This window comes from Somniosus microcephalus, chromosome 27, assembly GCF_052327205.1.
Source record: "Somniosus microcephalus isolate GS21.2 chromosome 27, FLI_Smic_1.0, whole genome shotgun sequence".
NCBI classification, from domain to species: Eukaryota; Metazoa; Chordata; class Chondrichthyes; order Squaliformes; family Somniosidae; genus Somniosus; species Somniosus microcephalus.
Genome location: NC_141013.1, coordinates 9,549,755 through 9,693,933, shown reverse-complemented (window position 1 = coordinate 9,693,933; position 144,179 = coordinate 9,549,755). Strand labels below are relative to the sequence as shown.

The following is a 144,179-nucleotide window of genomic DNA, read 5'->3' as shown; positions in this document are numbered from 1 at the left end:
TAATGGGCGATAATGTATCCAAACACTGGGAATAATGGGTGATACTGTATCCAAACACTGGGAATAATGGGTGATATTGTATCCAAACACTGGGTATAATGGGCGATACTGTATCCAAACACTGGGAATAATGGGCAATACTGTATCCAAAGACTGGGAATAATGGGCGATACTGTATCCAAGCACTGGGAATAATGGGTGATACTGTATCTAAACACTGGGAATAATGGGCATTACTGTATCCAAACACTGGGAATAATGGGTGATACTGTATCTAAACACTGGGAATAATGGGCATTACTGTATCCAAACACTGGGAATAATGGGTGATACTGTATCCAAACACTGGTAATAATGGGCGATACTGTATCCAAACACTGGGAATAATGGGCTATACTGTATCCAAACACTGGGAATAATGGTTGATACTGTATCCAAACACTGGGAATAATGGGTGATACTGTATCCAAACACTGGGAATAATGGGCAATACTGTATCCAAACACTGGGAATAATGGGTGATACTGTAACCAAACACTGGGAATAATGGGTGATATTGTATCCAAACACTGGGAATAATGGGCGATACTGTATCCAAACACTGGGAATAATGGGCAATACTGTATCCAAAGACTGGGAATAATGGGCGATACTGTATCCAAGCACTGGGAATAATGGGTGATACTGTATCTAAACACTGGGAATAATGGGCATTACTGTATCCAAACACTGGGAATAATGGGCGATACTGTATCCAAACACTGGGAATAATGGGCGATACTGTATCCAAACACTGGGAATAATGGGTGACACTGTATCCAAACACTGGGAATAATGGGCGATAATGTATCCAAACACTGGGAATAATGGGCGATAATGTATCCAAACACTGGGAATAATGGGCGATAATGTATCCAAACACTGGGAATAATGGGTGATACTGTATCCAAACACTGGGAATAATGGGCGATACTGTATCCAAACACTGGGAATAACGGGTGATACTCTATCCAAACACTGGGAATAATGGGCGATAATGTATCCAAACACTGGGAATAATGGGTGATACTGTATCCAAACACTGGGAATAATGGGTGATACTGTATCCAAACACTGGGAATAATGGGTGATACTGTATCTAAACACTGGGAATAATGGGTGATACTGTATCTAAACACTGGGAATAATGGGCATTACTGTATCCAAACACTGGGAATAATGGGCGATACTGTATCCAAACACTGGGAATAATGGGCGATACTGTATCCAAACATTGGGAATAATGGGTGATACTGTATCTAAACTCTGGGAATAATGGGCATTACTGTATCCAAACACTGGGAATAATGGGCGATACTGTATCCAAACTCTGGGAATAATGGGTGATACTGTATCCAAACACTGGGAATAATGGGCATTACTGTATCCAAACACTGGGAATAATGGGTGATACTGTATCTAAACACTGGGAATAATGGGCATTACTGTATCCAAACACTGGGAATAATGGGTGATACTGTATCCAAACACTGGGAATAATGGGCGATACTGTATCCAAACACTGGGAATAATGGGCGGTACTGTATCCAAACACTGGGAATAATGGGTGATACTGTATCCAAACACTGGGAATAATGGGCGATAATGTATCCAAACACTGGGAATAATGGGTGATACTGTATCCAAACACTGGGACTAATGGGCATTACTGTATCCAAAGACTGGGAATAATGGGCGATACTGTATCCAAGCACTGGGAATAATGGGTGATACTGTATCTAAACACTGGGAATAATGGGCATTACTGTATCCAAACACTGGGAATAATGGGCGATACTGTATCCAAACACTGGGAATAATGGGCGATACTGTATCCAAACACTGGGAATAATGGGTGACACTGTATCCAAACACTGGGAATAATGGGCGATAATGTATCCAAACACTGGGAATAATGGGTGATACTGTATCCAAACACTGGGAATAATGGGTGATACTGTATCCAAACACTGGGTATAATGGGCGATACTGTATCCAAACACTGGGAATAATGGGCAATACTGTATCCAAAGACTGGGAATAATGGGCGATACTGTATCCAAGCACTGGGAATAATGGGTGATACTGTATCTAAACACTGGGAATAATGGGCATTACTGTATCCAAACACTGGGAATAATGGGCGATACTGTATCCAAACACTGGGAATAATGGGCGATACTGTATCCAAACACTGGGAATAATGGGTGACACTGTACCAAACACTGGGAATAATGGGCGATAATGTATCCAAACACTGGGAATAATGGGCGATAATGTATCCAAACACTGGGAATAATGGGCGATAATGTATCCAAACACTGGGAATAATGGGTGATACTGTATCCAAACACTGGGAATAATGGGCGATACTGTATCCAAACACTGGGAATAACGGGTGATACTCTATCCAAACACTGGGAATAATGGGCGATAATGTATCCAAACACTGGGAATAATGGGTGATACTGTATCCAAACACTAGGAATAATGGGTGATACTGTATCCAAACACTGGGAATAATGGGTGATACTGTATCTAAACACTGGGAATAATGGGTGATACTGTATCTAAACACTGGGAATAATGGGCATTACTGTATCCAAACACTGGGAATAATGGGCGATACTGTATCCAAACACTGGGAATAATGGGCGATACTGTATCCAAACATTGGGAATAATGGGTGATACTGTATCTAAACACTGGGAATAATGGGCATTACTGTATCCAAACACTGGGAATAATGGGTGATACTGTATCCAAACACTGGGAATAATGGGCAATACTGTATCCAAAGACTGGGAATAATGGGCGATACTGTATCCAAACACTGGGAATAATGGGCGATACTGTATCCAAACACTGGGAATAATGGAGGATACTGTATCCAAACACTGGGAATAATGGGCGATACTGTATCCAAACACTGGGAATAATGGGTGATACTGTATCCAAACACTGGGAATAATGGGTGATACTGTATCCAAACACTGGGAATAATGGGCGATACTGTATCCAAACACTGGGAATAATGGGCGATACTGTATCTAAACACTGGGAATAATGGGTGAAACTCTATCCAAACACTGGGAATAATGGGTGATACTGTATCCAAACACTGGGAATAATGGGCGATACTGTATCCAAACACTGGGAATAATGGGCGATACTGTATCCAAACACTGGGAATAATGGGCGATACTGTATCCAAACATTGGGAATAATGGGCGATACTGTATCCAAACACTGGGAATAATGGGCGATACTGTATCCAAACACTGGGAATAATGGGCGATACTGTATCCAAACACTGGGAATAATGGGCGATACTGTATCCAAACACTGGGAATAATGGGTGATACTGTATCCAAACACTACTAGTAGGATGGTATATTTTCTCACTGGCAGTTCTGGTATAGTTAATCAGCTCATACTAAATTCCTTTTTCAAATGTAGGCATGCACAGAGAAATTTGGTACAAGAGTGTTCTGCACAAATTGAAAAAAATACCCCATACTCTCCAAAACAATATAACGGCTGCTGTCAATAAGCAGAAAACAAGTTCCCTTTGAAAGCTGTTTCCTTCTTGTGTTTAAACCAAAAATACATTAAACAAATAAACTGTAACTCAAAAATCTAATAAACGTTTAAATAAAACTTAACAAATTAAATTAAAATTTGGTCATTTAACCTGATTATGCACTTCAGTCCCCGCGGCGCCCACGGTCACGAAAGTGCTCGAGCTCGCCGGCGGACACCGCGTGCTCCATCTCCAGGGCCACCCGGGCGCGAACATGGCCACGGAAGAGAGGGAGGCAATCTGGCCGGACGACCCCCTCAACCGCCCGCTGCCTGGACCAATTAATGGCTTTCTTGGCCAGGCCCAGGAGCAGACCCACGAGGAGGTCCTCCGACCTGCCCGCTCCCCTCCGCACCGGGTGACCGTAGATCAAGAGCGTGGGACTGAAGTGCAACCAAAACCTGAGGAGCAGCCCCTTCAAATAATGAAAGAGGGGCTGCAACCTCTCACATTCAACATAGACATGGAACACGGACTCCTCCAGACCGCAGAACAAACAGGCGGTCTGGGAGTCCGTGAACCTACTTAAAAGCCTATTGCACGGGACTGCCCTGTGCAACACCCTCCAGGCCAAGTCCCCAATAGAACAAGGGAGGACTCCCGCATAGAGAGCCCCCCATTGGGGACCTCCGCCTCCGCCGGAAGGTAAAACGGCACGCCACGGCGTGTCCGGACGGCAGGCGAAGATGGCAAAGTGGAAGGTGTGCAGGAGCAGCCCGTACAGGAACCCCCTCCGTGCAGAATGAAAAGGCACGGAGGGCATCTCCTCGAGATGGCTCAAGTTGTGAGGCGCCAATCCCCGAGGGGAGCCTTGGGGCAAGGCGCCGATAAGGAATTCCGTCCAAACGGGGGAAAGCTCGGGCGGGATCGCCCCACGCGCTTGAGCCGCCTCGATACACCTCGTGGCGCCGGGGTGCAGCCTCGCCTTCACCGCCTCGATGGCATCGACCGCGAGCCGGACGTTGTCCCAAGACATGCGCCGCGCCAACTCCTCCGGCGCCATCCAGCCCGCTCCTCCGCCATCGAGTAGGTCCCCGACTCTAGTCACCCTGCCAGGCACAGCCCTCCGCTCCGCCAGCCACCCGAACTCGCGGACGCGGAGGTGCGGATTCCTGAACAGCGGCTCTCGAAGGACAGCCGCCATTCCTGACGGGGGAGAGCTCCGCCTGGAGGCGACGGAGTTCCAAACCCATAGCAGTTCCTGGTAGAAGACAGGCAGCTCCCGCAGGCTGGCACGCCTGCCGCCCACTTCCAAAAACAGGAGCTGCATGTCGTAATTGAGGCCGTGCAGCTGGCGGAAGAAATACGTCGCCAGCGCACACCATCTCGGAGGATTCTCAACGTACAGGTACCTCTGCAGCGTCTGAAGACGGAAAGTCGCAGCCTGGGTGCGAAGGCACACCAGCGCCTGACCGCCCTCCCTGAGCGGAAGACACAGAACCGCGGCAGAGACCCAGTGCATCCTGTTGTTCCAGAAGAAGTCGATGAGCTTCTTCTGTATCTTGGCGACAAACGCAGGGGGGGGGGATCAGAGTAACCAACCGGTACCACAACATGGCGGCCACCAGTTGGTTTATGACCAACGCCCGACCCCTGTAGGACAACACTCGGAGCAATCCTGTCCAGCGTCCTAAGCGAGCAGTGACTTTGGCCTCCAACTTGTGCCAGTTCGCCGGCCAGGCGTCCTCGGCCGGGCTGAGGTAGACTCCCAAGTAGAGGAGGTGCGTTGTGCTCCAGGCGAAGGGCCTGAACTCCTCCGGCAGGGAGTCCACCCGCCACTGACCCACCAGGAGTCCGGAACATTTCCCCCAGTTGATCCTGGCGGAGGATGCGTCCGAGTAAACCTGCTGGCATTCCCGCATCCTCCGCAAGTCAACGGGATCCGTGACCATGAGGAGCACGTCATCGGCGTAAGCCGAGAGGACCACCTCCACGCCCGGCCCTTGCAGAGCCAGTCCCGCCAACCTCTTCTGCAAGAGGCGCAGGAAAGGCTCTACGCAAATGGTATATAACTGGCCGGACATGGGGCATCCCTGACGCACCCCCCTCCCGAAGCGAAGGCGCGCCGTCAAGGACCCGTTAACTTTAATCAGACACTCCGCGGCAGCGTACAGAAGTCGGATCCGGGCGACAAAATGCGTCCCGAACCCGAATGCGCGCAGAGTCCCGAAAAGATACTCGTGATCCACCCTGTCGAACGCCTTCTCCTGATCCAAGGAAAGGAAGGCGACCGACAGACCAGCCCTCTGGGAATGGTGGACCAGGTCCCGGACCAGATGGATGTTATCATGGATAGACCGGCCTGGGACCGTGTAGGACTGGTCGGAGTGGATCATGTGGGCCAGCACGGTGCCAAGGCGAACAGACATAGCCCTGGCAAAGATTTTGTAATCCGTGCTGAGGAGGGAGACCGGGCGCCAGTTCTTAAGGAGGCGGAGATCGCCCCTCTTAGGCAGCAGGACAATCACCGCCCTCCGCCAAGAGAGGGGCATCTCCCCGGTCGCCAAACATTCCCCCAGGACCCGCGCGTAGTCGCCCCCCAGGACGCCCCAGAACGCCCTGTGGAACTCCACGGTCAGCCCGTCCAGCCCCGGGGACTTCCCCCTAGAGAGCTGGCGGAGGGCGCCGGACAGCTCCTCCAAACTCAGAGGAGCGTCCAATTTTTCGGCGCCCTCCAGGCCGACCTTCGGCAGGTCCTCCCACAAAACTCTGCGCGCGTCCTCGCTGGACGGATCCGGAGAGAACAGAGCCCCGTAATAGGCGCGGGTCTCCGCGCGGATTCCCTCCGGATCCGAGACCAGAGATCCGTCGTCGGCCAGCAGCTCCAAGAGCTGCTTACGGACCCCCCGTCTTTTTTCCAGCGAGTAGAAGAAGGGGGAGCCGCGGTCCAGGTCCCGCAGGAACTGGATCCGCGACCTCACGTACGCGCCTCGGGACCCGACGAGCTGCAGGTCCTTCAGCGCGCCCTTCTTCTCTTCGTACACCAACCGCAGGGCCGGGTCCTCGACGACTTGACCGAGACGGGACTCCAGGTCGAGCACCTCCTTCTCCAACTGCCCGACCCGGGCCTCCCGCCTCTTGGTCGACCCCTTCGCGTACTCCTGGCAGAAGAGACGGATGTGAGCCTTGCCCACATCCCACCATAGCCTCAAGGAGGGGAAGCCCCCCTGCTTCCTTCTCCAGCCGGCCCAGAACCGACTGAACGAATCCCGGAACCGTGTGTCCTCCAGCAGCAGGTTGTTAAAGTGCCAATACGCGGACCCCCCCGTGCGCGCAGCGGAACGAGCTCCGCCCACACCAGGTGGTGGTCCGTGCACGGCACCGGCCGCATGGAAGCCGCCGGAACGCAGGAGACGTCTGCCCGGGAAATGTAGAGGCAGTCGATCCTGGACGCTCCTCCCCCAGACCTCACAAAAGTGAAGGCGCTGGAGTCGGGATGGAGATTTCGCCAGACGTCCACCAAGTCGAGGGACCCAACCAGGTCCCTCAACTTCTCCGTCGCCGCCGGGCAAGGCAGGGTGCCCGTGCGGTCCCTCGCCTCGAGGGTACAATTAAAATCCCCCCCGAGGATGATGCACTCACCCGCGTCGATGGAGCTCAGAAGAGTGGACACTTCTTCAAAGAAGCGCACTTGCTACGCAGCGGTCTGAGGGGCGTACACGTTCACTAGATGGAGCGGCACGCCCCCCAGGCGAACAGTGACCTGGAGCAAGCGGCCCGGCACGAGCTCCTTGACCCCCAAGATCTCCGGCTGAAAATGCGGGGCCAGCAAGATAGCCACCCCACTGGAAACACTGGAGAGGTGACTCATGCTGACCCCTCCTTGCCACTCCAGGAGCCACGTGGCTTCGTCTCCCGGAACGGTGTGGGTTTCTTGCAGGAAGCACACCGCATACTTCCCGTCCCGAAGGACCGAAAAGTTATTAAACCTGCGGCTAGCTTCCCTGCTGCCGTTGATGTTGAGGCTGGCTATGGTTATCTTCATTTCAGAAGCACAAACCAACCCCTACTTATGACTAACGGGGGAAGGGAGGGCGGCCGCTAGTCGACCGCCACTCCCTTAGCAGCCCAGTGAGGAATGACCGGAACTGACGCAGCTCGGACGGGCCCACGCCCGCGCCCGCACTCATGCTCTTGTAGGCGACGCGGGCCGACTCGATGAGCAGCACCAGCCCCGACCATCTGTCGAGGGCCTGCCGGGTCCTGCGACGACCCAGGCACGTGGCCACAAAGTCCCGGAGTTCCTTAATGGGAATGAGGGGGGTCCCGGCGAGGGGCGCGAGGTCATCCATCGCCTCATCGGCGATGGACTCCCAGTCCTCCTCTGCCCCCACCACCGAGTCCCCGTCCTCCTCCGGGGGGTCGCCACCGGCGGCCGACCCGTCCGCCACGCAATGCGCAGCGAGCGGCTCGGCCGCGACGGCCGGCCCCGCCTCCGCCCGGATCCCACCCCCAGGATCGGTAGCGGAGGATTCCTCCCTGGGCTCCTCTAGGGGGGCCGGGCCAGAAGACGGCGGCGGTTCGGAGACCCCCTCCGCCCCAGGCGCCGGAACGACCGGAGAAACCGGAGAGACGGGAGAGTACGTAGACCCGATCTCCTCCAAGTCGCCCGGCGCTGGAGACACAGACAGAGGGCCCCCCTCTACTACGCCACCGGCCTCCGACCCAGCAGATGGGGTAAATTTTTTACAAACCTCAACGAAGTCGAGCAGCACCTGGGAAAAGTCCCGGCCGCTCTGGGCGAGCTCATCTTCCGCGAGCTCGCCCGACCCAGACCCCAAGCCGCCCGACTCGTCGAGGGGTAAAGCCACTGATAGGGGGTCAATTTCTGCCGCGGGTTGTTCCGCAACCCCCCCCACGGGCAGGGTCGTGTCCCCATCCCCGGGAGGCACGAGCTGGGCAGACACCTCTGCCTCAGCCTCCCCAGGGACAGGCGACCCCTGCCGATCACTAACGATGTTAACAGCGGTGGGGTGGGGCGCAGTACCCGCGGCGGGCGACGACTCCCCCTGACTGGAGGGACCTTCCTCCTCCCGGTCCTCCTCCTCATCCAGGGGGTCGCGCCTTCTTTTGAGTGCGGAGGGGTAGAGGGAGACCTCCATTTCTGCAGAGGCCTCCCCTGCTCCCTCCGGTGGAGCGAGTTCTTCGGGTCCCCCGGGCCCAAGCCCGGCCGCAGGTTCTGGCGCTACCGCCTCGGCGGTCACGGCCACAGGGTCGGGCACGAGGGCCCCCCCCCTCCGCACTCCGCGATTAACGCGGCGATGCTCTCGGGCGTCAGGGGCTCCATATTATGGGGCACGCCCTCCACAGGGGGACCTGCCCCACGGTTTTTAGTCTTACACCGCGCCTTCTTTCCGACCGGACGCTCCTCCTCCCCCCCGCCGGAGGCCTGGATGGCGGTGACCTCCGACGACGACCGTACCCCGGTAGCATTTGTTTGGGAGGGGGCACGGCTAGACCCGGAGGGAGGAGCGGTGGCGGCGCCAGCCTTGGCCACGCCAGTCACCCTGGCGGCTTTGGAGGTGGGGCAGTTTTTCCGTACATGCCCCACCTCCTTACAGGCGTGGCACCGCATGCCGTCCGTCGTCCAGAAGACGCGGTATGGGGTCCCCTCGTGGAGGACTGTAAAGGCCCCGTCCGTCTCCCCCTCCCGCGCCAGCTGAATAAAGGCCTGGCGCCGGAAGGAGAAGACATGGCGAAGGCTGGCCTCCCGGAATCCGAGCGGGATCGGCGAGATACCTGACCTCACCTCCCCAAGTTGGTGTAAGTGGGGGAGGAGGAGCTCACCGGAGATAAAGGGCGGGACGTTGGATAATACGACCCTCTGCGCGGTGGCCTCAAGAGGGTCCACCGGCAGGAAGGTCCCGCCCACGGTGAGCCCCTGGGCGATGGCCAGGGCCACCGCCCGCTCGGACTCCAGGAAGAACACAGCCTTCCCATACATCTTCGAGGCGGCGACTATGGCCGGAGGGCCGACAACCCCAGCCATAGCCTTAACACACGCCTCGATGGTCATGTTGGGGTGGGTGTAGCTCTTCACCCCAAGCTTCTTGGTCAATAGGCGGAACGGCGACGGGGCAGCAGCGGAAGCGGGAGCGGCCGCGGCTTTAGACGCCACCGCCGCGTATGATCTCGCCGGCCCCGCCGCCGCCGCAGATGTAGATGCCATAGTGGGGTGGGTTTTCAAAGAGCTACACACACCCCAAAAGTCACAGGCCTGAAGGTGTTAATGGCCTAGGTAGTAAAAGTCTTCCCCTGAGCAGAGGGAGTGTAAATTAACTGGCCCGCCTCTCCCCTTGATGGTGTTAATTGGGAGGGGGGCCCTTTCTTCCCTCTGCTCAATGGGTAATTAGTTAATTAAAAAAGAGGTGCCTTTTGGAGAGGCAGAGAGAGAACAAGGAGAGAGAGAGAGGGGGGGTGAGAAGGAGGGGGGTGCCGCAAAGGCAGGGTCCCCACTCACGATGTTGTTCGGTGGGTGGGTGTCGGCAGGGTGCACTCCCCCGATGGTAAAATAAAGTCTTAAGTTGGTCTTCTGGCAGGGGGAGAAGATGTCTTCACCTGGGCAGGCTGGAGACAGCCCAGGCTCAGCCCCACACCAGGTCTTCTTAATGCAGAGGAAACAAGCTTCACCTGGGCAGGCTCCAGCCAACCCAGGCCAGGCTTTCGGCCCGTCTTCTTTCCTCCCCCCGCCTAGAATGTAAAGTCTTTAGGGGGAATGCACAGAGACACCCACCTGCAGATGGTAAAGTTGCAGCTCCTCCCCTCCTTCCAAGTGGAGCTGTTTGGTATCCTCTCTCCCTCTCTCCCTCTCCTGGGCTGGAGGCCGAATTGGGAGGCAGTGATGGAAAAGGCCTCTCCCGATATAATGCTGGCCTCCTCCTCTGTCCTCCACTCCTTCCTCTCCAGGCACCTCTGTAGATGGCTGTAGGCTGCTAGTAGTGGTGGCCTGGGGTCCCAGGCCAAGGCAACCACACACTCACCCCACAGCAGCAGGAGCAGCTCAATAGCACAACCTTCTCCTCTGAGAGCTGGAAGAGAATGAGCTCCTGTGACTTCACCTTGTTTGTGTCCTTTTCACACTGGGAATAATGGGCGATACTGTATCCAAACATTGGGAATAATGGGCGATACTGTATCCAAACACTGGGAATAATGGGCGATACTGTATCCAAACACTGGGAATAATGGGCGATACTGTATCCAAACACTGGGAATAATGGGCGATACTGTATCCAAACACTGGGAATAATGGGTGATACTGTATCCAAACACTGGGAATAATGGGCGATACTGTATCCAAACACTGGGAATAATGGGTGATACTGTATCCAAACACTGGGAATAATGGGCGATACTGTATCCAAACACTGGGAATAATGGGTGATACTGTATCCAAACACTACTAGTAGGATGGTATATTTTCTCACTGGCAGTTCTGGTATAGTTAATCAGCTCATACTAAATTCCTTTTTCAAATGTAGGCATGCACAGAGAAATTTGGTACAAGAGTGTTCTGCACAAATTGAAAAAAATACCCCATACTCTCCAAAACAATATAACGGCTGCTGTCAATAAGCAGAAAACAAGTTCCCTTTGAAAGCTGTTTCCCTGTGCAGGTGAAAATTAGAAGAATCGATTGCAGCTGGTAACTAGACACTGAAAGGAATGCTTTACATATGAAATAGGAGTCAAGGAGATCATTGGGTCTCCAGCTAACAGGCTTTTGGTCTGATCACGTCCCAATGGACGGGAGCATAGTGAGGGAAATGTGTTCCTCCCGCTGAAGTGGCTGCATTAAGTAGCGGGGTTTTTGGAACCATTTCAGCTTTCACAGTGTGATTGAAATAAACACAGATTGTACGAACAGTGCAGATGATGTCGAGTGCAGATTTCTCGTTCTCCAGAGTATTATGCAAGACCAGCTCTCTTGTACGTGCAGATCATTGTGTAAAACCCCAACCAGCCCCCGAGCACGTAGCTTTCAGCAGGCTGCTGGCTTTTGTCTCTGACAATCAGCCATGCTGTCAAGGTATTTGTACAGCTCCTGCATCCAATGATGACAGTCAAAATTAATTTTATGTGTGTGTGAAGTGCATTGACAGTTGTGCACTCACCTTGTTGCAGGAGGCACTGAAGATTGCCGCTGTATGATAATCAGCGCAGAGTGTCTGAGCAAAGTCAGGGGGAGAAGTATCCATTAGATGAGTAACTATGAGTTCATAATTAGTGGCAAAGTGACCCCCTGCTTCCTTGTCAATGAAAGTACTTTTGTACGGCTTGACACATGCTTGAAATAACCAAAAATGAAAGCAATACTTAGAAGGAATAGTATATTTGAGCAAGGAATAATTAATCTCTGGAAGCCACTGCTCCTTTTATAGTTCAATAGGATTGAAAGTCAAGAGCTATTTGTTCAAAGTGAACTATCTCAACATTTGAAGTAACTGAGTACCTGGTAATGAATTTGATTTCAACGCGAGGAACAGTCACATGGGAGCGCCCCCCTTTTTTTTAAAGATGTATAGTTGAGGCTAGAAGACAAAAGAGTCACTCGTTGCTCCCAGACTCCATTCAAAGTGGCAGCACTACCATTTTGCCCGCTTTCCTTGGCTATGGTACAAGAGGATGAAAATGGCGTGGGCATCTCATTAACATGCAGACTTGCAAAATTAGCTGCATGCCTTGGCTAATGGCGGCCTTCCAATCTGAAGCTTAATGGAAGTAGAGTTTGAACTTGGCAGTGGGGAATTGCAAGCTGTGTTTCATTTTTTGGGGATGGATAGCAGTGGTGCGCGGTGGCCTTTCTTTTGTTTTCTCCAATTCTTTCCCATCCCTCTTCTCCTAAAGACATTGACGCCTGGTGACCATTATTCATATGTGAGCCTTGATTGAGCGTTGCTGGGCAGTTTGGCTGCAGCAGGAGGCAAAGACACAACAGTAGGGGGGGAGAGAGGGAGGGAGTGACCGCTGCTGGGATTTTGCTGAAGTTATCCTTACAGCAAGTGGAACAGTTCTGCAACTATTTTCCTGCTGACTGGTGCACAGGATAGCAGTTGCCTCAGGCATTGCCCGGGTCTACAGTTACAATTGATGCATAGAAACATAGAAAATTAGGAGCAGGAGTAGGCCATTCAGCCCTTCGAGCCTGCTCCGCCATTCAATATGATCATGGCTGATCTTCTATCTCAATACCATATTCCTGCTCTCTCCCCATACCCGTTGATGCCTTTTGTGTCTAGAAATCTAACTATCTCCTTCTTAAATATATTCAGTGACTTGGTCTCCACAGCCTTCTGTGGTAGAGAATTCCACAGGTTCAGCACCCTCTGAGGAAATTTCTCCTCATCTCAGTCCTAAATATCCTACCCTGTATCCTGAGACTGTGATCCCTCGTTCTAGACCCCCCAGCCAGGGGAAACATCCTCCCTGCATCTAGTCTGTCTAGCCCTGTCTGAATTTTATACGTTTCAATGAGATCCTCTCTCGTTCTTCTAAACTCTGGTGAATGCAGACCTAGTCGACCCAATCTCTTCGCATACGACAGTCCTGCCATCCCAGGAATAATGGTGGGTGGTGGCAGTTTAGCTTTGGTACCAGCTAAACTCCCTAAACTCTTTGGGGGTGGTGGGTGCGGGGGGAGGTCCTACATTCAAATCCGATGCGGAGAGATGGGGTGAAAGTCTCCTGTTTCCAATGGCTGTAAAGGTCCTAATTGAAATGAACATAAGCAAAACAATTGCATGAAGCCTAGCTCCCAGTGGACATGAGGGTAGAGAGTAAAGCTGCCCTCACGCTCAATGATGATTTGTCAATCTCACTCAGGGGAGAGATGGTGAGCCATGGACAGTACATACTGATCCAGTAATGAGTGAGCAGTCTCGTATCATGGGCCGAATACCTGGGGAACCCAGGGGTGAAATTTCTGGATCTAGGAATCTGCTGCCAGTCTTTGGAAGGCAGATTTAACAGGACAGGCCTGGGAGCCAGCTCATAAAGAAAAAAAGATCTTCCATTTCTACAGCACTTTTCACAACCTCAGAATGTCCCAAAGCACTTTACAGCCAATGACGTATTCTTGAAGCGTAGTCACTGTTGAAACGCAGTAGCCAATTTGCACGCAGCAAGCTCCCACAAACAGCAAAGTGATAATGACCAGATCATCTGTTTTAGTGATGTTGATTGAGGGATAAATATTGGTCCCAGGACACCGGAGAGAACTCCCCCTGCTCTTCTTTGAAATAGTGCCGTGGGATCTTATACGTCCACCTGAGGGGGCAGACGGGGCTTCGGTTTAACGTCTCATCCGAAAGACGGGTGAAGGTACTTTTACATTGTGCTAGTGCGAGCGGGTTTCCAAAGCGCAGGCTTCAAACCAGACGTCAAATGGCCGGGACCCCCCCCCCAAGGCCAGTCTTAGCCACTCCCAGTGACAATACTTGGTCTTGCAGCTGGCTACACAGGAACCCAGCAGCACGAGCGCGAATCCTGTGAGTTATCAAAGTGCTTTAATTTCTTGTCTCCTTCAGGATTTCTTGTCTGGTGCATTTTTTTTTCCTATTTGAAGCAACATGAAGGCAAGTGTGTGGCAGGAGCTATCCAGCCCAACAACGTGATAGAATTGAATGAACATCAGTAGAGACACAGTCATTAACACCGGGTGATTAAAATTTAATGGTGCATACTAATTCTAGAATTTAAAAAAATCTTTTCCTCAACTTAAAGTTTTTTGCTCTGCCTGGTTTCTTTCTCCCCTCATCCCCTGATAGTTTTAACTCATTCCTATTACAGAATGGTTTTGTGTCATACCGGTCACACTGTTACCCAGTCACCTGCTAATATTGTGGGGTAAAGAACATTTTTTCTTAACTGGCACAGGCAAGATGGACCTCCTCCTGTGTTGTAAATTCTCTGGTTCATGCTATGAAATCTTGTCAACCATCGCATAAAGTCCCTTTCATGATTCTGGCATCCTGGCTGTGGATCTTTGCCAATGTCAGGGGATGATCTGCACGTGTGTTGGCGTTGGTGAGCGTGACTTGCTCGCCGATGGGGTGGGCTGAGAATCACCTCAAAAGGGTGGGCTGAGTGTTTGAGCCCACTGGCCACTAGAATCAAGATGGTGGAGCTGCTACAATCATCGCCAATGGCAGACATTTATGCCGACTCGCACCAAGTCCTGTTCACCCATCACCCCCTGTGCTCGCTGACCTACATTGGCTCCCGGTCCGGCAACGCCTCAATTTTCAAATTCTCATCCTTGTTTTCAAATCCCTCCATGTCTTCGGCCCTCCCTATCTTTGTAAACTCCTCCATCCCTACAACCCTCTGCGATCTCCACGCTCCTTCAATTCTGGCCTTTAGCGCATCCCTGATTTTAATTGCTCCACCATTGGTGGTCGTGCCTTCAGCTGCCTAAGCTGTAAGCTCTGGAATTCCCTCCCTAAACCTCTCCACCTCTCTCCCTCTCTCTCCTCTTTTAAGATGCTCCTTAAAACCTACCTCTTTGACCAACTGTCCGAATATTTCCTTATGTGACTCGGTGTCAAATCTTGTTTGGTAACGCTCCTGTGAAGTGCCTTGGGATGTTTTACTGCATTAAAGGCGTTATATAGAAACATAGAAACATAGAAGATAGGAGCAGGAGTAGGCCATTCGGCCCCTCGAGCCTGCTCCGCCATTCAATGAGATCATGGCTGATCATCCAAATTCAGTACCCTGTCCCTGCTTTCTCCCCATATCCCTTGATCCCTTTAGCCTTAAGAAATATATCCAACTCCTTCTTGAATATATTTAATGAATTGGCCTCCGCTGCCTTCTGTGGTAGAGAATTCCACAGGTTCACCACTCTCTGGGTGAAGAAATGCCTCCTCATCTCTGTCATAAATGGCTTACCCTTAGACTGTGACCCCTGGTTCTGGACTCCCCAGCCATCAGGAACATCCTTCCTGCATCCAGTCTGTCCAGTCCTGTTAGAATTTTATAAGTTTCAATGAGATCGCCTCTCATTCTTCTAAACTCCAGCGAATATAAGCCCAATCGACCCAATCTCTCCTCATAGGTCATTCCTGCCATCCCAGGTATCAGCCTGGTAAATCTTCGCTGCACTCCCTCCATGGCAAGAACATCCTTCCTCAGATAAGGCGACCAAAACTGCACACAGTACTCAAGGTGTGGTCTCACCAAGGCCCTGTACAACTGCAGCAAGACATCCTTGTTCCTGTACTCGAATCCTCTCGCTATGAAGGCCAACATACCATTTGTCTTCTTAACCGCCTGCTGCACCTGCATGCTTACCTTCAGCAACTGGTGCACAAGGACACCCAGGTCTCGTTGCACTTCCCCTTCTCCCAATGCAAGTTGTTTGTTGTCAGCGACACCCTGGGGAACTATTTCCCAAGGAAGTGGTCGCTGACTCTGACAGCACAGGAGCTGGGACACTTATGCTGCAGGACTGCCTCTGAGTGCATCGTAACTACGAAGAGTGATTGTGTGTCCTGAGACTTCACTGTCGCTGAAAGGGAAGACTAAGTGGAGCTACGATTAGAAGTTTTTAAGATTGTAAAGATTGTTCAATAAGCTGAAAACAGATCAGATTTGTTGCCTTTTACAAGAATTCCAGAACCAAGGTGCAGCGATTCGAGATAAGGAAGTCACCCGGTGAAGGGGATGATCAATATGTGGAACAATTTGCCAGCCAGTGCAGGGGAGCAAGTTCCTGTCTGAAGAGGTTCCTGGTTATTCCAGTCAATAAATGACAGATACCTCACAGGAAAAAGAAGGGAGAATTGTTGGGTGGGTTTGATGGACCAGTGGGTCTCGCCTGCCTGCAGTATGTTACCATGGCCTGTTTGTGAAGGAATAAGCAATATACCTATTCAGAAAAAGACACCATTGTATGAAAAAACTCTGGCCTTATTAAAACATGACAAACTAGGTCTGGAAATCTAGAAACCTGGCTATGAAAAGCTGAATTGTTAACAGCATACAGGCTACTGAGATAAGATAAGTTGTTGACACTGAATCAATAACCTTGTTGAAACAGAAGGTTAAAGGTTCCTGACGTCTGAATCTTTGGAAAGAAGACAATGGTACAGCCTGTTAAGGTGTTCTAAATTACACTTCAGAAATTAAGAAACATATGCCTTCGTAAAAATAAGAACATAAGAACATAAGAAATAGGAGCAGGAGTAGGCCAATCGGCCCCTCGAGCCTGCTCCGCCATTCAATAAGATCATGGCTGATCTGATCCTAACCACCAATCCACTATCACAGAACCATCTCCTGAATCTAACAGAAAATGACATCAAATGAAACACAGGAGACACAATTCTGTGTTGCAACCAGCTGAGGTAACTAAGAATTGCATAGATCACCCTGGTTGAGGTGTTTTAATTTACATCATAAAAAGACACAAACAGAAGACCTTGGTAAGAATGACATCAAATAGATGCATCTGCTGTTACAACCATTTTTTATGATAAGCTTCGAACACCTAAAGGAGAGTCACAAGTCTGCATTGCTACCAGGTGAGGTGATTGTAAGAATAGCAGGGGTCAGCAGAAAAATGACTAGCGATAATTAGCTTACATCAGCAGAAAACTTCAAAGGAACTACCACTGAGAAAGGATATAAATATTGAACTTTCAAATGGGATGATAGACTCGCTGTAAAGGGGTAAAGCGATTCTCGGCTTCAGAGGCAAGCTCTGTAAGTCTACAACTCTTTGTATCACGGGGATCAACGGTACTGTATTTGATTTTGGTGGATATTCTGGAATAAGACTACGAACTGTAAAACTGTAGAGAAGTTAAGATCTCTAATAAGAATTGTAAAGCTTATTCTTTTTGGAACTGTTAATGTTGCGATTGAAACACCTACTGTAATTACATGTCGGTTCTTTAATAAATCTATATATTTTTAGAATTGTCTCACATAATACTTCTGTATCAAACTTGCAAACTCAATCTCTGTACGCTCTTTGGTGAGGAGTTGCAGAATTGTGAGGGAGTTTTCCGGACCCTCATAATATCCGGAATGTTACAGTCTAGCTAAAATTATTAAAAGTGCTATCTGGAGGATGGTAACATCTTCAGATTGTTCCTTTACTTTAGGGAGAGATAGTCTGGACCTTTAGACCCAATTAAGCATCTTATAGGATTCGGCTACCTCAAACTTTAGTTGAAAGTGAACGTCTGGGGAATACGCCTGATCCGGGGTAGCCCTAAAGGGGCTCGGACTAGTAATTATCCTTTCATGTTATCTTACAATAAAGGAGTAATCTCTATTTTATCTTAAATGGGTTAATGCCTCCACTAGATTAGTGCAAAGATTTGAACAGGAATTTGTTCACCTTCCTGTGCCAAAGCTTTCACACTGTACAAATGGAGAAGGCGTTGTTGTTAAGTTGGTGTGAAAAACGTCACTGTCTTATTAAAGCATGAAATGGAAACTTCTAGAATGATTAATTAGCTTGCGTAAAGAAAAACAAAATCAATCACCAGATTTCTGTCGGATCAATTTGTGGTACAGCTAATTCAAACAGCAAATCAGCTCGAGTTGCATGAAAGTAGCCACACAGAGAGTTGATAGTCTCCCTGTAGATCCGAATAGAAAGTAATTCGTTATTACCGTCAATACACGGGCGAAGGAGGCAAACTAAACAAACACAAAGCATTTAAAGTGGAGGCTTTGACCTGTAGCCTGCGACAGGAGACCCAGGCACTCTTGCTGCTGTTAAATGGCATGTTGGGACTGGGACTCCCAATCTCGTTTGGCGGCCTCTGAGCCAGGAGTTGAGTGGAGGCCGTGGACCTCCTCTGAGGGCAGGAACAGGACAGCTTAGCAAAACCTGCCCCAGCGAAAACCAAGATGTACTGGTCGCATCACAGAATGTTAGTGGCTTAAATCCACGGGCCGGAACTCCCTCATGCTGTGCGATAGTGGGATCTGGGTTTAAATCTCAGGTTCCTCATACTGATTTTCGATCTCAATTATCAGTAGCAGGAGATGTCACTGGACTAGTAATCCCGAGGCCTGGACTAATGATCCAAGATGTGAGTTCAAATCCCACCACAGCAGCTGAGAAATTTAAATTCAGTTAATTAAATAAAATTTGGAATAAAAAGCTAGTATCAGTAATGGTAACCAAGCAACTACCGATTGTTGTAAAAACCCATCTGGTTCACCAGACTGATACCTGGGATGGCAGGAATGACGTATGAGGAGAGATTGGGTCGATTGGGCTTGTATTCGCTGGAGTTTAGAAGGATGAGAGGGGATCTCATCGAAACTTATAGGGGGAGAAATTGGGTATAGCCCCGTTTGGGGCGTTAGAATTGGCGCTGCGCAAATTTTATCGCCAGGCGCAACTTATCGCCACCTCGAGCGATATTGGGTTGCTGCGCCCCTAAAGGTGATTGCAGCGTTGATTCAGGCACTGCACAGGAATCTTAAGGCGCTAACCCGGCGGCGCTACTCAATATGTCGGCGGCCGGGCGCAGCGCAGGTGCTGTCAATAATCGATTACCCCGAGACATGCTGGCGCCGGCCAGCTCTTAAAGAGGTGGGTCAATTAGGAGCAGCAGCCACACTCTACGCCTTGTAGGCCTCAAAATCGGCGCTGTGCTTTCTGTGGCGTTCCAAACTTTGAACATATGGAGAGGGTGAGGCAGAGAGCGGAGCACTTTACCGATGGGGCATTGGATGCTTTGGTCGGCGAAGTGGAGCGCCGGCGAGCTGTGCTGTACCCCGACAATGGCAGGAGGCCTCATCAGAGCGAGTACCGCAGGGCTTGGAGGGAAGTTTGTCAAAGAGTCAACTCCAGCAGCGTGGTGGCCAGGACTCCTGTGCAATGCAGGAAAAAGTTCAATGACCTCACTCGGGTCGTTAGGGTGAGTGCCTTTTTCGCCATCTTCTTCATCCCTCCATCTGCACCTGACATTATGGCCAGAGAGTGCGCGAAGCCCCAATGGCCATCTGTCAGCCAGCACCCATGGCCCTTTCTGGAAACACACACGCACATTCAGCTCAATGCATAATGGAAGGGCTATTCTACCATGGGGGGCATGTGATGTCAGCTCAATGCATAATGGAAGGGCTATTCTACCATGGGGGAATGTGATGTCAGCTCAATGCATAATGGAAGGGCTAATCTACCATGGGGGCATGTGATGTCAGCTCAGGCCAGCATGTTTCATCACTTCCCGTCCTTTCTCCTGCAGGCCAAGCTGGCCAGGAACTGGAGGGAGCAGCTTCGCACTGGAGGAGGCCCTCCTCAGCTGCAGACACTGATGGACCTGGAGGAACGAGTCCACCAGATTGTTGCAGGCTGGATGACTGGTCCTGTCACCACTGGAGCTGCCGACCCCATTGTACACAGCGATGGTAAGGTCATCACCTTTTTGAACTCTCTCCTTCCACTTCTTCCCCCCACCAGCATGCTTTTTCACTCTGGACCCATGTCAGAGCATTGCAGCACTCATGCATCCTTTGCTGCCACCTTGTCCTTTCGCTAAAGCCACTCTTCAACCTCCCTGCTTTCAGATGCTGCATCACCAGCTCAGGAGCCAGGCCCTCAAGCTGCCACTGCCACTAACTCCGGAGGCGACGAGCAGGAGGAAGCTGGACCATCCCTGCCACCCTCAGGCGAGCCAGCCCCTCTGCAGACTGGGGAGACTACTTCCCTGGAGGGGAGCGGGGGGGAATGCTCTGAGGAGGAAGCAGTTCCAGGAACCAGCGGGCTGCAGCAACGCAAGGGGGGTAGGGAAGCTCGGGGGCCGTCTCCCCGGAGGGCGAGTCAGGCCGCGAGTACTGCTGCACAGAGCGCAGAAGAGGTGCGTTCCCTCGCAGAAATGAGCGCCCAGGCTCGGCTCAGGCAGACTGAGCTCATGGCTGCAGTGGCAAGGATGCCTGAATCCATCGAGACACTGGCAACGAGTGTCCAAGACTTCGGGGCAGCACAGGCAAGGAGTGTGCAGGACTTCGGGGCAGCACAGGCAAGGAGTGCGCAGGACTTCGGGGCAGCACAGGCAAGGAGTGCGCAGGACTTTGGGGCAGCACTGGAAAGGACTGTCCAGGACTTCGGGGCATCACTGGAAAGGACTGTCCACGGCTTCGGGGCAGCACTGGAAAGGACTGTCCAGGGCTTCACCGAAGCACTGGCACCTGCCACGCAAGTGCTGAGTGCCGCCACGCAGTCACTCGCTGGTCTCATGCAGACGCATATTGAGGCCACGCGACCAATGACTGCTGCCACCCTCGCTGGATCAGGCGGGATTACCCGGGGCCCTTGCAGCACCACAGCAGGGCATCAATCTGTGGACCAGCCGATTGGTGCGCATGCTGCGGTGCTGCCCTGTCAGAGTGCCAGTGTGTCGGTCGACCAGGGAGCTGCTGTCCGCTCTCAGGATGTCAGCATTCCTGATGCCACCGCTGGCACGTCTCCACTGCAGCTGCCACCACCTGCAGGACAGACTGCTTCCACCCATGCACAGTTGAAGCAGTCAGCATCCGGGCCCTCCAAGGCCAGAGGTCATCCAGGACGTCCCTCAGGGGCATCTGCGCTTTCGGACAGCCAGCAGGCCTCCCCCAGCCTTGATGCAGCCACTGGGGTTCCATTACGGAGGAGCTGCAGGGAGGGAAGGGGCCGATCTCGCAAGAGAAGTAGATCACCATCAAGGGGGAAAGAGTAGAAGGTGCAGCTGAGACGTCTTATTTGTAGAAATTAAGGCCGTGGATGCTGGTCTGAATGTTAGTACTGTTTTGGATAGTCTCCCGGGTGTGCGAGCTACTTATGTGTTAGTGTGTTAGTCTTGCTTTCTGTTGCCATTGCTTTGTCATGTTGGAAGGAAGCACATTTAGCAAAATAAACAACTTTTTAAATTTACATTGGCCATGTCTGATATTTACATTCACTGCCCTTCATAGGCTTTGGGTTATCCGGACGGTTCCATTCCTCCTCATCGAATGGCACCAAGCATTCCGTCAGAGGGGCCTAGAAGCGGCTTGTTGTCAGCCTCTGATGGACGGCCCTTCCAGTTTGTACCTCCCTCCCGTCTTGGTCCTCCTCCTCCTCCTCCTCCTCCGCTGGTGCTTCAATGGCTGGTGGCATTGGCTGGGTGCGTAGGATGGCGAGGTTATGCAGCATGCAACAGACTACGACGAAGTGGGAGACTCGCTCTGGTGAGTACTGCAAGGCGCCTCCGGAATGGTCCAGACAGCGGAACCGTTGCTTCAGCACACTGATTGTGTGCTCCACAATGTTCCTCGTCGCCTGATGACTGGCATTGAAGCGCTCTTCAGCAGGAGTGCTGGGCGAACGGAGCGGCATCATCAGCCATGGGCACAGAGGATAGCCCTTGTCACCGAGAAGCCAGCCTCCTGGGTGAGCCGGGGCCTCGAATAGGTCTGCAACTGAAGTCTGGCGCAGGATGAAGGCATCGTGGCTGCTGCCAGGGAACTGCGCATTGACTGCGATGATCAGCTGTCGGTGGTCACAGACCAGCTGAACATTCAAGGAATGGAATCCCTTGCGGTTGCGGAACTCCTCCGGATTCAAAACAGGCACCCGCAAAGCCACGTGCGTGCAGTCAATGGCACCCTGCACCATGGGGAAGTCCGCTATTGCTGCAAAGCCCTCTGCGCGCTCCCGCTGCTTCTCCAGTGTCACAGGGAAGGAGATGTACTGCCGCCTCCTTTTAAATAGGGCATCTGTTACTTGACGGATGCAGCAATGCACCGCAAACTGCGATATGTTAGCGATGTCCCCAGTTGCGGCCTGGAAGGAGCCGCTCGCATAGAAATTCAGGGCAACAGTCATCTTGACAGCCACCGACAGAGAGGTCCTGCACCTTATCTGAGGCTGCAGATCTGGCTGAAGCAGGTGGCAAAGCTCAGTCACCACCTCCTTTCTGAAGCGCAGCCTTCTAAGACACTGCTCCTCTGACATGTTCAAGTAACAGAACTGCTGTCAGAAAACCCTGGCAGCGTAAGGTCTGGTGTGGCGACGTCTGTTGGCCCTCCTCCGTCTGGCCATTCCTGCCCCTCTCTCCCTGCGTCTCTGTGCCCTTTCCGGATGGTTCAGCAGCAGGACGTTCCCCTCCAATGCAGCCCCCATAATAATAGCGCACAAGAAATTGTAAAGATTGTAAATGCTCACCAGCAGCAAGGTGATGGTCAGAAGGCTGAAGTCCCTCTGGCCAGCGCTGGCTCACTGGTGCAATGGCTCTCAGAGTGCAGCTCAGCAACTCTGTGAAAGTCTCGAGGAAGTTGTGCTCCCAAAATGGCTGCTGCTTTTATACCAGTGCAGTCCCCTTTAAAGAGCGCCCCCCTAGCCCGAGAGCGACTGGGGAACGTTCCAGGTAAGCAGTCCTTATTAGCGCCAGGCGGAACGGAGGGGCGCAACACTGAATTTCCGGTCCGGGGCGCCCAAAAGGCGTTGCACACTGAAATGACGTCATGATCTGCCTGCGCCCACGAGCGGGCGCTAAGGTTTAGCGCCGGCGCAAAATGCCCACTCAATAGGGGAGGAGGCGCTGGGCTCACTGCGCCCGGCCGAAAATTGGCTAACGCCCCACTTCTCGGCCTCTTTAGGCGCTAATTGGAGGCGCTGCCAACCAAATTTCTCCCCCATAAAATTCTAACAGGACTGGACAGATTGGATGCTGGAAGGTGTATTGATTTGTATGTGGGTTCAATGACGACACAATCATGAAAGAGAATGTCTTTTAATCTAAAGTATTACAACTCTGTTAACTGCATCACAGGAGACACCATCTTAGGGATCCATCTAAAACGAAACTAAAACTAAACTGCTTGTCTCTGTCACATGCCCTCTGCTGGTCCGGCATAAGTAATCAATCAGGCAAATATGCTGGTAAGGCATCATAATCAAACAGGCAAATACCATCACTATTTGCTGATATCATTACAGAAGGATGTTCCCAATGGTCGGGGAGTCCAGAACCAGGGGTCACAGTCTAAGGATAAGGGGTAAGCCATTTAGGACAGAGATGAGGAGGAATTTCTTCACCCAGAGAGTGGTGAACCTGTGGAATTCTCTGCCACAGAAGGCAGTAGAGGCCAATTCATTAAATATATTCAAGAAGGAGTTGGATATATTTCTTAAGGCTAAAGGGATCAAGGGATATGGGGAGAAGGCAGGGACAGGGTACTGAATTTGGATGATCAGCCATGATCTCATTGAATGGCGGAGCAGGCTCGAGGGGCCGAATGGCCTACTCCTGCTCCTATCTTCTATGTTTCTATGTTTCTAATGTCCTTTAGGGAAGGAAATCTGCTGCCCTTACCCGGTCTGGCCTATATGTGACTCCAGACCCACAGCAATGTGGTTGACTCTTAACTGCCCTCTGAAACAGCCTAGCGAGACACTCAGTTGTACCAAACTGCTGCAAAGAAGTCTAACAGTACCTTTGCCACACGGACTGCAGTGAAGGGGCTGCTGGAGAAGAACTGAGAGGATATTAGTGTGACCGAGGTTTCAGTGGGTCATGTATTGGTGCAGTGGGGAAAGAGTTAAACTGACATCGCTGGCAGTTTCACTGAATGGTGTAATAAAGACCATATTTTGCAGTAGTTAGCTTTTTCTAAGTAGAGATAACATAGCCGGACATGGAACCATAAGAGGCCTAAGACAATGTAAGTTCTGTTCTGGCAGGAAAGTAAAACAATGAGTTGGAAGTAAAAGAGGCCGAGAGAGGCAGGAAAGGAGGACAATGAGTCAGAAGTACAATGTTGATGAGACCCCATTTGGCATAAACAGAGGTCATAGGTGCAACAACAGCTTGAGCCGATAATAAAGGCGGTACTTTAATGTAACACGACATAGGCAACCAATCAGTGAAGATGCATGCGGGCCAAGGTCCAATCAGGTGGCAGGAATGAATTTTGACATGTGTGTTGTAATGTATAAAAATGTAGTGTTTGCTGTACCAATTTGGAGAAGTCTGGCTAAGACAGAGCAGACTGTCTCCCCACCGGTGCAATAAAGACAACTTGACTATCGATCGAAAACCTTGTGTCGAGTGTTGGTTTAAAATACTCCACAACAATTGGGCACTGCTCACCAACACCTTCTTGGGGATGGGCAATAAATGCTGGCCACGCCCACATGCCGTGAATGAATAAAAGGGAAAGCTAGCTGGGTCCCAGTAACTAGCAACACACCATCAATGGCCGAGTCTCACAGCAGGTCTCCAGTTCATCTTCAACTGCAGAGAGACATTGCTCATTTTTTAGTTGACGTTAGCTCGTTGTGATTGAAAAAGGAATAATTTATTCAAGTTTGAAACAACTTTATGCACAGAAGTTCTGTCTCTGCCGACAAACTCCATCTTGAGTCCTGGCCTGTGTTGCCTGGAACTAAACAGTTGCCTAATTGATTCATTGTCAGATGCTGATGGTTAAGGTAGCATCTCTAAATTGCATTCTCTGATATGAAGCAATGGCACTTACTACGCAACTGGTAGGTACGGGGGTGAATACATTATTGACACAAATTTAACGATTGTCATTCAATTGACTTTTAGTTTGTGCAGGCTGCCTGTGATTTATTAGTGAGGTATCCTTTTAAGAACATAAGAAATAAGAGCAGGAGTAGGCCATTCGGCCCTTCGAGCCTGCTCCGCCATTCAATGAGATCATGGCTGATCTTCTGCCTCAACTCCATTCACCGGCCCTTTCGCCATATCCCTTGGTGCCCTTACTAGTCAGAAATCTATCGACTTCTGTTTTGAATACACCCAATGACTGAGCCTCCACAGTCCTCTGGGGTAGAAAATTCCAAAGATTCACCACCCTCTGTGTGAAGAAATTTCTTCTCATCTCAGTCCTGAATGGCCTACCCTTTACCCTGAGGCTGTGACCCCTGGTTCTAGACTCCCCAGCCAAGGGAAACATTCTCCCAGCATCCACCCTATCAAGCCCTGTAATAATTTTGTATGCTTCAATGAGATCCCCTCTCATTCTTCTGAATTCAAGAGAACACAGGCCTAGTTTACTCAATCTCTTCTCATACGACAGTCCCGCCATCCCAAGAATCAATCTCGCGAACCTTCGTTGCACTCCCTCTATGGCAAGTATATCCTTCCTTAGTTGTCCCGTAATCGCCCAATGTTTGAACTATGAATTAAAAACCTGTACCCAATACATGAGGGTGACCCGCTGAAACCTGTCACACCAATACCCTCTCAGTCCTCCTCCAGCCGCACCTTCAATTGGCTGGAGGCAGCTCGAACTCTTAAACTGTTCTCGTGCTCCCTCTAGTGGAAACATAAAATGATGCTTTGTCTTTCCATCACAGCCCGTGTTACATTGCAGGTTATTGACTTTGGAGTATGATGAGATGAAGTGCGAGTTCTAAATCCAGCCTGAAGTGATTTGGGACAAGCGACCACACTGAACCCGCTTCATTGTTTGCCAGCGATTGCTGGCTGTAATCGGGGCTTCTTTGATGGTAAATACACTGGCGACCCACCATTGGCGGCCATGCCTTCAGCCGTCTAGACCCTAAGCCCTGGAATTCCCTCCCTAAACCTCTCCCCCTCTCTGTCCTCCTTTAAGACACTCCTTGAAACCTACATCTTTGAGCAAACTTTTGCTCACCTGTCCGAATTATCTCTTTATGTGGCTCGGCGTCAATTCTTTGTCCGATAACACTCCTGTGCAGCGCCTTGGGACGTTTTTACTAAGTTAAAGGCGCTATATAAATGCAAGTTGTTGTTGATGCTGTTGGGGAGTACTTGGGTTTGTCAGATGTGAGGCCTCTCGCAGTGAAAAGAAGAAAGACTTACATTTATATAACGCCTTTCACAACCTCAGGACATCCAATTCATTATTTTTGAAGTGTGGTCACTGTTGTAATGTAGGAAACGCGGCAGCCAATTTGTGCACAGCAAGCTCCCACAAACAGCAACGAGATAATGACCAGATAATCTGTTATTTTTAGGTGCGGAATAAATATTGGTCAGGACACCGGGGAGAACTCCCCTGCTCTTCTTCGAAATAGCGCCGTGGGATCTTTTACATCCAGCTGAGAGAGCAGACGGGGCCTCGGTTTAACGTCTCGTCCGATAGACGGCACCTCCGACAGTGCAGCACTCCCTCAGTAATGCACTGGGAGTGTCAGCCTAGATTTTTGTGCTCAAGTCTCTGGAGCGGTGCTACGAACCCACAGCCTTCTGACTCAGAGGCGAGAGTGCTGCCCACCGAGCTGTGGCCGACATGTAAGAATGCAGCAGCCCGCAGACTAGGAGTAGAATGAAATACAGCAGGGCCCTGGTGAGAAAGATTCCACTCTGTAAGTGCCGCACTGCTGGCAGCCAACATTCCTCAGACCTGGAGCCTAATTTTAGATAAAGTTACAATAACATGCTAATCAAATCTCAGCACCCGGCTGAATCCTGAACTTCACATTCTCTGCGCTTTACTGGAAGGCTGACCCAAGCTCTCAGTTCCATTTTGTTGCAATAATCACCACTGCTGCCAATCATCCTCTTACCCTAATTAAACCAGCTAAAACCAGTCTCTGGAGTGACTTAGACGCTTCACTCTTATAATGAAAAATAGATTGAACCCCTAGGGCCAGCGTCCCGAAATAAGACAATCTTAACAACCACTTCTCTTTGACTAGACCGGTTGGAGACAGGGCTGCTCGTTGCAGGTTTTCACCAATGCTTTGCTGATGATTCTGCCCATTTTCCTTCGCCTGGCCTGAAGATGCTGGGGTTGAGTTCCACAGGCACCAAACCAGTCTCCTGTACCTCACCCAATGTGCGAGCCTGGGACAGCGACTCTAGGCGTAGGCAGACTGATTGACCAGGCGGGGCTTCACAACCGAGGCAAACCAGCCCCTGCACAATCTGTGCGCCTGCGGATTCCGAGTGGGGGGGGGAGGGCGCGGGGAGGTCACCGGACAGTGATCAGGAGTGGGAACCCTAATTGATTTCTCCCTCCCTTCCCACTCGTCACGATCCCATGCAAATTGTGGCACCCGTATTGTCGAACATAGGAAAATGACGGGCAGGGAACGATCTGATCCATCGAGACTGCCCCACACACGGTCATGATAATAAGAACAGAAGAATTAGGAGCAGGAGTAGGCCACACGGCCCCTCGAGCCTGCTCCGCCATTCAATAAGATCATGGCTGATCTTCCACCTCAACCCCACTTTCCCGCCCGATCTCCATATCCCTTGATTCCCTTGAGTCCAAAAATATATCGACCTCAGCCTTGAATCTACTCAATGACTGAGCATCCACAGCCCCTCTGGGGTAGAGAATTCCAAAGACTCACCACCCTCAGCAACCACCCTCCAACCGCCTCCCCCAACCCCCGCCCAATACTCAACATCAGCCATATTGAATCTCCTGACAGAGGCAAAAAAAAAAGTTTAGAAAACCCCAAGCCCATTTGGGGGAAAAAAAATCTGGAAAATTCCATTCCGACTCCCTTATGCGATTGAAAATTATTCTGGGAGACCACACTGACTGTGCTGATATTACCTAATATTCCAGCTATCTTTTATAAGACGTGATCTCCTCCCCAGCCAGAAACCGGTCTTCTGAAGGTTGGCAGAGAGTCAGCACTCACCGCACGAGCCAGGAACTTGTTCCCAAGGTTGACTAGCCTCTGGGAAAAGGATCTAACCTAGCCCTACTCTTGCGTAACTGATACGCATGATAATTGTTCTTCCCCTATGTAGCACGTTCAAATAATCTATCAATAGGAACACAGTCTAGTCCTTTAACTATTTTACATACCTCTGTCAAATCACCCCCAAGTCTATGTATCTCTAAAGTGACTATACCCAGATTTTTACACCAATTTTTAAGCCAATTGCCCATCGTGCCTGTGCCGGCTCTTTGAAAGAGCTCTCCAATTCATCTCACTCCCCCGCTCTTTCCCCATAGCACTGCAAATGTTTCCTTTTCAAGTATATACCCAATTCCCTTATATTCATAACGTCTGTATTGCTAGATTGTGATGTTCAAAGTTATTCTGTGGTGCAGCACTTGCTGTAAGCGCAGCGAGACGGAATACAAATGAAGATCTAAACATTAAATGTATTCGTACCTTGGGCTTTGCCTGTGCTGGGCTCAAAGCACTGGGGCTACCAGCAAGCTTGCTGTGATGTGGAGGCAGGCGGTTTTAAAAGATCATCTTCAAATTTCATCCTTTCCTATTCCCCCATCTGTGGCTCCAACTGTCTGCTAAAAGTGCAACAGAATCAGAAACCCATGAGCTGCCTGTACACACGAGGCTGTTTCTTGTAGTTTAGTCACATTCTCGGAGCTCTAGTGATCTGCAGTCAGCGATTTGATAATTTCATAATTTAGGGCATGGATGCAAAGGATCAAGAATGATCTCATAAGGACACAAACCTTAATCCTCCATCCCATTCCCACTCTGTCTGACCTCTCCGCCCTCGGCCTCTTACACTGTTCCAATAAAGCTCAACGCAAGCTCCAGGAACAGCACCTCATCTTTCTATTAGGCACTTTACAGCCTTCTGGCCTTAACATCGAGTTTAACAACTTTAGATCTTAACCACCGCTCCCATTTTCTCAGACAGCAGGTGCTGGAAATGGAGGATGGCTGCACCAGTGTCACTGGGAGTGGAGGAGGTGCGGACAGGTGCTTGGGGTGGGGATCCCCTATCGCTACACGGCCGGTGGGGTGGTCCACACCCCTGGTGTCTACCTGCCTTTCTTCACCACATTCCCGGGCCACGGGAGCCTTCTCCTCTTTGCCAGGTTTTCCATGTTTCCCTCCCCCTCTGCTATAACCATTACACCTCCTCTGGACCCATCTTTTATTTCTTTACTTGTACCATTACCATCCCCTTTTTGCCTCGCACCATCATCCCTTTTGTCATTTAATTACTCCTGCCCTCCACCCTATCACAGACCTTCCCCTTTGTTCATTCCTTCCTCCCCTCCCCTTTTCCCTGGCTCTGTACTTGCTTAAACACTGTTAAAAAGCTAACCTTTTCCAGGTCTGACGAAAGGTCATCGACCTGAAATGTTAAGTCTGTTTTTCTCTCTCCACAGATGCTGCCTGGCCTGCTGAGTATTTCCAGCACTTTTATTTCAGATTTCAAACATTTTGCTTTTCTTTCATAACTTGGATAAGAAATGACTCTTACACAGAACATCCAGGAACAACGACAACGATGGTTTTGGGCACATTACAAGAACCTCTCATGGTCCTGCTCATGGAGGAATGTAGAGCTGAGGAAGACCAAGGAAGCACTGGATAAACAATGCACAAACTAGGGTTGTATTCCCTGGAATTTCGAAGGTTAAGGGGCGATTTGACCAAAGTTTTCAAGATATTAAGGGGAACTGATAGGGTAGATAAAGAGAAACTATTTTCGCTGATTGGGGAGTCTAGGACTAGGGAGGGGACATAGCCTAAAAATTAGAGCCAGATCTTTCAAGTGAAGTTAGGAAACACTTCTACACGCAAAGGGTGGTAGAAGTTTGGAGGTCTCTTCCGCAAACGGCAACTGATGCTGGATCAATTGTTAATTTAAAATCGGAGTGACATGAATCAGTCATTCATGAGAAAAAGACTTATGAAATAATACTGAGCAGCCTACGGGTGGCGCTGTCCAGGGAGAGTATAAATACTCGGGCACGGGCCCAGCTTGCGCAGGACATTCTTAACAGGAACTAGTGAAGGACACAACTAGACCTCCATGTTGTAAAACAGTTGATAAAAGCTTTGTTTAACGCTTAGACCAAGTGCCTAGTAGTTTTCTTACATCACTGAGATTGACGGATTTTTGTTAACCAAAGGTATTGAGGGATATGGGACAAAGGCGGGTAGATGGAGTTAGGTCACAGATCAACCATGACCTCATTGAATGGCGGAACAGGCTCGAGGGGCTGAATGGCCTCCTCCTGTTCCTGTGTCAAGAGTGACTTGTCACAAAAAGGGATACAGCTGACTGGAGCGGCCATGGGCAGTTCAGAACCCACAACAGTGGAGTGAATTAATTCAGTCCCATCGTGGTTGCTGAGCTGGCGGATGGGAATCTAGTCATGGTAGTAGCTGTAATCATTTAGGGCAGCGTAATTCTGGGCCAGTCTAACAGGGGTACTTGTTCAGTCAGAGAATTGATCTGGGAATTCTCACCAGTAATGCAAAACCGAATGAACATGGATATCAGGCAAACCCCAGCCCTGAGTTACTGAGACCCTCGTGGGCGGGAGCTTGGAATGTTAGCCTGAGGATCCCATCATTTATTTTAAGTGGGTTATCGTCTCCACTTGAGAGAGAAGAATTTCAGATGAATGGAATTAAACTGGTATCGCACAGAATAATTTCAGGGCATAGATTTTGCTGCATTTTCACCTCTGTCAGTCTGTGAAAAGGCAGAGAGAGCCTGCCTGATATACAGCACCTCCAACGGTGCAGCACTCCCTCAGTACTGCCCCCCGACAGTGCAGCACTCCCTCGCTACTGCTCCTCCGACAGTGCAGCACTCCCTCAGTACTGCCTCTCCGACAGTGCAGCGCTCCTTCAGTACTGCCCCTCCAACAGTGCAGTGCTCCCTCAGTACTGCCTCTCCGACAGTGCGGTGCTTACTCAGTACTGACCCCTCTGACAGTGCAGCGCTCCCTCAGTACTGCCCCTCCGACAGTGCAGCGCTCCCTCACTACTGCTCCTCCGACAGTGCAGTGCTCCCTCAGTACTGCCCCTCCGACAGTGCGGCGATCCCTCACTACTGCTCCTCCGACAGTGCAGTGCTCCTCCAGTACTTCCCCTCCAACAGTGCAGCACTCCCTCACTACTGCTCCTCCAACAGTGCAGCGCTCCCTCAGTACTGCCTCTCCGACAGTGCGGTGCTCCCTCAGTGCCCCCTCCGACAGTGCAGCACTCCCTCAGTACTGCCCCTCTGATGGGCAGCGCCTCCCTCAGTACTTCCCCCCGACAGTGTGGCGCTCCCTCAGTACTGCCCCTCCGACAGTGCAGTGCTCCCTCAGTACTGCCCCTCCGACAGTGCGGTGCTCCCTCAGTACTGCCCCAACGACAGTGCAACGCTCCCTCAGTACTGCCCCTCCGACAGTGCGGCGATCCCTCACTACTGCTCCTCCGACAGTGCAGTGCTCCCTCAGTACTGCCCCTCCGACAGTGCGGCGATCCCTCTCTACTGCTCCTCTGACAGTGCAGTGCCTCCCTCAGTACTTCCCCCCGACAGTACGGCCCTCCCTCAGTACTGCCCCTTGCCCCTCCGACAGTGCAGTGCTCCCTCAGTACTGCCCCTCCGACAGTGCGGTGCTCCCTCAGTACTGCCCCAATGACAGTGCAACGCTCCCTCAGTACTGCCCCTCCGACAGTGCGGCGATCCCTCACTACTGCTCCTCCAACAGTGCAGTGCTCCCTCAGTACTGCCCCTCTGACAGTGCGGCGATCCCTCACTACTGCTCCTCCGACAGTGCAGCGCTCCCTCAGTACTGCCCCTCCAACAGTGCAGCGCTCCCTCACTACTGCTCCTCCGACAGTGCAGCGCTCCCTCACTACTGCTCCTCCGACAGTGCAGTGCCTCCCTCAGTACTTCCCCCCGACAGTGCGGCGCTCCCTCAGTACTGCCCCTCCAACAGTGCAGTGCTCCCTCAGTACTGCCCCTCCGACAGTGCGGTGCTCCCTCAGTACTGCCCCTCTGACAGTGCAGCACTCCCTCAGTACTGCCCCAATGACAGTGCAATGCTCCCTCAGTACTGCCCCTCTGACAGTGTGGCGATCCCTCACTACTGCTCCTCCAACAGTGCAGCGCTCCCTCACTACTGCTCCTCCAACAGTGCAGCGCTCCCTCACTACTGCTCCTCCGACAGTGCAGCGCTCCCTCAGTACTGCCTCTCTGACGGGCAGCGCCTCCCTCAGTACTTGCCCCCGCCAGTGCGGCACTCCCTCAGTACTGCCCCTCCGACAGTGCAACGCTTCCCTCAGTACTGCACTGGAGTGTCAGCCTAGATTATGTACCCTGGAGTGGAACTTGAACTCCGGCCTTCTGACTCAGAGGCGAGAGTGCTACCCACTGAGCCGTGACTGACACTTTAGATTGCAAATGGAATAAACACCCAACCTTTAGCAGGCATTTGAAATGCAGACACATTCAGTTAATTCTCAAGCAGCAATGAAGGACTACTTGGTCCTAGTACCTGACAAATGAGAGCACACAAGCTACGTTAGTCTTACCTACAGACTGTGAATGGATTGTCACCTGCAATAACTCCACTACCTTATAAATTCAAAACTTATTGCTTTCTATTATCCTGGGACTCACAATCTCGCATTCAGCCTTCTGTGATAACAAGAACTGTGGTGAGCAATAAACCTACTTTCATTGTAAACTCTGCAGTGCTTTACAATGAACATATATATTAGTAGACTGACAATTACAAATGATGCATGGGATTTCCACTGCATTTAACATAAGAATAAAGGTGGGAATTTACTCCTTTATATATAATCTTCACTCTAATTCAACTTCCCTTCCCATTGTTCTTTATTATCCTGAATTTGTGGTTTCTAAAGAATGCCATTATATTCAATCCCTCTTATTTCTTTGTTTTATAATATCTAATGTACCTCGAACAATGCTTTCTCTGTCAATTTACTCCCCTTTTCTGTGATGAAGGGCTGATCCATAATAGAATGATACAGCACAGAAGGAGGCCATTCGGTCCATCGTGCTGGTGCTGGCCGTCTAGCTCCATGAGCGTCGCTGCCCTTTGGGTGAGCCCGTTCGCTGTGTGACCGTTAGTTGGTTATGCCACTGTGGAGGGGAGGGCAAGAGGGTCGTCACAGCTGAACTCAGTACCGTCCTCACCTGATGCCGAGGGGCAATTAGACCTCATCCCCCCCCCCCCACTCCCTGCCAACCCAACTAAAACTAGTCAACTCTACACAGAGCTCTGGCCCCTAACAGTCGGAATCAAGCCATTTGTTTCTGCTTTCCCATCTCTTACATTGTGTCATTCTGTCCCCTTTACTGGAGGTGTCAGCTGTATGCTGATTAGGGATAAGCTGAACAGTTTGAAACTTTAAAGAATTGTCTCCCAGGCAATAAATAGAACATTGCATTGCTAAGTCCCACTCCAGAGACTTGAGCACAAATTCTAGGCTGACACTCCAGTGGCGTACTGCGGGAGTGCTGCACTGTCAGAGGTGCCGTCTTTCGGATGAGACGTTAAATCTGCCCTCTCAGGTGGATCCCACGGCACTATGTCGAAGAAGAGCAGGGGAGGTCTCCTAGTGTCCTGGCCAATATTTATCCCTCAACCAACATCACTAAAGCAGATTATCTGGTCATTTGCACATTGCTGTTAGTGGGAGCTTGCTGTGCGCAAATTGGCTGTGTTTCCTACATTACAACAGTGACTACACTTCAAAAGGACTTCATTGGCTGTAAAGCACTTTGGGATGTCCTGACGTCATGAAAGGTGCTGTAGAAATGGAAGTCTTTCTTTCTTTAATGCTTCATTGAAAGACCATGGGACAACTCACTGCAACTTTACAACGTTACAGACTCAACATCGAGTTCAACAATTTCAGACCATAACCACTGCTCCCATTTTCTTGGACAGCAGTTGTTGGTAATGATTCTGCTGTTGCCATTTACAGCTCCTCTAGACCCATCTTTTGTTTCTTTACTCGTCTCATTATCCTTTTTGCACCCTCATCTCTTTTGTCATTTAATCACTCCTGCCTTCCACCCTATCACAGATAGTTCTTTCCTCCCCTCCCTGTCTCTGTACTTGCTTAAAACCTGTTACATCTGTAACTTTTTTCCAGTTCTGACGAAAGGTCATCGACCTGAAACGTTAATTCTGTTTCTCTCTCCACGGATGCTGCCTGACCTGCTGAGTATTTCCAGCATTTTCTGATTTTATTTCACTAAAACACTTCCCAGATTCAAGGTTTTCACAGGGAGCGCTGTCCCAGGTAACCTTATAGATCATGGGGGAAAAATTCAGTTGTTTGCGTCTCCCATTAGCGCCTTAAGAGGGCGCTAATGGGGCGCAAAGCAACTAGTGCCCGGGCGCGGCGATGTTTGCGCCGCTCGTGAAATTAACTAGACATTTTGCGGCGGCGCTAAACACTACCGCCACGATCTCCTGCGCTGGCAGATCGAGACGTCAGTCGAGTGCGCAACGCCCCGGTAGCAGCCTGGACCGGATATTGAATGGCGCCCCCTGCCTTACCGCCTGCCACTAGCAACGACAGGTTGAGGGGAGCGTTTTGCAGTCAGGAAGGGACTGGGGGAGCGCTATTTAAAGGCGGCCGCTTCCTGCCTTTTTTTGTTGGTGACATTTTTGCACCACGCATTCTGAGAGAGAGAGAGAGAGACTTCTGGAGAGATTCAACGCTGTGTGAAGGAGTTTTGGGTACTGAGCAGCACTTTGCAGGTTCATTTTGATTTGCCCTTTCTTGCTTCACCAGCGCTCTGAGGTAGCGCCTCACTCCTCTGTGTTTGCGCCTTAAGACAGGTGTGAAGCGCCTGATTTAGCGCTCCAATCACCTCCAGGGGCGATAAAAGCCAAGTTTGCCGTCGGAGGCGATAATTAGCGCCAGGCGCTAAACTTTGCGCCCGGCCGATAATTGCGCCCCAAACGGGGTGATACTGAATTTTTCCCCCCATATGTTGCTCCCGTAAGGAAATTGTTTACACACTGTCACAATTGTATTGGAGACTTTACTCTGGGGAAGGTAGTTGCGACCGATCCCCCTGATGGCTCAGTGGGTACAGACACCACCCGAGGCACCACTGGACCATCCAGATCAGGAAGCTCTGATGGTCGACCCTTGGCCTTTGCTGTTAGTTGACCTCCGCTAGAGGATTGGTGGGACAGTACAACTGGTCTCAGTGTCCTGGGCTGGGTGGCAGGGACTCACTACATCCTTGCTGGAATGTGCATGTGCACAGACATTGGACGGCTACAGCATCAGGCACAGCTGTGGTGCTCCTTACAGTCAACATGCCTAGAAGTGTCCAAAGCTTTTAACTTAGCGGGCTGTTTAGCTGTTTATCACGGAGCCTCAGTGATCACGCCTAAAGTTTCATCCGTTTGTTAGAGTACTGCGTGCAGTTCTGGTCACCACATTACAGGAAAGATGTGATTGCACTAGAGAGGGTACAGAGGAGATTTACGAGGATGTTGCCGGGAGTAGAGAATCTTAGCTATGAGGAAAGATTGGAGAGGCTGGGTTTGTTTTCTTTGGAACAGAGGAGGCTGAGTGGAGATTTAAATGATTTAAATACCTGCCTTTTCGTGGGATATGTGGATCATTCTTTGTTCCAGTCCTACTCATGTTCCCTCCTTCACCTCTTTTTCCGGCACATTGATGATTCCTGCTCTCGCTCCGAACTGGAAAATTTAATCAACTTTGCTTTCAATTTCCACCCTTCCGTCACCTTCACATGGTCCATCTCCGACGCTTTCCTCGACTTCTCTGTCTCCATTTCTGGGGGGTAGGCTATCGACCAATATCCACTATGAGCCCACTGACTCCCACACCAACCTTGACTACACTTCCTCCCATCCTGCTTCTGGGAAGGACACACTTCCATTCTCCCAGTTTCTCCGTCTCCATCGCATCTATTCTGACAATGCCACCTTCCATACTAGTGCTTCCGATAGGTCTTCCTTTTTCCTCAACCGAGGATTCCCCTCGACCGTGTCTGTTCCATTTCCCGCACTTCTGCTCTCACCCCTTCCCCTCCCTCCCAGAACCATGATAGGGTTCCCCTTATCCTCATCTTTCACCCCACCAGCCTCCAAATTCAACGAATCATCCCCTGCTATTTCCACCACCTCCAGCATGATCCCACTGCCAAACATATCTTCCCCTCCCCTTTCAGCATTCCGAAGGGACCGTTCCGAGAGATTGTGTCGATTGGGCTTATACTCACTGGAGGTTTAGAAGATTGAGAGGGGATCTCATCGAAACCTATAAAATTCTGTCAGGCCTGGACAGACTAGATGCAGGAAGGATGTTCCCGATGGTGGGGGAGTCCAGAACCAGGGGTCACAGTCTAAGGATAAGGGGTAAGCCATTTGGGACTGAGATGAGGAGGAATTTCTTCACCCAGAAAGTGGTGAACCTGTGGAATTCTCTACCACAGAAGGCAGTTGAGGCCAATTCATTAAATATATTCAAGAAGGAGTTAGATATATTTCTTAAGGCTAAAGGGATCAAGGGATATGGGAAGAAAGCAGGGACAGGGTACTGAATTTGGATGATCAGCCATGATCGCATTGAATGGCGGAGCAGGCTCGAGGGGCCGAATGGCCTACTCCTGCTCCTATCTTCTATGTTTCTATATCCCAAGTGACTAATTAACGACTTCTTGATGACTTTTCTCCGCTCTCTCACAGGTGCTGGGTTGTCTTGCTTGGCCGACTCTTGTTGTGATGATACACAATCTGTACTCACAGATTCAGATAAATGTCGCCAGGGCCATTACAGAGCAGGAGACAGGGAGAAGAAATTCGATTTGACAATCAGCACTGCAGCCTGGGAACCAATGTGAGGTTCAAGAAATCTGTGCAATTAGATTTTCATTATGAAGGAAAAGGGCACAAGATATTTATAACAGGGAAAATACAATTATTCATCACAATCGAATTATGTAAAAGATATTATCACACATATTATAATGGGAATCAAATTTTAAGTAATATGTGACCTTGTATTCGCCCAGGCCCAGCTGCAGGCTGGATACATGTATCGAGACCAATGATTGAGCCACTTGTGATTGTATGATAATGTAAGCCCCCATGCACAATAAAACAAAACCATGTGAGGACCCCCTTCACCCGTCTCTCTCGTTTCTCCGATTCATTATTCCCCCAAAACCCGATTCATTTGCTCTCATTCTTTCTCTTTCCACTCCTTTTCTGGTCCTCTCCCCTGTTTTTTCCTCCTCCTTTCTCTTTCCTTCTGTTCTTTTCTGGTCCTCTCTCTTTCTCGCACATAGTGTCCTCTGAACCTCACTCGCTCTGCTCTGCGTCCTCTCTCCTCTTCTGTTTCTCTCTGGTTTTCTGTCTCTGTCCTCTCTCTCGGCCCTCTGTCTCTGCCTGTCTCTCTTTATTTCACTTGTGTATTCTATAACTGTCCTCTGTTCTCTCTCTCTCTTGTCTCTGTCTCTCTCTCTTGTCTCTGTCCCTGTCTCTGTCTCTGTCCTCTCTCTCTCTCTCTCACATCTCTCCCTTCCGTCTCACTGTCCTCTGCTTCTCTCTCCCACTTTCAGGTCACTGTGTATCCTTAGAAAGATTCTAATATTTTCAAGAATATAATTCCTGCTTCAAAAAGCATTTCCTCTGTGAATACAGGGTTGTGGGAGAGAACTGGCTGCGGCCACAGGGAGTGGGAGAAACTGCATCACCGGGTCTGGAAGTCTGGTAAAGTCTGCTCCCTGACTGGTCAAAATCCACCAATCGGGGAGCAACCTTCTCTGGTCCTCTACGCCCAGGACCTTGAAACAGTTTGAAGATGTTTTGCCTACAAATATAAAGGAGAAGGGACCAGGCAGGAGATGGATCAAAGAAGTTCGTGGGGTTGCATTGGGCCAGTATCTGCCTCTTGGACACCACTGGTGCAGGGGACAAACTGAAATGTTACTTCAAACTGCACAGCTGCTTTTACGATAGCAAAATACTGCCGCTGTCTCCCATTCTGCCAGCGCATTTCACATCTAATCTAGAGCCGTCTTTTGTCTCCACTAGTCCTATCACCATCCCGTCTCATTTTGAATACCTCTTAATGTCTCTTCACTTCTCTTTTGTTCTCTCCCAGCCTGGCCTTTTAATCTATTTCATTTCCTGTGCTTCTTCAGTCTTGACAAAGGGTTTGACCCGAAACGTTGACTCTATTTTCTCTCCACGGATGTTGCCTGGCCCGCTGAGTTTTTCCAGCATTTTCTGTTGTTATTTCAGTTGATTTTACATTGGGTTTCTCTCAGTCTTAGCGAGGCTGAGTCTTCCTAGTAACTGGACTTAGCCAATCCAGCAAGTTTGCTTTGGGGTTGCCACTGACTGTACCAGACCCTTGCATCAAGAGCCAGCGACATTAGTGCAAGTCTCACGTAATATTAAAGCAGCTTAAAACAACGGAGGAAATGATCACCCGCGTCTCAATGTCTGGATGACATCGTTCCACAACTCCGAGATCCTTCGCATCAATAAGCAGAAAATTCACCAGAAAATAGAAATGAATATAACCACAGTAACCAGAGGACACAGATTGAAGAAAATTGGCAAAAAAGCCAGGGGGCAGATGAGAAGAATTTTTTTTACACAGCGAGTTGTAACGCGCTGCCTGAAAGGGCAGTGGAAGCAGATTCAATAGTAACTTTCAAAAGGGAATTGGAGAAATATTGAAAAGAAAAGATTTGCAGGGCTACGGGGGAAGAGCAGGGGGGAGTGTGTAGTGTCCGTGTGTTGATAGAGACACTGAAGACAGGAGTTGGTTCATAGGTGTTTATTAAGCAAAGTCTGGAGGGGTACTAACGGATATAACACAATATACAGGCTTATATAGCCCGAGTGGCCATTACCGGCATTACAGCACATATGGGGCTCTTAAAGGCACATACACTACAATTCCTCCCCTTTTAGCTAACTAGTACATCATATTTTAAGTAATTATTAATTACATGTTATAAGAAAAATAATATACACATTGCTGTAGTTAATTAATTATAAGTCAGTCTCTCTGGAGGCTTCCTGACTCGGTCCGGATAACGCCTCGGTGGTGTAGTAGTTTCTGGTGGTGTAGTAGGTTCTTGTGGCAAGGCTGATTCGGCTTGAATGCCAGTGTCGGGTTCATCGGGTTCCAGTATCACCGGATCGGAGGTAGATATGGGTATCTCTACTTCATCGTTTGGCGTATAGAGTTGTGGTGTAGGTTGTCCCTTTTCGGATGACTCTATGATTTGGTCAGTATGGCGCCTTATTATGCTTTCTCCGATGTCCACGGTATACATCAGTGGTCCTAGTCGTGTGCAGATAGTTCCAGGCTGCCATTTCTCGGTACGGTAGTCCCGGGCCAAAACTTGTTGACCTATCTGGAAGGTTCTAGTTGGCCTTTCATTCATGCCTTGAAACTGCCGGTTCTCCACGTCCCTTCTGATGTTGGGCTTGACCAAATCCAGCCGGCATCTTAGGTTTCTATTGAAGAACATCATGGCGGGAGTTTGGTTGGTAACCATATGTGTTGCGTTCCGGTATGCGAACAAGAAGTTATCCACCTTGTGCTGAAGTTTTATGTCTTCATTACCCATGGCCTTTATGGCCTTCTTGAAGGTCTGGACAAACCTTTCAGCCAATCCATTGGTGGCGGGATGGTATGGGGCGGACGTGTAGTGCTTAACCCCATTGTTTTTTAAGAACTTCCTGAATTCTTCGGACACAAATTGCGGTCCATTATCAGAACAGATCTGTTCCAGCAGCCCATTCCTGGCAAATATGGTCCTTAATACTGTGATGGTTTTTTCCGTGGTGGTGGAGGACATCTTTATTACCTCCGGCCACTTGGAGTGTGCATCAACCGTGATTAAGAACACTGAGTCCATAAATGGACCAGCAAAGTCAATGTGTACCCTTTGCCAGGGAGATGAGGGCCACTCCCATGGATGTAGAGGGGCTTGTGGTGGAGCGTTTTGGACCTTCTGGCATCCTAGGCAGCTCTTGGTCATTTCTTCGATGTCTCCATCGATACCTGGCCACCATACAAACGCCCTGGCTAGGTTCTTCATTTTCACTCCACCCAGATGCCCCTCGTGAAGCTCCTTTAGCACTTTATCCTGGAGTTTGGGTGGAATCACCACTCTGGATCCACACATCAAGGTTCCTCGGCACACTGACAGCTGTTCTCTTCTTTGCAAGAATGCTGGCAACAGTGGTTCGCCATGTGCTGGCCATCCCTTCACTGTTAAATCGTAGACCCATGAGAGAGTTGGGTCATTTCTCGTTTCCCTTTCAATGGCAAAATTTGTTACTGGTAGACATTCCACTATGGTAGAGTGGAACATCTCCACTGGGTCTACTGTAGGTGCCTCTTCTACCGTTGGCAACGGTAGGCGCGATAAACCATCAGCATTCCCATGCTGTTTCGATCCTTTGTATTCTATGTTGTATTGGTGTGCCCCTAGAAAAAGGGACCACCTCTGTAGCCTTTGCGCTGTCATAATGGGAACACCCTTTTTAGGGTTGAATATGGAGATGAGGGGTGGATGGTCAGTCAACAGGGTAAATTTTTGTCCGCGTAGGTAATGGTTGAATTTCTTCACTCCCCATACCAGGCTGAGTGCTTCCCTGTCGATTTGGGCATAGTTACGCTCAGCTGAGTTCAATGAGCGTGACGCAAAAGCTATCGGCCGTTCCGAGCCATCAGGGAATTTATGCGATAATACTGCTCCTATGCCGTAAGGGGATGCATCGCACGCCAGTCTGATTGGCAGTGATGGGTTGTAATGAGCCAAAACTTCTTTGGATGTGATTAAGTCTTTGCATTTATGGAAGGCACGTTTGCAGTCTTCGTTCCATTTCCAAATTACTCCTGTTTGTAGCAGTTCATTAAGAGGGTGTAGAAGAGTTGATAAGTTCGGCAAAAATTTATGATAGTAATTTATTAATCCCAGGAACGACCTTAATTGTGAAACATTTTCAGGTGCTGGGGCTTTTATGACTGCTTCAATTTTTTCAGGTGACTTATGCAACCCTTCCTTATTTATTATGTGGCCACAATATGATATTTGATTTTGGAAAAATTCGCACTTGGGGCGATTTGCTCGTAGGCCCCGTTCTCTCAGCCTAGTGAGCACCTGCTCTAAATTGGCAAGGTGCTCGTTGTCGTTTTCTCCTGTTACAAGGATGTCGTCTAGGTAGCATTGAGTCCCCGGAATCCCTTGGAGGACTTGCTCCATAGCTCTTTGCCAGATAGCTAGAGCGGATGCTACTCCGAAAACCAGTCGATTGTACTGGTACAGACCTTTGTGTGTATTTATCGTGAGATATTTTTTAGAGGCCTCTTCAACCTCCATCTGTAGATATGCCTGTGCCAAGTCAATTTTGGTGAAACGTTTCCCTCCAGATAGTGAGGCGAAAATATCTTCTATCCTCGGAAGAGGATACTGTACCGTGTGAAGGACCGGGTTTACAGTTACCTTGAAGTCTCCACAGATGCGAATTTTTCTCTGTTCTTCAGATTTATCATTCTTTAATGCTTTCTTCATGACTGGGACGATGGGTGTTGCCCACTCGCTCCAATCTATTTTAGATAATACGCCTGCCTTTTCCAAATTCTCCAGCTCTGCCTCGACTGCTGGACGAATTGCGTATGGCACCGGTCTTGCCTTAAAAAGCTTGGGAATTGCTGCATCTTCCACTTTTATTGAGGCGGTGATGCCTTTCAAGGTTCCTAGTTTCTCTTGAAACACTTCCTTGGCGTTGGCCAAGATGTCTTTTAATCGTTCAGGTATGACGTCATCATCATTTTTTTCCTTATTGGTCACCGTCAGTGCCTGAATGGAGTGCCAGTCTAAACGTATTTTCCTGATCCATTCACGTCCCAACAACGGTGGACCACCATCTTGTAGAATGTATAAATACAACTTTTGTATTTCTTTGCCGTTGTATACAACAGGCACCCTTATTTTTCCTTTGGGGTATACTTTCTGCCCCGTATATGTTTTTAAGATAATGGATGTGTCTTTTAGAGGTATATGCGAAAATAGCCTCTCGTAATCCCGTCGATTTATTACGGTTAGAGCTGATCCTGTATCTGGCTCCATTTTAACTGGGGACCCTGCTATCGTGAGGGTAACCCAAATGGTTTGGTAATCATCTTTGGCAATTACATTATGTAATTTGAGAGAGCTTAGTCTCTTGTTCCCGGAGTCGCTATCGCTCTTCTGGTCTTCGGAGCTACTGTCCGTCATCATTTGTACCTTTCCGTGCTTTTCCTTATTGATTCTTTTCCTGTTAGTGGATTTGTTGTTCCCAGATCGGCACACACGTATAATGTGTCCCATCTTTCCGCATTGTCTGCATGCTTTGTCCTTGAACCAGCAGTCCCTCTGGTCATGGGTGGATCTGCCGCAGCGATAACATCTCTCGAAACCCCGTGTCATTTCATGGGTGCCGAAGTCCTGTGGCCTTTGCTGTATCTCTGCAGCTCCTCTTGCACTGAAAGCCTTGTTCAGTGTTAAATCTTTCTCAGAAAATAGCCTTTTTTGTGTTCCTACACTTAGGAGACCTCAGACGAATTTGTCTCGCAGAGAATCTGCCAGTCCTGCCTCGAATTGGCAGTGTAGGGTATCAACAATCTCCTTAAAATTCTTGTCCATCGGTTCGGCTGGAGTGATTACGTTTTGTAACAGCTTGTATGTCTTTGCGCCCATTAGATCCAGAAGTACTGAAGCTTTTTTTTCATCTTCTATTCCATTTGCGGTGCAATATACCTCCACTCTTTCCACATATGTGGTCCAATCCTCTATCTCGTTATCAAAAGCATCAATGTTGCCAAAATTAGACATCTTAGAAAAGATATGGCGCTTCCCGCGCTTTTCTTTCTTTTCTGCAGAAAAGATATGGCGCTTTCCCGCCGCTGCTGCCGATGACAACGCTGCTTCCCGCGGTTTCCGTTCTTTTTTCTTTTTATTTATTTACAGTTAGAGACTCGTTCCCGCCGGACTTTTTCTCCAGGTCTGAAACGCTGACCTGCTTGCCGCGCCGGCCGTCTCCCGAGTGCTCCCTCCCAGTCCGTTATTGCTTGCCTCCGATTTCGCTGCCTGTCTCAGCTGTAGAGCCAGCCGCTGGAGCCCCAGCCTGACGCCCAGGAAGGATTAGCGCAGTACCTGCCACCAGCTTGGCCAGCTGATGAAACCACAGCTTCTTTCACTTTCCTGAGTCTTCTGGACGCCCGAGGAATCGATGTCCTTGAGGTGCTGCCGAATTGCAGGTAAGTCCGTTTCCACTTCGTCGCCACTGTAGTGTCCGTGTGTTGATAGAGACACTGAAGACAGGAGTTGGTTCATAGGTGTTTATTAAGCAAAGTCTGGAGGGGTACTAACGGATATAACAGAATATACAGGCTTATATAGCCCGAGTGGCCATTACCGACATTACAGCACATATGGGGCTCTTAAAGGCACATACACTACAGAGTGGGACTAATTGGAGAGCTCTTTCAAAGAGCCGGCACAGGCACGATGGGCCGAATGGCCTCCTCCTGTGCTGTATAATTCTATGAATGACCTGAAAGATCATCTACACTACATTCTGACCCAACATCACTCACCTGGATCAATACATCTATGAGTTGCTGGACTTACAATTTGTGTGTACTGTTGCCACTTACGAGTTGACACCGTGACATTTTAGATGCCATTTTTCAGAATGATAAAGAGGTTGCCATTTTGATAACTATGTGTTTGAGATTTTATTTTTCCCCATCCCTTTCCATCATTCTCTACAGCAAGCTTTCAGATTTATTTCTGTATCTCTATTTTTATGGAGCATTCAGGTGGATGAATGCATTGCGCAGGCAGAAATTAGAAATATATACATCCCCGCTCTGTACAGACTGATGCAGTTAAGACAAGACAAGCAGTTTTAACTTGGCAAAAGAACCGGGGGGAGATGAAGAGAATTTATTTTTATGCAGCAAGTTGTTGTGATCTGGAATGCACTGTCCGAAAGGGCAGTAGAAGCAAATTCTACAGTGACTTTCAAAAGGAAATTGGATAAATACTTGAAAAGGAAAAAAAATGATAGGGCTATTGGGAAAGAGCAGGGGGCGTGCGACTAATTGGAGAGCTCCTTCAAAGAGCCAGTACAGGCACGATGAGCCGAATGGTCTCCTTCTGTGCTGTATGATTCTCTGAGTCTCTGAGATACATTAAATTGGATATTGTTGCACCACTTCTGAACATTGTTTCTGTCTCCATCTGAGCTTTGTCCTCATAAGAACATAGAACATAAGAAATAGGAGCAGGAGTCGGCCATACGGCCCCTCGAGCCTGCTCCGCCATTCAATAAGATCATGGCTGATCATTGACCTCAACTCCACTTTCCCGCCCAATCTCCATATCCCTTGATTCCCCTAGAGTCCAAAAATCTATCGATCTCTGTCTTGAATATACTCAACGACTGAGCCTCCACAGCCCTCTGGGGCAGAGAATTCCAAAGATTCACCACCCTCTGAGTGAAGAAATTCCTCCTCATCTCAGTCTTAAATGGCCGACCCCTTATCCTGAGACTATGCCCCAAGTTCTAGACACTCCAGCCAGGGGAAACAACCTCTCAGCATCTACCCTGTCAATCCCCTTCAGAATCTTGTATGTTTCAATGAGATCACCTCTCATCCTTCTAAACTCCAGAGAGTATCGGCCCATTCTACACAATCTCTCATCATAGGACAGCCCTCTCATCCCAGGAATCAATCTAGTGAACCTTTGTTGCACCGCCTCCAAGGCAGGTATATCCTTCTTTAGATAAGGAGACCAAAACTGTGCACAGTACTCCAGGTGTGGTCTCACCAAGGCCCTGTATAAACTCCTGAAGGTGCTGACTTGGACTGGAGTCCATTTCCAGGTAGCCCAATGGTACCTTGCTCAAGTGGCCAATCTTCATGCAAGTGTCAGCCCAGTAATTGAATGCCGGCATGCTACTCAACAAGGCGAGGCATCACGGCTCTGCCCTGCCCTGATGCCCATGCATCTCACACACTGCCGCAGTCAGGAGTGGGAATGCAGAATTACCTTTCAACACCCCCTGGCCCTGGGTACTGAACTCAATTTCAGTACCCCTATCACCACCCTGGCTGAGAATAGCTTTATGATTTACAGACCAGGGATTGAACAACGAACCATTTGAGTTCAATTCCAATTGGACTATTGGGAGAAATATTGTCTGCACATTGTTGAAGTGTTCTGCTTTCTACTCAACTATTAGTAATCTAAACCTGACTCAATGACCCCCTCTGCCTTTAAAGGAGACAATCCTCTGGTCCAGATCAAACGGGGTCATCCAGGAATGACCCAGAGCTGTTACCCCCCTACATGGTTGTCACCACCACATCTGAACAATTTTCTGACTGAGGTGTAAACATCAGTCCTCTCGAAAAATGTCATTCCTTCTTGACGGTTTGTTGTCTTCTAATTTGTTGCTCCCGTTTTTTTCTTCCCTTCCTAATCTCAGTAGCCCACCTGCCAGAAGTGACAATAACCAGAGGGCACAGATTTAAGGTGATTGGCAAAAGAACCAGAGGTGACATGAGGAAAAACTTTCTGACGCAATGAGTGGTTAGGATTTGGAATGCGCTGCCTGATAGGGTGGTGGAGGCAGATTCAATAGTAGCCTTCAAAAGGGAATTGGATAAATACTTGAAGGAGAAAAAAATTTCAGGGATATGGGACTAACTGGATTGCTCTTCGAAAGGGTCGGCGCAGACTCGATGGGCTGAATGGCCTCCTTCTGTGCTGTACTATTCTATGATTCTATGCCACTGAGAGGGATTGGCAGGTCCCTGCTTCTCCCATTGCTTCTCTGATGCAGGTGTTCGGAGGGTGGGGGGATATGAGTGTGGGCTGGGCTGGGATGGGCACATGGCGAGCCTCTGCTCAGCAATTCCCCACAACATCATGGCTTAATTAAGGAACTTGCCTCCATTGGGGAGGGAGGGGGAAATCAGACCAGTTGTGTTACTGTGTGGCGCTGTGTGTGTTCCCATGTGTAAAGGATTGGGAGGTGCAGTGGGCCCCTGCACTTGCTTAAAAACCTGTTCAATCTCCAGCTTTTTCCAGTTCTGACGAAGGGTCATCGACCTGAAACGTTAACTCTGTTTTTCTCTCTCCACAGATGCTGCCTGACCTGCTGAGTGTTTTCGGCATTTTTTGTTTTTATTTCAGATTTCCAGCATCTGCAGTATTTTGCTTTTGTATTGTGTGTGGTGTAGTGGTTATGTTACTGGACGAGTAATCCAGATAGAATCCAAATAAAATAGTTTCTGAGTTGCTTTGTGTAGTGGTCCTCACTGATCTCCATTGCTTGCCCTATTCTTGCAGTTCCCAAAGCCTTTGAACAGTCTCAGTGCAGATCTTAGTGGGGAGGGGGACAGGCTCAGGCACAAAAATGTCCCTAGTTTGACACAATAGGATAGCTGATACAGCGGGAGGGTGATTACTGTTGTAGATTGGAAATTGGATAGAGGCACTGACATGAATCAGTCATTCATGAAAGAATGACTTATGAAGCAATACTGAGCAGCCTGCGGGTGGCACTGTCCAGGGAGAGTATAAATACTCGGGCACGGGCCCAGCTTGTGCAGGACATTCTTAACAGGAACTAGTGAAGGACACAACTAGACCTCCATGTTGTAAAACAGTTGATTAAAGCTTTGTTTAACGCTTAGACCAAGTGCCTAGTAGTTTTCTTACATCAGGCACATTGATGGCTGAGAATAGCTTTATGATTTACAGACCAGGGATTGAACGACAAACCCTTGTAGTTCAGTTCCAACTGGGCAATGCAGTAATCAACTGAACTATTGGGAGAAAGATCGTCTGCACAGTGTAGAAGTGTTCTGGTTTCTACTCAACTATTAATCTAAACCTGACTCAGTGACCCCCTCCGCCTTTATAGGACACAATCCCCTGGCCCAGATCACCAGGGGTCATCCAGGAATGACCCAGAGATGTTGCCTCCCTTGCGTCACAGCAAGCTGTGCCTGAGCTGGGGGTGCTTGTGCCTAACATTGCATGTCTGAAATGGGAAAGTGTTTCATTCCCCAGCACTAACATCCCCCCAGCTCAATCTGCACAAAATTCAAAAAATGAAATTAAAATTGATGACCCAACGCATTTACCATTATATTGCTCGACAAATTGGAGCAGAAATTTGTCTTGGGTGGTATCACATTGGTTGCCCATTATACGCCCCATGTAATATTCAGTTCCACTGCAGTCGATAGAATGGAATATCGGGCGGGGCGCATAACAGGCGGTCGATGCGATGCTGCTCAGTTTGCGCAATCACCCGAGACAAATTTCTACTCCAATATTTGCAACAACGACAACATTCATTTATAGAGCGCCTTTAACGTAGTAAAACGTCCCAAATTCTTCTGTTCTTACAGGAGTGTAATCGGACAAAATTTGACACCGAGCCAAAGAAGGAAATATTAGGACAGGTGACCAAAAGCTTGGTCAAAGAGGTAGATTTTAAGGAGCATCTCAAAGGAGGAAAGAGAGAGGCGGAGAGGTTTAGGGAGGGAATTCCAGAGCTTGAGGCCCAGGCAGCTGAAGGCACGGCCGCCAATGGTGGAGTGAAGGAAACGGGAAATGTGCAAGAGGCCAGAGTTAGAGGAACGCAGAGTTTACCTTTTCAATTATTTGTTTGCTTGGGATATTTCTGTGACAGCCGGAAGATTTGAGGAAAAAAGACTTGCACTTAACGTGGTGCAGTGTAGTGTGGAACATTTTTATGTATTGCACTTAATGTAAACAAAGGCCTGCCTATAAAATTGCACACGTAACTTTTATAGGAATCTAGGACATTTATAGGTGCAGTAACTCGGTGGGATCTAACATAAAGTGCACTGAGCTGCACCTTTTACTCTGCATCACTGGCATGGCACATAACTACAGTGCACTGAATGCAAAATAACCTTCCCCTCACTTCGATAACGGAGCATAATTCATCACTTATGACCGACTTACAGGTTTATCTTTCTTTACCCGATATTACGGACTGTGGGTCGCGTATCTGTTTCAAGCCTATAGACCACATCTGTGTAAAGTTCTTATCTAATCTTGTTATAGAGTTCATTGTAGAATCATCATCATCTAAGATTCAATGAAAAAAAGGAATAGCTTGCTTAAAGTTTAAAACCACTTGATACTTGAGCACCAAATCCAGGCTGACACTGAGTACTGAGGGAGTGCTGCACTGTCGGAGGTGCCGTCTTTCGGATGAGACATTAAACCGAGGCCCCGTCTCCCCTCTCAGGTGGACACAAAAGATCCGACAGTACTGTCTCGAAGTAGAGCACGGGACTTCTCCCCGGTGTCCTGGCCAATATTCTTCCTTCAACCAACACCACCAAAAATAGATCACGTGGTCATTCATCTCAATGCTATTTGTGGGAGCTTGCTGTGCACAAACATGACCATTGTGTTTTCTACATTACAACAGTGAAAACATTTCAAAAGTACTTCATTGGCTGTAAAGTGCTTTGGGATGTCCGGAGGACGTGAAAGGCGCTATACTAATGCAAGTTCATTATTCTTTTTTTCTGCACCTTCTTGTGCTCCGAAAACTCCTGTCGAGGCAGAAATTTTGCATCAGAAATGCTGCAGAATTAAGCTTGATGCCTGACTGTCCATCATCTTCAATTCATGGCAACCAATCAGTTTTCTGCATATTGACAGATTCCGATACGCTGTTGCCTTTTCAAAACATCATTATCAACCAAGACAAGCCACTGTCTCAAGGTCTTTAGCACACAATCAATTCAGGCAGCATTCTGTTAATGATTAGATAATGAAAGTGGCAGGAGGCTTTGTAAGAAAGCTCAGGCGATGCCAACTAACCTCTTTCAGGAATGAAGACTCTACGAGTCTGTGTCTGGTGTGTCACAGAGAATGAACAAAGTGGACTGGCAGCCATCGCAATACAGAGGGCCTCCCAAAACACCAAGTGGGCCGACCTCCAGAGCACTCTTTTGGAACCGGACCCAGAATTTATAACATCAGTTAGGCAATGGGTGAAACAAAGCTAAGGCTGGCAAGCTCAGGGCCGCACTAGAGAGGTAGCACTCGAAAGGCCTTGTTATATAACGTGTTTGTTGCTTGCAGTGAGTCTTAGAAGCTATGTGTGCACTTGGGAATGGCTTTTGGCATTCCGCAGTCTGTGCACGTTTCCGCCCTGACAACTGTCGAGACTCTTCAGACTGATGCTTTGAGCAGCAAGGTTGAATCAGGAGGCCTGGAGCAAATTACCATTGGATGCTGCAGCGAACTCCTTTCTTTTTGATGCGTATATAGGTTGCATAATAAATGATTTAGCCTTCTTGGTGGTCCTGTGTATATAGGCCAAGGATAGGCTAGCCTTTGCAGTAAATTGCTGTGATGCAGAAAGGGTTGTGTCCAGGAACCAATTCCAACTTCTACTTTGCACCTACGGTTTGCTGCAGTGATATTTCCGATGCCTCGCAGTAACTGTGAAATTTAATTACAGGAGTGTGTCAGTCGCTTCCATCTCCTTTCTTTATTTCTGGTCATTCCTGTGCTCGTCAAGATGAGGGGTGTTTGTGTAAGAAATGGACCACTGTCTCGTTTCACATCAGGCTCACACCAGGCACTCCCAGCTTAGAACCAGCCTCGATTGTGTTAGAGCCGCAGGATTAATGACCTGATCAGCAGGAAAGGTCATTCGAGCTGAAACGTTAACTCTGTTTCTTTCTCCGCAGAGGCTGCCTGACCAGCTGAGTGTTTTCCAACATTTTCTGCTTTTATTTCAGAATTCCAGCATCCGCATTATTTTGCTTTTATTACCTAGCAGTTTGTTTTTTTCTTAAATGTGACCTGCCTCACACTTGAGCTTCCTGCCATGGTACCATCCACTTCTGCATGTTGCACCTCATGAAGACTCCATTTATGTGTGTGGCAGGAGTCATTGGGCAAAGTCTCCATTGGAGGTAAAGGTATCTCTGCTCTGCCCTAACAATGTGCCTCAGCCCCAGGGGAGAGCCCCCTACTGCACTGGAGATCCGCCTACTGCACTGGAGAGCTCCCTACTGCACTGGAGAGCTCCCTACTGCATGGGAGAGCCCCCTACTGCACGGGAGAGCCCCCCTACTGCACAGGAGATCCCCCTAATGCACGGGAGAGCCCCCCTACTGCACGGGAGATCCCCCCTACTGCACGGGAGATCCCCCCTACTGCACGGGAGAGCCCCCCTACTGCACGGGAGAGCCCCCCTACTACACGTGAGAGCCCCCCTACTGCACGGGAGAGCCCCCCTACTGCACAGGAGAGCCTGGGTGCAAGAGGTGACCTTTGTGCAGTGATTGTCAGTGTTTTCAGCACCTCAATGGTGTAAAACACTGAGAAATCAACTGTCAAAATAAAATTGTGCGTGGTCCCTTTAAGGAAACCGGCAGACGATGCATCATCAAATGATGTAATCAGACCTGCTTCCTGTTAATTGGCCGGCAAACCCGCAGGGCGGGTTTAACAAGGTCAATCAAGGGAAAATCACGTCTGTGGAGCGGATGCAGCTGGGGGGCGGGACCGGAATCTGGAAACCACCTGACCCGCACCCAACCCGTCTCCATCAATAAAATCGCAGCCTAAAATTACGATAAATCCCTCCATACAAAAAATCACTCAAAATTGATTGAGAAACTATTCTAACCTTGGCCTCCTGCATGCAATGCCTCTGTTCTCATGATGTTACCCTGTAAATGTCAGAGATAGCTCCCATTAGGAATCTTCAATAACTCCTGTGGTACTAATACTGTCTGCCTTCAAACAAGGTGTGAATAAATACATTTCCTCTCAACTGCTAAATTCACTTCATTGATCTGCGCTCAATTAGGGTGATTGCTCTGATGTTGCTTTAAGCTTTGTGCTGTTTGTAACTTGTTCAATCCAAAGCCGATCAATCCAGTCTAAAAGTTTAACCGTAGCGGGCGAATTTTAACTCTTCCACGATTCGCAGAAAGGGGGCGGGGAGCAGTTTAAACAGAGCAGTTCCATATCCCGCACCCTTCTCGCCAATTCCCTTTTTTAGCACCACTGGTTTTGGCCGGGGGGGGTGGGGGGGGGGGATGAGCCTCATTAATGAATGGGAATCAGGCTCCCATGGTGGGTTACGAAGCCACTGAGGTCCTCCAAGAGTTCAAAAGAACTTTCCTTCGAGTTGCCATGAGGAGCAGCAGTGCTCCTGTGGGCAGCGTAAGGGAGGGCCAAGGCTCTGCTGCCCCAAGCTCCCCTTCCCCCCCCACCCCCACTCCCCCGTGCAACCGCAAGACCCTTGCAAAGCCTCCCCCGCTCACAACTCCTCTCCACCGCCATTCCGGACCTACCTTGCTGCTGGCAGCCTTCTCTCAGCACCAGCCCGTAGCATCTGGACCACCCGCAAGAGGTCACCTTTGTGCAGTGATTGTCAATGTTTGCAGCACCTCAATGCTGTCAAACACTGAGAAATCAACGGTCAAAATAAAATTGTGCGTGGTCCCTTTAAGGAAACCGACAGATGATGTGTCACCAGATGATGTCATCAGACCCGCTTCCTGTTAATTGGCCGGCACCCCACCATCCCCAGCTGCTGATTTCTGCCCCAAGCAGGCGAGGACCAGTTAAAAGCTGCAGGAACCCCGCCGAAGACTCCCGCCCGGGAGTTAAAATTGGCCTTTAATTACAGTTAGTCATTCGTTGTGATTTGTAGATGAAGCAAGTTTGTTGAGCGCGCAGCCATCATTTTCTCCCCTCCTCACCTAAAGACATTGCACCGCGCTGGTGAACGGTTCCACTGTAGCCTCTGCTGTCCAGCACAAGTGCTCACTCTTCATGGTTGAGTGAGACAGCTATTTGACCATGAAGACTATTACAGCTAAGCCTGAGCCTGTCCATCACACGTACGGTCTCTCCAGCACCGATTGTTCGAACGTTGGCTGCTGTTGGTTGGGGGATAAATATTGGCCAGGACAGCGGGGTGAACTCCCCCTGCTCTTCTTCAAATAGTGCCATGGGATCTTTTACGTCCACTTGAGAGGGCAGATGGGGCCTCGGTTTAACATCTCATCTGAAAGACAGCATCTCAGGCAGTGCAGCACTCCCTCAGTACTGCACTGGAGTGTCAGCCTAGATTTTGCGCTCAAATCTCTGGAGTGGGGACTTGATCCCACAACCTTCAGACTCAGAGGCGAGGGTGCTACCCACTGACAGCCAAATGAGATCCCTGGCTGATTTTATCACCCCTCCTCAGCCCAAGGATACTGAGGGCAATTGTAGTGTTCCCATGACTGACCCAGGTGAGGTCACCAGAGGTGAGGACAGGATTGGGGTCAACAGTGCAGGCTTCCATAGTCAAATAGCCTGCTGACACTCAAAGCATGTGCTCGCAAGATAAATTTGACAGAGGTACCCAAGGGATGCTGGCACCCATAGCAACATATCCCAGCACCAGTCAGCACTTTTGGGAGTGGGGTGGGCGAAAATTGACAAAGAAAATATGTACTATGATATATTTGAAAGCAGTGTTTTGGATGATGTCTTACCCTGACATTGAAGCTTGAGCATTAGCGTCTCTCACTGAGCAGCATCTGAAACCCTCTGTGAGATTAAAATTGCTTCAAAGTGTCGGTCACAAACGCATGGATTTCCTTGTGACAGTTTCAAAATGAAATTCAGATTGTGGCCACTGTCTTGAATTGCTAATGGCTGCTTCAGTAAACAGCAAATTATTCCTGTATCCTAAGTGGCTCCTTGTTTGTGTTCATCTGTAAAATGTTATAAAGCTATGAATTCAGGAACATATCTTAGCGCCTGTAGAATGATGTGTTCCAATGTTTTACCAAGTTGTATTTTTGAACACTTTGGGCTGGATTTTCATTGGGCCATGGAGTCGGGATTGGAGGCATGTGGGGGGTTAAAATCCCGAAATCGGGGGGGCACGAACCCATCCCGGCTCCAAGCCGCCTCCATGCCAGTTTCAAAGGAGGCGGGTACCCGCCCCGCACTGGGACCCGCCTCCCCGAGGCGGGAAGGGGATTAGTGCCAATTAACTGCCTGTTAACAGGTAGTTAACAGGCAGCTTTTAGCCTAATCCCTATTTTCATTGCTGGAATGTGGGATTCCCGACAGCTCCAAACCACGCCAAGTTAGCGAGGCGGGCCGTCGGGATGAAGGGCTTGGAGGGGTCGAGATGTCCGGTGTTCAGGTGAGTGATGGGTGCATGAGTGCAGAGGTAAGTGTGTTTGGTCTGTGTAAAGTGTTTAAAGAAGTTCTACTAACCTTTACAGCCTTCCTTCCTTCAGGTCTCGGGAGTCCCTCATCTCACCGGCACAGAAAGCAGAATGGCCGCCAGCTGTCAAAATCTGCAGCCTCTGCTTTCTGTTCCGGGGAGATCTCTAAATCATCCTGAGAGGAAAGAATTAACCTGGAGTACAGATTGTCAGTGTTTGACAGCTTCAAACAGCTGTGAAACGCTGATATTTCATCTGTCAAAAGGTCTTGACAGATGAAATGTCAATCTGTGATGTCACCTGTTGCCGGGTGGCCCTTAATTGGCCTGCTGAGCCCACTGGGCGGGCTCAACAAGGTCAATCAAGTCAAAATCACGTGGGTTGGCTAGAACTCGATGGAGGCGGGACTACAAACCCAAAAGTTGTAGTCCCGCCTCCTACCCGCCTCCTCAATGAAAATCCAGCCCTTTGTCTCGATGTACGCTAACGAGTCAATTCTTGCTCTTGCCAGGAAAGACACTTTTGGAGAGTTTCCAGGTCAGATTAACAACAACTTGCTCGTTCGAAAATCAAGTCGGGCGAGTCTGTGACAGCCAACAGGTGGGAACTTCATGCATTTAAAGTTTTCAACTGCTGACCCTCCCGGTTTTCAGCGTGGCAGGAATCGAGCCCAAGGTCTGCGTACAGGAATGGCTGTGAATTCGTAGAGAGAATAACCGATTCTATAAAAATCCTAAACTCAGAACAGCGCCTCTGATATTTTTAATGTACGCTGAACGTTAGGGGAATTATTTCATTTTGCTGTGCGTCTTTTTTCATTTGTTAACAGCCGTCGATGCTCACTGATGTGCATAATGAAGGATCAATTATTGTGACACTGTCACTGTGATGGATGCTACATAAACCCCGAGATTAAACGGTGGCGTGAAACTCATTTTACTTCCTCTCTCATATTTTACACTCTAGTGGCACTGCTAACAACAGTTAGAAGTAGAGCTGTAACGACACTGATTGAAGATTCAGAGTGGTTATTGTGATGCCGCCACTAATATTGTCACTTCCAGAATTATGATGGGAATCAAGGTGATTGATGCCAGACAGGCTAATGTGTCAGCCTCTGCTAATCACAGCATGGCTGGCCAGTGATGTTAAAGGTTCAGTTGGCTGAACTAGGACAAAGATTCATGAAGCCTTCTTCCCCTTCACTTTCTTCTGACCCCATCCCTTCTTCCAATCTCACCCCCCTGCCGTGTTTTCACTATCCCCTCTGACCTTCCCCTCTCCGACCCCGAACGATCAGTGCTCAGCAAAGGCCTGAACTTCATCTCCTTACGCCCCCACCTCAATGAATTTCAAGCTCGGCACGATGCTGAGCTCTTTTTCCGTCGCCTTCATCTCCGTGCCCACTTCTTCGGCCAGGAGTCTTCCTCCCGCACAGCTGACCCTTTCTCCGCTTTCAGAATTCTCGTTCTACCTGGACCCCTCCCTCTGGCCTCTTAACCTCTCTAGATCTTTTCATTGCAAACTGCCGGCGTGACATCGGCCGTCTCAATTTCTCTGCTCCCTTCACTCACTCCAACCTACCTCCCTCTGAACTTGCAGCACTCCATTCTCTCAGATCCAACCCCGACATTGTCATTAAACCTGCTGACAAGGATGGTGCTGTTGTTATTTGGCGAACCGACCTCTACCTAGCGGAGGCTGAATGCCAACTCTCCGACCCCTCCTCCTACCTCCCCCTGGACCATGACCCCACTACTGAACATCAAGCCACCGTTTCCAAGACTGTCACTGATCTCATCTCCTCTGGAGATCTTCCCTCCACGGCCGCCAACCTCATAGTCCCCCAACCCCGCACAGCCCGCTTCTACCTCCATCCCAAGATCCACAAACAGGACTGCCCTGGTAGACCCATTGTTTCAGCCTGTTCTTGCCCCACGGAACTTATCTCTTCCTATCTCAACTCTATTTTTTCTCCCCTTGTTCTTCCCACCTACATCCGCGACTCTTCCGATGCCCTCCGCCACTTTAACAGTTTCCTGGACCCAACCGCCTCCTTTTCACCATGGATGTACAATCCCTCTACACCTTCATCCCCCACCAGGACGGCCTTCGGGCACTCTGCTTCTTCTTTGAACAGAGGCCCGACCAGTCCCCATCCACCACCACCCTCCTCCGCCTGGCTGAACTTGTTCCCTTCCTCGACTTCTCTGTCTCCATCTCTGGGGATAGGTTATTGACATTCACTACAAGCCCACTGACCCACAGCTACCTGGACTACACTTCCTCCCACCCCGCTTCCTGTAAGGACTCTATTCCATTCTCCCAGTTTCTCCGTCTCCGCTGCATCTGCTCTGACAATGCCACCTTCCATACCAGTGCTTCCAACATGTCTTCCTTTTCCCTCAACTGAGGATTCCCTTCTACTGTGGTTGACACGGCCCTTGACCGTGTCTGTTCTATCTCCCGCACTTCTGCTCTCACCCCTTCCTCTCCCTCCCGGAACCACGATAGAGTTCCCCTTGTCCTCACCTTTCACCCCACCAACCTCCACATTCAACGGATCATCCTCCGCCATTTCCGCCACCTCCAGCGTGAGCCCACCACCAAACACATCTTCCCCTCACCTCCCCTTTCAGCATTCTGAAGGTACCGCTCCCTCCGCGACACCCTGGTCCACTCCTCTATCACCTCTTCCCCTTCCCACGACACCTTCCCGTGCAACACCTGCCCTTTTACCTCCTCCCTTCCCACCGTCCAGGGCCCCAAACACTCCTTCCAGGTGAAACAGCGATTTACTTGTACTTCTTGCAATTTAGTATACTGTATTCGCTAATTACGATGCGGCCTCCTCTACATTGAGGAGATCAAATGCAGATTGGTTGACCGCTTTGCGGAACACCTCCGTTCAGTCTGTAAGCATGACTCCGAGCTTCTGATCGCCTGTCACTTTAATTCTCCGCTCCACTCCCACTCTGATCTCTCCGTCCTCGGCCTCTTGCACTGTTCCAATGAAGCTCAACGTAAGCTCGAGGAACAGCACCTCATCTTTCGATTAGGCACATTACAGCCTTCTGGACTCAACATCGAGTTCAACAATTTCAGACCATAACCTCGGCCCCTATCATTTTATTATATTTTTTTCCTTTTTTTTCCCTCTCACATGGCAGCTGTCTTTCACTCTGCCGTTGCCATTTACACTTCATCTAGAGTCATCTTTTGTTTCTTAACTTGTCCCATTACCATCTCCTTTTGCCTTGCACCATCATCCCTTTTGTCTTTTAATCTCTCCTGCCTTCCATCCTGTCACAAACCTTGTTCTTTCCTCCCCTCCTCCCTTTCCCTACCCCTACACTTGCTTAAAAATCTGTTTTTTCCAGTTCTGATGAAGGGTCATTGACCTGAAATGTTAACTCTGTTTCTCTCTCCACAGATGCTGCCTGACCTGTTGAGTGTTTCCAGCATTTTCTGTTTTAATTCATAAAGCCCAATTTGGCTCACCCTCCTCTCCTGAAGGTATTGACCCCTTGTTGGTGTGCAATCATCTCCAGTATCTGACCCAAGTGACCATTATTCACTTATGACCCTTGACAGTGTTGACAGGCTACTCAGTTATGCGAAGGACACAGCTGAGCCCACTCTGTGCCTCACTCATTGGGGTTGATTTTCAGTGTGCCGTGAGGCGGGCTTTTAGGCGTGTGGGGGGCAAAAATCCCGAATTCGGGGGTCCCGACTCCATCCCGCCCAGAACCCACCTCCACGTAAGTTTCAAAGGAGGCGGGTACCCTTTGGGACTGGGACCCGCCGACCCGAGGCGGGAAGGGGATTAGTGCCAATTAACTGCCTGTTAACAGCTAGTTAACAGGCAGTTTTTAGCCTAATCCCTATTTTTGATGTTGAAGTGTGGGATTCCCGACGGCTCCAAACCACGCCAAGTTAGAGGAGGCGGACCGTCGGGATGAAGGACTTGGAGGGGTCGAGATGTCGGTGTTCAGGTGAGTGATGTGTGCATGAGTGCAAAGGTAAGTGTGTTTGGTGTGTCTAAAGTGATTAAATAAGTTTTACATACCTTTTCTTACCTTTTCAGCCTTCCTTCCTTTAGGTTCCGGGAGTTCCTAATCTCACCGGCACAGAAAGCAGAATGGCTATGAACTGTCAAAAGTGACAGCCTGCAGCTTACTGTGCAGGAGAGATTTCTAACTGAGTCTGTGTAGAAGGACTCAGGTTAGAAGTAAGACTGTCAGTGTTTGACAGCTTCAAACATCTGTGAAACACTGATATTTCATCTGTCAAAAGCTCTTGACAGGTGAAATTTCAGTCTGTGACATCACCTGTTGCCGGGTGGCCCTTAATTGACCTGCTGAGCCCGCTGGGCGGGTTCAACAAGGTCAATCAAGTTAAAATCATGTGGATTGGCTGCATCTCGATGGAGGCGGGACTACAACCCCGAAAGTTGTAGTCCTGCCTCCAACCCGACTCCTGAGTTAAATTCCTGCCCATTGTCTCTACACGTGCACTTCCAGCAAAGTGTAGCACTGAGAGAGTGCTGCACTGTTGGAGGTGCCATCATTCAGATGAGATGTTAAACCAGGGCCCTGTCTGCCCTATCAACTGGATGTAAAAGATCCCACAGCACTACTTGAAGAAGAGTGGAGAATCCTCTCTCAACCAACATCTAAAACAGATTAACTCGTCATTTATCTTATTGGTGTCTGTGGGACCTCGCTGTATGCAGATTGGCTGCTACATTTCCCTTCATTACAGCAGTGTCTACACATCGAAAGTGCTTCATTGGCTGGAAACCGCTTTGGGACATCCTGAGGAAGTGAAAGGTGCTATATAAATGAAAGTTCTTTCTTTAAGGATCTTGCACCGCCATCAGGAGTTGTTATCTTCTCTGATTGTTTTTGCACCCTAATGCAAGGCTGCTGATGCAATTGTAATATCCTAAGTGCCACCTCAACTGAGGCTAGCTAATTCAGCACAAACTAGGAATCGAATCGAAGACCTTCCTGGTGTATAAGGCTCAGTAACTGACTGAATAGAAAATAAAATTATTTTTTTCAAAAATTTAAATTATTGTTTAAAATAGTTATTTCATGTAATTTATAGTTTATTTTAAAAATGTGATTTAAAAAAAAGTTTATTTGACGATTTAGTGATGTTTTGGGGCTTATAGTATTTATAAGTTTGACAGCCCTTCCTGTCAAACTTATGAATGAAGCATTCCCTGCTACCATTGGCTCTCCATGGCCCACGTGATCCCAGGGGACGCATCGAACTAACTGCGCCCCTGGGATACGCAAGCACTGCGCGCCGGCAGTTGGAGGAGGCCCAGGATCGCAATTCTACGCGGGCCCACAGCACAACGGCCAGCGTGCTAGGTAAGTGCAGGTCGGGGGCTTACACCCGCGAGAAGCCTCCAACCCGAATTTCTGGGCCAATGTTTAAGACTATGGGTGTCATTGTGCTACAGTTACTGCTCTCAGGGTAGAGCAATAAACAGCTGGCAAACCTGAGTTATACTGCTAGTTGCACTTCAATACATGCTTGTTCACAAGTGTAAAGCTCTGCTTAATGGGCAACACAAGTTTAAAAATCTGTTCCATTTCCTGCTTTTTTCCAGTTCTGACGAAAGGTCATCGACCTGAAACGTTGACTCTGTGTTTCTCTCCTCACAGATGCTGCCTGACCTGCTGAGTATCTCCAGCATTTTCTGTTTTTATAACACAAGTTTAAAGTTATACGGGTGTGGTTCTGCATTCTATTAATATTAAAAGATAGGTTCAAAAAGTTCCAAGGGGCCCAATGGACAGCCTGGCCACTTTTTAAAAAATGGCGTCGCACTGGACTGGAGTTATACCACACCGAAAACATATTAAGAATAAAGGTGTGAAGCCCAACAATGTGAGACTACCTACTAGAGGTGACCTCACACCTCTTGGCATCAGTGTGGTCGGGAGTTGGATAGCAGACCCGACTCCCCAGTTATACTGCTACATTTGCCCGCTGATGCACACCCAAAGCTGCCGCACCAAAGCGATAGTAAAGTGACATCCCATGATATCGTTCCTTCAGGACGAGATGTGGTTTGGATCAACACAACTCACACGCTGAGGAGCTTCAGTGGTTGTGCGTGAGCATTGGGTGACACCGAGGGTCGCTAGGGTCACGAGCTGGAAGTTTTTGTGCCAAAATCAGCTCCACTTCCAGCCATTATAACTACACATTCAGGCCAATGGTGGGAAGTCTTCTGACAGAGGTGTCCAGCAGCGATGACCAAACCAGTCCACAAATTAGCTGGCTGGGGCAATCTGCATTTAACGTTGGGTGACCGCTTTGCGGAACACCTCCGTTCAGTCCGTAAGGAGGACCCCGAGCTCCTGGTGGCCTCTCACTTTAATTCACCGCCCCATTCCCACTCTGACCTCACTGTCCTCGGCCTCTTGCATTGTTCCACGGAAGCTCAGTAATTTCAGATCATAACCTTGGTCCCTATCACACATATATATATTTTTTTCCCTCCCACGTGGCAGCTGTCCTTCATTCTGCCAGCGCAATTCACACTCCATCTAGAGCCATCCTTTGATCCTTAACCTGTCCTATTACCACCTCCTCTCGCCTTGACTATCTCTTAATGTCTCTCAATGTCTCTCACTCGCTCCTGCTTTCTATCCTATCACTGACCTTCCCTTTTGTTCTTTCATCCCCTCCCCCTTTTCCCAGCCCCCACTTGCTTTAAAATCTATCCCTCTTCCTGCTTTTTTCCAGTTCTGACGAAGGGTCTTCGACCTGAAACGTTGACTCCGTTTCTCTCTCCACGGATGCTGCCCTGGCCTGCTGAGTTTTTCCGGCGTTTTCTGTTGTTATTCTGCATTTAACGTGTATTTGTTCATGCGTTTTTAGATGAACAATGCAGCATTTCACACAAAAGCACTGAGCAAAATGGCTGGTTAACTTATTTCAACTTGCTCCAGGTTGTAATAATTGATTTAATTGGGCATTTACTCCTTGGCACTAACTTATTATACCTGTCATTAATTATTTGCGGAGCATGCAACGAGGTCCGGTCAACATCACAATCACTGGTCTCTGACACACACTGAATGGGTAGTAAAACTGCTGTAAGTTGCATCACCCCGATATTTTTTGGAGATAGAGAGGGGAAATAAAAAGGAAAGTACCAGTGAATTGAATTTAATTGATTGAACAGCTCCTTGTTATAGGGAATGTTGTTGGAAATATTGCAAGTGATCAGTAAGACCGTGCTTCCCTCTTCTGGCCCAAGCTCTCCTCTACACTTCAAGTATGTCTTTGTTCTTTGCAAAGAAACCTTTGGAGCAAGGTTATGTTGGCTACTTGTTACATAGAATTACATCGAATTTACAGCACAGAAACAGGCCATTCGGCCCAACTGGTCCATGCCGGTGTTTGTGCTCCACACAAGCCTCCTCCCACCCTACTTCATCTCAGCCTATCACCGTATCCTTCTATTCCCTTCTCCCTCGTGTACTTAGCTAGCTTCCCCTTAAAGGCATCTGCGCTATTTGCCTCAACTACTCCTCTCTTTTGGTGTGCCACCTAACTACAACTCAATAAAACGTCAAACAAGGCCCATCGACCTAAATCAAAATCACATTGGCCGGGGAGATGATGCACTCCAGTTCCCGCGGCGCCCACCTCAACTACTCCATGCTGGAGCGGGTTCCACATTCTCACCTCTCTCTGGGCAAACCCTGGCTGAATCTTTTCTCTTTCAGGGCAGGGCCGACTCAATTGCTGCCCCAACTGCCGGAATCAACCCTTTATCTGGTGTTGGACAAATATTCTATTACGTTGCCATAGAAAAAGATCTCAGAAGCTAGTCCTTGAGTTAAGCAGCTCAATATCTGTTGGACTAAAGAGATGGAGAGGCAAAGCGCTGTATAACAGGAGCTCCAGGCGAAATGTAGGACATGCAGATTCGTGAATGGTTACACAGATTTGTGAATGGTTTCAGACCAGAGAGTAATTATAACCATGGGGACCTGATGTAGTAGAGTGAGCAATAGGTCAGGCATCAGCATAGGGCCATTAATGATGTTCACCTCAGGAAACAGTGAAAGGACAAAGATACAGAAGCAAGGTTACTCTGCGCTGGTGCATGTAGGAAAGACCATTTTTCATTGTGTTAGGGGACAGATATTTATTTCCCATCAAATACAAAACATAGCAAGTGGAACAACTGCAGCGGCACTACCACTGATGGGAAAGGCAACCCTAGAATAAAATGGTGCATACCATGTCACATTTAACAGCAGAATATTCCTCTAGCATGCCTAGTCATTTTTAGCCTGCACTGGCAATTTGCATTTAGAACCAAGAACTAAAATTTTAAACATCATTCTCAGGTGACCACAGCTTTTTTTTTGAGAGGTAAACAAGATTCTTGTAGCTCGCCCACCTGCCCCATGATGTGTGGGGTCAGTTGGGATTCAGGCCTTGCGTTGGTTTGTTCATTTTATATTAACCTCGATATCTCTGGTTCATGCTGTCAGAACTACAAATACCACAAGAGAATCAGTCTAAATTTTCTTGTGATGGTCAAAAGCCTGGACAAAATAGAAATGATGTTGGGTCATGAGGCTGAAGGAGGTTAAAAGAATGCAAGGTATAACCCTTGGTTCTAAATGAAAATTGCCTGTGCAGGTAAAAAATCTCTCTCAATGTCTCTTAATCTCTCCTGCTTTCTATCCTATCTCTGACCTTCCCTTTTGTTCTTTCATCCCCTCCCCTTTCCCCAGCCCCCACCTGCTTTAAAATCTATCCTGTTTCCTGCTTTTTTTCCAGTTCTGACGAAGGGTCTTCGATCTGAAACGTTAACTCCGTTTCTCTCTCCACGGATGCTGCCCTGGCCAGCGTTTTCTGTTGTTGTTCCTGAGTTTAATTACTCCTGCAGCACAGTATTTATAATTGACTGAGACTGACACCATTTCATTATTTTCAATAACCAACGCTGCCTCCGCAAGATCCTGCAAATCCATTGGCAGGATAGGCGCACCAACGTCAGTGTTCTCGCTCAGGCCAACATCCCCAGCATCGAAGCTTTGACCACACTAGATCAACTCCGATGGACGGGTCACATCGTCCGCATGCCCGATACGAGACTCCCAAAACAGGCGCTCTACTCAGAGCTCTGACACGGCAAGAGGGCCCCAGGTGGGCAGAGGAAACGCTTCAAGGACACCCTCAAAGCCGCCTTGGAAAAGTGTAACATCCCCACCGACACCTGGGAATCCCTGGCCCAAGACCGCACAAAGTGGAGGAGAAGCATCCGGGAAGGCGCCGAACACCTCGAGTCTCTTCGCCGGAAGCCAAGTGCAAACAGCAGAAGGAGCGCACGTCAACCCAAGCACCCCACCCACCCCTTCAACCACCATCTGCCCCACCTGTGACAGAGACTGTAGGTCCCGCATTGGACTCATCAGTCACCTGAGAACTCATTTTTAATGTGGAAGCAAGTCAACCTTAGGGACTGCCTAAGAAGAAGATTTTCAATAACCCTGATGTGCCTCAATTATTCCGAGACTCGAAGTTAGCAGAACAAAAGTAAGGCTTTTATTAACTCAGAACATAACACGTAAAATAGAGAGATGTCTACCTTCAGGAGGCTGATGCCTGACTGAAGTTAGATTACAAAGGAGCCAGGTATGGGCGGAGCCCTGCACACAACCAGTTCCAGCACATTCCAATACATAATACATGAGGACTGGGGGAAGGGAAAAGACACAGAAAGCAGGCAGTTACAAGACACAGAAAACAGGCAGTGATGAATGGAATATATTTCATCACAAACCCGTACGCCAATGTTGTTTTTACAATAAAGAGGACGGTTCCTTTGTTAAAATAGCGGGACAGCGGAATCTGGTATGAGCAGCTACTGGGTAGAAATTGCATTCGGCACTGTTCTTATGCAAACGCGTAATGTGCTCAAGCCAAACTCCTTTCTCCTCCATTTTAACATTACCAGTCAACATCTGCTTCAAAATAGGAGTTTGGTAAATGCACCCAAAGCATTTGTACGAGAGCATCGCCAATCAGAATTTCCATCCGATCGTCTATACAATATTATTGTACAGACCAGCCTTCTCCACAAGGAATGGAGGTCATCATTGTATGTCATCATTGGCCTGGTCACGTTTCACCACTAGTAAGATTCATAGCCAAGCCAGTCAGAACTATTTAGGAGGTGTTATGGCCCAAGTCACAGATTATCTCTCCTCCTCCAATCTCCAATAACTCTTTCTCCCCAGCATCTTCTATTTGAAATGCCTTTTCTCACTTTCTCTCTCTAATCCTCCATTCCTCTACTTTAGTTCAATTGAGCTCCTTTCTGAAATGTTTTTATTTTATCTCCAAAGGTTAGCTTGTGTTTTCCTGTCTCGCCCAATCTTTTCTTTGGTTTATCCGAATCTACTCGATCGTTTTCCAGAGTAGAAAACACAGAACGCCAGAGACACAATAGAGACCACCAGCATGTGACAAAAAGACAGTTTAACATTTTGGGTGCAGACCCTTCGTCCGAGTCGCAGACCCGAGACAGTCTCAGCTCGAATTGTTAACCCATCTTCGCACTCTCGCCTCTGAGTCACAAGGTTGTGGGGTCAAGTCCTGCACCAGAGACGTGAGCACGGACACATCTACGCTGACACTCCAGTGCAGTGCTGAGGGAGTGCTGCACTGTCGGAGGTGCCGTCTTTCGGATGAGACGTTAAACCGAGGCCGTGTCTGCTTTCTCTCAGGTGGACATAAAAGATCCTGCGGCACTAATTCGAAGAAGAGCAGGGGAGTTCTCCCCGGTGTCCTGGGCTAATTTATCCTTCAATCAACATCACTAAACAAACTGATTATCTGGTCATTATCACATTGCTATTTGTGGGAGCTTGCTGTGCACAAATTGGCTGCCACGTTTCCCACATTACAACAGTGACTACACTTCAAAAGTACTTCATTGGCTGTAAAGTGCTTCGGGACATCCTGAGGTCGTGAAAGGCGCTATAGAAATGCAATTCTTTCTTTCTCTTTCAGATGCTGATTTGCCTGCTGTGTATTTCCAGCATTTTCTGTTTATATTTCAGATTTCCAGCATTCGCAGTTTCCTTTATTCTTTTTATTAGCTTCCATTTTGTTTTAAACCTTATCGTGTGCCTGGTGTATGTGCAGAAGAGATTTTTCCTGCTGATTGAAAAGCTCGGGCAGGCTGCTTTCAGACATAGTTGTACCTCATCACTGGACTCGACGGCCTAGAAATTTGACCATGGCAGCGCCTGTTTTTTGGGCAGTGAATGACCTCCTAAGCCTCCAATATGGCGGTCAGAAAGCGCACGCTCATTATGAGCCGGAAACGCGCTGACCGCCATATTGATATAGGCAAAAAAAGTAGGCGTTCGGGGAACACACCAGAAATCAACGCCTGTTTAAAGTCGTCTTCTGCAATGTTGGGTTGCCCTGAACGCAGTCACGCCAGGCTGGTTGTGTTCAGCAAAACCATCTCTACATACCGCCTTAAAGGGACCGCTGCAGGCCGCAAGCTAAGTGTTTAAAATATACCTACCTGAATGTGGAGTCCGGAGCAGTAGGAATGCTCCTCTCAAACCCACATTCAAACCACGTGGGCTGCTGCCGGCCACTGCTCCCCCCCCGATCGTGACCTTGACCCCCTCCCACCACGATCCTGGCCACTACCCATACGATCCTGGCCACTAACCCCCCGCATCCCGATCCCAGCCGCTACCCTTCCAATCTTGACTTGTTCGACTGCTTCCAGGAGGCTGCATCGCACTGTACCAAATAGCATTGGGATGCAATTTGCCACCTGCGACTCCCCACCCAGTGAGCGACAGATTCCAATAATACCCCAGTGGGCAGCAGTCCCACACAGGACGTCCCAGCCTCTAACCCCACTTCACCTGAAGACTACACCTGCTCTTAACTTACCATCTGCTGGATGTAAAAAGCAGTGGGGGAAATGGGTTTGCCTCACGCACCACTAGGCACGGAAGAGAAAGAAGAGCGCCTCAGTGAAATACATCCAGCGTCAATTAGTGGAGGCGGGGTCCACTGTTTGTCAAATCCGAGACAGGACAGGGTACGTCTTACGCATAGCCTCCCGACACTGCGATGGCGGTCGATCTCCCGGTCCATTCCGGCAGTGTGTGGAGCGAAGAAGAAACAAATTGTTTTAGAAACATAGAAACATAGAAAAATAGGAGCAGGAGTAGGCCATTCGGCCCTTCGAGCCTGCTCCGCCATTCAATATGAGCATGGCTGATCCTCTATCTCAATACCATATTCCCGCTCTCTCCCCATACCCCTTGATGCCTTTTGTGTCTAGAAGTCTATCTAGCTCCTCCTTAAATATATTCAGTGATTTGGCCTCCACAGCCCTCTGGGGTAGAGAATTCCACAAGTTCACCACCCTCTGAGTGAAGAAATTTCTCCTTATCTCAGTCCTAAATGTCCTACCCCGTATCCTGAGACTGTGACTCCTCGTTCTAGACCCCCCCAGCCAGGGGAAACATCCTCCCTGCATCCAATCTGTCTAGCCCTGTCAGAATTTTATACCTTTCAATGAGATCCCCTCTTTTTTTTTCCTCCGTCCATCTTTCAAACAGCTTTTGGAAAACCAAACTTTTGCCGTCTCGTGTTAAATGGTGTTAATTACCAAGGCAACCCACCCCCCAAAAAAAGACAGACGGTCCCGTTCAGGACAGGGCAGGTGGTTGCTGTTAAGACAAGAGCTTAAATGACACTGGTGGCGGAACGGGACTGGCTAATGCACAGGCATCAATGCAGAATAAGATTTATTATCGTGGATTGAAAAGGCAGGAAATGAATGAGTGCCCGATTCTGCAGTGTTGGAGCAGAATTGCGAGGCGACGCAGAATTCATTATGCATGATCGTTTCTAACATCCTGTTACAAGACCCACTAGTAGGTGTTACCTCTGCTCAAGGAAACATGAATAAGTTACATCACTCTTTTAAAAGTACACGTTATGCAGCAACAGGGGTAAGCCAGTGACGTGTGCAGGCTGTGTTGCTGCAATGACAATTATTTCTGTAGACGCCAACACATATCAGATGAATTGGACAAGTGCACACACAGGTTGTGATATGAGCTCCCAGATCGTCAACGGGATTGCTTATTGCGTACATCTGGGCTTTGCTCTGTTAAAATGCACATTTCTGATGACATTATTCCACCCGCATACAGTATACTGGATGCTAATAAGCTGGGGTTTTCAAAAGGAAAATCTCAGTAAATATTTGAACTTAACATAGAAAAAGAAAAGAAAAATGTTTTAAATCTTGTGACACCCTTTTTTTTCCCTTCCTCTTCTGACTTGTGCTGGGGTATTTTGTACACTTCCACGGGTATTGGCACCTCTCTGATACCTTATCCAAGTGTCCACTCTTCATGGGTGAACCTAGTTCGTGAGCGTCAGGAAGGTATTCGACTGTGAGGGGCATCACAGCTTAACCCAACATGCACAAACTTTCCAACAAGACTCCCTGCAGAGCAATCGGGAATGGGAATCCTTCCCAGTTTTTCATCTTCTCTATCCCAGTAGATTTTTAAAATTCATTCATGGGATGTGGACGTCACTGGCAAGGCCAGCATTTATTGCCCATCCCTAATTGCCCTCGAGAAGGTGGTGGTGAGCCGCCTTCTTGAACCGCTGCAGTCCGTGTGGTGGAGGTGCCCCCACAGTGCTGTTAGGGAGGGAGTTCCAGGATTTTGACCCAGTGGCGATGAAGGAACGGCCGATATATTTCCAAGTCAGGTTGGTGTGTGACTTGGAGGGGAACTTGGAGGTGGTGGTGTTCCCATGCGCCTGCTGCCCTTGTCCTTCTAGGTGGTAGAGGTCGTGGGTTTGGGAGGTGCTGCCGAAGAAACCTTGGCTGAGGTTAACTGTAGCAGCCGACCGCTAACTCAGCGCATTTCGGGGGTGAAACCTGGGGTCTTTGATTCTGTATGGCTTTGTTACAGCGGGGGGGAACAAATAGAATGGAACCTCCACTATCCACAATTATCTGCCTTCCTGATTGTCGGCCAGAATATGTGTGAGGAAAAGTTTGGACAAGACTTCCTCCCACAGCCCCTGCCAATCTCCTCTTGCCAGACATTCATCAACCTCATAGACAAAGGAAGTTTAAATATAGGTTTTGTTACTCTTAATCATTCCTGTGCCTAGGGTGTTTCTGTACCAGATCGACACGGCCAAATTTGGGTCACTCAATCATCAGCAAATTCCCATTGTCCACCAGGTGAATCCTCTCCATGATGGTGGGTGACATGAAACAGTCGTTCATGAAAGAAAAACTTATGAAATAATACTGAGCGGCCTGGGGGTGGCACTGTCCAGGGAGAATATAAATACTCGGGCACGAGCCCAGCTTGCGCAGGACATTCTTAACAGGAACTAGTGAAGGACACAACTAGACCTCCATGTTGTAAAACAGTTGATTAAAGCTTTGTTTAACGCTTAGACCAAGTGCCTAGTAATTTTCTTACGTCAGTGGGTGGTGGAGGTTCCAGTGTGTCTTTGCAACCTGTACATTGTACCAGAGGAAAACCCGTTTTGATGCTCAATCATACCACATCACTGGAAGTTTTCTTTGTAGAACTTGAAGCTAAAAAGCTCACACTGAGCCTTGATGGTTTTAGCCAGGACTGGGGAACCACAGAAGAAAACATGGACCTTTCCCTTCTTTTCTTCGGCAACTTTTTGAAAAACCTGGAAGTTAAAAACAAAAAGTTATTATAATGTGCTGAGATTCGTTATTATGCCACTCACTACCATAACATTTAGAACCTAAGAAAGTAAGAATTAGGAGCAGGAGTAGGCCATTCAGCCCCTTGAGCCTGCTCCACCATTCAATAAGATCATGGCTGAGCTTCAACCTCAACTCCACTTCCCCGCCCGATCCCCATATCCCTTGATTCCCCATCCGTCCAAAAATCTATCGATCTCAGCCTTGAATCTACTCAATGACTGAGCATCCACAGCCCTCTGGGGCAGAGAATATTTACTGGACACTTGACTTGCAAAGTTATCAGTCTGATGGTGAATGGATATTTTTTCATATCCTAGGGATCCTTTGTGATATTCTGCTTCTCAAATGGTTCTTTCCCCAATTTGTTCTGCTCCTCTCCTGAACTATGTTGGACTAATGGGCTTGTGTCAGCCGTGGCTCAGTGGGTAGCACTCTCGCCTCTGAGTCAGAAGGTTGTGGGTTCAAGTCCCGCTCCAGAGACTTGAGCATAAAATCTAGGCTGGTACTTTAGTGGCATACTGAGGGAGTGCTGCAGTATCAGAGGTGCCATCTGACAAACGAGACCTTAAATCGTGGCTCCGTCTGCTCTCTCAGGTGGGCATAAAAAATCCCATGGCACTATTTCGAAGAAGAGCAGGGGAGTTCTTCCAGTGTCTTGACCAAAATTTATCCCTCAACCAGCACTTAAAAAACAGATTATCTGGTGATTTATCTCATTGCTGTTTGTGGGAGCTTGCTGTGTGCAAATTGGCTGCCATATTTCCTATGTTACAACAGTAACTATGCTTCAAAAATACTTTATTGGTTGTAAAGCGCCTTGGGGTGGCCTGAGGTCTTGGCAGGCGCTATATAAATGCAAGTCTTTCTCTAAGGACAAGTACCTCAGCCAATGAATCTAGATAGTGAACTATTTGACTACGAGGCTGTAGTGTATGTAACCGTTTCCACCTTTAAGAGAACTATTTTAAGGGTTGCACTACTTTATCTTGGCTGCTGTATACTGTAATACCGGTGGTGACCACACCGGTATATAAGTGCTGTGTAATGATTTATTGGGCAGTTTCGCCCTGACCTTTGACTAGTAAAGACCTGTTAAAATTTACTCTTGTGGTCTGTGTAATAATTCTCATTATAACACACAGACTTAACAGTGGCGACGAGTACGATCTTACCCTGCGGCAGAGATACATCCAAGGCAGTTGACGGGCGTTGAGAGGAGGCATCCGCCCTCATCATCCTGCTGAGAAAAGACGCAGGTCTGAAGAGCAAAGGAAGAATCCTGACACGAAGTCTTCCATCAGCAACAGGCAGTGATCATCCCTTCTATCACGGTGGTGGGTAAGCCGATCAGCGACGAGCAGCAAGTCGGCCACGTTGGCTGTGAAGTAGGGGAGGGAAAAACGGAGGATATAAGGGCGGAGAACTCGACCACGGCCGGGGAAAAGAGCCGGACAGGAGTCGGGGCCAGAGGCGCTGAGACTGGGGCAGCGTAAGGCATGGGAGCCGCGGTGAATGCAAACGCAGCCGGTGTAAAAGACTGGGCTGCAAGTGGGCTGGGAGACGCAACAGCGTCGAGAGAGAGCTCGACCGCGACCGGTGAAAAAGGCCGGGCAGCTACCGAGGCCGCAAGGCGCAGCGACTGGGTCAGCGTAAGGCGCGGGAGAAAATTTTTAAAAAAACGCGGAGAACTCAGCCGCAGCCAGGGGAAAGGACCGGACTGCAAGAGGGGCTGGGAGGCACGATTTGAAAACCGCTGGGGAGGGCGAACGCAGCAATACGGCAATCACCATTACAGCCAGCGGGGGAGAAAGGCAAACGCGGGAAGCCGCCATTTTCGTAGGCGGGGGGAAGAAGACAAGCGCGGGAAACCGCCATTTTGAAAGAAAAAAAAATAAAAGAAAAATTTATTTTTGTTTCTCAAGAAGATTGCGAGGATGCCTAAGCGTGGTAACATCAACGATTTCGATCCCGATGTGGAAGATTGGGCCACGTATGTAGAACGCATAGAGATTTATCGTAAGGCAAATAAAATATCAAATAAAGATAAAGCACTAACCTTACTAAACTCAATGGGTGCGAAGACATACGGGCTATTGAAGCATCTTCTATCACCAGCTAAACCGGCGGATCAGACTTTCGCTAATATTGTTGCTGTCCTGAGAAATCATTTGAACCCCACACCGCTGATGTTAGCGGAACGATTTAAATTTTATGCGAGAACGCAACTGAAAGAGGAAAGCAACGCGGAGTATTTAATTGAACTGCGTAAGCTAGCGAAATACTGTCAGTTTGGGGAAAGACTGACAGAGGCACTGAGAGACAAATTCGTGTGTGGATTGTCGAAAGAAGGAACACAAAAGCGGCTGCTTGAAGAGAATGATCTTACACTTGATAAGGCTGTCACTATTGCAGCATCGCACGAAGCCGCAGCGAGAGGCACTGCGGAAATGCAGCTGAAGGCAGCGGTACTCAGCGTAGATCAAATGGCTTTGGGTACAACGAAATGTTATCGTTGTGGAAAGACAACACACGATCAGAACCAATGCTGGTTTAAAAACCAGGAATGTAGAAAATGTGGCAAGCTTGGTCACATAGCTAAAGTATGCCGGTCAGGAAAGAAGACCAGCAACAAAAAGTCACCGCAGGAAAAGTACAGAAAGGTACATAAGGTGGCTGAGAAGAGTTCGGATGAACAGAATTCGGATTCAGACTCCAACAGCAAGGAACTGGGTAGTCTGAGAATTCACAATGTGAGTAAGGAAGCTGACTGACAAACTATCTGGGTCACACTTCAGATAGCAGGAGTCCAAGTGAAGATGGAATTGGACACCGGATCGGCGTTGACGGTCATGAATAAGCAAGATTACAAAAGGTTATTCACACATATTCCCCTACGGGATACGGAGATAGTATTGCAGACATACACAGGGCAAAAAGTATACCCCATCGGAAAGATAAAAGTCAAGGTGGTACACAAGGGCAAAGAACACCAAGGAATGGACATATATGTACTACCTGAGGGAGGTCCACCACTTCTGGGACGGGAGTGGATCAGGAAAATAAATATGGACTGGCACTCCCTAAAAGCAATAACGGTAGATTCCGGGAAAAAAGATGTTAAACCTGAACGATTGTCCAGAATATTGGATGAGGGCATATGCAGCAGTGACAGTGACAAAGCCGAGAGTGAGAACTCGGTGAAGACAATCAGCTCAGACTCTGGAACTGATGATGGTAAGACCAGCCCTTGTGCAAAAGACAAGTCTAAAATGGACTTGCAGACTAATGATGGAAAAACGAAGGAGTGCATAAATGCTTCAGAAGAGAACAAAGTATCAGAACAGAATTCCACTGAACAACAACAACATAGTTTGACAGAGAATTCTGAGTCTGTCCAGTCTACAGACATGCACATTTCTGAGGAACACCGGGCTCGAACTCAACTCAATTTCAAACTACAACAGCAATTAGAACAAATGATTCGCCGTTTTGCGCAAGAGATGAATGCAAAGAAAAAGTTCTTTGACACAGAGTGGGAGAATCTGGAAAGACAGCAGAAGCAGCTGATTGAGAAAATGGAACAGGAACACACAAACCGTCTGCGCGATGAGGCCAAACAAATCAAAGCTGAGCAAGAAAGGGAATATGTCAAATTCATCGATCAGTTGAAAGCTAAGAAGAAAGAGCACCCTTTTGTGAGCAGTGTCAGCAGTAATAAGCCACTCAGGGAATTGGTGGCAGAGGCAAAAACTGAAGTGAGGGAGGAAATAGAAGACAATAGAGAGGAAGCAGAAGATGATGACTCATCTGAACCATTATCACCCCTACCAGGTCACGCACGTGGTCCCTCCGAACTGAGCCAAATCAGTCTGGAAGCAGAAAAACTTCCCAAGGTACTCGAGCCTTTAGAAGTCAACAATGCTGGTTCTGAAGTTACGAAAGTTCAAGCTGTTAAGTCCAGTGAAGGACTATTAGATGAGTCACCCCAGCAACGAGAACCTACTACACCACCGAAAACTACTACACCACCGAGGCGTTATCCGGACCGAGTCAGGAAGCCTCCAGAGAGACTGAATCTGTGAACTGTTTTGGACATGAAGTTGTGTATATATGTTATGATGTTATGTTTAATGGGGAATATATACTGTTAAGCTAAAAAGGGAGGATTGTAGTGTATGTAACCGTTCCACCTTTAAGAGAACTATTTTAAGGGTTGCACTACTTTATTTTGGCTGCTGTATACTGTAATACCGGTGGTGACCACACCGGTATATAAGTGCTGTGTAATGATTTATTGGGCAGTTCCGCCCTGACCTTCGACTAGTAAAGACCTGTTAAAATTTACTCTTGTGGTCTGTGTAATAATTCTCATTATAACACACAGACTTAACAGAGGCATCAAAGCCAAGTCTGATTCTACCCTCCCCCAATGTCCACATGCACACGTTATACAGCAGCAGCCATTAGACTGCAATCAGGAGGAGAGCCCCGACTGGTTTGTCAACAACTCCATTATCATTGTATCATGCGACTACCTAGATGGTAGAAGCTTGCAGTAGCTGGACCTTGGACCTTGGTCTTTTTTCATCGAGCAATTCGCAACACAGGAACAGGAGTGAGCCATTCAGCCCCTCGAATCTATTCCACCATTCAATTAGATAATAGCTGATCTTAACTGCATCTACACGCCTTGGCTCCATAACCCTTAATACCCACGCCTAACAAAAATCTAACAATCTCAGTTTTGTCATTTTTAATTGACCCCCCCAACCTCAACAGCTATTTGGGGGAAGAGAGTTCCAGATTTCCACCACCCTTTGTGTGAAGAAGTGCTTCCTGACATCACCCCTGAACGGCCTGGCTCTAATTTTAAGGCTATGCCCCCTTGTTCTGGACTCCCCCCACCAGAGGAAATAGTTTCTCTCTATCTATCCTATCAAATTTTTAAATCATCTTAAACACCTCAATCAGATCACCCCTTAATCTTCTATACTCAAAGGAATACAAGCCTACGTTCCTATGATTTTTGAGTGCTTAGTTCAGAGGTGCTGTGGCCAATTGTAGCATTCTCAATGACTGTCCTAGCTGAGGTCAGTTAACAGCACAGACTGGAGATAAAACTCTGATGTTCCTCATCCGCACAGGTCAGCTCCACACCGGGCAGTTTACTGAACAACTAGGCCACAGTGTGTTGAAGTGCCGACATGCTGTCATGGTCTGGTAGCACATCAGCTTGGAGTTCCTATTTCAGGAGCATCTGATCTGTAACACTCATTTCCATACCCTGAGCTGCTGCCAAGTGCGCACCTCGAACCCAGGCCCGAGGAGGAGAGCTCAGGGCGCGAGTGCACAAATGAGGTGCTACTTGAAACTAGCATCTACTGGAAAAACTCGAACATCTTCACAATGAACGGTGCTCGGAAGCAGCATTCTTAGTGCTGGGGCTCCATTTAGCATCTAGCCCCCAATAAATGGTAGAAAAATACATTTTAAAAATGAACATTTGCAGCATCTGTTCCCCCTTCATTTACTGATATGTTGCATCCTTAAATATGAATGGTTACCATGACAGGACATCAGGAGCCAAGGAACAGATGACAGCACTGCAGTGGAGCAGAGGCCATGGGCAAGGACACTGGTTTAAAAGTGCTTGGAATGCAATTTGCAAAACATTGGAAAAAAACATTCTGGAATCCCATGCAATAAGAAAGGAATTTGACTTGATTCAGTGCCTGTAAACCAATGGGCCTCACTGTAAATGGATGGCAACACAGAATGCAATCCCCAAAGCATCCAAACAGAAATGGAACTTGACTTTTCAGTAACTGTCAATCAGTGGCTCTGGTCTTGCAGCTCAGAAGATACAGGAAGAGGTGAGGTAGGGAGGAGAGACAGAAAAAAGATGTTGATGTGGACCCTTGTGTCTATGTCCATCGAAGGGGCCCAATGTTAGGGCTGGCCTGATTGTGGAGACATATCAAATCAACATTAATATCAGAGAAGCATTTAAATGGAAGCTAGATAAACACATGAGGGAGAAAGGAATAGAAGGATATGCTGATAGGGGGTGAGGTGAAGAGGGGTGGGAGGAGGCTGGTGTGGAGCAGAAACACCGGCACAGACTAGTTGGGCCGAATGGCCTGTTTCTGTGCTGTATTTTCTATGTAGTTCTATGTAATATAGTGTATAAACCCGGGACTAAAGCTCAGAGGTGAGAGTGCAGCAGCAAAGGTTCAATTTGAGCTCCGGGTGACTCAATGAGCCAACTGTTCGATCAACTCCACACCCGCTCCTGAATTTAAATAAAACTCTAGCTTGACTGTGCAGTGCGTTGGGAAAGGCTCAGTTCATTAAGGACTCTTGCTTGAAGTTAAAATTTTTGGTTTCTTTAAACCAAAATGGACTGAAAATCTAATCAGTTCATCCTCAGTCCCACAGGAAGCGAGTTTAGCCACCAATCATTTTACTTGCTGGTGCAGGAAACCTCCAAATGCGCATTATTACAAATAAAGCACTCAGACAAATGCCACAAACTCCCCCATGGGAGGTTAATAAGGCAAGGTTACTGCTGCTTGCGTTGAGCGACAGTTGGTTTTACAACATATTATTAAAATACCTCTTAATGCAACTTTTTTTTTGCAATGCATTAGTGATTGTTACTGTAAAACATGTATCATTAGATTAAATTGCTGTCTCGGCTTTGATACGCATTTCACACCCACATAATGACTGACTGAAATCGATAGTACGGAGGGAAGATAGGGAGAATAAAAATCAATGATTCACAACTCCAACAAGAGAGCAATCAATGTGTCACTCTGTCATAATCTAAAAGCTCTTTTTACAGTTGTTATGTAATTTAAGAAGCTGCATAAAGTGTCTGTGCTATCAATTATTTTTAATGTGTCTATTCAACATTTTGCTTTTTGAATACAAAAAGGCTGGCACAAGCATTATATTCCCACGGGCAACAATTACCAGCTTAGATAATTAAATTAGTATTCTCTTCTTTTTCCTTTTTTTCCTTCCTGCTCCTTGATATTGCTCTTCTGTAATGAAGGGTTAAGGGTTACAAGTTGTGCCTGTAATAGGGCGAGACATGCAGGCCTGTGCCCCAATTATCCCAACTCCCCAACGTCAACATTCAGTTTTAGAAACATAGAAACATAGACGATAGGAGCAGGAGTAGGCCATTCGGCCCCTCGAGCCTGCTCCGCCATTCAATGCGATCATGGCTGATCGTCCAAGTTCAGTACCCTGTCCCTGCTTTCTCCCCATACCCCTTGATCCCTTTAGCCTTAAGAAATATATCCAACTATAAAATATCCAACTAAGAAATATATCCAACTTTAAAGGCAGCCGAGAAGTAACAGCCCACCGCTGTGCTTTCAGGTAAGTTAGATCGCCAGTTTATCCCAATTACATCACATCTTGTCCTTCGAGACAGCCCCATCTTTCAAGGCAGAGCTATAACTGTAAAGGAGATGGAGTGCAAGTCTGCATGAGCGGGGGGGAAAATCCACCTGTCAAGGTGATTTTTGATACCTGCCCCTGGATGCAAAGCACTGCTAGTAGTAAAGGTAAATGGTGGCTGCTGGAATTACTGGTCACCTGTACTGCAGTGTTGACATGGTTAGTCTGAAAACCTCTCCTCTTTTAAGACGCTTTTTAAAACCTACCTCTTTGACCAAGCTTTCGGTCACCTGTCCTAATATCTCCTTATGTGGCTCGGTGTCAAATTTTGTCTGATGATTGCTCCTGTGAAGCGCCTTGGGACGATTTACTCTGCTGAAGGCGCTATATAAATGCAAGTTGTTGTTGTTGAATAGGTCATCTCCTGACAGTGGGGGACATTCAACAGCAGAATGGCAATGTTTTAAACAGATCTTTAAAGCAGATGTACCTGTTTAAATCTTTCAGATGCACCATTGTTTAGGCGTTATCGCTGATCTCTGAATCTGCATTGCAGTACAAACAGGTTCTAAGTTCAGAACTTAGGTAGCCTCATCTTCCTACAGAACTGATTCCACTATATAAATGGGGGTAAGATTACTGCGGGAGAGTGGGCAGGCCAAAGCCACGAGCCAAGGCCAACATCAAGGCAAATGATTGCAGAATTGGGACCAAGTCAGTAAAATATGACACTGACCCACCCTACAAGATGCCCTTCTGCTGAATGTCAGTTATCATATTTGATATGGGCCTCCTTCAAATCCTCCTCACTTGCACCTTAACAGATTCAGTACAATGGAGAGGAGGAAGGGGAGGGGGGAGAAACTCAAGAGGAAGTATCAGTGGAGAGGCCGGTAAGGTGCTTAACAAGAAAACAAGGTATTGTTACATGCCTGAAATGATCTTTACATCAGACAATGGAAAGTAGCATTAAAGAAATTAGAGAAATAAAGAATGTTTCAATAGCTAAGGCAATGGGAGGGAACGAGGAAAAGAGGAGAAGGGGGTTTGAAAACCTATAGACCAAATCTGAAATTAAATGGGATGGGTTACTGGGATGCAAAGAGAGAAGAAAAGTAGGCCAACACCAAGGGTGCAGACTTCTCCACCAGTACTGTGTTCTGAAGAAAGGTCTCCACCTCAAAAATCAGCCCACCTCTCCTTCCCCCGAATGGCACCCCCTTTGCAAAAGGACAAAGGCAGAGAGGTAAGAGTGGGAGATGGAATTAAAGTGGCAAGCGACAGGGAGCTCAGGGTCACATTGGCAGACTGAAGTAATCTGTGATTGGTCTCCCCAGTGCAAGGAAGACGCACTGTGAACACCTAGGCAATAGTGACCATAATATAATACGCTTTAAGATGATAATTGAGAAGGACATAAGTATGATGAAAACCAGGTTAACAGATTGGAGAAAAGCTGATTTTGAGGGGCTGAGAATAAAACTTGGCAAAATAAAATGGGCAACAATATTGGCAAACAACGATGTAGAACAGCAATGGGAAACATTTAAAACAATGTTCAACAGAGTGCAGGAAAAATATATTCCGCTAAAAGGAAAGAACAAACTAAACACTACTGAGACTCCATGGATGAATAAAACCATAAGGGAACAATTGAGGGTAAGGAAAGAGGCGTATGGACAGCAGGGGAGAGCATGATAAGTGAGAATATGAAGAGATTAGGAGAGAAGTCAAAAAAACAATTAGGAAGACAAAGAGGAACTATGAAATTAAATGATCAGGGAACATAAAAAAAAAGTAAAATATTTTACAGTCACATCAATAAAAAAAAGGAAGGTTGGGATGGGAATAGGGCCATTAATACCACAGGTAACGATAGAGAGATGGCAGAAATATTAAATAATTATTTTGCTTCAGTATTTACCAGGGAGACAGGACAGGTGGACATGACATTGGATGATGAGCTTAGTAATGAGAGAAGTGCATTTAAAATAAAAAAAGAGGGGATCTATTCAATATATTAATCAAACTAATCAGAGGATAAAACCCCTGGTCTGGATGGATTGCATCCAAGCAACTTAAATGAATCTAGGGAAGAGATAGCAGAGGCATTACTAAATATATTTAATAATTCATTAGATAAAGGTGTAGTGCCAGAAGACTGGCGGATAGCTAACATAATACCTATATTCAAGAAGGGGGATGGAGCATGTCCAGGGAATTATAGACCAGTCAGCTTAATATCGGTGGTAGGAAAATAATGGAATCCCTACTAAATGAGAAAATAGAAGAACATCTAGAGACCAAAAAATATAATAAGGAATAATCAGCATGGATTTCAAAAGGAAAAGTCTTGCTCGACCAACCTGATTGAATTTTTGAAGAGGTAACAGAGAGAGTAGACAAGGGTAATGCAGTAGATGTAATTTATCTAGATTTTCAAAAAGGCCTTCGATAAGGTAACCCATAATAGACTGATGAACAAGGTCAGAGAATGCGGAGTCAGGGGATAAGTAGCAGAATGGATAGCTAGCTGGCTTCAAGACCGAATCAGAGAGATGGGGTAAAGGGTAGCTATTCACAGTGGCAGAAGGTGGGTAGTGGTGTTCCACAAGAATCAGTGCTGGGATCACTGCTGTTCACAATTTACATTAACAATTTAGACTTTGGAATCAAAAACACAATTTCTAAATTTGCGGATGACACCAAATTGGGGGGGGGGATAGTCAATACTGAGGAGGACTGCAACAAATTACAGGAGGACATTAATAAACTTGCAGAATGGGCATATAATTGGCAAATGAAATTCAACACAGATAAATGTGAGGTATTACATTTTGGTAGGAAGAATAGGGAGGTCACTTATTACTTGGAGGGTGCGAGTCTAGGTAGAGGAACAAAGGGACCTCGGAGTACAAATACACAAATCACTAAAAGTTGCGACACAGGTTAACAAGGCCATAGAAAAAGCAAACCAAGCACTAGGGTTTATTTCTAGAGGGACAGAATTGAAAAGTAGGGAAGTTATGCTAAACCTGTATCGAACCTTGGTTAGACCACACTTGGAGTACTGCGTACAGTTCTGGTCGCCATATTATAAAAAGGATATAGAGGCACTGGAGAGGGTGCAGAGAAGATTTACAAGGATGATACCAGAAATGCGAGGGTATACCTATCAGGAAAGGATGAACAGGCTGGGTCTCTTTTCTCTTGAAAAAAGGCCGAGGGGTGACCTAATAGAGGTCTTTAAAATTATGAAAGGCTTTGATAGAGTGGATACAGAGAGAATGCTTCCACTTGTGGAGATGAGCAAAACTAGAAGCCATCAATATAAGATAGTCACCAAGAAATCCAATAGGGAATTCAGAAAAAAACTTCTTTACCCAGAGAGTGGTGAGAATGTGGAACTCGCTACAGGGAGTGGTTGAAGTGAACAGTATAGATGCATTTAAGGGGTGGCTAGACAAGCACATGAGGGAGAAGGGAATAGAGGGTTATGCTGTTAGATTTAGATGACGAAAGACGGGAGGAGGCTCGTGTGGAGCATAAACACATGGCATGGACTGGTTAGGCCGAATGGCCTGGTTCTGTGCCATATATCCTATGTAAACCTATGTGGTTATAGCATACTAGATTAGAGAAATGTAAATTGCTATTTCACATGGAATAAGTGCTTGGAGTCCTAGGTAGAGGTGTAGGAGGAGGTGAATTGACAGATGTTGCATCTCCTGTGCTTGCATGGGAAGGTGCCTCACTGTTCTCCGTGAGCCCAATCCTTCCGTGAATCCCTCTTCCGTTACCTCACCTCCAGCTGCCTTTTCCCTCGGCACCTCCCTGGTGCAGAGGCGGTGAAGCCAATTGTAGCACCTCACCGCTTGTTCCAGCTGAGATCAGTGAACTCATCACAAACCTGAGACCTGTCCGGCTTACTGCACGACAGGGAAAGTGTCTTGTAGTTTCATTCACATCTCCTCCTTCTGGAGATGAAAACAGTTACCTTGCTCCAGTCCGGCCGACCTGGTTGTGTTCTGGTTCGCAGACCCGTGATGGAGTCACGTTTCTCCTTCTTCGCAAGCAAGTCCAGAGCCATCTGTAGGCCTAAAGCCTTCATGTCATTTTTACTGAGAGCAGAGGTCATGTACATGTGCATCTCCAAGAATCTACCTGTGCATTGGGACAAAGAAATGACCAACTAAGAATTCTGGTGTTTGTTTATGAATGTATCCAGTACTTTGAAAGGGCATAATCAAAAAAACCCCACTGATGTAAGAAAACTACTAGGCACTTGGTCTAAGCATTAAACAAAGTTTTAATCAACTTTTTTCAACATGGAGATCTAGTTGTGTCCTTCACTAGTTCCTGTTAAAGAATGTCCTGAGCAAGCTGGGCCCATGCCCGAGTATTTATACTCTCCCTGGACAGCGCCACCAGCAGGCTGCCCAGTATTACTTCATAAGTCATTTCCACATGAATGACAAGATTCATGTCACCCACTAATTATTTTTTTGTGTGATGAGGTTTTGTGCTAATCAAGGTAAGGGGTGTGTCAGGTAATGGGATATTTCCCATTTCTTACACACTGTGGGGGCGGATTTTAACCACCCAAAATGGGTGGGTTGGGGTCAGGTGGGAGTTTAAAGTATTAAAACTCTGAATCCTGACCCCCAACTCGCCCATTTCCGGTTTAAACAGAGGCGTGATGGGGGGGTTGGGCAGCCAACCCAGGAGGCGGGTTGGCACTTTAAATATTACAATGAGGCGGGCAGCCTCGGATTTAACCTGCTTTGCCGGTTTAACGTCGGCCGGCCGAGGTTCCTGGACCTCGGGATTCCCGGCAGCTGCGGCCAGGCGAGGACAGCCTCTGGGAGCAATCCTTGTGGGCCGGGAGGAGCGGGAGTGCTTCCCCCCAGCCCCCCTCAAGCTCCCATACCAGCAGCGCTTCTCCCCCCCCACCCCCATACAAACCCCACTATCCCCCCGAGGTCAGGGATCGGACCTCCGGCTCGGGGCTCCCACCTACCTAGGGTTGCGGCCTCTCGTCCAGCGGTCCCCGCCTGACTGGAAGCCAGCCTGTCAATCAGGCTGACCTCCGGGCGGGCAACCTGTCCGTGACGTCACACGCACGCTGTGTTAAAACACCACAACCTTCCCGCGCTCTACCGGGCTCCTCCCTCCCCCGCCCCCAGCGGGTCTCCAGGTAAAAATTCCAGCCGCAGTGTCAGTTTTGACCACAGTCACATCAAGATTCATCAACACCGTCTCATTGGACGACCTTTTCAGGCCAACAAGGGATCAGCAATTAAATTACGTCTTGCCAATGTAGTCCATAGCCTGAGCCCAAACAAATTTTAAAAATGCACTTTATTTTTTAAAGACCTTTCTAATAACACCTTTGGTTCTTTTTTTTGTTCTTACTAATGTGTGGGGTGTCAGTAAAGAAAGAATTTGCTTATTTATAGGGTCGTTCATGTCCTCAGGATCTCCAAAAACACTTCACAGAAAACTAAATATTTTTGAAGTGCAGTCGCTGTTGTAAAGCAGCGAAACAAAGCGGCCAATTTGTGCACAGCAAGGTTCCACAAGCAGCAATGCGATAAATGAGCACATAATCTGTTTTTGACTGTTGAATGAGAGGTAAATGTTGGCCAGGACACCGGGGAGAACTCCCCTGCTCTTCTTCAAATAGCGCCACGGGATCTTCTACATCCACCCGAGAGAGCAGGCGGGGCCTCGGCTTAACGCATCATCCAAATGCCAGCACCTCCGACAGTGCAGCGCACCCTCAGCACTGCACGGAAGTGTCAGCCTAGGTTATGTGCTCAAGTGTCTGGAGTGGGGCTTGAACTCCCAATGCTCTATAACTCAGAGGTAAGAGCTCAACCACTGAGCCAAGGCTTACACCTACTAAAGCACAGAATGCTTTTCTATATTTTGCACCAATTATTGGTATCTCACAAGGTAGATGCAGAGTAAAATTCCCTCTACTCCAGCCTAACAATATGCCAGAACCCCAGTGTGCTATCTCCATTGTCGGACATCAATCTTTGAGTGAGATTGCCAGTTTGTGGGCAGGTTCATAATATTCCCTTTCAGCCGCGCAGCGCTCTGCTGGTCGCCCGCAGTCGGTGAGCCGGCTTTTAAATAGAAAAACCGGGCATGTGCCGAATTTTGAATGGTCCACGCAGCCTGTTAAAGGGACCGCCCGGGCCAAAAAAAATTAGAGGGAACATTGCTCATGATTCCATTACGACCTGTTTTAAACTGCACTAAACTTGTTTTAATGAGGACATTCAGCACAGAGATAACCTTGGTCTCACTGGTCTGGACTTGTTTACATTGGTTTACATAGAATATACAGCCCAGAAACAGGCCATTCGGCCCAACCAGTCCAGTTTATGCTCCACTCGAGCCTCTTCCCGTCTTTCCTCATCTAACTCTATCAGCATAACCCTCTATTCCCTTCTCCCTCATATGCCTGTCCAGCCTCCCCTTAAATGCATCTACACTATTCGCTTCAACCACTCCCTGTGGTAGCGAGTTCCACATTCTCACCACTCTCTGGGTAAAGAAGTTTCTTCTGAATTCCCTATTGGATTTCTTGGTGACTATCTTATATTGATGGCTTCTAGTTATGATCTTCCCAACAAGTGGAAACATTCTCTCTGTATCCACTCTATCAAAACCTTTCATCATTTTAAAGACCTCTATTAGGTCACCCCTCAGCCTTCTTTTTTCAAAAGAAGAGACCCAGCCTGTTCATCCTTTCCTGATAGGTATACCCTCACATTTCTGGTATCATCCTTGTAAATCTTCTCTGCACCCTCTCCAGTGCCTCTATATCCTTTTTATAATATGGCGACCAGAACTGTACGCAGTACTCCAAGTGTGATCTGACCAAGGTTCGATACAGGTTTGGCATAACTTCCCTACTTTTCAATTCTATCCCTCTAGAAATAAACCCGAGTGCCTGGTTTGCTTTTTTTATGGCCTTGCTAACCTGTGTCACAAGTTTTAGTGATCTGTTTAAAATCTTAGTAACAAAAAAACCCCACTGAGCAACAACGTGTTACATGCCAGTGCCAGTGCCAGTGCCAGCTTGGCTCAGTGGTAGATTTAGAAGGGTTCCAGGGCTTGAGCACGTAATGTAGGCTGACACTTCACTGCAGTACTGAGAATGTGCTGCCTTTCAGAAGGTGTGTTAAATCGAGGCCTGTCAGTCTGTTCGGGTGGATATAAAAGATCCCACGGCATTATTTGAAAAAGAGCAGCGGAGTTCGTTCAATGTCCTTGCCAACATTCATCCCTCAACCACCCAAAGCAGATTAACTGGTCATCCATCTCATTGCTCTTTGTGGGACCTTACTTGCATTTGGCTGTATCACAGTGACTACTCTTCAAAAGTAATTCATCGGCTATGAAGGGCTTTGGGTTGTTGTGAGAATGTGACTGGTGCTTATAAGTGCAAGTTATTTTTCTTTTCTTAAACTATACTGCCCCCGCCCCCCCCGACACCCCATCCCTTTTTAAAGACCTAAGGGTAGAACATTTGATTGGTGAAGTTTGCATGCGCAGATTTAATGTGTTTAGGCTTATGGGATCCCGGGCTTCATGAATAGAGGTATAGAGTACAAAAGCGTGGAAATTATGATGAACCTTTATAAAACACTGGTTCGGCCTCAACTGGAGTATTGTGTCCAATTCTGGGCACCGCACTTTAGGAAGGATGTGAAGGCCTTAGAGAGGGTGCAGAAAAGATTTACGAGAATGGTTCCAGGGATGAGGGCCTTCAGTTACGTGGATAGACTAGAGAAGCTGGGGTTGTTCTCCTTGGAGCAGAGAAGATTGAGAGGAGATTTGATAGAGGTGTTCAAAATCATGAGGGGTCTGGACAGATTAGATAGAGAGAAACTGTTCCTATGTGCTTGTACTACATTTCCACACAAGTGTTTTCATTGTAGAAATAGGTACACTCTCAGTGATTTAAACCTTAAATGTGATCTAGGATCACATAGTGTGGTAATAATTAAAAAGAAGAAATGTCCATCTACTGTTGCTGGCTGTGTTGTGGCATTTACGTAGAATAAGAGGATGGATCTACGGTTGGCACTTCTTCAGTTGGTAACAACCTACCTTGAGGCTCCTCGTCTGCCTGGTCCATCTCCAGTTTGGTCAGGAGGCTAACAAACCACTCAAATGACTTCTGGTCCCTGTTGATCCAGACAAAGTCAACCTGCAACCACAAACCCTCACCTTTAATCTCTTACAGAACAACCAATTGCAATGTGCAAACCACGTCTAGTTGGAAGTCGCATCGGTCGTGCCGAAGTTCGCCGGGGTTCTCCTGATCTCCTGGAGTAGCATCAGCGGAAGATCAGCAGGAACCCTGGAGAAACGGACCCTGCAAAGGACCATTTTTAGTTGCTAATGCTAATTCTCTGGTGGTTCCACCAATCACCCGCCGGTAAACTCCAGCGGAAATTCCTGGTGTATGTTCTTAAACGTGATATATAAACCGAAGCGGATGGAGCGAGCGCGGGCTGGCAGTGATCCACAGTATTGCCGTGGAGCCAGGAAGAGCGCTCCTGCTCTGCCTCGATCCACATTAAGTTAAGTGAAGGGGGTGCATGAACAGAGAGACCTGGGGGTATGTGTGCACAAATCGTTGAAGGTGGCAGGGCAGGGTGAGAAAGCAGTTAAAAAGGCTTATGGGATCCTGGGCTTCATGAATAGAGGTATAGAGTACAAAAGCATGGAAATTATGATGAACCTGTACAAAACACTGGTTCGCCCTCAACTGGAATACTGTGTTCAATTCTGGGCACCACACTTTAGGAAGGATGCGAAGGCCTTAGAGAGGGTGCAGAAAAGATTTATGAGAATGATTCCAGGGATGAGGGTCTTCAGTTACGTGGATAGACTGGAAAAGCTGGGGTTGTTATCCTCGGAGCAGAGAAGATTGAGAGGAGATTTGATAGAGGTGTTCAAAATCATGAGGGGTCTGGACAGAGTAGATAGAGAGAAACTGTTCCCATTGGCGGAAGGGTCGAGAGCCAGAGGACACAGATTTAAAGTGATTGGCAAAAGAACCAAAGGCGACGTAAGAAAAAACTTTTTTACTCAGTGAGTGGTTGTGATCTGGAATGCACTGCCTGAGAGGGCGGTGGCGGCAGACTCAATCACAGCTTTCAAAAGGGAGTTGGATAAGTATCTGAAGGAAAGAAATTTGAAGGGCTACGGGGAAAGGGTGGGGGAGTGGGACTAGCTGAAGTGCTCTTGCAGAGAGCCGGCACGGGCTCGAAGGGCCAAATGGCCTCCTTCTGTGCAGTAACCATTCTATGATTCTATAAGTGGAAACCGGAAAACATCCCTCCTCTTCGACCGCATCTAGCAGTCCCTTTAAGGACCGTTGGTTAGGCTGTCGTAGACTCGGAAAGACTGGGAGGAGCATGCCCGGCACACACTCTGTCCAGTTTTGGTATTGGGGTCTTGAAAGAGCCATTACACTCCTGAGTACCATATTCAAGGGGCTTAACGCTCGATTCAACCAGGCGCCCAAATCCAAAATGGCGACTGCCGAACTTCAGATGCAAATCGGACGCGGGAAATCCCGATTCGATCTTGGTAAGTTTTGCCCTCGTTTTACGCCCAAAAACAGTCAAAATTGGGTTGAATTTTTTTCTCTCATTGCTCCCAATAATTGAAACATCAGTCACTACACGCTGCTCTTGATCGCCAACTAGTGGCTGGACACAAAATCAGCGATGACGAAAAGGAGAAAAATAATGACTTACAAGAGCACTGAATAACTGTACTAGATAGCTCGTTAATACAAGCGGCTGAGTATTTTACTATAAATTCCTGTCCAGCAAACATTGAGCGTGTTTCAGGTCCTGGTAGTTGTAGCTTTGGGAAGGGCACATCTAGATTAGCTGAAACAAAACTTTACATCGGATATACGGCACAGAAAGAGGCCATTCGGCCCAACCGGTCCATGCCGACGTTTATGCTCCACTTGAGCCTCCTCCCGTCTTTCCTCATCTAACTCTATCAGCATAACCTTCTATTCCCTTCTCCCTCATATGTTTATATCGCTTCCCCTTAAATACATCGATACTATTCGCTTCAACCACTCCCTGTGGTAGCGAGTTTCACATTCTCGCCACTCTCTGGGTAAAGAAGTTTCTTCTGAATTCCCTATTGGGTTGCTAGGTGTTTATCTTATATTGCTGGCCTCTGGTTTTGCTCATTTTGTTTTTATATATATATTTTTTTAAACCCACTTGCATTTACAGTGCAATCACGCAGTATATCCTTGACAATAAATATGGCCAAAGACATTGGCTAATTGTAAATTTTTTCAAATGCACCAAAAGGTTCAGAGGTGGAGAAACAAAAGCTTTACTAAAGGGGTAAATTTGCTTTTCTCAGGCTTATCTATAATTTTTACCAACAATCTGATTACATTAAAATGCACGGGGCTTAGTTTTTCAGTGGCTGAGCTGTTTCAGTATGATTCTTTAAAGCATGGGTGAATAACTAACGACACACTGTGATAGGAACCCATCCAGCTGCTCGATGAAAGGATCATGCTGAAACAGCATAAAGCACATTTTAACATAGATTGCAGGTAAAAATTCTAGAACAATAAGGCCTAGAAATTGGGTTGAGGTGCCAAAGTGGCGCAAAAGTCGCCTGAGCGCAGGATTTAGTGCAGCGTTCGAGGCTTTAGCGATCGTCAGATATTCAGTTTCATTGCCCCTTGAGGGACACGGGGCGAGGCTCGAGGCGCTCCGCGTCCCTCTTAGGGCGCTGAAACTGAATATCGCAGCGCAACGTGCCGCAGCGCCACATGCTACGGCACGACACGCTGCGGTACTGCAGGCCTTCCTCCCACTGTTAAGGGGGAGGTGCCTGCAACAGCGCGAACCCCGATCGCGAGTGCCGGCAAACGAGCCCAGCACCAAGGAGAAGTGCCGGGCTCTCGGGAAACAGCCGGCAATGCTGCGGGGGGGGGGGGGTGGTTAGGAGGCCGGGGACGGAGGTGCTGGCAGGCGGCCGCCTTAAGGCCCCGTGAACCGGGCGCGGGTAGCGAACGGCACAACTGCGGCGTTCGCTACCAAATATCGCGAACGGGGTGCAAATGGGGCGCTGCGCACACCGATGACGTCATCGGTGGCAGCGCAGTGCAAATGGCTAACGCCACCATTAGCGCCCCTGCTGAATATTGCGGGAGGCGCAGCCAATGGCGCTACAGCCACTGACTGCCTCTTTAGGCGCTAACAGGTGGCGCTACTCACCCAATTTCTCCCCCTAAAAGTTTTGTCTCTCACGACTTTTCAATTGAATGATTAATCGATTACGTTAGCACCCTGCCGCTGCATAATTTGCGGTGGACTTTTGAACTATAAGGTTTACAGTTTGAATGAAAACGGCAAAAAAAAAAACGGGTTAAACAGTGACTGAAAGTTTGGAGAGCAAAGCAAAAACACAAGATTGTGCCGGAAGGTGAATGGGACGGCTTCTGCCACTATCTGCCGTTATACTAAACTTGCATATGGAGGAAAGGGAGGGAAATTAAATTTGACGATTTGGACTCGGGAATCGGAAAAACAATTTCAGAATTTGCGGATGACACCAAATTGGGGGGGTGTAGTTAATACAGAGGAGGACTGCGACTAACTAGAGGAAGATATTAACAAACTTGCAGAATGGGTGTGTAATTGGCAAATGAACTTAAATATAAATGAGTATGAGGTAGTACATTTTGGTAGGAAGAATAAGGAGGCCACATACTCCTTGGATAATAAGGGCTAAAAATGTTGGGGCGCTAACTTCGCCGGGGCACTACTTTTAGCCCCCCGGAAAATTAGCGCCCCCGCGACAGAAATTAAGTGGTTGTGCCTCAAAAGGGAAGCGGGGCGCTTCCCTCTTGGGGTGCTGCGAGGGAATATAGCGGTGCTGTGGCACGTCGCGCCGCGGTACTTAGAAACATAGAAGATAGGAGCAGGAGTAGGCCATTCGGCCCCTCGAGCCTGCTCTGCCATTTAATGAGATCATGGCTGATCATCCAAATTCAGCACCCTGTCCCTGCTTTCTCCCCATATCCCTTGATCCCTTTAGCCTTAAGAAATATATCTAACTCCTTCTTGAATATATTTAATGAATTGGCCTCAACTGTCTTCTGTGGTAGAGAATTCCACAGGTTCACCACTCTCTGGGTGAAGAAATTCCTCCTCATCTCTGTCCTAAATGGCTTACCCCTTATCCTTAGACTGTGACCCCTGGTTCTGGACTCCCCCGCCATTGGGAACATCCTTCCTGCATCTAGTCTGTCTAGTCCTGTTAGAATTTTATAAGTTTCAATGAGATCCCCTCTCATTCTTCTAAACTCCAGCGAAGATAAGCCCAATCGACCCAATCTCTCCTCATACGTCATTCCTGCCATCCCAGGTATCAGTCTGGTGAATCTTCGCTGCACTCCCTCCATGGCAAGAACATCCTTTCTCAGGCCTTCCTCCCTTTCTTAAGGGGAGGGGCCTTGCGCAGCATGACCCGGGGCCCAGCTGCGCCCCCAGGGATCGGAAGTGCCGGCAAAAGAGCCCGGCACTCAAGAGACGTGCCGGGCTCTTAGAGCGCAGCCGGCACTCTGTGGAGAGGCCTTTCAGGAGGCTGGGACGGGAGCACAGGCAGGTGCTGGCAGGCGGCCAGCAGCAAAAATGGCTGCCCCGCACCTCGCCTTTAAATAGCACCTCCCCGGCCGCAGGTAGGCCCCCCTGGCCCGTCGGACATAGCGTCCGGCAGTAAGTCAGGGGTCGCTCCCGAAGATCGCGAGCGGGGTGCTGCGCACGACGATGACATCATCTCCGGCGGCGCAGCGCTACCAGTTAGTGCCGCCGTTAATCTCCTGCTGAATTTCGCGGGAGGCGTGGGCGGCGCCGCGCCCGATTGCTAGTTGCTTTGCGCCCTCTTAGGACGCTAACGAGAGGCGCAAATCAACCCAATTTCCCCCCCCCAAGTGTCTAAATGGGGTAGAGGAGCAAAGGGATCTGGGGGTACAGATACTCAAATCACTAAAAGTAGTGACGCAGGTTAATAAGGCCATAAAAAGGGCAAACAAAGCACTGGGGTTCATTTCTAGAGAGATAGAATTGAAAAGCAGAGAAGTTATGTTAAACCTGTCTAGAACCTTGGTTAGACCACACTTGGAGCACTGTGATCAGTTCTGGTCTCCATATTACAAAAAGGATTTAAAGGCACGGGAGAAGGTGCAAAAAAAAATTACTAGAATGATATCAGAACTGAAAGAAGAAAGAAAAGAAAGAGTTGCATTTCTACAGCGCCTTTCACGGCCACCGGACGTCCCAAAGCGCTTTACAGCCAATGAAATACTTTTGAAGTGCAGTCACTGTTGTAATGTGGGAAACGCAGCAGCCAATTTGTGCACAGCAAGCTCCCACAAACAGCTCTGTGATAATGACCAGATAATCTGTTTTAGGGATGTTGGTTGAGGGATAAATATTGGCCGCAGGACACCGGGGAGAACTCCCCTGCTCTTCTTCGAAATAGTGCCATGGGATCTTTTCCGTCCACCTGAGAAAGCAGACTGAGGTTATATCTATCAGGAAAGACTGAACAGGCTGAAGTTCTTTTCTTTAGAATAGAGAAGGCTGAGGAGGTGACCTGATAGAGGCATTTAAGATTATGAAGGGTTCTGATAGGGTAGACGTAGAGAAAATGTTTCCACTTGTGGGGAGACTCGAACTAGAGGCCATAAATATACGATAGTCACTGATAAATCCAATAGGGAATTCAAGAGAAACCTCTTTACCCAGAGTGGTGAGAATGTGGAACTCGCTACCACAAGGAGTACTTGAGGTGAATAGCAGAGATACATTTAAGGAGGAGATCGATAAACACAGGAGAGAGAAAGGAATTGAAGGCTTTGTTGATGGGGTTAGATGAAGTGGGGTTAGATGAAGTAGGGTTGGAGGAGGCTCGTGTGGAGCATAAACACCGGCACGGACCTGTTGGGCCGAATGGCCTGTTCCTGTGCTGTAAATACTTTGTAACTTTGTAAAGAGTGAGTGTGCATCTGTGTGTGAGGGGTGGAGAGCAGACGATGGCAGAATCAGGCTTAGCTATGGTGCCCTTTCCATAGTTGAGTAGCCTGCCAGCACTCACACGTGACGCTCTTTTGGTGAGATAACAGAACGTGACCAACCTCTGGAACTTCGAGGAAGGTGGGAAGAAAACGGACTTTTTATTTTTAAAATGAACCATAAACCATTCCCGTTTATCTCTTATGGTTTCTGCCACCACCTGAATCCTCCACGTAAATTACCATCTCCTAATCATTTCCTGCTGTCCATTAGTCTCCACAAGTCAGGGGTGTGATGGAATACTCTCCACTTGCCTGGATGAGTGCAGCTCCAACAACACTCAAGAAGCTTGACACCATCCAGGACAAAGCAGCCCGCTTGCTTGGCACCCCATCCACCACCTTAAACATTCACTCCTTCCACCACCGGCACACCGTGGCTGCAGTGTGTACCATCTACAAGATGCACTGCAGCAACTCGCCAAGGCTTCTTCGGCAGCACCTCCCAAACCCGTGACCTCTTCCACCTAGAAGGAAAAGGGCAGCAGGCGCATGGGAACACCACCACCTCCAAGTTCCCCTCCAAGTCACGCACCATCCTGACCTAGAAGTATATCGCCAATCCTTCATCGTCGCTAGGTCAAAATCCTGGAACTCCCTCCCTTACAGCACTGTGGGAGCACCTTCACCACACGGACTGCAGCAGTTCAAGAAGGCGGCTCACCACCACCTTCTCGAGGGCAACTAGGGATGGGCAATAAATGCTGGCCTTGCCAGCGACGCCCACATCCCATAAACGAATAAAAAAAAAAAAAAATAAACCAGTGGATTATCAGGAAATATCAAGGTCAGTTAATATTTCATGACATTAATGAACTAATTAGCTTTTGCACTTGAGGTAAAATACTCTTGCATGGTATTGGCTAACTATGCAACATGATCCATTCACACGCAGTGACGGTCAAGGGTGTTGACAGTTTTAATCTTCAGGGACGACAGCCGAGGCACCCAAACTCACCCCGAAGCTGGTGCCAACCCGATTAGTGATTTCATGCAGCCCACACTAGTACCTCACACAAACCGAGGCAAGCACAGCTTGCTTACTGAATAGGTTAACAGTATAACTCCCGGCAACCCTGTATTGCAATGGGCTGGTGCCGCCATCATTGCCTTCTGTGTTCCAAAAGTTTAAACAATGAATATCTCAGATGATAAGTGGCGTCCAGTCGTCCATTGGGTACATTGGGCAAGCATTTAGCTGCGGACAAGAGCAAGGCGGCATTATCGTTTGGAATGCACAATTTAAGGTATAAATAAGTAAATCAAAACTGTTGTAGCCCTGATTTTAACCCCCCGATGAGACTGGGACGTGCGGGGGGTTAACATAGGGGCAGAGTACTTACCTCCCCGCTTGTGCTCCGTTTGAACCGGCAGCCATTTAAACTCCCGGGTCTCAGGAGGCGTGTGAGGTGATTGCTGGAGGCAGGCAAGGGGCTTATAAATATTCAAAATTTCAGGGTCCGATGACTTAATTCGGATCCTGACTCGATTTTAAGCCGGGGCTGTGCGAATCACGCACAGTGCTGGCCGTGCATAGATTCACAGATTCACAGAATCTACAGTGCAGATAGAGGCCATTTCGGCCCATCGAGCCTGCACCGACACATATCCCACCCTATCCCCACGTATTTAATCCCCTAACACTAAGGGTCAATTTATCATAGCCAAATCAACCTAACCTGCACATCTTTGGACTATGGGAGGAAACCGGAGCACCCGGAGGAAACCCACGCAGACACAGGGAGAATGTGCAAACTCCACACAGACAGTCGCCCGAGGCCAGATTTGAACCCGGGTCGCTGGCGCTGTGAGGCAACAGTGCCCTGGGGCCAATATTTCTCACTCAACCAACATAACAAAAACAGATTATCTGGTCATTTTCACATTGCTGTTTGTGGGAGGCTTGCTGGGCACAAATTGGCTGCCGCGTTTCCCACATTACAATAGCGACTACACATCAAAAGTTACTTCATTGGCTGTGAAGCGCTTCGAGACGTCCGGTGGTCGTGAAAGGCGCTATAGAAATGCAAGTCTTTCCTTTTTTTTAAAGCTGACGCCAAATGGATCCAGGGCCAGAAGTGGCTCGGCAGGTGTGCTCCTCCAGGGAAAGCTTGAACCTCCCCTGTCCTGGACTTCTCCCCTTCCTCCTGCCTTCCCGCAGCCCCCCACCACCCCCCACCCCCCACCTCCCCTCCACCCGCTACAACTTACCTTAGGGCCGGGGACCGTTCCCTTGGTTCCCCAGCGGCGGTAAGGTTGCCAACTCTGGTTGGACGTATCCCTGGAGGTTTCGTCACATGACCTCCCAGCTCCAATTATGTTTAGAACTAATAAACAAAAGTGTTCAAAGAAAAAGAAAAAACAGACCATCTTGTAAACGCTCCTGTGATTTCTCTCCCTGGGTTGCTCACAGCAGTGTCCTAGTTCAACTCCTGGAGACTCCAGGGCAACCCTGGGGGGTTGGGAACCCGAGACAGCAGCCTCTCACAAGCCCATTTACCTTTCTCAAATTCATCTCACTATCCTTGACGTTTTCACACCAGGAGTAGCTACAGTTAGGACAATTCTGCTTTCTCATGCGATACCTGCGAAAATTAAGAGGCACAAAATTACTACAGTGTAAAGACTGTGTGACTTTAAAAAAAAATTCATTCATAGGATGTGGGCGTCGCTGGCAAGGCCGGCATTTATTGCCCATCCCTAATTGCCCTTGAGAAGATGGTGGTGAGCCGCCTTCTATGAACCGCTGCAGTGAAGGTGGCCACAGTGACTTTGTCATAGCGGTTTGGTATAACTGAGTGGCTTGCTTGGCCATTTCACAGGGCAGTTAAGAGTCAACCACATTGCTGTGGGTCTGGAGTCACATATAGGCTAGACCAGGTGAGGTTTCCTTCCCTAAAGGACATTAGTGAACCAGATGAGTTTTATATTTATTTATATTAACTGAATTTAAATTCTCCAGGTGCCAATGGTGGGATTCGAATTCTTGTTTTACCAGATTTATCAGTCCAGGCCTCTGGATTACTAGTCTAGTAACATAACCACCATGCTACCACACTGGAATGCAGACAAGGAGTTTGGGTTTTGGAGGTCACTATGCTCAATTCGCGTGATTTTCAAGTCCATTAATGGATGGAAATCATTGGCTATGCTGACCTCCGTACCTGATTTTTCAAAGTGTAGTCCCATCACGTAATGCGCTGCATCAGGACTTGTGATGTTTACCCATACAACGGAATTTACTTCTTTAAACATTTTAAACTCTTACTGGGCCACACACAAAATTCAAGATAAGTGCACTGAACTGCTGGTACGTGAAGACTGTTCAATTACTATTCCATAGTCGTAGACTGAATGATCCTGGTCCCATGATCATTATACTTTACCTGGGCAGTCTTAATTCAGTTTCTGGGCATGGATTTACACCACAAAACTGCCCCTAACTTGGCACTAAATTGGAAACCTTTACCCCGAGAGACCAGAGGATGCCTGGTATGAGAAGTGATAAACTGTCGCACAGTTGCAGTAAGAGATGTTCTTCTGAGGTTGAAGCTGGAGTACGTTGTTGGAACAGAGTGGAGGCAGCCATGCTCTGCTTCTAATTGTACTTTAGCTTCAGCTGCTGTCTTTCAGATGAGACGTTAAACCGAGGCCCCGTCTGCCCTCTCAGGTGGACGTAAAAGATCCCATAGCACTATTCGAAGAAGAGCAGGGGAGCTCTCTCTGGTGTCCTGGGCCAATATTTATCCTTCAACCAACATTACTAAAAACAGATTAACTGGTCATTATCACATTGCTGTTCGTGGGACCTTGCTATGTACAAATTAGCTGCCGCGTTTCCTACAATATAACAGTGACTCCACTTCAAAGGTGACTGTAAAGCACTTTGGGGCATCCCGAGGTTGTGAAAGGCGCTACATAAATGCAAGTTCTTTCTTTCGTTCTTTAGCTGACCTGGGAGTGCTTGATGTTGACACTGGATTGCTGAAATGGAAGGTGTTCTATTTCCCAGCACAAATATGTCTCACCTTGATGCGCACAGAAATGGAATGCATTGGACCGGATATTCCGATCTCTACGGGTGAGTACGGGCTGTGTACACACCCATAGGGACATCGGAAATGCCAGTTTTCGGCATGCACAGTGCATGCGCTGAAAACCGGCATTTCCGATCTGTCAAGAATGCTCCTGACAGATCCGACGCCTGCCCTGGAGAAGGGCCTCTGCGGCGGGGGGGGGAGAGTTCTGCTTTCTGCAGAACCTCCGCCCGCAGAAAACCCTTAGAAATCTTACGGCTGGTAAAAGCCTGCGTAAGGCCTGCTTTTACCAGCATAAGATTTGAAAAAAGTAAAAACAACAGTTTTTTCCCACTCATTTATCATTTTAAAATACTTTAAAAAAGGTAAGCTTATTTTTAGCCCCGTAAAAAACTTTAATTATTTTTTTGAAAATATTACATTTTTGTTTAAAATATTAAATTTATTGTAATTTCAACTAATTTTAAAAATGTGATTTAAAAAAAATGTATTTAATGTTTTACAGTGTTTTTGGGGTGATCTTCATTCATATATTTGACAGGTCTATCTGTCAAGTGTATGAAGGGGGATTCCCTTCTTTGATTGGCTCCCCATGGCCCACATGATCCCAAGGACGCTTGCGAACCGCCTGCGCCCCTGGGATACGCGGGCCCTGCACATTTGGAGTTGGAGAGGCCCAGGAGCGGAAGTGTCCGGACCTCGGGAGCCCTCAGGTAAGTCCATAAATTTTTTCCAGATCAGAGGCCTCCGCACGCGGGAAACCTCCAATCGGAAAATACGGCCCAATGTTATATTTGCTCCTTATATTGTTGCTTGAGGTATAAACTCACCTGTACATGATGCTTTGCAAAATGGAAGCAAATGGAGTGATACCAATGCCAGCTCCAATCAGCACTGCGTGCTCGGAGGTGAAGATTGTCCTGGTTGCCGTCCCATATGGGCCATCAATGTAGCACTGGCAAGGAGCACAAAACATTCATTAATGGACATGCTTTTAAACAGAAAAAGATCCGAAAACTGCATTATTCCTTTTAAAGAGGAACAAGATATACTCAAACTATTTGTCTGGCTTCAATGTGACATTTTCAGATCCCTAAGGTATGTAAGTTGGAATTTGGGGAGCATTTCAATGTTCTACCACACTTCTTCACCTTTTAACAAGGTATGAAGTTGGACAATGGATAGTTTGCGAGGTCACAGGAGCACGCTATTAAGGCATTACAGTATTTTTTCAAAATTTTAATTTCTCCGCAATTTTCTCACATTCCCCTCCTCTCCTACAGCTGTTGGCTTCCTGCTTAGGGTTCGTGTCTATGGGAACCAGGTTCCTTTCTGGTACCTCATCCAAGTTGACATTCTTCGTGTGCGAGCCTTGACAATATGTCAGCAGGTTCTTAGATTGTGAAAAGCATCATCGCCAACCCTGATTCTTCCTCATCCAAAGCCCACACATCTGATTTACTAATGTGATGTACATTAACTTGAGTCTACTGATCACACAGCAGTATCACTGACTATTCATGTATAACTTCATATTTATGCATAACGTATAATATTTTGTACATGGTATAAACCAACCTCAAAAAACCCCAAGATTATTGCCTCGAAGGTCAAGCTTATTCAAGGGGCCTTGAATTAGTAAATGTTTCCAAAACTTTACCGTCACAAATGAGCAACAGACAAAGCCATTAGCATCGTATCGTAGGGGGGAATTTTGCCAGCCCTGGGGAGGTGGGAAAGGAGGCGGGACTGCCGGGAAAATGGCAGAATCTGGGGGCGGGTACCCATCCCGCCCCCAACCTGCCTCCGTGCCATCTTCCCAGGCGGTGGGCACCCGACCCGACTGTTAACAGGTAGTTAACAGGCAGTTTTTTGGAGAATCCCTATTTTGAGCCCTGAAGTGTGGACTTCCCGACGGCTCCGAACCTCGCCAGGGTCAGCGAGGCGGGCCGTCGGTCTGCGGGGGTCAGAGGGGCCGAGATGTCTGGTGTGCAGGTGAGTAATGGGTGCATGTGTGGAGAGGTAAGTGTGTGAGGTGTGTGTAAAGTGTTTTAATAAGTTTTACTTACCTTTACTTCTTCCTGCAGGCTTCCTCCCTTCAGGTCTCGGGAGTCCCTCAGCTCACTGGCACAGAAAGCAGAATGGCCGCTGAACTGTCAAAAGCTGCAGCCTCTGCTTTCTGCTCAGGAAAGATCAAGTGAGCCTGAGTGGAAGGACTCAACTTAGAGGACAGATTGTCAGTGTTTGACAGCTTCACAGAGCCGTCAAACGAAGACATTTCATCTGTCAAAAGATCTTGACAGATGAAACGTCACTCGCTGACGTCACCAGTAACCGGCTTTCCCTTCATTGGCCTGCTGAGCCCGCTGGGCGGGCGTAACAAGGTCAATCAAGGGAAAATAGTGTGGGTTGGCCACAAGTCGATGGAGGCGGGACTAAAACCCGACAAGTGGGAGTCCCGCCTCCAAAAGCTCCCCATTGAGAAAATCCAGCCCATAGTATCACTTTGGCGCACAACACTCTTGCCTCCGAGTCAAAAGGTTTAGGATTCAGCCCCACTCCAGGACTTGACCACATAACCTATGCTGACACTTTAGTGCCGTATTGCGGGAGTGCCGCTTTGTCAGAGGTGCTGTCCTTTGGGTGAAATGTCAAACCAAATCTCTGCCTGGCTTTTCTGTTGGTTCGGCTGGATGTTAAAGATCCCATGGCATAACATAAAGCAGAGCAGAGAATTCCCCTGGTATCCTGGTCAACATTATTCCTTTAACCTAAAAAAAAAATCAACTGGTCATTGTTGATTGTTGGATCTTGCTGTGTGCAAAAACTGCCCGCATGTTCACGTACATGACAGCAGCGACAATTCTTGAAAGTAATTTATTGTATCTGATGAAGTAGTTTTCTGTCCCTGAAAGATGTGATAATGCGCTACATAAATGCATTAAAAAAATCTATTTTTAATGTTAGAAACTTTTTTTTACCTTAATGTTGCAGTATTGATGATTCTCACTCAGTTTTGTAGAGACCTTAAAAAAAAAAGAGTAAGCATGACTGAGTTGGTGATAACAGGCAGCTGTCATTATTGTATATTCAGCTCGGCTCCTTTAACCGGCTCCAATTTTCTCCCCTCCTTCCCTGAAGGTGCTGAGTCCATGGGTGTCAGCAGCCTTCCAAAACAGAGTGGACATGTGAGCCAAGAGGGTGTCAGAGCCAGGGCTGGTCCTGACCCTATCTGTTATCTCCACGTGTGCACATAGAAACATAGAAGATAGGAGCAGGAGTAGGCCATTCGGCCCCTCGAGCCTGCTCTGCCATTTAATGAGATCATGGCTGATCATCCAAATTCAGTACCCTGTCCCTGCCTTCTCCCCATATCCCTTGATCCCTTTAGCCTTAAGAAATATATCTAACTCCTTCTTGAATATATTTAATGAATTGGCCTCAACTGCCTTTTGTGGTAGAGAATTCCACAGGTTCACCACTCTCTGGGTGAAGAAATTCCTCCTCATCTCTGTCCTAAATGGCTTACCCCTTATCCTTAGACTGTGACCCCTGGTTCTGGACTCCCCCGCCATCGGGAACATCCTTCCTGCACCTAGTCTGTCTAGTCCTGTTAGAATTTTATAAGTTTCAATGAGATCCCCTCTCATTCTTCTAAACTCCAGCGAATAGTCCAAAGATGTGCGGGTTAGGTTGATTGGCTATGATAAATTGACCCTTAGTGTTAGGGGGATTAAATACGTGGGGTTACGGGGATAGGGTGGGATATGTGTTGGTGTAGGGGTTACGGGGATCGGGTGGGATATGTGTCGGTGCAGGCTCGATGGGCCGAAATGGCCTCTATCTGCACTGTGGGGTTTCTGTGATTCTGTGAATATAAGCCCAATCGACCCAATCTCTCCTCATACGTCATTCCTGCCATCCCAGGTATCAGCCTGGTGAATCTTTGCTGCACTCGCTCCATGGCAAGAACATCCTTCCTCAGACAAGGCGACCAAAACTGCACACAATACTCAAGGTGTGGTCTCACCACAGCCCTGTACAACTGCAGCAAGACATCCTTGCTCCTGTACTCGAATCCTCTCGCTATGAAGGCCAGCATACCGTTTGCCTTCTTAACCGCCTGCTGCACCTGCATGCTTACCTTCAGCGACTGGTGCACAAGGACACCCAGGTCTCGTTGCACTTCCCCATCTCCCAATCTATTGCCCATCCAGCAGCAGTCACTGCACAGCAATCAGGACTGGGGGTTGGGAGGTGGATTCAGCTCTCTAGCTCTGGGGCGCTGAGATCAACTGGAGCACATTAATTCAACACAGAGCAGGGTTTGTACCTGGGACCTGCCCGGTCTCTGTGGTTCAGTATCACACTGGGTGATAATTATCCACTAAACCACTGGGGATAGGGGTCCCGGAGGTTTCATCCCGTGTCCTCCTGCCTCCCACTATCCGTCCAGTCAAACAGCCTCTTTTCGCATCGCCAATATTTTTATAACTAATAAGCAAAAGCGTTCAAAAGAAAATGATTAAAAAAGGCCCCGTCTGCTCTCTCAGGTGGACATAAAAGATCCCATGACACCATTTGAAGAAAAGCAGGGGGAGTTCTCCCCGCTGTCCTGGGCCAATATTTGTCCCTCAGCCAACATGACTAAAAACAGATGATCTGGTCATTATCACATTGCTGATAAATCAAACTGCTTAATCTGACGACGGGTTCGACCCGAAACGTTGACCCTGTTTCGCTCTCCTCGATGCTGCCTGACCTGCTGAGTGTTTCCAGCATTTGCTGTTGTTATCATCAAATTGCTGTTTGTGGGAGCTTGCTGTGCGCAAAAATGGCTGCCGCGTTCCCTACATTGCAACAGTGAGTACACTTCAAGAAGTACTTCACTGGCTGTAAAGCGCTTTGGGGATGCGCTGAGGTTGCAACAGATGCGACAGAAAATGCAAGTTCTTTATTTCTTTGAGTCATCTCAAGGCTGGTCTTGTGCATCACCTTGTGGACAACTCCAGGATGACAGGTGCGGAAGGGAATCGCATGTAATGCAAGTAGAGCAAAAGGGGAGAAAATAAAATTGAAAATGCAGCGGAGATAAGGAATGATAATTAATATGCAGGATTGAAATTAGTTCCTCATGGCAATCGAAGCAAGAACAGTGTGCAGTTGGAGATAAAGTTGCTTTGCTACAGGGCTAATAAATGTAACAGGAGATCTTCAAATTCATCAACAAACAACTCCTCTGAAGCCACTGGCATCTCCGCATTCCAGTTTAATTATTTTCTAAAAAATTGTATATATTATTTGCAACCTGCAACAATAATGAAGAAAAGAAAAACAGCCATTTACAGGACAGATGCTGCCCCCATCAGAGACTTGAGCACAAAAATCTAGACTGACACTCCGGCGCAGTGCCGAGGGAGTGCCGCACTGTCGGAGGTGCCGTCTTTCGGATGATAACGTTAAACCGAGGCCCTGTCTGCCCTCTCTGGTGGACGTAAAAGATCCCACGGCCACTATTTCGAAGAGGAGCAGGGGGAGTTCTCCCCGGTGTCCTGGCCAATATGTATCCCTCAATCAACATCACTAAAAACAGATTATCCGGTCATTATCACATTGCTGTTTGTGGGAGCTTGCTGTGCGCAGATTGGCTGCTGCGTTTCCTACATTACAACAGTGGCTACACTCCAAAAATTACTTAATTGGCTGTAAAGCGCTTTGGGGCACCCGGTGGTTGTGAAAGGCGCTATGTAAATGCAAGTCTTTCTTTTTCTTTCTCTGTCACATGATGTTCTGACGCCTATGTCGTGACATCTCCACCGTTAAGTTGCTATGTTGCAGCTCGATTCCACTCCCCCCCCGACTCACTCCATTCCCTAAGATACGCTTCTAAATCTGATACCCTGCTGACTTCACCCAACATAAACCCTTGGAGAGAAATTTGACAAGGGAGTAGTCTACTTAATCGGCCCCCTGCCACTGACCTCAATACTTACCCCTTCATCATGAATGCACTGTGGCTGCAGTATGTACTAGCTACAAGATGCACCGTAGCTAAGCTTGCTTCAACATCACCGCCCAGCCCTGCAACCTCTGCCAATGAGCAGCAACATGATGGGAATACCATCACCTCCAAGTTCCCCTCCAAGTCACACACCATGCGGCCTTGAACACACATCCCCACTCCTTCATCATTGCTGGCTCGAAGTCCTAGAATTCCCTACCAAACACCATTGTTGGAGCACCATCACCACAAGCACTGCAGAAGTTCAAGGCGAAGGTCCACTACCTCATTCAACAACAACAACTTGTATTTATATAGCACCTTTAACGTAGTAAAATGTCCCAAGGCGCGGCACAGGAGTATTTTAAGACAACAAATTTGACACTGAGCCACATAAGGAGAAATTAGGGCAGGTGACCAAAAGCTTGGTCAAAGAGGTAGGTTTTAAGGAGCGTCTTAAAGGAGGAAAGAGAGGTAGCGAGGCGGAGAGGTTTAGGCAGGGAATTCCAGAGCTTAGGGCCCAGGCAACAGAAGGCACGGCCACCAAAGGTTCAGCGATTATAATCAGGGATCCTCAAGAGGGCAGAATTAGAGGAGCACAGATATCTCGGGGGGTTGTGGGGCTGGAGGAGATTACAGAGATAGGGAGGGGCGAGGCCATGGAGAGATTTGAAAACAAGGATGAGAATTTTGAAATCGAGGCGCTGCTAAACTGGGAGCCAATGTAGGTCAGCGAGCACAGGGGTGATGGGCGAACGGGACTTGGTGCGAGTTAGGAGACGGGCAGCCGAGTTTTGGATGAGCTGAAGTTTACGTAGGGTAGAATGTGGGAGGCCCGCCAGGAGTGTGTTGGAATAGTCAAGTCTGGAGGTAACAAAGGCATGGATGAGGGTTTCAGCAGTGGATGAGCTGAGGCAAGGGCGGAGACGGGCGATGTTACAGAGATGGAAATAGGCGGTTTTTATTATGTTGCGGATATGTGGTCGGAAGCTCATTTCAGAGTCAAATATGACACCAAGGTATGGGCAATAAACACTGCCTTGCCAATGTCTCCCACATCTAGAGAGCAAACAAAACACCTATTTGGTTATGGAGATTGCGGTTATCACAGTTATCCTGACCCTTTCCTTACCCAACCTTTAGATGTGCACTCTCCCACATGAGTCTCTACACAGTGAGCAAGAGTTGTCCGGGTAGGGTTGACCCCTACTGTTGCACCAGCCCGCCCCGCCCTGCCCCACACCGCCCCCGCCGCTCCCCTATCCGCCCCTCTCGTTTTTGTCAGTCCCATAGAGGTGTTTCTCCAGCCCGGCAGCGCCAGTTTTGATGATGGGTCCCACTCCGAACATTAACCTATCTTCCTCTTTCAAATGTTGACTTGAACCAAGGTGCATTTCCAGCATTTTCTATCTGACTTCAGCTCTCCAACATCTGTGGGGTTTTTTTTTTACCTTTTCATCTTAAAGTACTTAAATAACTGCAGTGCCTCAGTGACCTGGTGTGTAACAATGAGTTCATGTGCCGATAGTTGATTAATAAGTAAAACTGCTATCAGCTAAAATGCCAAAAACCATTAGTTACACAAATAATGAGCTTTACCACCAGAGTTAAGAGTGGGGCATTCAAAACAGTAGCCGATAGCATTCTGGCAAGTTTATAAATATTTATTTAAGGATGATAAGCATGCTCCTTTATACCAGCATATTCAATATTACAAGTAGCATTCTTACACAAATATTTTGGCCTAAAAAATTAGATGACGCCATGCCCATTTTTTTGGGCGCTAAACAGGCACTTAAGCCCCCAATGGGGTGGGCAGGAAGCGGCGCTTATTACGAGCCGGAAGTGCGATGCCCACCATATTGGTAGAGGCATAAAAATATTCTTCTGGGGCCTGTAGAAGAACTTTTTAGTTGCATATTCATTATTCATCTTCAAGAATGCATTGGAGAGTTATTGGAGAAGAACAATGACGTAAGAAAACTACGAGGCACTTGGTCTGAGTATTAAACACGGCTTTAATCAACTGTTTTTCAACATGGAGATCTAGTTGTGTCCTTCACTAGTTCCTGTTAAAGAATGTCCTGAGCAAGCTGGGCCCATACCCGAGTATTTATACTCTCCCTGGACAGCGCCACCAGCAGGCCGCCCAGTATTATTTCATAAGTCATTTCCACATGAATGACAAGATTCATGTCGTACAACAAGAACGATTCTATGACTTAGATTTTCTAAGTTATTTATTATATAGTATTTACAGCACAGAAACAGGCCATTTGGCCCAACAGGTCCGTGCCGGTGTTAATGCTCCACATCAGCCTCCTCCCACCCTGCTTCATCTCACCCCATCAACATATCTTTCTATAGCTTGGTCTGGTTCATACCTCCCTGAGCTGAGGGCCATCTGTACCATCCAGTTTGATGTTGACCTCCAAGGGTTCACTCTGGCAGTGTCTGCACGATTTATATGATGTTAGCTCCACTGTGTCGTCTTTGTTGGTGGCTATGGAATCGTTAGAGGCCGCCGAGTTAAACAAGTGCTCCTAGAGATAGCAAAAAAACAACAAAAGAACCGTAGCTACGTAGTGTAGGAAGGAATGAGTGTCAACTGTAAGGATAGCAGATAACTAGGAATGCGCTCAATACTGGCTAGCACGCAGTCTTAATAACATGTTACCAGGCAAACACTGGGTGTTGAGATGGTGCCATAAAGTATGGGGTAGGTCTTGACTTATTATAAAACAGATTGTTACATCTCTCCTGATTTTTATTTCCATTGAAGTCAATGGAAAACAGGCTGCCAACTCGCTTTCACCTGTTTGACACTAGCACACAAACTCCGTGAGTCTGAAGCTCAAGCAATTTATCAGCGTCATCTCAATTCCTCACTATGTTGCTGCCTAGGAACACATTGGGGGCAGGAATAGCTGAAAACTTAACATCACTTAACATTCTTTATGGTTCTCCAGGGATATCTCGTGGGCACTGCAGATGGTAGACCCCCGCTATCGATCCACGAAACTTGAGCAGAAGTGATTTGAACGGAAGATGTAATGCACCATGTGATTTGAATAGAAGTGCTACTCTACCGTGTAAATTCACTAGAAATGCTCTTGGAATTTGTATCAGTTGTAAATTCAGGAATTTTTCTCTAGGATTGTTTTCTCAGAACTTTCCAAGCATTTTCCACTTCAGATATCTGGCCTGGGGCAGGAAGGACATTGGGAAGAGTCTTAACGGGAGTCAGAGGGACAGGGAAATGCTTGGCTCAAGAGTGACAGGTTGATGTTCCAATTCGTTGAACAATGTCCTTTCCTGCAGGATATAAGGCCATTTCTTACAGGCATAGCACTAACAACTTGAACACATCCAGGTGGGGTTAAGAGTTGCAATAACTGGCAGGTACAGGTTTTGGCTCAATGGACTTGGTTTGATTACCCTGGGAAGGTTTCAGCGCATTGTTAGTGGATACAATGGCAGCAGTAATCATAGGGTTGCAACATTTAAATCTCAAGTCGGGCTCTTACCAAGCACGAGCCAAAATGGGAGCTAGCTACATGAATCATAGAAAGATGGAAAATTGCCAACTTTGGAAAATAGCTTAAACTTGTTAATAAGAACTCATTTCTTCGGGAAGTGGAGTTGAGGCCAAGATCTGATCAGCCATGATCTTATTGAATGGCGGAGCAGGCTCGAGGGGCCGAATGGCCGACTCCTGCTCCTATTTATTGTGTTCTTATAAAACCGGGGTTATGGCGAGGAACAAGTTCACTGAAAAACAACACAAACAGGAGGGCAGACCTGAGCACACTTCTGGTGTTTCTTGTTCCTCAGGTTTTTTGTCAGCCGCTTTGATTCATTGTCCAGTAGCTCAGGTTGTCGGAAGAATTCATATAGTTGGTTGGTCCACTGGCCAAGGGACCTGATATGAAGCCAAATAGTATCTGCCGATTAAAATAATTGCAAGCATCACAAACATCATCTTTCTGGCAACTGGTGTGATTCAATAAACAGTCACAAATGTCTGCTACTAGATGTCGCTCTTCACACATGGTTTAGCGTTAGGTGGGCGAGCCGTCAGAAACTCACCATTCTGCTGCATTGTCATGTCTTCTCTTAGACTGGGAATGGAGAGATCCAGTTGGCTGGTCACTCTTTACTTAGTTGTAATAGTTATTTTGACACCGATTAAAAATATAAAAAGCAGAGCTTTAAGCCGTGGCTCTCTCAACCGCTCAGCTGATAAACGTACAGACACAATGTTGAATCTCTGAGTTGGCAGATCTCATCCGAATGGCAATAAGGGAAGTACAATTGCGTTCAGTATTCTGGGCGAGAGAAGGGAGGGTTCCTGCTATCTACTGACCCCTGTTGGAAAGTGCGTGAAGATCAAGTGAGAACAGGCTTGTGCTTGGCTAGGATTTCCCCCTGTGGTTGAATAGCCTGTTATTCTCTCTCGACCTCCCTCGAAGACAGAAGCGCTCAACCCAATCCACACAGAGTACGGAAGCTGCAGCCACCTGCTCCACAAGTGGAAGATGAGGGGCGACCCGAAGTGCGACTGTGGCCACGAGTCCCAGACCATGGAACACGTCACATCAACCTGCCCACTGAGATCTGTTGCGGGAGGCACCTCATTTCTCCACTCGGCATCTCAGGAGGCCATTGAATGGAGAATCGAACTAGACATCCCATTAGAAGCTTTTCCCACAATACGAAACAACAAGTCTTCTAACATTCACTGTCTACCATAGTGCAATCAAAGCCCACAGAACCGCACCTCTAGGAGATAAGGGGGACACAACTGGGGGGGGGGGGGGCGAACAAATTATCTTGAGGTGAGGACCAGCAGGGTTATGATGGTCAGTCAGTATGACAGATCTTAGCAGATCACTGTGGCATTACGGAAATCCTTCTATATTTCCACAGGGAATACCTGAGCCAAACAGACCAAGAAGATCCCAGTTTCAATCTATGTTTTGCCCTAAGTTAATTGACCTCAGCTGCGATGGTGGAAGAGGCTCAACTACTGGGTGAGGCAGAAGACAATCGATCAAGAGTCCACCCTGAATGTTACTCGGTGTCACCTGTTAGAAATGGGCATTGGGTGAGGACAGATGCTGAACAATGATGATGTACCCTGCGACTGAATAGCGACCCAACAAACCATCAAAACTCATGTGTGAATAATGGTCCATTGTCCATCGTATTGTGGGTGGAACAAGTCAAGGGCTTTATGAGATAAATGAAAGGCAGAAAAATTAGGCAGAGAAAATTAGCAAGGAAATGTTTTTTTAGAAAAGAACTTAATGTAAAGTATACACCAAAAAATTAAAACTCAGCACTACTTTTAGCTTGGCGATGGAGGGGTTTAATTTATTCAGCACGTCAGGTAGATAGACTAGACACAGAAGAGTGTAAGAGACAAATGGAAATCCCGTTGGAGAGAAGAGCAGTTTCCAGTATCCGCAGTATTTTGCTATTGTATTCGTGTTTGGTTCACTGCCACCTCTCCTCTAGGAATGCCCACCTTGAAGAAGTTCTGCTCTTCTCTCCGACGGGATTTCCGTTTGTCTCTTACATCTCCAGCTTTTTCCAGTTCTGACGAAGGGTCATCGACCTGAAACGTTAACTCTGTTTCTCTCTCCACAGATGCTGCCTGGCCTGCTGAGTGTTTCCAGCATTTTCTGTTGTTATTTCAGATTTCCAGCATCCGTAATATTTTGCTACTGTATTACAGAAGAGTGTACCTTCCTTAAACAAACTGTGTGTCTCCTGAACAAATAATATACAGCTCCTGAATACAGCTCATGTGTCAGTATTTTGTAACGGGTTGAGTACAAGATAGGAGAGTAATTGGTATAAGATGTACTTTGGAGCATGAGGCCTTTTTGGAACGGGAAAAGGTATTTGGCCCCATGGGCCTGTTTCACAGGTCAGTTCAATCTACCTGCTCCTCATTGGACCCTTCAATCTTTTCTCTCTCCAAAAACACATCCAATAGCCTCTTGAATCCACATATTGTCTACTTCATTGGCCTTTCCTGGCAAATTATTCCACAGTCTATCATCCTCTGGGCAAGACCTTCCACCTGACATACATCCTTACTCTTATCCTATATCTTGTATCCCCAGGTATTTGAACCCTTCGTCACAGTGAACAGGTTGCCGTGATCAACTTTTGTCAGCTCTCTTCATAACCTTGAAAATGTCACTTAAGGTCACCTTGAAGCCTTCTCTTTTCCAAAGAAGTCCATCCCAACTTCCTTGACCTACCATCATAGCATAAGTAAAGCACAACCCATTCTCATATCATACCTTGCTGCTCTGGAGCACTGCTGATTGTGAATGGATGCCACTCATACTTGGCTATCACTGGGATGTTGACGTACACATAGTCTCCTGGCTTGTAGTGGAAGAATGGCGCTCTCTTGATAACTAGATGGGTTACCTGAATATTAAGAAAGATATTTTCGTTACAATTTCATACACATTTTCTGCCTCTAGTGTCTACTTGTCACACTCCAAAACATCACACACCAGGACTGGGATTGTTCTTGATGCTAGTATCACTCTGGGTTAATGTGGCACTTGCCCAACTTTCCACTACCGACCTCAGTGAATTTCCCGTGGCCAACCTAATCTGGATTTTTCTTTGCTGGCTCTTGGTGATGTCTCGCCAGAGGGTGGGACAGGAAAATCATTGCTGGGGCAGTGCTAGGGGGAAGATGGTTGAGCCTAGGACACTGCCCTGAGGAACTCCTGCAGCGATGCCCTGGGGCTGAGATGATTGGCCTCCAACAATCGTCTTCCTTTGTGCTATATGTTTTAAGGTGGAAAAATGTCCCAAGGTGCTTCGCATTTTGCACTCTAACCCAAGCAGGTGTAGGAGAGAGGTTGTACAGGTGGCTCCCACCAGTCTCCCCATGTCATCAATTCAGCTTCAACTTTAAGAAGGCAGGCAGCCTGCTCCCAGGCCTGTCCCAACACTGGTCTGAAGATATCTATCTAGCCATCCATCTAGAGAAACCTAGATGAAGTTTCAGGTCCCATACTATCATGCACTAACCAGGTTGAAAAGAGTAGCAGATGAGGATATAAATCAAGGGGCAGTGGTCCTATGCTCTATTTCAGAAAAGGGTTATCTATCTGTCTGTCCACTCATTCATTGAGAAGTGTGAAGTATTACTCACCTTAGATGGCAGCAAGTTGATCTCCACAATCTGAGTGCCACCAATTCGTGATACCGTGATTCCGACTATTTTTTCCATTAGGAATAAGAACCCCGAGGCCACAAACCACTTCCAGAAGTTGGAGCAGTGAAGGATTAACAGAGCCCAAAACCAAATATAGCTCAAGTGGGTCCAGTAAAACACCTGGAAGAAAGGGTTTGGGGGTGGGGGGAGGCGGGTTAGTAACTTCTGAGGTTCAAACAATTAAACACAATTTGACATCAAGCAACCTATTGCCTATGTCAGGACTACAAGTGGTCACACAGAGGACGAGTAATGGCTTGTGAATACTGATCAAAAACTAGCAATCGCAATAAACTGGATGAGTGCAGCTCCAACAACACTCAATCTGCTGATTAGTTGCATTGTTGCCTGAAAATGACATTTATTCTTAAATTAAATGCTTGGGATATTACTTTATAATGAATCCAAACAGCACAAGTGTGGGGTCCGTTAATCAGAATTAATTGGATTAAATTAAATTAAGAAAGTTCAATAATATTTTACTGACAATTTCTTATACTAACAATTATGTCACTGCAGAGACTGCAACAGATGCATCAGGGTCACTGTCTCTAGTTTGTTAAGAAAATATTTATTTATGATTTCCTGTAAGTAAATGCTTAACTCTGCACTGAGAGTACAAGCCAGGAGAAATTCTTTAAGCAATGGGTTGGTGGAGCGTAGATTGCTTTACCACAGGAAGTGGTGGGGGCAGTGGAAAACTGCCCAGGTATGTCCTGTCCACCGAAAGCAGGACAAATCCAATCCGGCCAATTACCGCCCCATCAGTCTACTTTCAATCATCAGCAAAGTGATGGAAGGTGTCATCGACAGTGCTATCAAGCAGCACTTACTCACCAATAACCTGCTCACTGATGCCCAGTTTGGGTTCCGCCAAGACCACTCGGCTCCAGACCTCATTACAGTCTTGGTCCTAACATGGACAAAGGAGCTGAATTCCAGAGGTGAGGTGAGAGTGACAGCCCTTGACATCAAGACAGCGTTTGACAGAGTGTGGCATCAGGGAGCCCTAGTAAAATTGAAGTCAATGGGAATCGGGGGGGGTGGGGGGAAACTCTCCACTGGCTGGAGTCATACCTAGCACGAAGGAAGATGGTTGTGGTGGATGGAGGTCAATCACCACAGCCCCAGGACATTGCTGCAGGAGTTCCTCAGGGCAGTGTCCTAGGCCCAACCATCTTCAGCTGCTTCATCAATGACTTTCCCTCCAACATAAGGTCAGAAATGGGGATGTTCGCTGATGACTGCACAGTGTTCAGTGCCATTCACAACTCCTCAGATAATGAAGCAGTCCATGCCCGCATGCAACAAGACCTGGACGACGTTCAGGCTTGGGCTGATAAGTGGCAGGTAACATTTGTGCCACATAAGTGTCAGGCAATGACTATCTCCAACAAGTGAGAGTTTAACCACCGCCCCTTGACATTTAACGACATTACCATCGCCGAATTCCCCACCATCAACATCCTGGGGGTCACCATTGACCAGAAACTTAACTGGACCAGCCACATAAATACTGTGGCAACAAGAGCAGGTCAGAGGCTAGGTATTCTGCGGCGAGTGTCTCACCTCCTGACTCCCCAAAGCCTTTCCACCATCTACAAGGCACAAGTAAGGAGTGTGATGGAATACTCTGCACTTGCCTGGATGAGTGCAGCTTCAACAACACTCAAGAAGCTCGACACCATCCAAGAAAAAGCAGCCCGCTTGATTGGCACCCCATCCACCACCTTAAACATTCACTCCCTCCACCACCGGCGCACTGTGGCTGCAGTGTGTACCATCTACAAGATGCACTGCAGCAACTCGCCAAGGCTTCTTCGGCAGCACCTCCCAAACCCGCGACCTCTTCCACCTAGAAGGACAAGGGCAGCAGGCGCATGGGAACACCACCACCTCCAAGTTCTCCTCCAAGTCACACACCATCCTGACTTAGAAGTATATCGCCGTTCCTTCATCGTCACTGGGTCAAAATCCTGGAACTCCCTCCCTAACAGCACTGTGGGAGCACACGGACTGCAGTGGTTGAAGAAGGCGGCTCACCACCACCTTCTCAAGGGCAATTAGGGATGGGCAATAAATGCTGGCCTTGCCAACGACGCCCACATCCCATAAACAAATTTAAATAACCAAAATGTGTATATGTTATTAATAAAGTCAGCAGTTCAGTGGTACCAAACACTCTATAAAAATTGTTTAGAACTCACATTGTTCTACAACATCTGGCAGAAAGCTGACACCGTTGCAATGTCAGCATCTTATAACTTGCAAAACACAATCAGCATCTCTAATAGACAGCAGTAATCATTTGACACGACTTTTCTGTATTATATACCCAGGTGCATGGTTCAGTGCTGGATCAGCTGTTGCCGGTTGGGTTATTGTTTGGGAGCAACATTGTAAAGTTTTCTCTACTTATTTACACCATTCAATTTGTTCCTTAAACATTCCCAGAGACAGGAGGCAGTTGCCGAGCTCTGCTCGCAACCACATATGCAGAGAGAAAAAGTGAGTACATCACCAGCATGCAGAGTGTCTAATGTCAGCGTGCAGCTTGAGGGACTGAGCAGGTGAACCAAGCAGTGTCAGGGGGACAAGGGGCTGGATTTTCATTCAGGAGTCGGGTGGGAGGCGGGACTACAACTTTCGGGGTTGTAGTCCTGCCTCCATCGAGATGCGGCCAATCCACGCGATTTTAACTTGATTGACCTTGTTGAACCCGCCCAGTGGGCTCAGCAGGCCAATTAAGGGCCACCTGGCAACAGGTGACGTCACAGACTGAAATTTAATCTGTCAAGACGTTTTGACAGATGAAATATCAGCGTTTCACAGCTGTTTGAAGCTGTCAAACACTGACAGTCTTACTTCTAACATGAGTCCTTCTACACAGACTCAGTTAGAAATCTCTCCTGCACAGAAAGCTGCAGGCTGTCACTTTTGACAGTTCACAGCCATTCTGCTTTCTGTGCCGGTGAGATGAAGGACTCCCCGAACCTAAAGGAAGGAAGGCTGAAAAGGTAAGAAAAGGTAATTTACACCTCTTTAATCACTTTAGACACACCAAACACACTTACCTTTGCACTCATGCACCCATCACTCACTTGAACACCGACATCTCGACCCCTTCAAGCCCTTCAACCCGACGGCCCGACTCCTCCAACTTGGCGTGGTTTGGAGCCGTCGGGAATCCCACAGTTCAAGCTTCAAAACAGGGATTAGGTTAATTGGCACTAATCCCTTCCCGCCTCGGGGAGGCGGGTCCCAGTGCGGGGCGGGTACCCGCCTCCTTTGAAACTGGCATGGAGGCGGGTTGGGGGCAGGATGGGGTCGGGACCCCTGATTTCGGGAATTTAACCCCCTGCATGCCTCCAATCCCGACTCCACGGCACACTGAAAATCGAGCCCAAGGTCTAGCATGCAGAATAAAGGAGACGGCTTAGGGCCGCGAGGAGGAGGCCGAGATTGATAGGCAGAGACTGCAACCATCTCTACAATTTTGGTGTTTTTCTATCACAACAAATAACTTGCCCTAACTACTATCTTGTGATTCACTGGTGGGTAGTAAGTATCGTCTATATTTGGTCAGTGCTCGACAATGAGTACTCCAATCAATCTCAAATGAGGGTCCTCACTAGACTCTTTAACAAGTGCTGGGGTATCGGTAGGTTCAGTGGCAGTGATCTGTTATTGTTGAAGTCCAGCGGGAAGAGTGTGTTTGTTAAACCCACATGATACTAGACAAATTAGGGACTGCTTGAACAGGAGAGCCTGGGCCCTTTGTTAATGCTCCAATGTATGACACAATGGAATGGAGGGAACAAGGCTCAGTTTCATATCTCCTCAGCAGGAAGAATCACCAACGGGTAGGAGCTTCCCCAGAGAGGAAAGGAGGGCGGGAGCCATTATTGTTGCTCACCTCCTAAGCACTGGCTCAGAGCAGTGTTGGGACAGGCCTGCAAGCAGGTTGCCCACCATCTTGAAGATGAAGTTGAATCGATGACTGGGGGAGACTAATGGGAGCAAATAACTTGGGGGGGGGGGGGAAAGACTGTGATTCCTCAGCAAAATGAGAAACAAAATGTGTGGCTTGAACAGTATGTAGTGTAGTGGTTATTTCACAGGACTAGTAATCCAGAAGGCCTGGGCTAATAATACAGAGAACGTGAGTTCAAATCCCACCGGGACACTGTTGGACTATCGTAGTTCACTAGATTGATCTCTGGGATGAGAGGGTTGTCCTTTGAGGGGAGATTGAGTAGATTGGGCCTGTACTCTCTGGAGTTTAGATGAGAGGTGATCACATTGAAACATATAAGATTCGGAGGGGGATTGACAGGGTCGATGCTGAGAGGTTGTTTCCCCCTGGCTGGAGAGTCTAGAACCAGGGGTCACAGTCTCAGGATAAGGGGTCGGCCATTTAGGGCTGAGATGAGGAGGAATCTCTTCACTCAGAGGGTGGTGAATCTTTGGAATTCTCTACCCCAGAGGGCTGTGAATGCTCAGTCGTTGATTTTATATTCAACGCTGAGATCGATAGATTTTTGGACTCTAGGGGAATTAAGGGATAGGGAGATTGGGTGGGAAAGTGGAGTTGAGGTTAAAGATCAGCCATGATCTTATTGAATGGCGGAGCAGGCTCGAGGGGCCGTGTGGCCAACTCCTGCTCCTAATTCTTATGTTTTTATGTTCTTAAAAAACCCAACCGATGCCCTTTCTGGCCTATGTGTAACTCCACTCCCAAACCAACGTGGTTGACTCTTAACTGGCCTCGTAGACTTCATCGGCGCTGGGTCAAAGATCTAAAACTCCCTACCTAACAGCACTGTGGGAGCATCTTCACCTCACGGACTACAGCTGTTCTAGAAGAAGGCCACAACCATCTTCTCAGGGCAACGAGGGGCGGGCAATAAATGCCAGCTTTGCCAGTGATGCCCACATGCTGAGAACTATATATTTTTTAAAAGAAACATCATCTGAAAAGTAATAATGGCCTTAATGCAATGGGGAACTGTGGATAGTAAATCAACCAGCACTGTCCTTCCAATCTTGACTTGGCTTGCTTCAGTGGTCTAGTATCGAGACCAAATCATTACACTTGATTATTAACTTAAATTCTAAAGAACACTGAACTACAGTTTCTTTCACCTCAAAGTGTCCACTCCTGCGAACAAACGGGCTTGAACAGATTAACATCAAAATGATTAGAAGCTGCAAAATTACTCCAGTAATGGATGTCATTCCATAAATCCAACCAATCCCAGGCCTTGTTGTAAAGAGGTACTCCCACAGCTGATAGGTCCCACTATTTTGCGTCAATTCCACTGAAAAAAAAAGAAATAAATCTCAATAAATTCGCTATCACATGGAATAGTTGAGGCGAACAGCATAGATGCATTTAAGAGGAAGCTAGAAGGGGAAAGGAATAGAAAGAAAGCAAGAAAGAAAGCCTTGCATTTATATAGCGCCTTTCACAACTACTGAACGTCTCAAAGCGCTTTACAGCCAATGAAGTACTTTTGAAGTGGAGTCGCTGTTGTAATGTGAGCCAATTTGTGCACAGCAATGTGATAATGACCAGACAATCTGTTTTTCTTATGCTGGTTGAGGGATAACTATTGGCCAGGACACCGGGGTTTAACTCCCCTGCTGTTCTTTGAAATAGTGGCCGTGGGATCTTTTACGTCCACCTGACAGAGCAGACGGGGCCTCGGTTTAACGTCTCATCCGAAAGACGGCACCTCCAACAGTGCAGCACTCCCTCAGCACCGCACTGGGAGTGTCAGCCTAGCTTTATGTGCTCAAGTCCCTGGAGTGTAACAAGTGTAAAATTGCTCTGTAAAACCTTTCTTTTCTGTAACATGATTCCATCATACACTGTGGTCCAAAATTATAAATTTGTCTTCTGCTCATATGATAAGCAACTTCCCGGCAAAAACCGAGGAAGAAAAGGGAACTGGGTGGTGCAACAGGTTAAGATTTGTCGCTAGGGTTTTAATTCAGCCTTCCATAATAGGATCAATGTCTCCTCTCTTTCTGCTAACTGTATGGGTTCTTTAAATATATATATTAAGTGGTATCTGACGTAATAAAACTCACTACGCACTTGGTTTGAGTATAAAGCAAGGCTTTAATCAACTTGTTTCAGAACATGGAGGTCTAGTTGTACTTCACTAGTTCCTTGTCTTACAAAATGTCCCTGGAAAGCTGGGCCCACGCCCGAGTATTTATACTCCTTGGACGGCGCCACCAGCTGGCTGTCCAGTGTTATTTCATGAGTAGTTTCTTGATGATGATGAGATTTATAACAGTATCAATCAATCCAGTTCCTGAGTCGAGATGGCGCCCGAGACGGTCCGGCACTAGCGTGCTCTCCCTGCTTCGGGCGGCCCGCTCTCGCCGCTCGCTCCCGCAACTGGAGCGAGGTGTTCGGCGAGTCGGGTGGAGGCAGCGCAGCGCATCGAGATGCAGCAGCAGCCACGTTGACCCGCTAGGGCACGTCGGCCGACTGCTCCTCAGCGGGAAGGCATTCCTGGGAGGAGGGGAGCCGAGCATGGTGGCCAGAGGCCGGACCGGAAGCGGGAGAAGCAGGCCCGAGCCGTCGGACCGTGGAGCCGGCGACGGTGAGGTGGAGGCCGCGGCGACCGGAGGATGTGTTCGGCGAGTCGGGCGGAGGCAGCGCAGCGCTTCGGGACGCAGCAGCAGCCACGACGACTCGCAGTCCGACTGGGAGGAGGGGAGCCAGGAATGGTGGCCAGAGGGTGAGCGGGAGAAGCAGGCCACCACACGTGGAGCCGAGCCGGCAACAGTGAGGAGGAGGCCGCGGGGACGAGGAGACGGAGCGGCTGAGGGACATCGTGCTCCCACTGCCACTGGATGCCAAAGAATTGACTTTCTGAACACGGCGCTGTAAAAATAGCTGACGTGTCCCTACGGGGAGTAAGCATTCCATTGTACTAGTACATATGGCAAATAAAATTGAATTGATAGTGGGCATGGACCCGTAGCACAAAACTACCAAAATTTAGCAACAAATTGCCAATCTCACTCAAAAGTTATGCCACAGGATGGCTGGGGCAGGAAATGTTAAAATGTCCTACAGGTGCAGTCGGGGCTGCTCTTTGGAGGATGGGCTGACAGAGCGGAGTTGTGCATCTAATTGTATCGCACCTGCCCGACGAGTGTTTGATGCCGATAATGGAAAGGTGCACCAGTCTCCGGCAAAGGGTATTTATCAAGATAAGATAAGTGGTCTTTGTAGTGTATGTGCCTTTAAGTCAGAACTACTTTTTACAGCTCCTGTATACTGTACTACCGGCAGTGACCACACCGGTATATAAGCTTTGCGCATGCCTCTGTACCCCAGTCTAGAGATTACCCTCCTCCAGTAAAGACCTGTTATTTGTTAATGTACAGCATCCGTGTGATTATTTATCCACTGAACCACGGATCTAACAGTGGCGACGAGTGTCGATTCGAATCTACCTGCAACATAAAAGAAAAAAAAAAATAGTCAAGGCCAGGAACACGGGCGTCGACCACGAGCAACCGCCCAGCAGTCAGGCAGAGATCCAACTTCGCTGGGGAGGCTGTGGAGAGCCGGGCTTGGTTTCCCAGCCACAACGAGCAGTAAGAGACCGACGACAGGTCCAGCGCAGACCCTTCCCGAGCAGCGGCAGCTGGAGCCGACCGACGGCAGAGAGAGAGCCGAGCAGTGTCGACGGGGTAAGACAGAGGGGGAAGAGCGCAGGGCGCAGCCGGGGGTTGAACACCGAGCGGCGTCAAGGAAAAATAAAGCAACCGGAGAGAGAGAGGGTAAGAAACAGCCGGGTTCTAGACTGAGCGGTGTCGAAAAATATCAAAAGAAGAACGCGCAGAGCACAGCTAGGGATCACGGGCTGATCAGGGTCCGCGGGGCGAAGCAAGGGGAGACGCCATTGAACCGCGGAGAAGAAGAAAGAGCGCGGGAGGCGCCATTGAGCCGCGGAGAAGCAGGGAGAGCGCAGGAGATGCCACTGAGCCGCGGAGAAGAAGGAAGAGCGCGGGAGACGCCATTTTGAGAAGCCGCAGCGGAGAAGAAGGGCGAGCGCGGGAAGGAAGGAAAGCGCGGGAGACGCCATTTTGTGCTAGCGGAGAAGAAGGGGAAGCGCGGGAGGCGCCATTGGTGATAGTTAACGAACAACCAAGGATGCCGAAGAGTGGCAGTATCTCTACGTTCGACAATGAAGTCGAAGATTGGGCGACATATGTGGAACGTATTGAGGTGTACTGCAGGGCGAATGAAGTGCCAGATGCTAATAAAGCACTGGTTCTGTTAAATTCCATGGGTGCAAAAACTTATGGGTTACTGCGAAATCTAATAACCCCAGAGAAGCCGGTAAACAAGAATTTTGAAAGCATAGTAGAAATCATTAAACCCCACACCGCTGCTGATAGCAGAACGATTTAAGTTCCATAAAAGGAACCAACACAAAGACGAAAGCAATGCTGAGTACCTAACGGAACTGCGCAAGCTATCGAAATACTGCCAGTTTGGAGCGGGACTAGCAGATACGTTAAGGGACAAGTTTGTGTGTGGGCTACAAAGTGAAGGAACCCAGAAACGGCTTCTATCAGAAAAGGACCTTACGCTGGACAAAGCTTTCAGTATGGCAGTATCACACGAAGCAGCCGCAAGGGGCGCTGCAGAGATACAACGGAGACCGCAAGAATATGGCGCCAACGAAATGACCTATGGAACAGGGAAGTGCTATCGCTGCGGCAGAACAACACATGACCAGAAAGATTGTTGGTTCAAGGACCAAGTGTGCAGACAGTGTGGGAAAACAGGACACATAGCAAGAGTCTGCAGGTCTGGGAAGAAAACCAACAGTAAGAAATCTCCACAGGAGAAGTACAAAAAGGTACACCAGGTGATGGACAGTGGTTCAGACGAACAGAAAAGTGACACAGACTCCGGAAGCAAGGAGCTGGGTTGTCTGAAACTACATAATGTAACCGAAATGGAGGATCACTAGACTATCTGGGTTACACTCAAGATAGACGGAGTCCAAGTGGAAATGGAATTGGACACAGGGTCAGCTCTAACAGTCATAAATCAAAGAGACTACAAGCAGCTATTTTCACACATACCCTTGAAAGCTACAGAGATTGTCTTGAAGACGTATACGGGGCAAAAAGTCTACCCCAAAGGGAAAATAAGGGTGAAAGTGACATATAAAGGCCAGGAAATACCTAAAATGGATATATATGTATTGCCAAATGGAGGACCACCACTGCTAGGACGTGAATGGATCCGGAAGATACAATTAGATTGGCATTCCATACAGGCACTGAAGGTTGAGGCCAAAAAGGATGACGACGTCACACCTGGTCGACTGTCAAAAATGCTAACTGACGCAAAAGAAGTGTTCCAGGAGGGACTAGGAACACTAAAAGGAATAACAGCAACAATTAAAATAGAGGATAATGCAAGCCCAAAGTTTCTGAAGGCCAGACCAGTGCCTTATGCGATCAGACCAGCTGTTGAAGCAGAGCTGGAAGGGTTGGAACATTCAGGAGTACTGTCCAAAGTGGACTGGAGTGAGTGGGCTACACCCATCGTTCCTGTAATGAAGAGGTCGTTGAGTAATACGCCTGGGGAACCAAAGAAGGTCCGCATCTGTGGGGATTTTAAGGTGACAGTGAACCCAGTCCTTCACACGGTGCAATATCCGCTTCCACATATTGAGGATATTTTCGCCTCGCTATCTGGTGGTAAACGCTTCACCAAAATTGATCTAGCCCAGGCGTACTTGCAAATGGAGGTAGAAGAAGCTTCGAAACATTACCTTACGATTAACACTCATAAAGGTCTCTATCAATACAACCGGCTGGTGTTTGGAGTAGCCTTGGCTCCGGCTATCTGGCAAAGGGCGATGGATCAGGTCCTGCAAGGGATTCCAGGGACCCAGTGTTATTTGGACGACATCTTGGTCACGGGCGAAAATGACGGTGATCACCTCGCTAACTTAGAGAAGGTGCTCACCAGATTAAAGGAGTATGGGCTACGAGCTAACCGCCACAAGTGCGAGTTTTTCCAGAAACAGATCTCGTATTGCGGCCATGTCATCGATGAAGAGGGGTTACATAAGTCCCCTGACAAGATTGAGGCAGTAGTCAAGGCTCCAGCACCGGAAAATGTGTCACAACTGAGGTCATTCCTCGGGCTGGTAAACTATTACCACAAGTTCTTACCAAATTTGTCTACGGTATTATACCCGCTGAACACCCTACTGCAAACAGGGGTACCATGGAAGTGGGATGACGAACATAGATGAGCTTTCCAGAAGTGTAAAGAATTGAACACATCAAAAGAGGTGTTGGCCCATTTCAACCCAGCACTACCAATTCGTTTGGCATGTGATGCATCACCCTATGGTATTGGAGCGGTGCTGTCGCACAAATTCCCAGACGGGTTGGAGAGGCCAGTAGCCTTTGCGTCTCGGTCACTAACCTCAGCCGAGCGCAACTACGCCCAGATTGACAGGGAGGCCCTCAGCCTAGTATGGGGAGTAAAAAAATTCAACCACTATCTGCATGGGCAGAAGTTCACCTTGCTGACTGACCACCAACCACTTGTCTCCATCTTTAATCCTAAGAAGGGCGTGCCAGTAATGACTGCACAGCAGTTACAAAGATGGTCCCTGTTTCTAGGGGTGAATCAATATGAAATAGAATATAAAGGCACGAAACAGCATGGGAACACTGATGGGCTATCGCGCCTGCCACTGCCTACTGTGGAGGAAGCACCAGCAGTGGACCCTATCGAGATATTTTATTCGTCGATAATTGAACGATTGCCAGTAACAAACGTGGATATAGAGAAGGAGACCCGCAATGATCCGACGCTGTCACGGGTATATGAATTGACGGTGAGGGGATGGCCAACACATGGTGACTCACTGTTGCCAGCATTCTCATCCAGAAGAGAACAGCTGTCAGTATGCCAGGGGACAGTGATGTGTGGATCCAGAGTGGTGATTCCACCCAAGTTAAGGGAGAGAGTGCTAAATGAGCTACATGAAGGTCATCTGGGGGGAGTGAAAATGAAAAGCCTTGCTAGGGCTTATGTGTGGTGGCCGGGAATCGATCAACAAATCGAAGACCTAACTAAGAGCTGCTTAGGATGCCAGAAGGTCCAAAATGCACCACCACATGCCCCTCTACACCCATGGGAGTGGCCCTCCTCTCCATGGCAATGGGTGCACATTGATTTCGCTGGTCCATTCATGGACTCAATGTTCTTAATAGCAGTGGATGCTCAGTCAAAGTGGCCTGAGGTGATAAAGATGTCTTCAACCACTACAGAGAAAACGATTGCAGTCCTACGGACCATATTTGCCAGAAACGGTTTGCCAGAGCAGATCTGCTCTGATAATGGACCAAAGTTTGTGTCCGACGAGTTCCAAAAATTCATGAAAAGGAATGGGGTAAGGCATTACACATCCGCCCCGTATCATCCAGCCACCAATGGATTGGCTTAGAGGTTTGTACAAACCTTTAAGAAGGCGATAAAGGCCATGTGCGACGAGGAAATTCCACTACAGCATAAGATGGACAATTTCTTATTAGCCTACCGAAACGCGACACATGCAGTTACCAACCAGACCCCGGCCATGATGTTCTTTAACCGAAGGTTGAGATCTCGTCTAGACTTGCTCAGACCAAATGTGCGAAGAAATGTTGAGGACAAACAATTCCAGCACATCAATGAGAAGCCGACAAGGAGCTTCAATGTAGGGCAACCAGTCTTGGCCTGTGACTATCGAACAGAGAAGTGGCAACCCGGAACGATATGTACAAGGCAGGGGCCATTAATGTACACAGTGGGTGTCGGGGAGAACATTGTGAGACGCCACGTCGATCAGATCTTAGCGTCACAGGAACGCGTCAACCCCATGTCTCGAGTACCTGGGGATGAACCCGACATACCGGTAGCATCTACTTCAGACCCAGTAGCAGTGGAACCCGATGAACTACCCGATGAAAAGGGGTCAGAATCGCCTCTGCACCAAGAACAAGAACCTCTGGAAAGGCGCTATCCCGAAAGGGTCAGGAAGCCGGCCCAAAGACTGAATCTATAAATGGACTTTTGTTATTTAATGTACATGTAAAAATGTAATTGTTGTTTGAATATTAAGGGGGTTATTATTAATCTAAAAGGGGAGGAATTATAGTGTATGTGCCTTTAAGTCAGAACTACTTTTTACAGCTCCTGTATACTGTAAGTACCGGCAGTGACCACACCGGTATATAAGCTTTGCGCATGCCTCTGTACCCCAGTCTAGAGATTACCCTCCTCCAGTAAAGACCTGTTATTTGTTAATGTACAGCATCCGTGTGATTATTTATCCACTGAACCACGGATCTAACAGTCTTTTGAAATCAGAAGCATCCACGCTTTTATGTCTTTGTGGGTCGCAAGCTGCCTACCATGGCGCCTCAGGGGCAGATAGAAGAGCGGGTTTTTCACATCCTCACTCACCGCAAGTGCTTGTTGGATGATCAAGGGTGCGCCGCCTGTAATTTTCCAACACGAGCTCATGCCGGTTGGGGTACCACATGATAGTAAAATCTACCCTGTTAGCTTTGAATACATGTCTCCATTAATATTGAACTTATCTAGTCGCTGATACTAACAGGTCCTGATGTTCTGATTCAGGATTTGTCCACATTGAGGCAACAGTAAAACACTGCTTTTCCCAAATCTCCAGGTCCAAGACATTCAAATGGGACAAACCAATGGCCTGGGTGGAGCAGATAGTCTGGACTCAGGGGCAATATGCAATTGAAAAGGTCCTGCGCAAAATAGTTTCGGCCAGCCTCAGCTAAATTCGGAATAGAAATTGATCTACAACACACAACTTGTCATAATTGATACCATATTAATAAGACCAACTTGAATTTATATTGCCCTTTTAACACTGAAATCATTCCAATGAGCTTCACTGGTCTGGTAAGGGAATGAAAGCCAAGCCAGGAGGAGAGAGATTAGGAAAAGGGGTGGAAAGCTTGGCTGAAGAGATGGGTTTTGAGAAGATCTTTAAAGGTGGAAAGAAGTGCAGAGAGGGAGTTTTAGAGAGTAGGACCCATGAGACTGAAGGCTCTGCTTCCAATGGTGGGGTGAAGGGAGGGGACATTGATAGAAAGCCAGGATCAGAGGAGCGGAGTGTTCGAGAGGGTAATGGAGCTGGAGAGGTAGTGTGGGGCTAGGCCATGGCCTCGCTCCGCTCTATCTCTGTAACCTCCTCAAGCCCTACAACCCTCTGAGATCTCCATGCTCCTCCAATGCTGGCCTCTTGCGCATCCCCGATTTTAATTGCTCCACCATTGGCGGCCATGCCTTCAGCTGCCTGGGCCCTAAGCTCTGGAGTTCCCTCCCTAAGCCTCTCCGCCTCTCTAATGAAGGCGTAACACTGGTACAGTAAAGGTTCATCTGAGATTGTGATTAAAGGACATTGATGAAGTTTTACTCTGGACCTGACTCAATGGGAGTACTAGATGGAGGTAATGGATAGAAAAAATGGGAGAAAAGTCCATTCCCCTGCAGTTGCATCTGTTTCTTTGACAAGAATATTAAAAAAATCAAAATGTATAAATAAAGTATTACAGAGGTTCGATTGGTGATACAGTGTAAAACCATCATGTTTGTATAATGGTTAATTCAACTTCTTCAAAAGAAATCTTGAGCTTTAAGTTCACTTTTAAAACCTGATTGCAAAAACATTCTTATTTTCCCAAAGAAGGTGTTTTAATATTTAAATGATATTGTCTGTCACTGTTTCCGAACACTTACCAAAGTTCATGAAATGCGCAGAAGTATGAACAATACTCAATCCAAATATGGCAAACCCCACCAGCTGGTGCAAGAGTACATGTTGGTCCAAGGGAAGAACTCGCACCACCCAGGTTGCTCTTAGCCAGGTTAAACATCGGCGCAGCATGAGGACCTTTAAGATGGAAAAGTACTTAAGGTTTAGTTCAGATAATCTTAAATTCCTGTAACACAAATAATAACAGGAACAATGATCACAAACGTGTTCAGAGGTCCTGCTCAAAGTAACTTGTTTTTCTTAAATGTTTCCACTTGCAAGGGAGACCAGAACTAGGGGGCCATAAATATAAGACAGCCACTAATAAATCCAATAGGGAATTCAGGAGAAACTTCTTTACCCAGAGTGGTGAGAATGTGGAACTCGCTACCACAGGGAGTGGTTGAAGCGAATAGCGTAGATGCATTTAAGGGGAAGCTAGACAAACACATGAAGGAGAAAGGAATAGAAGGATATGCTGATGGGGTTAGATGAAGAAGGGTGGGAGGAGGCTCGTGTGCAGCATAAATACCAGCATGTATCTGTTGGGTCGAATGGCCTGTTTCTGTGCTGTAAATATTATTTAAGACTATGAATTTCCATCAGATTCAACAACAACTGACCTATTTAGTTAGGGCTTATTATTTTAATAAAGTATTTTCCATTCTGTTTCATTCTCCATCCCCCTGGATCATGAACCACGTCCAAAGTCGGCAGTTCCCTGGCCTCCTGCCAATGGTTCTCTCCAGTTGGCCAATAGGTGTATCAGGCTGGTGTGATTCGACCTTCCTCCTGTGTGGAAGAGCCTAATCTTGCTTGGTCTCACTCCCTGATGGTGCAGAGTTTCAACTGGGTTTTCAAAGAAGTGGAACTCTTGTGACCTTGAATACTGTACTCCTTCAGCCATAGCCTTTCATATTAATTTTCTTTCTCCTTTGCCAATGTTCTCAACTTTCTTATCATAGAATCATAGAATGATACACCACTCACCCCTAAGTGGTCATTCTCCATAGGTGAGAGTATGCCGGCTATTCTGGCATGGTGGGCATCGCTACTGAGCCCTCATCTTATGTTCACACATGGACACATTCCAGGTGCAGTCTTAGAATTGTAGAATCTTACAGCACAGAAGGAGGCCAATCGGCCCATCGTGCCTGTGCCGGCTCTTTGAAACAGCTCTCCAATTAGTCCCACTTCCCCCTGCCCTTTCCCCATAGCCATGCAATTTTTCCCCTTCAAGTATTTATCCAATTCGCTTTTGGAAGTTACTATTGAATCTGCTTCCTTTCAGGCAATGCATTCCAGATCATGATAGCTCGCTGCATAACAAAAGAAATTCTCCTCATTTCACCTCTATAGTTTTTTTGCCAATTATCTTAAATCTGTGTCCTCTGGTTACTGACCTACCTGCCAGTGGAAACAGTTTCTCCTTATTTACTCTATCAAAAACCCTTCATGATTTTGAACGCCTCTAGTAAATCTCCCCTTATGCCCTTCAGGCACTGACTGATGCGGGGAGGCGGGGTTACACAGGGGTCAGCAGCCTTCAGTGCCTCGCTCAGGTGGTCACTCTGCACAGATAGCCCTCAGGAACAGGGATTCCTGGTTTTCCACTCCATAGCTAGGTCACCCTGGCCAGTACGAGCACACCTACTGTCGTTCTGACTCAACTTAACTCAGCACGGTCCAAGGATTGAATCTGGGACTGTCCCTGTCCTGTGTGGCTCGGTACCACCCTGGGTGGTACATGAATCTGGGACTGTCCCTGCCCTGTGTGGCTCGGTACCACCCTGGGTGGTGCATGAACCTGCTAAATTAGCGTGGAAATCCCCCCCATAATGTAAAGTCACTGCAAAAATAGATTTACTTTCAATAGCGATGTGTGTCGGTACTCACGGCGATAAAGGTACAGTTGAAGTTAAGGCACTGCCCACAGCCTTTTGCCAACATAACCCATCCACCAACGCTGGTATATTTCTTGGCAGCAAATGTGAAAAGAAAGATGCAGACTAGGACGTAGCAACATATGAAGAGCAGCTTGCGGCTATTATTGTGCCAATAGGCTGGCGTCAGGTACCGTGGGGTCTGCCTCGTGTATTTCTCTGTGGTCGGAGGCTTTAACCAGTTGGCAGCACTGTAGGAAGACAAAAATGTTACAAAAGTTAGCTGCTGTCCTTCTTCAGTGGAGCGGGATGTGCTAACTGTAGACTTCCCCAAGGCTGATATTAATGCCACTGCATTTGAGCTGGTAGTGTGACGCACAGTGGACGTTCCTGCTCTACTTTTCTACTCTGAGATTGGGACTGCAGTACTGTGAGCCATTCTATCTCTGAGACATTTTGCCATCCAGTGTGATGCACTTGCTGGAGATGCTGAATTTCATTGGCATTCAAAGCTTGCATTTGAAAGCAAACTCCAGCACAGAAATCCACCGCACTGCTTCCAGACATATTGGGCTGAATTTTAATGGGAAAGTTGGTTGGGAGCAGGGGGAGGGGGTGGGGGGGGGGGGGCGGGGGCGAAGCAGTCGGGAAACCCGGGAGAACGTAAGTGTAAAGGCATTTACCTCCTGGATCCATCAGTCCTCGCCTTGCATTAGCTGCCGAGATTCACGAGGCCTGCAAAACCCGACCCGATTCAAAATGGAAACTTCCAGCCCAATTATAATATTTAAATAGATGACCCGCCTCCTCGGAGTGGATTGGCTGCCCGCCCCCAATCCTGCTTCCATTAAAACCGGGTGGGCGGGTTGGATGCGGGTTCTGGTCGGGATTCAGAATTTTAACACCATCTTCTCACACCACCCCAACCCACCAGTTTCTTTCGGCTAAAATTCCCCCCATTAGTTCACTAAAACATATTGCTTTCAGTTTCTTTTCAGGCATTCTTTTTAAATACCTGCTGTCTTTTTAAGTTAGACGTTAACAGCGCAGAAGGAGGCCTTTCGGCCCTGTGATGAAATATTCCATTCATCACTCATCAGTATTTCTCTGCCTGTGACTGTGGTTGGTTTCAGTTTCATTTCCATTGTATTGTACTGTGTGTAGGGCTCCGCCCATACCTGGCTCCTATGTAAGCTGGCCCAGCCTGCGGCACATCCAGTACGGCAGACCTCTGGATGGAAGATACATTCTCCTCTGTGTGTTACCTTCTAAGTCAATAAAAGCCTTGTTTTGTTTCGCTAACGTCGAGTCTCGGATTTATTGAGGCACATCAATTTTATTGACTTAATTTTCAACACAATGGATCAACTCTTGAAACCCGAACGTTTGGATTTGGACCAGCATGCTTCGGACGCATCGGCACGCTTCGGACACTGGTTTATGTGTATGGAATTCTTCCTGGACAATTCCGCAGCCGTCAAAGACGCTACGGACGCTGCGAGTATGAAACTCGGAATTCTGCGGAATTGGGTAAGCCACCGGGTTTACCCCCTCATCCAAGACGCCGACACGTACCCAGCCGCCTGCGACATCTTAAAGGCGCATTACCAGCAGCCTACGAATGAGGTGTATGCTAGGCACCTGCTCGCTACTCGCGCACAGCGACCTGGGGAATCGGTGGAGGAGTTCCTAGGCACCCTGAAAACGCTTGGCAAAGACTGCAAGTGCCAAGATGTAAAAGCCGCAGTGTACACTGACGAGCTTGTTCGCGATGCCTTTATCACAGGCCTCAGCTCCACTTACATCCGGCAGAGACTGCTGGAAAAAACGGGATTGGACCTGAAACAGGCTGCGGACACAGCACGATCCCTGGATGTGGCCCAGAGAAACTCGGACGCCTACTCTTCAGCCTGCGCCGTCCACGCCGCCATGTGTGCACCAAGGGCGCCGCCATCTTGGAAGGCATCTTCCCCGCCCGGCAGCCCGACACCGTCGGGGCCCCGCTCTCCCCCCAGAAGCCCTACGACAGCCACGACGCGTCGGGGACCCAACTGCTACTTCTGCGGGCAGCCGAAGCACACCAGAAACCTGTGCCCGGCGAAAGGCACCACCTGCTTTAAGTGCGGTAAGAAGGGGCACTTCGGGAAGGTGTGCAGAGGGAACCCCGCCGGAAAACCCGCCACCGCCGCGTGTGCGCCGTGGGAGCGGCCATCTTGGACGCCATCTTGCCCGACCTCGTGGGGTCCGCCATCTTGTGAGCAGACAGCGTGGACGCCATCTTGTCTCGATCAGGGCCCTACAGTGGCATCGGTCACAGTGGACCAGACCAGGCCGCACCCGCTATCCAAATCAATGGTGGACATCGAGGTAAACGGGTGCAGGGTTAAATGTTTAATTGACAGTGGAAGCACGGAGAGTTTTATCCACCCTGAACTGGTACAACAACTCTCCCTAAAGGTGGTCCCTACTCGGGGTACCATCTCCATGGCTGATAAAACCCAGACATCGACCATTATGGGTTACTGCACGGTACAATTGTCCGTTAACGGAACTGTATACGATAATTTTAAAGTATTAATCATGAAGAATCTATGTGCGAGCGTGATCTTGGGCCTGGATTTCCAGTGCTACCACCAAAGCATCACGCTCAATTACGGTGGGTCCCAGCCGCCCCTCACAGTGTGCGGCCTGGCTACCCTGAAGGTAAAGCCGCCTTCGCTATTCGCGAACCTTACCCCTAACTGCCGGCCAATAGCGACCAAAAGCAGGAGGTACAGCTGGGAGGACAGGCGGTTTATCGTGACCGAGGTAGACAGGCTCCTGAAAGAGCGCATTATTGAACGCAGCAATAGCCCGTGGCGCGCCCAAGTGGTGGTGGTAAGGGGTAGCGAGAAGAAACGGATGGTGATCGACTATAGCCAAACGATCAACAGGTACACCCAACTAGACGCCTACCCGCTACCCCGCATATCAGAAATGGTGAACCAAATCGCCCAATACCGGGTGTTCTCCACCATCGACCTCAAGTCAGCGTACCACCAGCTCCCTATCAGACCAGAGGACCGCCCGTACACCGCCTTCGAGGCGAACGGACGCCTCTACCAATTCCTCAGAGTCCCCTTTGGGGTGACGAATGGGGTCTCGGTCTTCCAGAGGGAGATGGACCGCATGGTCGATGACCACCACTTGCAGGCAACCTTCCCCTACCTCGACAACGTCACCATCTGCGGTCACAACCAGCAGGATCACGACTCGAACCTCGAGAGGTTCCTGAAAACCGCACAAAAACTCAACCTCACCTACAACGAGGACAAGTGCGTTTACAACACCACGCACCTCTGCATACTAGGCAGCGTGGTGGAGAATGGGGAAATCGGACCAGACCCCGACCGATTGCGCCCCCTACGGGAGCTGCCCCTGCCCAACACTCCCAAAGCCCTGAAAAGGTGCCTGGGGTTATTTTCTTATTATTCCCAATGGGTCCCCAACTACTCCGACAAAGCCCGCCCCCTCTTGAAAGCATCCTCTTTTCCGCTCTCTGCTGAGGCCCATGCCGCCTTCAAAAGCATTAAGCAGGATATTGAGCGGGCCACACTACAGGCAGTGGACGAGAACACTCCCTTTCAAGTGGAAAGTGATGCGTCTGACTTTGCCTTGGCGGCCACCCTCAACCAGGCGGGGCGGCCTGTAGCTTTCTTCTCGAGGACCCTCCAAGGGCCCGAGATCAGACACTCCTCCGTAGAAAAGGAGGCCCAAGCCATCGTGGAGGCAGTGCGCCACTGGCGCCACTACCTAGTCGGCAAACGCTTCACCCTACTTACCGACCAGCGGTCGGTAGCGTTTATGTTCAATAATAAACAGAGGGGGAAGATTAAAAATGATAAGATTCTTAGTTGGCGGATCGAGCTCTCCACCTTCGATTATGACATCATTTACCGGCCAGGGGCCCTTAACGAATCCCCCGACGCCCTCTCACGAGGGATGTGTGCCAGCACCACCGGGGATCGGCTACAGACCCTCCACAATGACCTCTGCCACCCAGGGGTCACGCGGCTGTTCCACTTCATAAAGTCCCGCAACTTACCCTACTCGATTGAGGAAGTTCGGTCCCTGACCAGGAACTGTCGCACTTGCGCTGAGTGCAAGCCTCGGTTCTACCACCCAGATAGAGCCCACTTAATCAAAGCTACACGGCCCTTTGAGCGGCTCAGCTTAGATTTCAAGGGCCCCCTCCCGTCCGTCGACCGCAATGTTTACTTCCTGAACATTGTGGACGAATGCTCCCGGTTCCCATTCGCCTTCCCCTGCCCAGACATGACCAGCGCCACGGTCATTAAATGCCTCAACAGCCTGTTCTGCCTGTTCGGTATGCCGAGCTACATCCATACGGATAGGGGGGCGTCCTTCATGAGTGAAGAGCTACGCCAGTACATGCTATCCAGGGGGATCGCCACGAGCCGTACCACCAGCTACAACCCCCGGGGTAACGGTCAAGTGGAGCGAGAGAACGGGACAGTATGGAAAGCAGTCACTCTAGCTTTAAGGACCAAAGGCCTCCCTATCTCCCGCTGGCAGGAAGTCCTCCCAGATGTGCTCCATTCGATACGGTCGCTATTGTGTACTGCCACTAATGCCACGCCTCATGAGCGAATGTTTGTCTTTCCCCGGAAATCCACCTCAGGCGTATCCATGCCGTCATGGCTCTCCACCCCAGGTCCGGTATTCGTGCGAAGGCATGTGAGGGGCCACAAGACGGACCCTCTCGTGGAGTCAGTGCACCTACTCCACGCCAACCCCCAATACGCGTATGTCTGGCACGCCGATGGAAGGGAGGACACCGTGTCCATAAAAGACGTCGCCCCAGCCGGTAACGACAACAACCACGACAACAGCAGCAACAACGACCACAGCAACTCTTACCCACCCACTACTCTTTCATCACCCCCGGAAGAACATTGACCAACGGTACCCCCACCAACTACCCCTTCAACAACCCTGGCGGCACCCCCGGCAGAGACCCAGGAGGCCACCGGGGACACCCAGCCGACACCCGCGGCACCACAACAGCCACGTCGGTCGCAGAGGACTATCAAACCCCCGAACAGACTAAATCTATAGAAGGGGTGAATGTGATGAAATATTCCATTCATCACTCATCTGTATTTCTCTGCCTGTGACTGTGGTTGGTTTCAGTTTCATTTCCATTGTATTGTACTGTGTGTAGGGCTCCGCCCATACCTGGCTCCTATGTAAGCTGGCCCAGCCTGCAGCACATCCAGTACGGCAGACCTCTGGATGGAAGATACATTCTCCTCTGTGTGTTACCTTCTAAGTCAATAAAAGCCTTGTTTTGTTTTGCTAACGTCGAGTCTCGGATTTATTGAGGCACATCAATCCCATTGTGCCTGCTGGCTCTGTGCTAGGGCAGTCTAGCACTAATCCCACGGCCCTGCTCTCCCCATAACAGTATCTGTTCTCAAACATCGAGGCACTCGAGAAGGTGCAAAAAAGATTTACAAGGATGATACCAGAACTGAGAGGTTATACCGATCAGGAAAGATTGAACAGGCTGGGGCTCTTTTCTCTAGAAAAAGAGAAGGCTGAGGGGTGACCTGATGGAGGTTTTTAAGGTTATGAAGGGGTTTGATAGGGTAGACGTAGAGAAGAAGTTTCGACTCATGGGGGAGACCAGAATTGGGGCCATAAACATAAGATAGTCACTAATAAATCCAATAGGGAATTCAGAAGAAACTTCTTTACCCAGAGAGTGGATCTCGCTACCACAAGGAGTGGTTGAGGCGAATAGCATAGATACATTTCAGGGGAAACTAGATAAACACATGAGGGAGAATGGGAATAGAAGGTTATGCTAATAAATGATGTGTCAGCCAGTGGCTCAGTCAGAATGTTGTGGGTTCAAGTCCCACTCCAGAGACTTGAGCACAAAAATCTAGGCTGACAATCCAGTGCAGTGCTGAGGGAGGGCTGCACTGTCTGAGGTGCTGTCTTTCAGATGAGACGTTAAACCGAGACCACGTCTGCTCTCTCAAGTGGACATAAAAGATCCCATGGCACTATTTTGAAGAAGAGCAGGGGAGTTCTCCCCGGTGTCCTGGCCAATATTTATCCCTCAATCAACATCACTAAAACAGATTATCTGGTCATTATCACATTGCTGTTTGTGGGAGCTTGCTGTGTGCAAATTGGCTGCTGCGTTTCCCACATTACAACAGTGACTCCACTTCAAAAGTACTTCATTGACTGTAAAGTGCTTTGGGGTGGCTGTGAAAGGCGCTATATAAATGCAAGTCTTTCTTTTAGGGTGAGAAGACGAGGGGTGGGAGGAGGCTCATGTGGAGCATAAACACCAGCACGGACCAGTTGGGCCGAATGGCCTGTTTCTGTGCCATACATTCTATCTAAAAAGATCCACAGATGCAGCCCTCCCACCCTCATTGCTAGAATCCCTCCCTCGGCACCAGTACCTGTATATTTGAGACAATAAGCAGTGAGATGAACGTTGACTTTTTTTGCATAACACAAACCAGTGAAGTTAACTCTGCCGAGCAGTTTGCATTGCGATTGTGTTTTTACTATAATCACAAAAACACGATTTCCTGGTCCAAGGAAAATCAATAGCACAGCATTAGAGCCAGATAGCAGCAATTACATACCTCGAGAGAAATGCCTCATGTTTATTCACGCTTGTCACATATAATATTCTGTTACATGTTATCTCATGCCTTGGTGAACACTTAACATATTTGTATGAAAACTTTATGCCTGCTATTTTAATGGCCTCCATTAAAATAGTGAACAAAGACATTTAATACAACTGGTTTAGCTATTGCCTGCTAATGCTTAAAGAGCTTTACTCCAGGTCATTAGAGATGACAGGGTATATGTTCCGATTGCCGCTGCTCCTGCCACGATCACTTAATGCATTTGGATTAAATCCCTCCGTGAACGTTTTAACACAGCACCAGTAAGGTAATGCACCCAATGCTCCCTGTAAGCTGTGCTTTGATCTGCGCGGCCTGTTTCTTTAAGTGCGTGGTCCCTTTAATTTTCCACGCACACGCAGTGTTTGCAATGGAGAAGCCGGTGAGCGGCCTGCGCGGGACCTTTCCCATTACCGCGTGGCCGCGGCTTCGAGAGGAACATTGAATGTACCCCTACAAATCATGATGAGCGATGGACCTGCAGGCGCGTGTCGGATCATTGCGATACTCAAAGACACTTTACAGAGAGGTGTATGGGCAGTTGCGTTTATTGGGCAACATTACACAAGTTTCTTGTTTCAGGATGCCACAGCATCCCAATCTTAAACTCGGAGCAGGAACTCCTCTGGAGGTGCATTGGACTCTGCCGTTAATAAGAAACCCCAGAAGAGAAGGCTTTACCTTTTACCACTGGGCAATAAAACTGGTGGTTGCAGATCGACCGCCTGTTATACACCCTGCCCAAAGTCAATGGCAAGGAAAATTGGGCGGGGTGTATAACGTCGGGCCGATCCACTCCCACCAGGATTCCTTCCAGCATTGAAAGTTAAAATCTACACTAGAGAGTCAACACTGGGGACTTGTTCTCTGCGTTAACATCACAGGAACCAGTTTCCTTGCATTGGCTGCAGATTCATCGAGACATATTTTCAGGGAGCCTTCTCTCCCTGGAACCTTGGCTTGATTATGCCACAGGTGGATTGTGGGAGATCCATGCATCCAGCTGGCTGCACTCGTGCGATGCAAAAGCACCAATTGAACGTCTACATGTCTGCTCTTTAACGCATTAGTGTAACGCCATCCAGGACAAAGCAGCCCGTTTGATTGGCACCCCATCCACCACCTTAAACATTCACTCCCTCCACCACCGGCGTACCGTGGCTGCAGTGTGTACCATCTACAAGATGCACTGCAGCAACTCGCCAAGGATTCTTCGGCAGCACCTCCCGAACCCGCGACCTCTACCACCAAGAAGGACAAGGGCAGCAGGCGCATGGGAACACTACCACCTCCAAGTTCCCCTCCAAGTCACACACCATCCTGACTTGGAAATATATCGGCCGTTCCTTCATCGTCGCTGGGTCAAAATCCTGGAACTCCCTAACAGCACTGTGGGAGCACCTTCACCACACGGGACTGCCGCGGTTCAAGAAGGCGGCTCACCACCACCTTCTCAAGGGCAACTAGGGATGGGCAATAAATGCTGGCCATGCCAGCGACGCCCACATCCCATGAATGAATGAAAACATTTTTTTTTAAAGTGTCACACACAGATTCTCTGATCTGAATATCAGTCTTTAAATGACTGCTTTTACAACTTGGCAATTTCAGCTGAACATCTTACAGCTTTGGAATAAGGGTCATGTATCAATTTGACAGTCCAACTCCACACAGCTCCACATTAACCAGCAGGAAGTCTTGACGCAGACACAGGCCTCAGGCTCAATCTGTCACGGACATATAAATATAATTAACTGTTTCAACTGTCAAAGACATCGCACACTTGTTTACAATAACGTCCCTCGTCTACGCTTAATTAAATATCCCTGTTGAAAGCAATTAGAGGATTTATTGTGGAGGTACAAGAATTGTATGGCGCTTCTGTTCAAATTGTAAACGTTCCTCCCTCTTGTTTGAGAGCCTTGATGAAGCCAATCGGTGATTCTGGTCAAAGTGAAGTTGTGTGGAAGATTGATTGAGTCCACTGCATGAGCCCAGAGCCACACAGGAAGGTCTCAAGATTCAATCTGTGGTTTGTGCAGAGACAGGGGTTCTCTGCTGGGATGGCACTACAATTGGCCTCAGTATCATTGGGGTGAGGCGAGGGGACAGTAGCCAGGGTTCCTGCTTCTGTGACCCCTGAGGGGGATTGACAAGGTAGATGCCGAGAGGTTGTTTCCCACTGGCTGGAGAGTCTAGAACTCGGGGGCACAGTCTCAGGATAAGGGGTCAGCCATTTAGGACTGAGATGAGGAGGAATTTCTTCACTCAGAGGGTTGTGAACTTTTGGAATTCTCTGCCCCAGAGGGCTGTGGATGCTCAGTCATTGAGTATATTCAAGACACTGAGAGAGAGAGATTTTTGGACTCATGGGGAATCGAGGGATCTGGGGATCGGGCGGGAAGGTTGAGCTGAGGTAGAAGATCAGCCATGATCTTACTGAATGGCGGAGCAGGTTCGAGGGGCCGTACGGCCTATTCCTGCTCCTAATTCTTATGTTCTTACGAGTGTACGGGGTTGTGCTGGGGTTTATGGGTGAGGATACGATTACTCCCATGACACACATGAAGAATTGCCCTTATGTAAGGTGGTGGAGAGCTGCCACGGCCTCTAGCGTAGAACGCCCCTCAGCGAGAGTCACTGGGGTTGACCGTCACCTGCCAGCTGCTGTTCCTTGCCTGAAAAACGGGTGGCTAACAATTGAAACTTGGGGGCTGCCCCGTTAACGGCCAAAGCCCGCCTGATGAAGCTTCCAGGCAGGCCTGTAAATGCCCGAGCAGCGTGCCTTCCTGGAACAGGCGGGCGGCTGGTTAAATATGCAAATCAGGGACGGTTGTAGGACCCCGATTGCAATTTTCAGGTACAAATGGGCGGAGAGTGTGTTGTGCGCCATCCATTTACCAGGCGTTGAGCAGCCTAAGTCTTTAAAGGGAGGGTGCTCAACAAAGAAAACCAGCCCACGAAGCTTTTTAATTTTCCATCCCACTTAAAGCCCCAGAAGCGCATCTCTTACTACACCAGTATGACAATTCCAGTTGTTGCACCTATCAATTTTATCAGTTAGGCTGAAAATTTAGCGCTAGTTAGAACCAAAATATGAGCAATTTGGGCTGTGGGTTGGCGCTGTCTAGGAAATGAGACTGAAGCCAAGTTCATTCTTCTAACATTACCTTATTGTCAGGTTCTCCATTACTTCTGGAAAGTTCTCCAGCTCTTCCTTGAGCTCCTCGAAGGTAATGGCGCCACTGTTGTCTTTGTCCGCGGATTCGAAGAGCGCCAGCGTGAGGTCGTCGAGCTTCTCCTCTGGTAATGAAATGGCACTTTCCCGTAAACAGGATTTGAGGACGACGCGTAACTCGTCGGGGTCTATGGAGCCACTGCCTGTGATTCGATACAGTTACAGCAATAATAAGCCGGGGCTGTTTTCATTTGAACATTAGGAGATTACAGGGTGACTTGAGAGAGATCTTTAAAGTTAGGGAAAAACAGACGGTTTCCAGTTGTTGAGGGGTCTAGAACAAGGGGACATAGATACAAGATTAAATGTCATATTTGTGTTCAAATCCCTCAATGGCCTCGCCCCTCCCTATCCTGTAACCTCCCCCAGCCCTACAACCCTCCGAAATCTCTGCGCTCCTCCAATTTTGGCCTCTTGCGCATCCCTGATTTCCTTCGCTTCACCATTGGCAGCCGTGCCTTCAGCTGTCTAGGCCCTAAGCTCTGGAATTACTTCCCTAAAGCTCTCCGCCTCTCGACTTCTCTCTCCTGCTTTAAGCCACTCCTTAAAACCTACCTCTTGAATCAAGCTTTTGGTCACCTGTCCGAATATCTCCTTACGTAACTCAATGTCAAATTTTGCTTGATAGTCGCTCCTGCGAAGCGCCTTGGGATGTTTTACGTTAAAGGTGCCGTATAAATATAAGTTGTTGTTTGTTGACAGGGACACCCTGGGGAACTACTTCCCAAGGAGGTGGTCGCTGACTCTGACAGCTCAGGAGCTGGGACACTTATGCTGCAGGACTGCCTCTGAATGCATCGTAACTATGAAGAGTGATTGTGTGTCCTGAGACTTCACTGTCGCTGAAAGGGAAGACTAAAGGGAGCAATTTGTGTTTGTTAACGCTCCTGTGACGCGCCTTGGGATGCTTTAGTACTTTAAAGGCGCTGTATAAATGCAAGTTGTTGTTGTAAATAATTTAGGACAGAGCGTGACATAAGAAAACTACTAGCCACTTGGTCTAAGCGTTAAACAAAGCTTTAATCAACTGTTTTACAACATGGAGGTCTAGTTGTGTCCTTCACTAGTTCCTGTTAAGAATGTCCTGTGCAAGCTGGGCCCGTGCCCGAGTATTTATACTCTCCGTGGACAGCACCACCCACAGGCCGCTCAGTTGATTCATGTCAGAGAGCAGGTACACAAAGGATTGTGAGGCTGTGGTTTGCACTACTGGAGTTTCTGAGTGAAGCAGAAATCATGTCCATATTTAAGAATAGGTGAGATAGGTGGTTGAAGGAAGAGGGTTATAAAGGGATATGGGAACAGGGAGGGCAATGGGATTAGGACTACTGTTCACGTAGCGGATAAACACCAGCATGGACTGGTTGGGCTGAACGGCCTGTTTCCATCTTGTAATTTCTATGTCATTTTACAATCAAAGGCCTCAGTGCGGAGCGAGAGTCGGCGGGAATCGCGGAGCAGAGCGGCTGTATAAAAGGCTCCAGAGACCCAGGTAGGCCTCAGTGCGGAGCGAGAGTCAGCAGGAATCGCGGAGCGGAGCGGCTGCATAAAAGGCTCCAGAGACCCAGGTAGGCCTCAGTACGGAGCGAGAGTCGGCGGGAATCGCGGAGCGGCGGCTGTATAAAAGGCTCCCAGAGACCAGGTAGGCCTCAGTGCGGAGCGCGAGTTGGCGGGAATCGCGGAGCGGCGGCTGTATAAAAGGCTCCCAGAGGCCAGGTAGGCTTACCAATCTCCGAACTCGGAACTCAGAGGGAAGGAGAGAAGTAAAAAGTAATTGAAGTGTGACATCACCAGAAAGCAGGTAAGTGATTGGTTGGTGAGTATTTCTCTCTTTTTTAAACTCAAACTCTGTGGTTTATAGTTTCTAGGGTCTCTGTGGTGTAGCGGGGACTGTTTATAAACCAGGGCCCTTAAATATACCATTTAACTGTAGTGTAATTGGTGGGATTGATTTGATTTAATTTAATTGCAATTAATTAAAGGGTAAGTCATGGCAGGACAGCCCGGTGCCGTGGTATGCTCCTCCTGCGCTATGTGGGAACTCAGGGACACTTCCTGTGTCCCTGACAACTATGTGTGCAGGAAGTGTGTTCAGCTGCAGCTACTGGCAGACCACATTGCGGCGCTGGAGCTGCGATTGGATTCATACTGGACCATTTGCGAGGCTGAGGACGTCGTGAATAGCACGTTTGATCAGTTGGTCACACCGCAGGCAAAGGTTGGACAGGCAGAAAGGGAATGGGTGACCAACAGACAGAGTACTAGGCACAGGCAGGTAGTGCAGGGGTCCCCTGTGGACATCCCCCTCTCAAACAGATACACCACTTTGAGTACTGTTGGGGGGGATGGCTTACCAGAGGAAGGCAGCAGCAGCCAACTTCCTGGCACCAGGGGTGGCTCTGCTGCACAGGACGGGAGGAAAAAGAGGGGTAGAGCTATAGTAATAGGGGATTCTATTGTAAGGGGAATAGATAGGCGTTTCTGCGGCCGCAAACGAGACTCCAGGATGGTGTGTTGCCTCCCTGGTGCAAGGGTCAAGGATGTCTCAGAGCGGCTGCAGAACATCTTGGAAGGGAGGGTGAACAGCCAGTTGTCGTGGTGCATATAGGCACCAACGATATAGGTAAAAAGCGGGATGAGGTCCTAAAAGCGGAATATAGGGAGTTAGGAGGTAAATTAAAAAATAGGACCTCAAAGGTAGTAATCTCAGGATTGCTACCAGTGCCACGTGCTAGTCAGAGTAGAAATAGAAGGATATTTCAGATGAATACATGGCTAGAGGAATGGTGCAAGGGGGAGGGATTCAAATTCCTGGGACATTGGAACCGGTTCTGGGGGAGGTGGGACCAGTTCAAACCGGACGGTTTGCACCTGGGCAGGGCCGGGACCGATGTCCTAGGGAGAGTGTTTGCTAGTGCTCTGGGGGAGGGTTTAAACTAAAATGGCAGGGGGTTGGGAACCTGAGCAAGGGGACAGAGGAAAGGGAAACAAGGATAAAAGCAAAAGATAGGAAGGAGAAAAACAAAAGTGGCAGTCAGAGAAATCAACGGTTTAAATCAAACATGGCCACAGTAAATAATAATTCTAATAGGTGTAAGAGCGTTAAAAAAACAAGCCTGAAGGCTTTGTGTCTTAATGCGAGGAGCATTCGTAATAAGGTGGATGAATTAGCTGCGCAAATAGAGGTAAACGAATATGATTTGATTGGGATTACGGAAACATGGCTCCAGGGTGGCCAAGGCTGGGAACTCAACATCCAGGGGTATTCAATATTCGGGAAAGATAGGCAAAAAGGAAAGGGAGGTGGGGTAGCATTGCTGGTTAAAGAAGGGATTAACACAATTGTAAGGAAGGATATTAGCTCTGATGATGTGGAATCTGTATGGGTAGAACTGAGAAATACCATGGGGCAGAAAAAGTTAGTGGGAGTTGTATATAGACCTCCAAACAGTAATGCGGAGGTTGGGGATGGCATTAAAAGGGAAATTAGAGAAGCGTGCAATAAGGGCACAGCAGTCATCATGGGTGACTTTAATCTACACATAGATTGGGCTAACCAAATTAGTAACAATACTGTGGAGGAGGAATTCCTGGAGTGTTTAAGGGAAGGTTTCCTGGACCAATATGTCGAGGAACCAACCAGAGATCAGGCCATCTTAGACTGGGTATTATGTAACGAGAAAGGATTAATTAGCAATCTTGTTGTACGAGGCCCCTTGGGTCGGAGCGATCATAGTATGATTGAATTCTTCATTAAGATGGAGAATGAAGTAGTCGATTCAGAGACTAGGGTCCTAAATTTAAATAAAGGAAACTACGATGGTCTGAGGCGCGAGTTGGGTAGGATTGATTGGGGAATGTCACTCAAAGGGTTCACGGTGGATAGGCAATGGCAAACATTCAAAGACCGCATGGATGAACTACAGAATTTGTTCATCCCAGTTTGGCATAAAAATAAAACAAAAAAGGTGACTCAACCGTGGGTAACAAGGGAAATTAGGGATAGCATAAGATCCAAGGAGAGGACATATAAATTGGCCAGAAAAAGCAGTAAACCTGAGGATTGGGAGCAGTTTAGGATTCAACAAAGGAGGACAAAGGGATTAATTAAGAAAGGGAAAATAGAATATGAGAGTAAGCTTGCAGGGAACATAAAAACTGACTGTAAAAGCTTTTATAGATATGTGAAGAGAAAAATATTGGTGAAGTCAAGCGTAGGTCCCTTGCAGTCAGAATCAGGGGAATTTATAATGGGGAACAAAGAAATGGCAGACCAATTAAATACATATTTTGGTTCTGTCTTCACAAGGGAGGACACAATTAACCTCCCAGAGATGTTGGGAAACATAGGGTCTGATGAAAGGGAGGAACTGAAAGAAATCAGTATTTGCAGGGAAATGGTGTTAGGGAATTTGATGGGATTGAAGGCCGATAAATCCCCAGGGCCTGATAATCTACATCCTAGGGTACTTAAAGAAGTGGCCCTAGAAATAGTTGATGCTTTGCTGATCATCTTCCAGCATTCGATGGAATCTGGAACAATACCCATGGATTGGAGGGTAGCTAATGTTGCCCCACTATTCAAAAAAGGTGGTAGAGAGAAAACGGGGAATTACATCGGTAGTGGGGAAAATGCTAGAGTCCATTATAAAAGATGTAATAGCAGAGCACTTGGAAAACAGTGACAGGATTGGACAAAGTCAACATGGATTTACAAAAGGTAAATCGTGCTTGACTAATCTACTGGAATTTTTTGAGGATGTAACTGGTAAAATAGATAAGGGAGAACCAGTGGATGTGGTGTATTTGGACTTTCAGAAGGCTTTCGATAAGGTCCCGCATAAGAGATTAGCGTGTAAAGTTAAGGCACATGGGATTGGGGGCAAGGTATTGACTTGGATAGAGAACTGGTTGTCAGACAGAAAGCAAAGAGTTGGAATAAACGTGTCTTTTTCCGAGTGACAGGCAGTGACTAGTGGGGTACCGCAGGGATCAGTCCTTGGGCCCCAGCTATTCACAATATATATTAATGATCTAGACAAGGGAACTAGTAATATCTCCAAATTTGCAGATGACACAAAGCTGGGTGGGCGTGTGTGCTGTGAGGAGGATGCCGAGAAACTCCAGGATGATTTGGACAGGTTGGGTGATTGGGCAAAAGCATGGCAGATGTAATATAACGTGGATAAATGCGAGGTTATCCACTTTGGTGCCAAAAACAGGAAGGCAGGTTATTATCTGAATGGCAATAGATTGGGAGAAGGGGAAGTGCAACGAGACCTGGGTGTCCTTGTGCACCAGTCGCTGAAGGTAAGCATGCAGGTGCAGCAGGCGGTTAAGAAGGCAAATGGCATGTTGGCCTTCCTAGCGAGAGGGTTTGAGTACAGGAACAAGGATGTCTTGCTGCAGTTATACAGGGCCTTGGTGAGACCACACCTTGAGTACTGTGTGCAGTTTTGGTCACCTTATCTGAGGAAGGATGTTCTTGCCATGGAAGGAGTTCGGCGAAGATTCACCAGGCTGATACCTGGGATGGCAGGAATGACGTATGAGGAGAGATTGGGTCAACTGGGCTTGTACTCGCTGGAGTTTAGAAGATTGAGAGGGGACCTCATTGAAACTTATAAAATTCTGACAGGACTGGACAGACTAGATGCAGGAAGGATGTTCCCGATGGTCGGGGAGTCCAGAACCAGGGGTCACAGTCTAAGGATAAGGGGTAGGCCATTTAGGACAGAAATGAGGAGGAATTTCTTCACCCAGAGAGTGGTGAACCTGTGGAATTCTCTACCACAGAAGGCAGTAGAGGCCAATACATTAAATATATTCAAGAAGGAGTTGGATATATTTCTTAAGGCTAAAGGGATCAAGGGGTATGGGGAGAAAGCAGGGACCGGGTACTGAATTTGGATGATCAGCCATGATCGCATTGAATAGCGGAGCAGGCTCGAGGGGCCGAATGGCCTACTCCTCCTGCTCCTATCTTCTATGTTTCTATGTTTCAAAGGCATGCCAATCAATGAATGTACCCAGATACAGATATTACCATCTACATCATAGACTTGGAAAAGGAATCGTAGTTTGTCGGTTTCACTTCCATGAGTGAGGAGATTCAGGGCCTTCAGTAATTCATCCAGGCTTATGCTGCCACTCCCATCAGAGTCAAACAGAGCAAAAAACCTTTCAGCAAAGAAAGACTGAGAAGAGGAGACAAAGGAAGCAGGTTAGTTCCGGTAATGTAACACACTAAATATTGCTAGAATCTTACAGCACAGAAAGAGGCCATTCGGCCCATCGTGCCTGTGCCGGCTCTTTGAAAGATCCAGCCAATTAGTCCCACTCCCCCTGCTCTTTCCCCTGAGAGGGCAGACGGGGCCTCAGTTTAACATCTCATCCAAAAGACGGTACCTCAGACATTGCAGCACTCCCTCAGCACTGCACTGGGAGTGTCAGCCTGGATTATAGGCTCAAGTCTCTGAGTGGGATTTGAAAGCACTACCGACTGAGCCAAGGCTTACAACTATATTTGTAACTGCTTATAAATTCCCTATACTTTTAAATGATAATACCCCTTATATATCAGCTAGGCTCTGTTGGTAGCAGGCTCGCCTCTGAATCAGACAGTTGTGGGTTCAAACCCCACAATGGACTTCACCCCGTAAGTTCTGGCTGCCACTTAAGTGGAGGACGATATGGTCAGAGGTGCTGTCTTTTGGATGAAGCATTAACCCAATGCCCCACCTGCCCGCCCTGGTGGATGCAAAATATCTCATGGCACTATTTGAAGACAAGGAGAGATTTCTCCCAGTGTCCTGGCCAACATTTTTCTTTCAACCAGCACTTCCAAAAAAAAAAAGATATTAGCTTGTTATTCATCATTTTGTTTTATTTGTGGGACCTTGCTGTGTACAAATTCCCTCACAAGACTGCCTACTGCATTTCAACAACGATACTGCACATCTGCCAATGCACTTTATTATGGTTATGTTTATGTTAATGTATTACAAGCCAAATGTATGTTGAATGTTTAAATGTCTTAATCTAAATGTACACTCTCGGGAGCCGCAAGCCTACATTTCGTTGTACTGCACTTGTGCACTAACAATGACAATAAAAGTTGATTTGATTTTGATTTGATTTCAAAAGTAATCCATTGGTTGTAAGGTGCTTTGGGATGTCCTGAGGACACGACGAGGTACGACGTTAATTCAAGTTCATTTCTTTATTCAGTTAGGTGGAGAGACTGGACAAGTGGGGTTGTTCTCCTTAGAGCAGAGAAGGTTCAGGGAAGATTTAATAGAGGTGTTCAAAATTATGAAGGGTTTTGTTAGAGTAGATAGGGAGAAAATGTTTCCACTACCAGGAGGGTCAGTAACCAGAGGACACAGATTTAAGATAATTAGCAAAAAAACCAGAGGGGAGATGAGGGAAAAAATTACGCAGCGAGTTGTGATCTGGACTGCGCTGCCTGAAAGGGCGGTGGAAGCAGATTCAACAGTAACTTTCAAAGGAGAATTGGATAAATACTTGAAGGGGAAAGATTTGCAGGGCTGTGGGGAAAGAGCAGGGGGGAGTGGGACTAATTGGCTCGCTCTACCAAAGAGCCGGCACAGGCACGGTGGGCCGAATGGCCTCCTTCTGTGCCATATGGTCCTATGATTCTTTCTTTATATTCTCCACTGGCAATGTACTTCCCAATGAAAATGTTCCTACTGTTGGCCGATGTTTGCAGCAGAACAGTGCTGGGCAAACCTCGTCGTACATTCAGCTTCTGATCACAGTGTTACAAGCAAAATAAGCAATTCTATTTGAATGGTCCCCAGAATACTCAATGTACACTTAACAATTAACATAAAACACAGTTTAAGAAAAAAAACTGCTGCAACTATTGGTATAAATATTATCTAGTAATGAACATACACATAACGAGGAAGATTTCTTTATAAAATACATTTTGCAACACAGAGGAAAAATCTCCCCCCCTTATTTTTATTGTAACTATAAAAATCGGGAACTACTGAGTTTTGAACTGGCAATAGTCATAAAATATTCTCTCCGTGTTGAGAACATAAACTTGCCTCTTTTACTTTGAGCGCTGTCTTGAACTCTTCCAAATTGATCTCTTTATCCTCACCAGCAATACTTTCAAACTGCTTAGTTACCCATTCCAGCCACTTGGCATCATCGTCTACACTCATTGTGCTGCAACAGACAAGCGAACAATATTTCGGAGGAGGAAATCTCATTAGGAAGATCAGCCTACCAGCCCTTTTCACCAAAGTCCTCAATCGTTTCTCTAGAAACACAAAATAATTGTCTGTTGAACCCATTTATACCGTCCGCTTCTGTGGCCTTCTTTTGGTAACTTATTTTTGCAAATCTATGAACCATTAGGTGAAAATGTTTCCCCCCCCTCATTTCATTCCTTATTCCTAACTTGCATCCCCTAGAGTTTAAGGGGGAGAAATTTGGTATCGCCCCATTTGAGGCGCAATTATCGGCCGGGCGCAAAGATTAGCGCCTGGTGCTAATTATCGCCTCCGACAGCAAACTTGGCTTTTATCGCCCCTGGAGGTGATTGGAGCGCTAAATCAGGCGCTACACAACTCTCTTAAGGCGCTAAGGTCGAGGAGCGAGGCGCTACCTCACAGCGCTGGCGAAGCTCATGTGATTTCAGTCAGCAATGTAACACAGACACACTGGCACCATCCAGTTCTTAAAGGGGAGTTCTGATGAATAGTCATCGACCTGAAACGTTAAATCTGTTTCTCTCTTCACAGATGCTGCTTGACCTGCTGAGTTTCTCCTGCATTTTCTGTTTTTATCTTAAAGGGGAGGGTTGATCTTGCTCTGCATCCACATCCTGCTCATTGCAGCCTGGAATCTCGGCCTGGAGAGACCTGTACATCAAATCTGCTGGAAAGAACAATGGAGAGAACCAGGGAAAGAGCTCAGAGTGCAGCCCCCACAGTCTCTTCTAAATTGATACAAGGAAGGGCAAATCAAAACCAACCTGCAAAGTGCTGCTCCGTACCCAAAACTCCTTCACACAGCGTTGAATCTCTCCAGAAGTCTCTCTCTCTCTCTCAGAATGTGTGGTGCAAAAATGTCACCGACAAAAAAAGGCAGGAAGTGGTCGCCTTTAAATAGCGCTCCCCCAGTCCCTTTCTGACAGCAGAACGCTCCCCTCAACCTGTCGTTGCTAGCGGCAGGCGGTAAGGCAGGGGGCGCCACTCAATTTCCGGTCCGGGGCGCTAACGGGGCGTTGCGCACTCGACTGACGTCACGATCTGCCGGCGCAGGAGATCGTGGCGGTATTGTTTAGCGCCGCTGCAAAAATGTCCGGTCAGTTTAGCGAGAGGCGCAGATATCGCCGCGCCAGGGCGCTAGTTGCTTTGCGCCCCACTTAGCGCCCTCTTAAGGTGCTAATGGGTGGCGCTACCAACTGAATATTTCCCCCTAAACCTTTTGCCATAGTGAACAATTTGAAAGGATTAATTTTGTCACAGATGTTATTCTACCTTTAGCAGGTCACTGGGGAGGCCATGTTTTAAGCTTCAAGCGCCAAACCTTCAAAAGGACACTGATGCACTGGGGAGGATTCAGAGACGAAAGGGAGGATTCAGCATATGGGTTCTCATGTGAAGTCCGCACACAAACCATTCATCGATCTTCTCTTTTCAAATGCTGAGGGACTGGCTGTATATTTCCTGTTTCTGTTTCAACTAATTTCAAAGTTATGAAGAGTCACTCGCAAAACTGAACTTGGTTTCAGTAAAGAAAAGACTGAGATGGGGATCTAAGACTTTAAAATGGTGAGATGCAAAGACGTTGGTAGATTAACTGAAGCCAAAAGACCATCATAAGATAACCACGGTATACACAAAGGCGGAGATCAAAAAATAATTATTTACAAAAAGTCATTGGATTGTGGGTGCTTTGCCACAATTGGTGATCCACACTAAATTGATTAATGTATTCAAAGAGATACTGGTAATTACTAATAGAAGGTGGTATGGGGATAGTGGAATTGGGGAGAAAGCAGGATTATGGGACAACGTAAAACCAACTCCAGAGAGAGGCCTAACTTCAGTGCGGGAAAGAAGGGCCGAATGGCACCCTCCTGTGTTTAAATGTCCATATTTCCATTTAATAGCAGGCTTGAGGACACGAACAGAACACTAACAAGTTTCAAGCAAGACAGATGGAGAGCTCTTTCAAAGAGCCGGCACAGGCACGATGGGATGAATGGCCTCCTGCTGTGCCGTATCATTCTATGTGGAACAGACTTGCAGTCAAAAGCAGTTGGTGTGTTGATCAAAAAGGAGCTGGATAAATATCTGATTAGGCTAGGAATGGAAGATATAAGCATAGATATAGGCAGAGAAGAGCAAACCTACAGGAAAAGTGTCGACTCCTTCGGTATGGAGACTATGGGAATATCCTGCCCTGGAAAACAACCAGTCAAAGGTGAATATGGTAGATTCGAAAGTTGCATACTCTGACGTTTTGCCTGATTATTTCAGAGGATGGGGGAAGGTGATGTGGCAATAGGGTCGCCAAATCTGATTGGACGTGTTCCTGGTGTTTTCATCACCTGACCTCCTGTATCCAACCGCCCCGCCCCCACACTCCCGCCATTGGTCGCCCGAAAAGTCCATCCTCGCGAACTGGCTCTTTGTCACCTGATTGGATGAATCATGACTGTCAGTCAAACAGTCTTCCCCCCATCCCTCCCCCCATCTCCAATATTTTTACAACTAATAAACTTCAATGATTTAAAAAAAAATGCGGTTTACCAAATATCATTGCATGAAAAATGTACCTCGTTAAAGAATTCTGGAGGAAGATTTCTCCATTATAATTTCCAATGATATCATAATCTCACTCTCTGAGTACACTTTTATGATTGCACTAGAAATAATAAACATAAAAAGCCTCCCAGTTGTGGTTGCAATGTCGCTGATGAATCACAATAAGAGGAAATCTTCTCCCTCTACGGGCTTTGTTCTATTATCTTATCCAAGTTTAGTTAATGAGAATTATTATTAATGTTTATAATTTGTAATGCTGCTGTCACTTACTGTTGGAGACCAGTTGCTAGTTTAAGACTAATTTACAAAAGATTTGTGAGATCGCATGGCAATTATGCAAATGTATCACGCAAATCAACGCAGCAC

General features: G+C 47.9%; 1 protein-coding gene across 1 annotated transcript; it reads right to left on the bottom strand.

Moving 5' to 3' along the window:
- Positions 1 to 63,198: 63,198 nt before the first annotated feature.
- Positions 63,199 to 141,197, bottom strand: nox5 (NADPH oxidase, EF-hand calcium binding domain 5). The gene is made up of 16 exons (XM_085968486.1): positions 141,078 to 141,197; positions 139,046 to 139,196; positions 132,932 to 133,142; positions 123,053 to 123,290; positions 121,141 to 121,294; positions 112,452 to 112,627; positions 107,244 to 107,426; positions 106,369 to 106,501; positions 103,853 to 103,995; positions 102,436 to 102,594; positions 97,032 to 97,076; positions 94,881 to 95,005; positions 92,514 to 92,598; positions 83,986 to 84,085; positions 79,853 to 80,019; positions 63,199 to 68,402 (listed from the first exon to the last, which is right to left on the bottom strand). Exons 1-16 carry the CDS (start codon positions 141,195 to 141,197, stop codon positions 68,268 to 68,270), a joined length of 2,325 nt encoding a protein of 774 aa, XP_085824612.1. The 3' UTR covers positions 63,199 to 68,267.
- Positions 141,198 to 144,179: the final 2,982 nt, after the last annotated feature.

Excerpts from the sequence above, each read along its gene's own strand:
- nox5 (XM_085968486.1), bottom strand. The coding sequence starts at position 141,197 with ATGAGTGTAGACGATGATGCCAAGTGGCTGGAATGGGTAACTAAGCAG. Across the intron at positions 139,197-141,077 it reads CAGCGCTCAAAGTAAAAGAG|TCTTTCTTTGCTGAAAGGTT; the intron begins GCAAGTTTATGT and ends TCCTCTTCTCAG. Across the intron at positions 80,020-83,985 it reads GGCAGACGAGGAGCCTCAAG|GTAGATTCTTGGAGATGCAC; the intron begins GTAGGTTGTTAC and ends CCCAATGCACAG.